Source organism: Acomys minous (assembly GCF_964271855.1).
Source record: "Acomys minous genome assembly, chromosome: 1".
Lineage (NCBI taxonomy): Eukaryota > Metazoa > Chordata > Mammalia > Rodentia > Muridae > Acomys > Acomys minous.
Window position 1 is genome coordinate 172,654,567 of NC_140483.1, and position 144,179 is coordinate 172,798,745.

The 144,179-nt window shown below is 40.8% G+C and overlaps 4 protein-coding genes across 10 annotated transcripts in view; 1 reads left to right on the forward strand and 3 right to left on the reverse strand.

Annotated features, from left to right (window-relative positions):
* Nucleotides 1-25,312: 25,312 nt before the first annotated feature.
* On the reverse strand, nt 25,313-83,892 carry ZDHHC21 (zDHHC palmitoyltransferase 21). The gene is made up of 9 exons (XM_084787470.1): nt 83,768-83,892; nt 78,419-78,568; nt 72,554-72,751; nt 71,014-71,112; nt 63,852-63,963; nt 60,463-60,601; nt 46,366-46,482; nt 33,976-34,019; nt 25,313-33,435 (listed from the first exon to the last, which is right to left on the reverse strand). Exons 3-9 carry the CDS (start codon nt 72,705-72,707, stop codon nt 33,303-33,305), a joined length of 798 nt encoding a protein of 265 aa, XP_084643596.1. The 5' UTR covers nt 72,708-72,751; nt 78,419-78,568; nt 83,768-83,892; the 3' UTR covers nt 25,313-33,302.
* On the forward strand, nt 83,724-88,290 carry LOC311606962 (uncharacterized protein; the record flags this gene model as incomplete). Its single annotated transcript, XM_084798410.1, has 2 exons — nt 83,724-84,181; nt 87,068-88,290. The coding sequence occupies 2 exons, from the start codon at nt 83,724-83,726 to the stop codon at nt 87,117-87,119; spliced, it is 510 nt and encodes a 169-aa protein (XP_084654536.1). The 3' UTR covers nt 87,120-88,290.
* A 16,067-nt stretch (nt 88,291-104,357) lies between these two features.
* Nucleotides 104,358-107,773, reverse strand: CER1 (cerberus 1, DAN family BMP antagonist; the record flags this gene model as incomplete). Its single annotated transcript, XM_084798421.1, has 2 exons — nt 104,358-104,675; nt 107,267-107,773. The coding sequence occupies 2 exons, from the start codon at nt 107,771-107,773 to the stop codon at nt 104,358-104,360; spliced, it is 825 nt and encodes a 274-aa protein (XP_084654547.1).
* A 13,027-nt stretch (nt 107,774-120,800) lies between these two features.
* FREM1 (FRAS1 related extracellular matrix 1) overlaps nt 120,801-144,179 on the reverse strand; it is a 144,800-nt gene continuing 121,421 nt past the window's right edge. For 6 of the 7 annotated variants that reach the window (XM_084777577.1, XM_084777575.1, XM_084777574.1 and 3 more), the window contains 8 exons: nt 139,188-139,340; nt 137,252-137,475; nt 136,571-136,618; nt 136,146-136,310; nt 135,814-135,942; nt 135,109-135,224; nt 126,751-126,836; nt 120,801-123,625 (listed from right to left, as the gene is read on the reverse strand). In XM_084777577.1, the coding sequence (XP_084633703.1) occupies nt 123,426-123,625; nt 126,751-126,836; nt 135,109-135,224; nt 135,814-135,942; nt 136,146-136,310; nt 136,571-136,618; nt 137,252-137,475; nt 139,188-139,340 (1,121 nt within the window). In that variant the 3' untranslated portion in view covers nt 120,801-123,425. Of the gene's footprint in view, nt 123,626-126,750; nt 126,837-132,349; nt 132,651-135,108; nt 135,225-135,813; nt 135,943-136,145; nt 136,311-136,570; nt 136,619-137,251; nt 137,476-139,187; nt 139,341-144,179 lie in introns of those variants that run through there. The other variant, XM_084777579.1, reaches the window with a different exon arrangement.

The following is a 144,179-nucleotide window of genomic DNA, read 5'->3' on the forward strand; positions in this document are numbered from 1 at the left end:
AGCTTTATCAGCCACTGCTGATATGTCCATATGTCCAATAGAATATGTTTCCTTACTGGCCACTGCTCAGAGCTCACACACTGAGAATTCTATAGTAGGGAAAGTGGGGTGTCTATACCACTTGCACTGAAGCCCAAGACACTACAGGGGTCATTTCTGCTGTACCTTAAAGTGAATAAGAAACTGAGTGGCAGGAGTGTGGATGAACTGCGTTGTGAGTTGAGTCTGGGTCAGTGGTCCCCAACCCTGGGTGAGCTCCATTTTTTCCTAGCACTGTCACACTCACCCCATGGAGACACGCACCTGCTTAGATCACAGGAAGATCGGCCTTGTGAAGCGTGTGGTCATGTAAAAAAGACAGAATCCAAAGGCCACTCCAGGGTGACCTCTCCTCTGAGAGGAAAACAATTTGCTCTGCCAAGCTAGCACACATCTGCCCAGCTGTGGAGAAGCAGGCTAACCTATGGGCAGATGATGAAGAGGTTGAGTCTGTGTTTTATCTCTGCTGTAAGGCAGGAAGGGCCACTTTACTGGGATGGCATTGTGTTTCCAGGGAGGAAAGGGTTAAGAAGTTGCTCTGTGATGGCTGGCCGTGGTAGCAGATGGGCATCATATAACAGATTGCTCTTCCTTCCTAAGGAAAAAGGTTAAATTAGCTCTATTGACCCTTAGTGTGTTTTACATGTTAAAAGACTTAGCACCTATCTGCAAATTATCCAGATCTTTTTCGCTGGTGTTAATGGGAGGAGCCACTGATACAGAAATAGGCTCTTTTGGAACCTTAGAGGGCCAGGTTTGTCAATCACCCAGCAATGCAACATGGATGCAGTTGATGGAAACTATCTTCTTGTCTCCTCCAACACACACACACACACACACACACACACACACACACACACACACACACAGACATACACACAGTTTGAGAACAAACAAGAATTAGGCTTTGGTGAATACTTGCTATATAAGATGAGAGCTGGGGATGCTGACGTTCATTGTGAAACTGTCACCTAGTCTGGGCAACCTGGACCTAAAGGAAAAATGTTCCAGAAGGAAAAGGACTATACATTCTAGAAATGTTGGCTCAGATGGCCTAAGAACTCAACAGACTGGATGGGAATAACATTGCAAGAGGTCACCAAAGAGCAACTGAAACCTGCCACTTGCTATCAAACTGCAAACAATACAAAGGAAGTGGGAAGCAGGGCCGCTGTCCCTTCAAAATGGAAGGATAAAGACAGCCCAAATCTCGTGACCTTTTCCTTTAAAAGCAAAGGGGTGCCTGGGGAACTAAGCTGTAGACTTGGCAATGAGTGCAAAACCCAGGCTGTCACCGAGTCTCAGAGCTAAGACAAAGTCACAGCTGCGCTCAGACTCAGCTTTCAACAGCTGGCTGGGCTGTGGGATTGTGGTGGATGGAGAAGGGAGGAGAGGTGACAAGTGACACAGGCCAGGAGTAGGAGGCAGGCAGGAAGATCATTTTCAGGTAGAGACATGGGTATGTGGCAGAGTTGGGAATAAGCATCTAAGACATTTGCTCACAAATTTTTAACCCTCAAGGGACTTCGGGAATCTCATTGTAATGTGGCTCTCAGCCATCATGTCTGAAAAGCCTGCTGGCCCGACAGCATCAGATTCACTAAGAACTAAAGAAACCTAGAGATGTTTTCATTTTATAGGACTGGGAACAGAGCTGGGGTTTGATTTTGATTTGGGTAGTTTTGAGATAAAGTTAGGCTCTGTTGTCCTGGCTGACCTGGAATGCACTATGAAGGCCAGGGTGGCCCAAACTTGTGAGACTACTTCTGCCTCTGCAACCCAAATGGCTGGCATCAAAGTGATGTGTCACTATGCCTGGCAGAATGGCTATTTTAAAGACATGCAAATAGGTTTGGAAAAAACACTCATATATTCTACCATTTAATTCACAAATATTGAGGCCAGGATCAAGTGATTGGGCCATCCCTAAGGACACACAACCAGCAGCTAGAAAAGAGGTAGGATTTGACCTCCTGCCACTAAGGAGCTGCTGTTCCCAGGTTCCTCTTCAGACTTCTATTTGGGGACCACACTAGTTAGCTCTGGATGAGTGATCAATGATCTACAACATCTCGTATTTTGCCCATTGCCCAGTTGAGTACTCAATTAAGATGTGTGATTTTGTTATCTCAACAACTCTAATTTATGTTGCACAGTCAACTCTATGTCGGTCAAATGACTGTCTCTGGGGAACAAATGGATTCACTGGAGTCACAGGGCACACCTGGGCCACCTGTCTCTCATGCAGCAGCAACAGCAGCAGCAGCATCAACAGCAGCCGCCGCTCAGCTAAGTGCGTGCTATCAGCAGCTGGGCAGGGTCCAAAATACCAAGTGGAAGATGCAAGGTCCCTTGTTCTAGCCAGAACTGCCCACCATCCTCAGCCATTTCTTATCATCCAAAAACACTGCAAGGCAGATTCCAAAGACTGGCAAGAGATGCTTCCTCTTGTGGAAGAAGTTGCAAAGTGACGTCATAAAGAATCTGCAGGCAGAGAGGAAAATAATCGAGACTGTTTCTGAAACCAGTCTCCCTCAGGAGCTTTTCTACTTTGCTTAGATCCCCATCATTTTATTTCATACTTTAGCCAAACTGAAATCCGTTTCCTAAGTACAAGGCCAAGTCTTTTTTAAATACCTATTTTTGGAATGGCCGTTTCTTTGAGTCAGAACTTCCTGTTGTTGAGGGATGTGGCCCAAAACTGCAATCTTAGCACTGGATAGTCAGAGCCAGGGGCATTGTGTTTGAGGCCACTACAAAGCCAGATCCGGTCTCTAAAAGCCACAAGGACTGAGCGGATAAACGAGGGAATGATGAATGCCGCTGAGGAGACGCTCTTTCGCTCCCCACGCCTCTGCCCTTCAAGTAGCTTCATAATTTACGACTCTGAAACAGGAGGGGCCAAATGAAGGGAAATTCTTCTCCATGACAAGTTAGGAAAACAGTATCAAAAGGAGTTTTTATTAAAATGCATAAATACACAGGAACCAAGAGAAGCGAAGTGAGGGGCAGTGAAGTCCTTTAACAGAGCTTTGGGATGGATAAAGCAGGTGTATGGTACCCAACCCAGCAGATCAGAAAAACTAGCACCTGACAGTTTGGGGGCAGCCAAGCCACACAAAGCATTTACCCACAGGACTAGGGGGCCCAGGAACAGGGGGTTCTGAGTGTCACGGGAAAGAGGATGGGGTGCTGGAAACAGAGGGTTTGGTGCACAAGCTCCCCTCACCCTCTCATGAACTTTCAGATTGTTCGACACCTCCAGCATGAAGGCTCCTACTGGAAAGGCTAACGTTGAAGGCTTGAAAAGTAGAGCACCACAGCTCATGGGGGCAGTGTGTGAGGAGGATTGGGGGGATGAGGGCGAAGGGGAGCGGTGAGTGGTGGTTTGGGATCCTGCAAGAGCTGACAAATTAACTTCGGCACAGCTGAGGCCATGGGATTCCTCTTTGGGGAAAATGACCAGCTCAAGGGAGAAGACCGAAAAACATTGGCCTTTTGGGTGCTGGAGAGATGACTTGGCAGTTAAGGGCGCCTACTGCTCTAGCAGAGGACCTGAGTTTGCTTCCCAACACCCACTTCTGGTGGCCCACAGCTGGTGACTCCAGTTCCAGGGTCCAATTCATTCTTCTGAACTACACAGGCACCTACAGTCATGCACATATACCCACACATAGACACATAATTAAAAGCAATAAAAAGAAACCATAAAAATACATTGGCCCTTTAAACTAGTCAGTAAGAACCCAAGGTATCTGATTGAAACCCTGACGGAGAAGCCTCTAACTGAAAGGCCTGGCCCTTCAACAGTGAGCTTTCAGACAACCTTAGAAGGACTGGCCAGCCAAGCGACAAAATGACCTTGCTTCTTCTCTGACAACAAGGAAAGCAGCATCCAACAAGAGAGTCGGGAAGTGGGTGATGGAGGCAGAATAATGAAGCAAAATCCACCACAGCTTCCGGGGAAGTAAGCCAGCACACAGCACCCAAGTGTAGAAAATGTCAAAGATAGCATTGGGGCATGTTGTGAAAACACACACGGCTAGTGGAGCTAATTCTGAACAGTGCTGGAAATCCTGGCTCAGAGGAACAGGCAGGGTTTTGTTGGAACTTACAGAGCTGTGAGACATGCTAACGAATGTTCATGCATCACTTTGCGAGACGAAGCCTTCTTGAACACCTGCTCTTTATCAAGTCGCCCATCTTCCACCCAGGCAAGCACAGGGCTCTTCAGGGTGTGTTCGCACTGGACTGCGTTCACAGAAGCTTGCTGCAATGCTCTTCAGCTCACACACTGGCAGGGAAGGTCTTCACCCCCCCATAGCCTCTGCCTGCAGCTTGTCTGCCATTTGTTTTCATTTCTGTCTTTCCTTCTATGCTCAGCTCAGCCCCGAAATCTTTTTTTAAAGATGATTTATTTATTGTGTATACAGCGTTCGGCCTGCATGTATGCCTGCAGGTCAGAAGGGGGCACCATTATATAAGATGGTCATGAGCCACCATGTGGTTGCTGGGAATCAAACTCAGGACCTCTGGAAGAGCAAGCAGTGCTCTTAACCTCTGAGCCATCTCTCCATCCCCTAGCCCTAAAATCTTAATTTGGTGCTGGTGCCCACATCCGTAACATGGGAGTGAACTGAACGGGAGAGGGAATTTTATTACCGACAATTCAGAAGGCAAATTTCCCCCTCTAGTCAGTGTCTTCCCATTATCATTAACTTTGACTTAACCTCACTGCTTTATCCTCAATACCGCTGTAATGTGTTTCCCCGAGAGGAGATTACAGAAGAGAAAAGAATAAAAGGGTGACTGTAGCACCAAAGGAGGCAGTCCTCCTTTTGTGATGGTCTGAAGAGGTAGCTACTCTGAAATGGAGCATCCATAATAAGAGAACTCTGGATGCCCTGTCACTGCGAGGGGCCTGCTATTTCTCTCCAGGATGAGGACCATGTGCAGCCAGGTGCACAACTAGTTACTTCCAGAAGCTCGGGGTCTGGCTTGGCAATGACTCGAGTGCTTTTCCCCAGAGGGTGTAGTTTTTCTCCTCTAATTACTAATGGAATGTGCTATTTGAGCTAGGGGTGCAGCCTTTTCTTAGGCTGCGACTTCATTTTCCATCTGTGGCACTATGTTTTTCACCCATGCCCTTTAGAGAACTGCCTTATGTTGATTCCTAATGCTTGTTTTTTTTTTATAACCTCTGTTTTCTCTAAATCTCCTGAAAATACAAATTGGTGTATTAAAAGAATTTACTCCCTTGGACTGGAATGCAGTGTGCTATTTGACACTGCAAAATAAAATAGGATTGAATTGATCATGTGTCCCAGAGATTTTTTTACTAACAGATTTTTTGAGTCAGCTGCCCTTTGCTCTGTCAGTCTAGCTCATTTGTTTCTTTAACCCTTTGCTTTCTGGATTCACTACTGCAACTCCTTATCTGCACATATTCTACTATTAATCTTTCCTTTTTTTTTTCTAGAAGCTTCCTTTAAACAGGTTTTTTGTTTTGTTTTGGTTTGGTTTGGTTTGGTTTTTTTCTCAACAACGTCTGTTCTTGGTTAGCTCCCTTCCTCTCTGCGTGCTTCCTCCTGTCTGGGCTGTTCATCACCTGCCTGCTTGCACACTTCATTTCCCGTCTCTTCATGCCTGCCTCCTCAGTGACCTGGCACAGCTCATCCAGCTCCTATCTTCGGTTGGTCACTGGCTCCACCCAACTTTACGTACTTCCGCTTAATGACCTGCTTCAAACGAGGTCATTGCTTTCCTTAATTTTCATTTTTTATAAATTCCTATTCTTAATCGTTTTTATTTGTATGGTATGCATGTACGTGTATGTGATTGCGTGCATGCATGCTTACGTGCATGTGTGTGTGTGTGTGTGTGTGTGTGTGTGTGTGTGTGTGTGTGTGTGTGTACTCTGCCTCCCATCTCTTACCATTGGAGAATTAGAATTACAGACACACATGGTTTCACACCTGGCTTTATGTAGGTTCTGGGAATTCAAACTCAATTCTGAAAGCTTGCATACTCAAACTCCCTATTTTTATACAGGACAATACAGGGCACTATAACTCTTTAAGGGACTAGGCATACACAGCACTGTATGTGCTCTCCTTGGCCTCCAACCTCAGGGCATTTTAAGGTCCTTCAGCCTCCATGTCACACTACGCTGTGAATTCCCCTCTTCCACACTTTGACACCAATTCTTCAGGATCGTGGCTCTCGGCCTCCTCCTAGCCTTAGCATTATCCGGCCAAAGACCTTCCTTAAAAGTTAGCTTTGGCTGAGGCACAGTCCTTGTTCAAAAGATGCTTCCACTGTTCAGCAATGTAAGAGAGCATAGCTCAGACTTGCAGACTTTCCAGCCTGGTCCTCCACACACTCCGCACCTCATCTTGTGCTGACCTCAGCATATGTTTTGTTAAACTTGCGGGCTCTTTTTTTTCCTTCCTCCTCCTCTTCCATTCACCTAAGTATCCTTCTTGGTTACTTCCACTTCTAGGGCTCTCATCCATCTTATTAGCCCATTGTATTTCCTTCATAGACCTCTCCTGAGCCCAACGGACCAAACACCTATTATTTGTCACACTCCCTTGCCTACACGGTACCTGACCTTTCTACCAGATGACGCGAAATGTGTCATTAGAAGGTGAGGTGATTCTTGGACTAGCTGGGAAACCTAGGGAAGGTCCACAGCTCTTTTCCACTGAGTGTTCTCATTCACGAGGAGGCAGATGAGTGTAGGGAAGATTTGGACTCTAGAAGCAGGCCCAAATGTGAGTCTCAGCTCTAGCATTGAGGATGGCTTCAGTGGTTTTATCTGTAAAACATGGATGCAATTAGGACCCACCAGCTACTTTAATGATATGTAATAGAAACATCTCAGCACAGTGACTAGCACACAATAAATTCATATAAAGTAACATTCATCTCTACTTGGTTATTTGCTCCTGTATAAGATTGTTGTGATGAATGTGTGCTAAGACAAATCATCACCACAAGCACATTGTGATCAGCCCTGTGAAAGTAACACAGAGTACAGCTGAGTCAGAAGCCTGGACGGGGCCCCAGTTCCAATACAGAATGAAGACATGTGTGATTGTGTATCTCCAAGCCTTCCAAGGCACAAGGACCTAGTAGAAGGAGGAAAGCCTTGGATTTCAGGCAAAGCTACACTTGAACTCCAGGAGTGTGAAATTCAGCATCTGTAACGTACAGCTAGCTAACCACGGTAGGCACCACACAACATGATTGAAAAGTCCCTGGTACTGTATTTGTCATAAAGTCGCAGCTCAGTCAATGTTGGAGTCTCCTCCCAATATTTCCTCTCCTTTCTCCAAAGGGCTTCGTGTATAATATCCACCTTGTGCGTTCTTGGTGAAGCTGTCTGACCTTCAGCAGTGAGGAAAGCTTGTGTTGAGAAGCTCTCTGCTGGTTGCACATGAGTCAATGGCTGTCAGACAGATTCCTGTAGAATTCAGAACAAAAACAACACCAACGACATGAAAACCCAGGCTTTACAGGGAAGCTTCCTTCTGAAAGCCAGTTATAAAGGGCCCCAGGCATCAAAGGACAATCCACTTGGCTGCATTCTAAGAATCTTCCACAGGAGAACTCATCTAATCCCCAAACTACCCCATAAGGTGGAGAATGTTACCATTCTCTGTCATTATGAAACTTAAGGCCTCAGTTGTCCAAGATCAGACAGTTAGTAAGTAGCCCATGGGGTCAGAGTCTTGGTTTTAGAGACCATTCTTAGAACTGTCATCTTATGTCATATGTGAGGAAGCAATAAGTACCCACATTTGAATCACCAATGGGTTGATTAGTGGATGCCAATACCCAAGAGCCACCATAGCCTACTACACACAAAGAGGGTGGCAGGTAGGTCCTGAGGCATCTAGAGAGTCTCAGGCCTACTGGTGGCCTTAAACCTGCGTCAAGCCAGCTCATACCCACAGCCCCTCAAGGTGGCCTAGGCCCACATAGCAGGCTGGTAGGTACATGGTAAGAAGCCACACTGGGCGCTCTTATGGTGACTATGTATACCTCACAGTAGCACTTTTAGTGGGCAGAAAGGCCAAGCCAGATTCCTGGAGCAGCCCTACACTTGCCTACAGGTGCTGAGGTGAACCTCTGAGGAGAGCTGCCAGCTTATGACTGCCCAGGGTGTCTGCCCAGCTTGATGTCTTTGAGTGTTTGTCTGTTGCTTGGGTTTTTCTCTCTGTTAGGGGTGGAGAGAAACACTGTAAAGGGTGCCCATTTCTATAGTGCCGATGCTACAGTGGCCAGAAAGAGGCCAAATTAAAGCTAACTGCCAATGGTTTCTCCTGTCTCTTCTCTGTTCACTCCATCTGCCTGCCCAAAGCACAAGGAAAAAAAAGCTGGAGGGGGGGTCCTGAATGGCCCCCTCCAAAGTTACACTCCATTTTTAAAGCCAATGAAGAATGTGTTTTCCATTGCTTAAGACAAATACACATTACAAAGTACCCGAGTAATTAAACAAATGGTATTTGCAAACATCTGCCACCCAGCACTGCTGCCTGTGTTCAAACAAAGCCTCTCAGGGTCTCTGGCAGAGCAGAGTGAGAAGACTTGGGTGCCACCGCTGAATGAACTCTCCCTGTTAACTGCTCTGTGGCCCCAGGGAATTAATTCCAACCCACACGGAGAATTTAATTCCCAAAGCCGCAGCTACTTCCTGAGAACCGACCAATGAGGACCCAGAGTAAAACTGGCAGGAACAGTAATTCCTGAGGGTTTCATTAACCTCCACTAAACCATACTCACCCCGATCCATGACCGAATGGCAGAATCCCCAGGTGAGAGACTCCAAGGGGACAGAGAGCTGTCTAACTGCAAAGGCTTCTGTCCAGAAGCCCCAGGGAAGCCCCACGGTCTCTCCCTAAAGTTGGAGGTTCTCAGCTGCATCAATTTCCCCATCGTGTGATCTGGAAAATCATGCCACTGACAGTTAAATGTGCAGACTGCTCTAAGCTCTGGATCCCGTCAATGCCTAGGAGCATGGTTTTATGGTTCCTGTTGTGAAAACTAGACTGTTTCCTTACGGCCATGTTATTGTAGCTGTACATAAGACCATGGCACAGGATGAGGGCTGACTGAAGGGGCTGGTTCACTATTCCAGCTTCCAGCCCTTGTCATCCAACCAAAGATCTGGCAAGAAAGTGTCACTTCTTCCTCCAGGTGAACATTCTACGAAAGAGGCTCACTAAACCCCTTCCTTGCACCTGGGAGGATTTCTGGTCTCTTTTTCCCAAACTAAGAGAGGGAGTCCTAAGGGGAATTCCAGCTCCAGCTGGATTTTCCAGCATAACCCCCCTAATTAAACAAGAACTTAATGACCACAGCCTCTCAAAGCTGGTGAACATAAGGTCAGACAAAAAGCTTGGAAAAGTCCATGGCAAGAGGTGTCGGGTTTGAGGGTGAGGGGGTTGTCAGGCCACTTACATCTCTATTGTTTTCCTGAAAGGGCACAAGAATTTTCCATGACTTGGTGGACAACAGAGGTTGTGGCAGCCTCCTACCAGTGCTCTGGGGTTCTGTCAAAATGGACTTCCAAGGAGAAGGTCTATCCCCCCTCAGTTTTCAAGGGTCTGTTTCACAACAGGCTGGCCCTGTTGCTTTGAGGGAGGGCAGCACGTCAGGGAGGAAGTTAGGTACCGTCCAAAATCACCCAATCTGTAGTCAGGAAGCAGAAGAGGAAGAAGCGCCTGGAACTCTCTGACCCCATTCACAATTTGCATTTTATAACCCAACAAGTTCCACCAAAGACCACTTTCCAACAGCGCCTTCTTGGAGACCAAGCCTTTAACACAGAGGCCTTTGGGGCGTGGTTCTCAACCTGTGGGTCGAGACCGACCCCCCCCACCCCCCACCCCCGCATAGCATATATTTACATTTCAATTCATAACAGTAGCAAAAATTATAGTTATGAAGTAGCAACAAAAAAATAGTTTTATGGTTGGGGGGGGTCATCACAACACGAGGAACTGTATTAAGGGGTCGTAGCACCGGGAAGGTTGAGAGTCAGTGGTCTAAGTGTTTGGAGGAAAGCATGCAAACAGTGAACGGAGATGGGAGAACCGAATTCAGGTTCTAGGGATAATAAAAATCTCTAGTACCTAAAATTCACAGCTCACTGTGTAGATGGCTCGCAGAATTGATCCGCACCAGAAACATAGAAACCTGTTCAGACAAAAAGAAAAAGAAACCTGTGAACTTCCTTAAGCTGCGACAGTAGCAGCAGGCTGTGTATTCCTATAAATTACTCCATATGATGTAAAATGGTAGAGTCTTTTTCCCTTGGACTGAGAGACTCATTTTACAATCAAGGTCTGACTCATTTTGAGGGTTGAAGAGTGCACTTGAGTGGGCACGAGACTGGCGCCCCCTCTGTGGACCTACCCATGCCGCACAGAGTGATGAATGACATTGCTGGCAGCAGACAGGATGGCATGCTAAAAACTGAGTTGACACCTGCAGGGACACATGGTCACATTAAATCACATCAAGAAAACAGGCCCAAGAACTTACTGGACACACGAGACAGGGGGGGGGGGGGGAGGTGGAGTTAGTCCAGACAGAGAAAAGGGTTTGACTCCCTTACCTGTACGTAATAACGTTGAGCCCTAGCCCTGTGATGGCCCCCACAGGTCTGTCATCTGATTCCCTGAGGCTGACCGGCAGAAAACTCCTGACCATCCCAGGGGCTTTACCCTGGCTTGTTCTGTGTTCTTGATGAGGCCTAGTCAACTGCTACCTAGCCACCATCTTGTTCACCCACGTGAACGTGCCACTGCTGTCCACCTGTGCCTTTATCTGCAGCCACCTTCTCCTGTCACCTCTGCAGCTGGACTCATCACACCAACAAAGACCCTATTCACATTTCTATCAGCCTGCTCCTGAGACTTCTCCAATCTCCTTGCCTCTTTAACCCTTTGTAGTCACTGTACAGTCTACATAGACATATACATAGATATATACACATTTATGTATGATGTGTAATATGTGATAAGGGAATTAGTGATTAAGACTGGGATCAAAGAACTCATGCTGGCCCTGACCTTGTTTCCATGGACATAGAACCTTCTGGCCAATTGCTACCATTCAAGCCACCTAACCTTGTGGGCTCGCTATTCAATAACAAACCCAAACATGCCTTTCTATGTTTCTGATATAGAACACTCACAAACACAAAGTGACACATTTTTAAAGTGAGGCTGTAGATAACATATTTGAAGACATAATGACCAAATGTTTCCAAATCTAGAGTGAGTAAACCTCACGTACATAGCCCTAAGCAGGAGAAACCCACGGGAACCACCCCCCAACAGTGAAACTGCTAAAAACCTGGAGGAAAAGGTGTCATTTCTAAAACACTGAAAAGAAACACACTGAGCAAAAGAAACATAGTGAGTAAAAGAAAAGAAACAAAGATAGAACAGACTTGGGGCCTGGAGAGATGGCTCAGAGGTTAAGAGCACTGTCTGTTCTTCCAAAGGTCCTGAGTTCAATTCCCAGCAACCACATGGTGGCTCACAACCATCTATAGTGAGATCTGGTGCTCTCTTCTGGCCTACATGTGTACATGCAGGCATATCACTGTATACATAATTAATAAATTTTTTTTTAAAAGAACAGACTTTGTTCTAGAAAATAGGTACTAGAAGAGAAAACAATAGAATGGAAGGGGTTGAGTGGAGGGAGCAAACAGTCCACAAGCCTAGAAGTTTATCTTCAGCTGAATACTCCTCCAGAAACAAGGGTGAAAGAAAGCCTTTGTATACAAACAGTTGCTCCAGGAATTATCGCAAAGTGGTAAAAGAAAGTTCTGACAGAAGGAAAAAGACACCACATGGAAAATAGATCCAAGGGGAACAAAAATGAAGATGGCCAGAAATAGTAAGGGTTCGGAAAACCTCAAAGATGCTTTTCCTACCTGAAGGGTACTTGGCGAGTGAAAGCAAATAAGCAAGTGTTGCTAGGCTTACAGCATGGGCATCACCAGCACACAGAGAACAGAAGGGGCAGGGGGGCAACACCAGACACTGCAGGGCAGACAGCCAGTCTAGGAAAAACTAGAAATCAGCAGGGATGAAGTGGGGGTCAACAAATGTACGAAACCACCATCTACAGGGAAGGGAATGGACAATAAATGGGATGCTCTAGTTTGAATGTCTGCGACCACCCAGTCCATATTCAAACTTAGTCTTTAGTAGTCTCCTTGTGGAGCTCCTGACAACCAGCCCCATCCCGACTCATGCCTCCCATCTCTCCCATACAACTTTCACCTCTTAGCCAAGAGTCTCAGTTTCTGTCCCAATCCCGCACTGGGTGGAGTCTCTCAGAAGACATCTAATATCTACTTATAAGTGAGTATCTACTATGTGTGTCTTTCTGGATCTGGGTTACCTCACTCAGGATGATTCTTCCTAGTTCCATCCATTTGCAAGCAAATTTCAAGATTCCCTTGTTTTTGATAGCTGAATAGTATTCCATTGTGTAAATGTACCAGTTTCTTTATCCATTCTTCAGTTGAGGGACATCTAGATTGTTTACAGATTCTGACTATTCGAAATAAGCCTTCTAAGAACATAGTTGTGCAAATTTCCTTGTTCTATGTTGGAGTATCTTTTGGGTATATGCCCAGGAGTAGCATAGCTGGGTCTTTAGGTAGCACTATTCCCAATTTTCTGAGAAAGAGCCAGATTGATTTCCAAGGTGGTTGTACAAGTTTGCACTCCCACCAGCAACAAAGGAGTGTTCACTTTCTCTGCATTCTCACCAGCATGTGCTTGAGTTTTTTATCTTAGCCATTCTGGTAGGTAGGAGTAAGAAATCTCAGAGTCATTTTGATTTGCATTTCCCTGATGACTAAGGATGTTGAGCATTTCTTTAAGTGTTTCTCGGCCATTCAATATTGAGAATTCTCTGTTTAGTTCTGTACCCCATTTTATAATTGGGTTATTTGGTTTGGTGGTGTTTAATTTCTTGAGTTCTTTATATATTTTGGATTTTAGCCTTTTGTCAGATGTAGGGTTGGTGAAGATCTCCCAGTCTGTAGGCTGTTGTTTGTTCTGTTGACAGTGTCTTTTGCCTTACAGAAGCTTCTCAGCTTCATGAGATCTCGTTTATTAATTACTGATCTTAGAGCCTAAGCTCTTGGTGTTCTGTTCAGGAAGTTGCCTCCTGTACCAATGAGTTCAAGGGTCTTCCCCACTTTTTCTTGTAACAGATTTACATATGGAAGCCTGCACAAACTGATGCACCACTCAAGGACACTGCAAGCAGAGAACCTAGACCCTTGTTCAGATGTAACCAATGGACAGCTCATTCTCCAGGAGAGGAGAGTCGGGGATTGTCTCTGACATGAACTCTGGTGCCTGAGGTTTGACCATGTCCCCTTGGCAGGGAGGCCTTGAGGACAAACAAAGGAAGGTGATATAGGCTATCCATATGAGACCTGATAGGCTGTGGTCAGATGATCAGGGAGGAGGGCCCCACCTGTCAAAGGTAGAGGGGAGGGGAATAGGGCAGGAAAAGGAAGGAGGGTAGGAACGGGGAGATAAGAGCAAGGGGATTACAATTGAGATGTAATGTAAATAAATTATGATAAAATATGTATAAAAATAGTATCACAGAGGCTAGAGAGATGGCTCTACAGATGGCTTTCACACAAAAAAATCCATGTCTGATTCCCAGAACCCATATGTCAACCACAAGCCTTTCTAACACCAGGTCTAGGGAATAAGATACTCTTCTGGTCTTCTCAGACACCAGACACACATGGTGCACATACACACATGCAGACAAAATACTTGTATGCATAAAGCACAAATAAATAAATAGTTTAAAATTTTTAAAGTTAATCTTTAATGCAACAGTATAAAGGGTAAGGACCTGTAGGAAGTGATCAGGCTAGGAAGGTCTATGGATGGTCTACACAAAGGTTGGGGTTGGGAGAGGAAATCCATGCTCCCCTGCTCTCCTGTCTTGGGTCATGTGAGAACATAGTATTTGCCACCTGGATGTGAAGGTATAGCCAGAAATCCCTCACCAGATACCAAAGCTACCATCATCTTTCTTTCATGCCCAGAACTTATTCTTTCTAAGGCCGGATCTGAACTATTTTGTGATAGCAACCAAAGTAGTGTAAGGTATGTGACAGATGGCAAACAATTAGCAAGATAGTAGAGTCAAACACAGCCATCCAGACAATTATATTAAATGTGAATGTCACAAATCAGCAATTCCAAAACCACTGTCCACAGGCCCAGACTCAAATTAGCAGATGACCTCAGTATGTATTCTGAACCACAGTCCTGCTCATCATTACGAAAACCGAAGTAGCAAGAAGTAAACTTCACTTGGGATAATCCTTCATAGCACATGAAAATTAGACATCACTGTCTCCAAGTGTACCATGTGCAGTGTGTTTCCTGTCTTTGCTTATTTTTCTTCGTCTAAAATCCATGTTATGAAGATGCTACTCCAGCTATTGATTGCTGCCTGCATATTATTTTAATTATTGTATGTTCAACTTTTCTATGTCTTTGAGTGTGAATTTTATCTCTTAAGGGCAGGGTAGAGAGCTAAGGGGATGGGAAGCTCACTGGTAAAACATTTGTCTGGTGTGAACAAGGTCTTCATTGTATAAAACAAAATAAAGTTAGATCCATTCTCAAACATAACACTTAGCTCATGGGCTGGGCATGTGGCTCAGCAGTATAGGCCTGCCTAACATGAACTTATGCCTAATGCCCTGGGTTCACACTCCATCAATGAGAAAAAAAGAGTGTCTTAAAATGTGTCATAAACCTGACTGTGAGACCTGAAACTATAAGATCTTGGATGAAAATCAATCATGCCCTTAGATAGGCAGACACCAAAACCATGATGGCTTAACAAAATGGAATTAACTGAAATTAAAATTTTTGTGTTTATACAAGGTTTCACTAAGAAAATGAAAAGCTGCCACAGATTAGAAAGATATATCTGATATGTATCTTACTCTGGGATTTACAAAGACTCCTTATACTAATAGTAGAGAAAAGGCTCAATTTAATAAACAGATCAAAGATTTGAATAAACAATTTTCAAAGATGATATGCAAAGGGGACTAGTGAGGCACACAGTAAGTAAAGGCACTTATCTCCCAGCCTGGGAGTCACATGGTGGAGGGAGAGAACCAACTCCTGTAAGTGGTCCTCTGCCGTGTGTGTGTGTGTGTGTGTGTGTGTGTGTGTGTGTGTGTATGTATGTGAACACACACACACATGCGCCACTCATGCACCCATATGCATACACAATACTTAAATAATTAAACAAGCAAACTAATAAGTGTGTGAGCAGGGCTGGGGTGTAGGTCAATGGTGAGGAGCTTGTCTAACACATGTTAAGGTTTGATCGCCAGCACTGAGAAGAAAGTTCAGGATAATTAACAATGTTAAGAACCAAAAGTTAAAACCATAGAAATAGTTTAGGGTCACTAGAATGCCAGTAGTAAAAAGACAATACCAGCATTATTGCAGATACAAAAGTTCTTTAACATTGCTGGTAGGCCTATAAAGTGTCACAACCACTTTAGGAGCCAAACTAGTTGGGCAATTGCTTAAAATGTAAATGTAAAATTCAAGACATATATGGGGCACCAGAGTTCATTTCAGAGTCAGTCCCCACTCTCCACATAACTGTGGAGAATGTCCTGTCCATTGGCTAGATCAGAGTAGGGGTTTGATGTTTACTGCTTGTATAGTCCTTGGTTAGTGCAGTAGTTTGAGCAGACCCCCCTGGACCCAGATCCACACATCATAATGTTCTTCTAGGTTTCTAGGACCCTCTGGATCCTTCTATTTCCCCATTCTCCTATATTTGTCTTACTTAGAGTCCCAGTAGGATGTCCTCACATCTATCACAATCTCCTGGTAAGTGAAGACTTTGACCACTTCCCCTTGATAGGGAGGCCTGGTGACACTCAAAGAAAGAATAATCAGGCTACCAAGATGAGACTTAATAGCCTAAGACCATATAATGGGGGAGGAGGTCCCCCTCGGTCATAGACCTAGGGGAGGAGAAAGGGTGAAAGCAGGAGGGAGGGAGGAACTGGAGGATACAAGTGATGGGATAATAATTGAGATGTAATCTGAATAAATTAATTTTAAAAACTAAAAAAAAACCCAAAAAACAAAAAAAACTCAAGACAGAGTTCCCCTCCTGTGTACCTACTACAGAGGAATAAGACACACTATACTCTTGGTGCAACTGCCAAGGGCAGCATTACTCATGACAGCCCCAGATGAAAGCAACCAATACCCCTTGCCTGTCCTGCTAGATGGGTGGATGGATGGATGGATGGATGGATGGATGCATGGAAGGGCACGTCCTGTCAACAGGAAGAGCACAGGGGTATGTGACCCATACATGCTGTATTTTGTTAAGTGAAGGAAAGTAGATATATGAGCCCAAGAGCATACAGCTCCAGCTCCAGTGTCTCCCTAGAAAACCAAGCCTATAGAAAGCCAACAGCTCACTCAGCATATGCCTTTAATCCCAGCACTTTGGGAGGCAGAGGTAGGTGGATCTCTGTGAGTTTGAGATCAGCCTGGTCTAGGACAGTCAAGGCTACACAGAGAAACTGTGACTTAAAAGACCAAAATAAATAAATAAATATAAAAATAAAGAGAGAGAGAGAGAGAGAGAGAGAGAGAGAGAGAGAGAGAGAGAGAGAGAGAGGCAGAGAGAGAGACAGAGAGAGAGAGAGAGAGAGAGAGAGAGAGAGAGAGAGAGAGAGAGAGAGAAGAGAGAGAGCGCACAAACCAACAGATCAGTGCTGTTACCTGGGAGTGAGGATGTTTTCCAGGTGTAGAATGTTCTAAAACTGGGCCTTGGTGATGCTTGAACAGCTACACATTGACAACATGTATTTGTTTGCTTGCTTGTTTGTTTAATGTGTGTGAGTGTTTTGCCTGCATGTAAGTGCACCATAGAGAGTCCACACAGTGGCCATGGAGGTCACACAAACGTGTTGGATCTGCTGGAATTACAGATAGTTGTGAGCACCACGCAAGGGTTGGGAACCAAACCCAGCTCCTCTGCAAAAGCAGTAAGTCCTTTAACTGTTGAGCCATCTTTCCCGAAAAAAAAAAAAATTAACCCAAGCTACGAGAAAGTATAAACAGCCAAAGCAAGCTATCGAGGATCTACTTCCTACACCTTCAACTCAGTAAGGAGACAATCCCATAAAATATAGCCACATTTTTAAAAAATTGAAAAGACATCTTTTTAAAAAGTAAAATCAGTCAATATGCATATAAAAGAGTCTCAACATCACTTGCTATCTGTAAATTCACGTTAAAATCAGTTCCATTGAAATGGCTCAGTGGGTAAAGGTGCTTGCTGCTGAGCCTGATGACATGATTTCAATCCCAGTCCATACGTGGTAGAAGAAGAGACTGTATCCTTGAAAACTGTCCTCTAAACCACTCCTCCCCAACACACCACACATGGACACACAAATCCATGCTCACACACAAGTTTAACAAAATTTTTAAAAATTAAATCCACAACTCGCTAAGTTGCCAAAGATGTAAAAGACACAGACACCAAGTTTGGGGTGGATGTTAGGCCACTGTAGACCCCCCAAAGAGCTGGTAGAACTGTCAAATGGTACAATCGCTCTGGGAAACCATGGCAGCTTCTTACAAGGTTAAACACACGCTGGTAATGTGGCGTTTGTACTGTGAAGCATCATTTCACGTGAATTAAAAACATGCCTTCATAAAAACATTCATGCTCATGGCGATTTCACTGACAATAGAAAAACTGTAAAGCAAATGTTTATAATTAGTGGATAAGAAATTGAGTTGTTCTGTGATGAAAAACCATGCAGCAACAAAAGGAACAAGTTGATGCAGAATGAGTGAACTTCAAGAACAGTTTCTGACTAGAAGCTACTAGGACAATAATGGAAACATGCCATATAATTTTATTTCTGTAAAATTCTGGAACAAGCCAACTGTCCTAAATGACACTAAGCAGATTAATGTCTCTGGTATGATCTTGGGGTCTAAGGCAGCTGACTATAACTCTAGATGTATATATTTCTAAAGTTCACTGGATGTGTACTTAAAGCAGACACTTCATTTTATTTAAACTATATCTCAAGAGGTTTCAAGATGCAATATATAAAACCATTACCTAAACTCTAAGTTATAGTCATAAAATTTTTGAAACTGGGGTATAACATGAAACACTTTTACAGATGGGAAAGAACTAATGATATCACTTTTATATACGGATTACAATTACAAAAATGTAGATAAAATGCTGTAGCTGGACTTTTTGGCTATTTTATTGGGTTCTCTTTCCTTCCTACCTACACAACCCCCCAACCCTAGATGGGAGAGAAAGAAGGGTAAAAGGGGAAGGGGAGATTGATATCATTAGACTACTTCCTGTTGATTAGTGACTTTGAGTTCCTTGGGGGCAAATTTGACCTTTATTGTCAGGACATCTCCAACCAGCAATCCATCAACCAGCAAGAGCAGCAAACAGCAAACAGCAACAGCAACAGCAACAGCAACAGCAACAGCAACAGCAACAGCAACAGCAGCAGGAACGAACAGGGGCAGCAGCAGCAGCAAGGGAGCAACAACTGCCTCTTGGGGCTCTGGTGTTATACACCCACTGAAGACTCCTCAGAATTCCAAATATAAACTATCCTCAGCTGGCAAAATCATGCTCCCGCCAGAGCATGAGATGAATCTAGCTGCTGTGAACAATTTGATACAGCCCCATATCCTACATCTGGAATTAAAACAAAAACATATCCACATAGCATTTCTATGTTTTTTTTTTAAATTCTCATTACAAAATGCTCCAGGAACATCTTAACAATAATGATGAAAAAATTAAATTATAATATTTTAATGTCAAAGATACAGGTAACAGGGGTCAGATGTGGAAAATAATATTGAGAAAACTGTGTGTGTGTGTGTGTGTGTGTGTGTGTGTGTGTGTGTTGTATGTACTCATCAGGACAGGTATGTGCACATGTGCATGGGTGCACACATGGAAGAGTCAAGCATCTTTAATTGGTTATTTTTTTTGAAACAGGGTTTGTCATCGAACCTGAAGTTCATTATTTCAGTGAGGCTGGCCGGCTAGAAACTCCCAGGATCTGCCTGCCTCTGCCTCCACCAAAACAGAGCATACAGACACATATAGCCAGCCATGTTCAGGATTTGAATTTGGGTCTTCTTGCTTTCATATGAAGTATTCTTTCCACTGAGCCATCTTCCCAGATCCCACAACACTATTTTGGTATCATATTCTCTCTGTTAGTGTTTTTTTTTCCTATGAATCCCTGGTAGCAAGAAAATTTGATCACAAAATATTTGGATCCAATTCCTTTCATGTAGGAAAACCCAGAGCTCATTAGTATGCCCTCAAGTGAAGTATATACCTCATCAAGCTGATCCTGATTTCCCAGATAAACAGAACAGGCAAGCCCAGAGCCACCAGCAACAGTGACAAATTCCTGAGGATTTCACAAACTTCAATCCAACAGCAAGACTGAAAAGAAATTGCAGCTATTGAGAAACAAGCAGAGCCCAGGCTTCAGCACATCCATAGGGTGCAGCTCTGTTCCAGCAAGATCCGAGAGAGCGGCATGCTTCATCTGCCTTCATGTCAGCACCTTTGTGCCTTGGCTTTTGTCCTTTAGAAAATCTCTACCATGGATTATTTAATTCTTAGAAGCATGTTTGTATTAGCATTCTCATTCTCTCTCTCTCTCTCTCTCTCTCTCTCTCTCTCTCTCTCTCTCTCTCTCTCTCTGTCTCCAGATTCTTTCTTTCATTCAGAAAATGACACCAGATTCCTAGCAAATGATTGGATTGGCAAATAATTTGGAAAGGGGTGAAAATACAGATATGAAACAAGTTGGAAAAATATTTGCACAAGGTCAGGAGTTGGTGAAGGGGTGAGATGGAAGATGCACATGTTAGCTGGAGTAAGAAACTGTCTGAGCATTTTGAAGACCAATCTTCTATGAGAAAATGACTGCAGAAAGGCAATTCCCCCAAGGCCCGGGGAAGCCTAGGGATCCTGGCCATTTTTCCACAGTTTGTTCTAAAGGGTAGTGCTAAGGAGAAAATAACTAAAAAGGGGGTGGAAACTGCTTTAAAAGATTTATGCAAGTTTTAAAAAGTGATCAAACAGAATATTTTCCATCTATACCCATAAGTACACATACATGAGTGGAAATATTACATTCCAAATTTAAGACAGTAATTATTTCTAAGAAGGGAAAAGGCTATGAGTCTGGTGGCAGAAAGCGGACTCATGGGCACCCCTGTTAGAGTGATGTCACACTGCCAGAAACTTCCACATTTGGACAATACACAATGAAAGTAAATGACAAACATGAGCACATTCCATAGTACTACCTGAAATGCATTGTCTATTTTCCACACGAAGGGTCTTATTCCATGTTGAGGCTATCTGAAATAACTTTGAACACTCAACAACCAAGCTAGATGTCAAGTTATAACAAATGGTCAAACCCTCCAAAAAAAAGTGCCATAGTAGCTTACAAAGGACAGGAAAATACAAAGTTGCTCGACTGACTTCCCACAGGGACTCAGAAAGCATCCACATTATAAAACCCTCAAATATTCATTTCTTTTGTCAATACTCATCAAATCAGATCCAGGGAACATATCTTGCTTAAAGGCATTATGAATTTCAGTGCCAGGTAAATATGTAGGCGGTGCCAGAGTTAGGCTGACAGGGAGTCACGTGACTAGACAAGGTGCCATCTGAATGCCTGGATGTGTGTATTCCAACTTCCCTGTCCAGAATGTTCTGATATTTTTACATAACAAGTTGTTAAAATGTGAGTGTCTGATCTTGAAGAGAAGGCATTGCTCACTGGTGGACAAAGACTAATTTGAAAAGCACTAGACATGAGAAGCCACACAAAGAATGTGCTGTGACTGAGACAAATATTTTTATAAGTAAGTTTGGATGTTGGGTTTTTTTTTTCCCAAGCACATATCCTCTATCCTTCCTCAGTGCTGTTTGCTCAGCTGGATGTCCACAGGGTCCAATTTTCCCTCCAATTGCCCTTGCACGCTAATATAATTGATGCTGCATGGGTAATTGGTCAGCCTAGAGCAGCATTCACATGGATTTGTTCATCTGCACTGTCTGGCAGCTTCCCTGATGACTCTGCAGTCTTAGAGAACTAGCCTGACTCTTCAGCTCTTGTCTAACTAGTGCGGGTTTGTAAGCAATACTGTATTTTAAGTGCCCAAAAACTACAATATCTTTCATTAGCGATGTTTCTTGTCATGATGAAATACAGGGCAAATGAAATAAAGGTTCAAATACATATTTTTCTCTTCTATTGTCTTCCATCGCTCTCCTCCCCAAACAGATGAAAGAATTAGATTTGAAGAGTCTGGCTTAAAAAGAGAGCAAGCCGGCTTCATTTAATAGTGCCCTTGACGGATGGAACACACCCATTCTCGTTATCAAGTCTTGATTTAGAGTGCATGGTCAACACCTATGAGATGGGTGATGCGTAGGGAGCTCTCCCATTGGGAGCTTGACTGCTTACATGAGGAAAGCACTAGTATTACTGTGAGTTGTGGGCTGAGCTGGCCACCAAACACCCTGAACACTTGAATAATTGGAAACTGCTTTTTTATACTTGAGTATTAGGCATTATCTCAAGCACAACTGAAAATTAACTGTTCCTTCCAGTCGAACCAATGTTCCTACAACTCTGCCAAGGCTAACACTCAAGCTTCCTGTACCTACTGGGGAGCTCAGCAACTTCCTCCATTTTCTGATAGGAACAGGGGTGATACCAGTGAATTTTATTTTATATGAAGAACATTCTAAAGGGAATAAAACCAGTGGATTTTAATGAGTATTAGAAGAAACTATTATGTACTAATTCATTCTTTGATAATTTCACACATACATAATGCATGCTGACCGCTCTCCATCCCAGCTCTGTCTCACCTCCCTTCCCTGCCTATCCTCACCCTTTCCCACAAACCTTCCTTACATTCAATTTAACTAGAGGCAATCTGTGTGGTGGGGGTTTGGAACCATCTGTTTGAGATGGGTACACTCAGCACGGGCCCACATTTGAAGACAATGACTCCCCCTCTCTCAGAATCTATCAATAGTCAATAGTTCAGGATTGAAGAGGAGGCTCTCATTGGCCTCCCCCTTCCGTGATGGATTGTTGTTGTTTGTTTGTTTGTTTTTAAGACAGAGTTTGTGTAGCTCTGGCTGTCCTGGAACTCTCTTTGTAGACCAGGCTGGCCTTGAACTCAGATCGACCTGCCTCTGCCTCCTGAATGCTGAGATTAAAGGTGTGCAGCACCACTGCCTGGCCCCATGATGGAGTGTTGACAAGACACTGTGCAGGTAAGCACAATTGTGAGTTCCTAGTTACAAAGGCTGGATGAAGCTGGAGGATGGCATTCCACCTAAATTCTTCCCTCCCCGTCTCTTGCAATGAGCCTTAGATAGGGTGATTTTAGCCCTCAACAGTCACTATGCTCAGATTCTTGGGCAGTCTTGAGTCCCTGTGTTCACTGCTGTTCACTGCAAAGGGAGGCTTCTCTGATTACGGCCAAGAGCAGCTTTTGTCTATGGGTATAAACAGAGATCCTTGAGCAGACAGGAGTTTGATGCTGGGTCAACTTAATTAGACAATGGTAGTAACTTTCTTCCTTAGACTTAATGACTTCCTTAGGCACAGATCATGAACTGGGTTTACAGTACCAGACATAAGTTCCCTTCTGTGGAGTGGGCCTTAAATACAGACAGAGGTCAGTTGTTTACACCCACAATAGCTGTGCCACTACTGTACAGGTAAGCTTATCTTGGTTTAGTGGTTCACAGCTGGATAAGACCTTCTTCCTCCAGCAGCATACATATCACCTGGCTCTATGAAAACTAGCCAGCAGGAAGGAAGCTTCCAGTTTAATTCCAGCTCGCTTTCTCTATATCCTGTAACGGAGGGGCACAGTGCCTTCAGCAACAGGGTCTTAGTCTCTAGATCTAGTGAGTGATCACAAGGACTAACAGGAGCATCACTGTTTCAGGAGCCTCTGGGACCTCCCTGACCAACTCCTGTGAAGGGTATTTGTTTAGTAACCCATCACTTCTAGAAGAAGCGCTTTTATCCAGCCATGTGGGGCAACCTGCTTCAACTTCTTTATCTGAATTATGAAACATTAGGTTTCCACATGGCTTTTCTATGTACTGCTCATTTATTTTGGTTAGGCCCCCTCACTGCCTCACTTCCTCACTTCTTCCCCACTTAAAACGTTCTACCCTCAATGTTGCCTTCTCTACTTTCCTTTGCCTGTGTTCCACTACTGCCCTCCTATCCAGACCTTGCCCCACCATGTTCCATTTCCTACTGTCTTGGCTTCCACATGTACTTGAGTTAGAACTAATCCACGAGAGTTTTTGCCTTTCTGGGCGTGGGTTTCCAAATCAGTATGTTTTTCCTAGTTTCATCCATTTATCTATAAATTTCATTTTTCTTTACAGGTGAATGATATTTCAATGTATATATTGAATATTTCCTTATTCGTAAGCTAGTAGACAGCTAGGGTGTTTCCTTTGGCTATGTATTTTTACTAGAGCAGTAAATATCACTAATATGCAGGCATCTCTAGAGTGTGATAGTTCTTTTATACAATGTTACATATAGATCACTTATTTTGTGTTTTTTTGTTTTGTTTTTGTTTTTGTTTTTTGAGAAACTTCAATACTGATAGGTGTCGCTTGTATTCCTGATGGTAGCCACATCTGGGTTTTTTATCATATAAAAGAATATTCAGTTACTTGAAGAGGCTAATAAAATTCCCCTTCCTTTTCCAACTACATTTCTTCAGAGACTTCAATAAAGTAACAATGTATCCAATTAAATCATAAAGCAAAGTGAAACCAACTTTCTTCTATGATGGCAGCTATGTTTCATGAAAATATTAATTATAACTGTTAATACAAAGTGAGCTTATGTTTAAATATATACACATCTACTCCCCCCTTTGACTTTTATTTGCTTTTTTAAAGACTTTCAGTTTTTGTATGTATGTCTGTTTTGCTTATGCATATGCACACCTGTGTGCAGGAGCCTGCAGAGGGCAGAAGAGGATGTTAGTTCCTGGGAGTTTACCCAGTTGTTAGTTGCTAGTTGCCAAATTCATGTCTTTCGAAGGAGCAACAAGCACTCTTAACTGCAAAGCCATCTCCCTAGCCCCTCCTTTTAAGTTTGAATACAGTAAGTATCAATAAAGATAACATGTAAAAATACTAATACCTGCAATAATTTTTATGAATATTAAAGGGGCCTGAGTCTAAAACATGAAACGTATTGTATCCCCACTGAGCAAGTGCTGCTTAGAATTAGGAGAGAGGGAGAGAGGGAGAGAGAGGAACGGAGGAAGGGAGAGAGGGAAGGAGGGAGGGGAAGAGAGAAACAGAACCAAGCAAAAGTTTTAGTCTTTGAAAATGTTAGAAGGCAATGAGTGCTTTGGCTCACCAAATACAGCAAAATTTATAGTGTTATCTACAAGCCATATTAATACAGAATGTTTTGTCAAAATTGTTTTTTTGTTAAAAAAAAAAAGGGGGGGGACTTCAAAGGATAAAGATTATTCACTTTATCCCTGGGGCAACCTGACAGGTTACCTGTGTGGACCTGACACATTCGTACTCAGCTCCTTCTCACTAATATACTCTCTGTGTTGACAGTAAACAGCTACTTGATGCTGGGAGACTTTTCCATAAATGCCCTTAAAGTGTGTGTAACAGCACAGGCTTCCAGGAACTCTGGGCAGTGTCTGGACTGACTCTTCTTTAAACTTCACTATGTGTAAACTGACCCTCAAGAAAAATATTCCCACAAAACAGCATCCAGCATAATACAAGGACATCATGTAGCTGAATGCAGAAATCTGGGTGATCTCTAAAATAATATGCCTACCTAGGAATACTGTCAATTTTAAGTCCAATACGTATACCTAGTTTTTCATGACTATGTAATGAATCCTGTGATTATGGAAGAACAGTCTGAGGCCATTAATTTTAACTATTCGCCCAAATGGAACACAGTTTGCTGGGGGAGGGGGTTGTCTTACAATATGGTAGTTCTAACATCCAGAATTTGGGTAGATTTTAATAAATAAGGATGTAAGGGGATAAAACACTCTCATGTTTTTCAAAAATATTTATTTAAAAATAAGATTTCTAAAAATACAGTACATAGTACATTTCAAGAGAAGTAAAAATTCCACAATTTAAATTAAAAGCAATTTGCAAAGAAAATAGAACATCACATGAATAAAACAAAACCACTAAAATAAATTAAAAACAATGTTAAGGTAGATACATAGTCCATTTTCATTTGAAGAACCAGTGTAGACGTCCCATCTAAACAAATAAATATATCTCATAGTTCCTACTCACCTGTCAGCTTTCTCACTCTCCTCAAAGTCCTCGTAATTCTCCTACCCGTCCTCTCCCTTACTACCCCTAGTACTAGAAATGGCGGTGAGGATTTTCTCAGGGTAAGAGACAGAACAGCTGAGTGACAGGCACACCCAGCAAGTTTGACGAGGGGACCTTCCTAGGCAACCACAGGTTGCACCATTATCACAGCTCCAGACGGTCTTTCATTTAGGAATATGTGAGATTTGAGGATGACAGAAAATTTTAGGAGCCTCAAATAACACAGGTATTGTGCAGTGATTAAACTCGCCACACTATTTGCGGACACAGAGCATGTTTATCTTCCATGGTCCATGCACGCTCTGTTTCCCCCAGAGCCGATTCTGTCCTTGGGCTTGCAGCCCTTTCATCTGAATACCTACGGCTGGGGTGAACTTCTTCCTTCTGTATCTTTAGTTGCTTTTTTCCTATGTATATCAAATTTTCCTTGCTTTTTAATAATCACACAAAGATACAGTAAGCAGTGATAAATTCTCTATCTTTTCCTACTTGGGAAAAAGACTACACTCAGTCTTTTATTCAATGGACAAGCAGTGATTATTAAGAACCAATCCAGTGGCAACACATCCACAGGAGATACAGTGTTGCCCCGACCCCTGCTTTCTCTCCTATTTGACATTTGTACACACTTCATGAGCATGAGCTCAAATCACCTTTCAAGTTTTAGATTTGATTCATTTTTCCATTCAGAATTCACTGCAAAACCATATTTTGTATCAACATTCAAGGAGACACAGACTAAAGCTGATGGAAACAACACAAGCATTTTCACTGTGACTGTCTACTTTGCCAGCCACCTGCACAGGTGCTTCCTCGCCAGAGCAATCACCAAGGCAGCTTCTGTTTTAAGGAGACTCTGAACCTGTCTGTAGAGCCTCAGCGGGGAGAACAGGGAAGCCAATTGTGTGCAGCAGTATTACACCCGGACAAGTCCATCCACAGGATTTGCAGTCTGCCAGTTATGTGAAATGAATCACTAAAAAAATTAGTCTGTAAACCAACCTTACTCTGATTTTCATGTACAGGAAGCAGCAGCACCCACACTGCTTTTGACATCGCAAAGTTCTACTGTCTGTTAGGCTGTTTGTTTAAATCAAGGTACCTTTGCACTTCCTATAGGGAAAGGGTGTGCATATTCATGTGTGTGAGTGTGTGTGAATGTGTGTGTGTGTGTGATTTATATGTTTTTTAAAGTGTCCTTGATTTCTATCTTATTTTCAAAATAGGCAAATACCTGGATTATTATTTAAAGTCATTAAGGATTATTCCCACACTCACAGAGATACTAAATTCTTGACTTGTAATTAAAAATGGACCCATTATTTGCCCTGTAATTTAGCATTTGGTTGAGCAGCCATGAAAAGTGTCCAACAGAATACTTTGCTTATAGAAATAAAACCTTTTGAAAAGTGATTCAATAATCTTTAGTAGCTTCAGCCTATTAAAATACCTTATAAAATAGCCACACTACAGTAAAGTATAAAATTAAAACCCACCCTAATCTACACAACCAAATAAAAATATGTCTAACTAAGAATCATTTTCAATTGACTCTGCTGAAAGTAAGCTCTGTTAATTACACTGTTCACTTCTTCAGACACATATGAGAGGCTTACTCCCAGTCAACAACAACAACAACAACAACAACAACAATAATAATAATAATAATAATAATAATAATAATAATAATAATTCTTTGGTTCATGAATTTAAAATGTAACTCAATGCTAAGCTGAATAGCACCAGGATGTTTTAGTTGCTCAGGTTGTAGAACACTAATTTCAGGCACGAGTAGGTTAAACTATCATCCATCCATACTGGCTCAGTCACAGAGCTAACAATGTCTTCCCTCTAACTGGCAGCCTACAAACAACCAGACTCAGTGCTGAGCGAACCTGTCAAGCAAAGCTACAAAGGAGACTTGCCTGTGGTTATGGCTGTTCAGGCTACGTCTTTCCATATAAAGCTACTGATATGAAAAATATGTCTTATATGTGCAGTTAGTTAATTACACAGTTGAGCAACTATGGGAAGCATTACCTGCACACATGAGGAAATGAATTGGAAAGGCCGAAAGAAACAAAGACCTCAGGGTCCCAAGAATATCAAAAGACTCCAATCTTTAAAGTGTTAACCATCCTTCCTAACTAAATTGTTGATTGTCTCTGGTTACTCAACTCAGTAGTCTGTCTTTGTCATAAAAGACTCCTAAAGCAGATTCTAGTTTTTTCAAATTTTAAACAAGCTATCTCTTCTCTGTATTATACAGCTGCACTTCCATGTTATGTTTAACATGTGCATGCTAAAAATGCTGCGGGTTAACATATCCCACACAATTATCTGAAATTAAAAATCATCTCTCAAGAGCATCTAGCCAGCTCAAAAGAAAGAGCGATAAAGGTGGAGATTAAACAACTCAAACCAAATGCTTCCCAGAATGACTATGCACACATGCTCACTTATGCAAGTATGTCCACACATGTGTAACGATGACTCTTACAGTAAGATGGCATCAGCTGGGGATGAAGAGATGGCAGACAGTGTCTGATATTACGGCCAGTCTCTACTCAACTCCTGCAGAGATGCTGAATACTCATGTCCACTTAGCCTTCTCTCCATCTTACTAATGTCCCCACCACTTTCTTTATTGAATTCTTGGCTATTCACTACTCATTGGTACCTGAACTCTAGGGCAGATGCAGGGGAAAAGCTATAATATAGTCAAAGGTATGATAATGAAAAATCAGTAATACCAATGACATAAGAATTTTAAGCATTGAGTCAAGCACAGCAGCACATGCCTGTAATCCCAGAACTTGGAAGGTAAAGATAGGATTCTGAATTCAAAGCCAGAAAGACCCTGTTTCCAAGTAATAATAATGATGATGACGATGGTGATGATGATGATGATGATCTTCAAATTATCACTAGCAGACAATATTGCCACATCTAAATAACTGATAAAATGCTATTGGTTTTAACAAAATGGTTTTTAAAAAATAAATTTTGTTTAAAAAATGCACAGAGATAATGGAAGTGAGAAGTCACTTCTTGAAGTTAAATCATCTCCATCACAAAGGTAGCAGAAATGCCTGATATTGGTTCATATAGTCAGTGACAATACTGGTATAAAATACTTCAAGTAAACAGCTTCTAATAATTTCTCATGTTCTACTATAGAATAATGTAGAATCTAAGAACAGCTAAACATGAATTATACTAAAGTTTTTTATTTGTAGATAAATTCTGAGCATAGTACCTACAACAGAAGGCAACAACAGATGTGGGTACTGAATCATATATTCACTCATTAGCTAATTACATGGTCAATAATACTAGCAAGTAGAACACACTAAGTTTACAGGACTCACTAACTACATTTGCCAATATTTGTAATTTTCAAAGCATTAGTAGAGGTGAATGCAAGTCTAATGTCCTAACTATCAGTAAATTACATAATGTTGTAATCAATTTCCAATATATATATGTATGTATAGTAGGAGTCATGTCAAAATTTACATAATGAAGTATTATAGTTCAGTGAACTGTAGCTAGGTTGTTTACTGATACATGTCAAAGAGAACTACCCAGAGAACAGACAATCGAGACAGAAGTTAGCATACGCTAATGGACATTAGTGCCATATTTAGCCACTCCAAGGCAAGTTGTGATTTTTTTTTTAAGCAATACATGTAAGAACATTCAAACTACCCATGAGCTAACACAGAAAACTATGTGGCTTTCATGTAAATTCATTTGTCTCTCCTGTTGGGAAGTGTGTTCTTAAATTGGGTCTTTGTGATTAGTATTTCAAATTAGTACATCTTTTGAGCAAAACAGTTACTTGTATGGAAGTAACCCAAAGTCTCATTAAGAATAGTTATAATGAGGCAGGCCATGGTGGCACATATTATTAATCCCAGCACTCGGGAGACAGAGGCAGGTGGATCTCTGTGAATTCAAGGCCTGGTCTACAAAGTGAGTACCAAGACAGCCAGTGATACACAGAGAAACCCTGTCTTGAACCCTCCCCCCCCCCCCCCCCGGTCAAAAAAAATAGAACCACCTCCATACATTAGTGAAATGTTCTGAGACATTTGACTCAGTTCTTTTGCATCTCATAAATGCCATAGTCTATTTCTTCTTCCTGTCTTTTCCGAGTTCTTGGGATTGAATGTGGGGCCTCTTATGCACTCTATCATTAAGATATACCCCAGCCCCTACTTTATTACTATTAAAGGTAAATGGTCTTCTGAAAAAGAGGTTACTGTGTTAACTATTATTTTAAATGGCTCTTTTATATTAACTAAAAAATTATTAATACAAATTATAAATAAACTGGGTTTTTTGTTTCCATGTAACATCAGCTATCTTAGTATATTGATAGTTTAATGTTTAGAAGATTCTGAACTTAGTCCTTTGTCGCCTACATCAACTTATCCAATTAGATTTCAAAAAATTGTGTGTGTTTGTGTGTGAGAGAGAACATGAATGGATGAATGAATGAATGAATGAATGAATGAGTGCATGATGATGGGGGAGAGGGCATGAGTGCCAAGGCATGTTTATGCAGGTCAGAGGACAACTCTATGGAGGCAGGTGCTGTCATTTTTCTTCACCTTTAAAGAGGGTTCAGGGGACTAAAATCTGATTACCAGTCTTGCACAGAAAATACCTTCATATGCTGAGCCATATTGCAGGCCCGACTCTAACTGTTTGCCGAATGTAACTTCTGCCCGCTGTAATACTTTAATTCCAGAAGTCCAAGAAATTACTTTACCAATGTAAAAATATCATTAGTGCACATTTTGCTAAAATTAAATGGGAAGTTTATAAATACTTCAATGCAATATATAGACAAAGCAGAAATCGCATTGCTCTGTTGCTTTCTAACACTCCACATGTATTATTCAGAGTGACAAATGAAGTGGATATTGAATCTACAGGTTTAACTCTGACTGAGAAGGTTTTTAAAAGAAAAAAATAGCACTATTAAGCAATTACTAGTTATTTTAAGGCAATTGAGCCTCTGTGTGTGTGTGTGTGTGTGTGTGTGTGTGTGTGTGTGTGTGTGTGTAGGACCATTCCAAACTGAAAAAAAAATTTAATGTAATTTTTAATAATCAGTAAAACACACTGGATAACACAGTTACCACAGAAACTGAAATAAATGTTTTGTGATAAAATAGAATTTAGGTAAGTTTTTTATAATACTAACAAATTAAGTGGCCAAAATAAGGTTTAAAGGAAAATACATGAAATAGCTTATCCTAATCTAAATTTGTGATTGACAGTAAAAAGTATACACAAATATACATACACAAAGCCAAGCAGTTTCCCTAGAAGGAACATCACCAACAATAACACATTCATTTTCAATTTTTATAAAACTTTACACTTTTATACATATGTTCCCATCTCTGGCATGTTCACAGATTGGCGATACAACCCACTAATGGGATAGTAAAAGCCTCTAGAGCCAGTATAATTACATCAATTAGCCAAAAGAGGGCGCAGAAAGAACATAGGAGCTTAATCCCTGGGAAACGGCCAACAGGCTTTTTCTCTAGGAATCTAACAGTGATTACAAACCCCTCCATGGGGTCAGAAATATACATTTGACAATACTGTGTAAGTATATATAGGTATACTGCAATATAGATTCTTATGTAAATACACTGACAATATCATTTCTGCAGCTCAAACTATAGTGCATTAAGTCCAATGACTTAAAGAAACTGCAGCGATGGACTGGGACCCAGGGGAGTGAAGACAGGAAAGATAATGTGCCCAAGAAGTGGTAAACCTAAGAGAACCAAACCTACAGATCGCCAGCACGGCAAAGAGACTACCCCACTACCTCGTGTCAGAGCTACTACTGCTCTAGAAGTATGGGCAGGTCTAACAGCTCCATACTTGGCCTTCGTTTGGCTTTGCTATGGATGCTCCAGGTCTTGTGTGAACAGCATATATACAGCTGAAGGCATTCAACTTCTATCTTCCTACATTGTCTTTTAGTAACTGTCATCAGCCAGTTTAGTCAATTAGCTTGCACAAAATCCAACCCCTTTGCCTAAAATAAACATACTAATTTCATGTTTCCTAAGCAGCTTTTATGTTTCTTATATTAAATTTACTATATGTCTTAGCACCAATAAATATTTTCATCTGCCACTTCTAAGTTTTTAAATAATAAACATAATTAGAACATGAAAATATGGTATTAATATTTCTGAGAAGAGCTTATTCTATTAAGAGTATTTTATAAGACATTTACAGTATCTGAAAGAACTAGCCACAGTATAGTTGACTGACTAACAATAATGATTTGTCTCAGTATCTCCCAGCTATGACTCCTTACTTTACAACTATCTACAAGAAAAGTACGTATACAGCTCAAGAATGACAGATTCATTCAATATTCTTTTCAGAAAGGGAAAGGCCACCAAGCACACACTTTTCAAACATGGATTTGCAGTATTCTAAATAAAAAAATTAAATCATACAAAATGTCTTTGTATACAAAAAGGTTCACGTTCGCTAAGGGACCATCACGACCATAGATCATTCTATTTTAAGATAATTCCATGATATTGGCTATTAATAAAAGACCCTGAAAGTGATACAAATTATTATAACTGGCCAACAGAAACTCACTTTCAACTTGGGTTATTACTGGTATATAAGTTTAGTGACCTACTTTTAAACTTTGAGATGAGTTGACCAACACGTATTATACAATATATAAACCTTCAATGTGTACAATGAGACCTACTGGCAGATACATGAAAGTATACACACTTTAAAAGCACAGCATTCCTCTCTATACTGTATATTACACACCATCCAGTTGAGCATTTTAAAACATCTGCATTTTAATATAACTGCACTTGAAGAAGTAACTGGAATTATTGCAAACTTCCTACCCTTTTCAGTCATTAGAATCTTAGAGTAAAATAGGAAAATATGCCTGACTGGTCACAAATTTTCTCCTGGGAACAAATATTCTAATAGAAATCAATAATTGCAGCAGAAAGGAAGGGTAATTTCTCCTTTATAATAAAGTAGTAGTTAGTGCATTTCACTGGTGATCTTCCTTTGCTTTTGATGAGTAGGAAGAAGGAAAGCATCAGCGTGCTGCTCCTGGGCAAGCACTGCTCTTTATTGTCTGCTCCTGTGCTGCATTTTAAAAGCCCTGCAGCACATATAAAAGGAAGTATTAATAACATTTTAACTTATATCCAAAAATCAAAATTTATACATAAGAAAGTGTATCAAGTTTTATAAACCTAAAGAATTAAATTCAAATCTGGTTAGTACTGCTTAAAGGTAAACATTAAACATCTTAAATTTCCATAAATTAAAATTTAAAGCACTGTGAGCACTGAAGGAAATTTATGTACAATTATTTCACCCCAATCACTGCCTTTTGAGTTTAGTAACAGAAGCATTTAAAGAAATCCCGGTGGAAGGCTAATTTGAAAGTAAACATGCTTTTAAAACTTAAATATAGATCTTGCATTAGTCCCACAACAGGATCAAGATCACTGTTAAAATAAAGCCTGGGGCACATTATGATGCCTAAGAGTGGTGGGTGGATTTTAATTGACTTGAAGAGTGTCATAGTTCTATTCTCATAAAACCAGTACGCATTTCCAGCACGGAGGACCCATCTGTGCCCACCATCCATCTGTTTAGACGTGATTGGCAAAGTGGTAGGGAACTCGCAGTGGTTGCCTCTGCCTGAAAGGAATGAACCACAGGATCTTCCAACGAGTGCCAAAAACTTCTGAGAAGGTCTGCTGCCATGGCTTTCGGGGCCGCGATCTACAGAAGACAGCATTATTAGTGAAAGACAGCACTCCCATGGTGCACTTCAGTCAGCTAAAACAATGCAGGTTGGCTGGGGATCCATTACTGGACTCTGATGCATTGTGTCGCAGCATCACAAATACAGCTTTTCTTTCAATGTGGCATGCAGCTGAGCTTCAGCTCTGGAGAGCAGATATTGTATCTGCATCGTCAATCAACCTAGGGTAACTTTGGAAGCAGAGGAGATGCTCGGCGTAACAGAACGTGTGTCAACAACACAGTAGCAAATCTCTTTTGATGTACTTTCAGGACAAATAATTTAACTTACTTCTGTGAGACAGGGAGCAAGAATGATCAGTACTTATTTTGTTTAAAAGCTCCCATGGCTGAAAGGCTTTAAGACTGGGATACGCCTGTCTAGCTTGGGCCTCAGACGGAGCACCAAGAAAAAGTCATCATTGTATTAGTTTCCTAGTACTAACACATTCATATAATTCTCAAAGACAGTCAGTTGTTTCTATCTTTAAATAAAATCACCAAAGACTTTATACTTACATTTCTTCACAACAGTTTGACATCTTTTCAATAGATGTTGTATCCTATTAAAAACAGAAAATTATATTCAGTTGTAACAAATTTATTAATACTTCTATTTTATGGAATATGTAAGCCTATTTAGAAAATATTCTAAAGACTTAACAAGTTTATATATCTATATACATCCTGAAGTCCCCTTACAAAGTAAAATCGACATTACATCATGTCAAAAAACTAGTGAACTACAAAACTGTCAAACACCTCTACAAGAACTATTTCACTTGATTATAACGTCTGAGGGCACCTGCTTCCTTGGTAATTCTTTTAAAAGGCTAGTTATTTCTAATTAACTCTACTATCTGCAAATACATATTTTAAAAAATACCGCAATGATACATAAAGCTATGGAATACAGAACTACCAAGAGACAAAGAGTGCTAGTGTTTCTGGGTTTTATAGACTTCTATAAATAACAAAATTCAATAAGTTGAATCTATAAACTGATCATGTTGCAACCTGTTTTAATAGGAAATTAAAGTTAGATGATTAACATTTCTTAATATAAAACCAAAACAAAACATTTCTCTTTCTTCCCAACAAAGAAATGAACTCTTTGCAAGAGTGCCACTTCTCCTGTGTGCTTTACACGGCTGTGACACAGGCACAGAAGGAAAGCACTTCAGCAGAAGGCTGTTTCTTTAAGTGCAGTGTAAAGCTTTAATAACAGACAACCTATCAGTTACACTGACCAGCTGTTACAGTATCCAAATACCCAGAATGCGTTCAACCTTATATTTATGTAAAAATGTAAAGAATAAGCATATTTTAAAATGATATAAAGGACATATTTTTCAAATATGCAGAAAAATCAGCTAAATCTCCACCATCTCCCTTGATTTGACCTTACTAACCTGCTTGCCTATGACAGACTGTGTAGTATAGCAACAATAATCAGAGCCAGCCACATGTGGATACTTGTAGCTGTAAACATTACTAAGCTATAGAACTTTCCTTTAGTGGTGCTAACCCTTTACACTTGGAGATGCCAGATGAGCACTTGTGATGACAAACTGTCAGATATGCTGAACAAGCAGCTAGCCTCCAGAAGGGACAAGGAAATCTGGCTTTTATGAGACTAGGAACAAACAATAGTCTCATTTACAGCATTTTCTGGAGATCTGCAAAAAGATGGCAGATTTGCTACATATTCCATATATGCTAGGTTTTTTCTTATTATGCCTTGAAATCTGACAATTTGGTTGAAAATACGCTTCTTTTGGTTGTGTTGCATAGCTTCCTCCCCAAGCAATATTTTATTTTTTTCTAAGTAAAATCCCAATCTCCAAATATATGAGAATATCTCTTAAGCATTTAGAGCAGTGGTTCTCAACCTGTGGGTCATGACCCCTTTGAAGACATCAAACGGTTCTCACAGGGGTCTCCTAAAACCATCAGAAAACACAGATATTCACATTATAATTCAAAGAGTACCAAAACTAGTTATGAAGTAGCAATGAAAATAATTTTATAGTTGGGGTCATCAGAGCAAGAGGATATGAAAGGGTCACAGCATTAGGAAGGTTGAGAACCACTGGTTTAGGGGAAATTAGGTTTCAGGTTTCCAATCCATTTTTTAAAAATGGAAAAGGTGATCTGAATAATGTCTCAGGGTGAAGCTGTAGAAGGCCAGTGCAAAGGAACCCACAACTAAGTGCACAGAAAAGAGGCAGACAGAGTCCCCACAAGCTAGCTTTAGATCAGTGGTTCTCAACCTTCTGAATGCTGAGACCCTCATGTTGTGGTGTCCACCAACCATAAAATTATTTTTGTTGTTACTTCATAACTGTAGTTGTGCTACTGTTGTGAATCAGTATAAATATCTCATAAGCAGGATATCTGATATGCAACCCCTTTGAAAGGGTGTTTTGGTCCCCAAAGCGGTCACAACCTACAGGTTGAGAACCACTGCTCTAACGGTGTGTGAATGCCACTGACAAAACCTTCTTTGTGTCTAAAAGCTATGTGAGGAAAGGCAAGACACGGTCTGTCTAGTGTCACCATTAATCGTGGGACAAGTTTTACTGTGCAGAATCTATGCTGAAGAACTTAGCTGTAGTACTGAGAAGAATCAACTCTAAAGACTCCAGACTTAGCTTTCACGTATAGAAATCCTTTCAAGTATTCAGATATCAAAATTTAAAAATTTAAATCATCATGAGGAGATTTAGATAGCCACTCTTTCAAAGGATGAGATGTGTGTTGTTATAAATAGGAGTTGGGAACAAACAAAAAAAGGAGTTGGGAGTCTACCCAAATTAACCTGTGTTTCTCTAGAATGGCAAAGGCTCAGCTCTCTCTACCTCTGCCATCCAGAATACTGTTAAAACAAAAACCAACCAAACAAAAACCAGCACAGAGCTGTGCAGCACTAGAGCAGAGTAGTTGCTCAGTCTGGAAGGCAGCGAGCACAGGAGTGCTAGACCTTCCCACTTATAAGCAGGCTGAAGTGCAAAGAATCTGTCACTGCAGGAAAACTGAAAACTATTCTATGCACAAGTGCTAAGTTAGGCTTATTTTCCTTTATTTTGTTTTACAATGCACAAATGTGGGAATTTTAAAAGCATACTGAAAATATTCATCCCTTTTAGTGGCACTAGGGAAAGACCAACATGACAAATGCTATGGAAGGACCATAAATATAAAATATAGCCTCAGCTAGCTAACAAGTAAGCCATTCTTTCAGAAACGTGAAAGTCCTATATTTACTGAGTATTGCAACAATTAGTTCTGAGAAATGTTTATGCCTGGAATGACCTAATGATCAGAATATCTAAAAATTTGATCACCCTGAATAACTAAGCAATACAATAAAATGCCACTTTTACATTTAAAAAAAATAAAGCAAACCCAGAAAGACTTTCAGAAACAGGTCTGATCTTTCCTATTCTCTCTTAATTCATTGTCTTCTCTTAATGACTAATCTTAGTATAAAAAGGGACCCTCAGATTCAGTGTAAAATTATGTTTGACTGTAAGAGAAAACTATACTCTAATTTACTGCTGGATTATGCCTGGACTAGAGAAAAAAAGATTCTTAGCAGAAGAAAGAGGTAGATTTGCTGGAAAATTAGAGTGGGGTGCAGTGTGAAAAACAAGAGCTTATCACCATAGGCTTCTTGGCTACCGCGCTAACAGGGCTGAGGACCTAGCCCTGAGCAGAGACGGCGGGTAACTGCTCTTGCTTCGAGTTCATTCTCACCAAGCACCACAGCTTGGCCACATATGTTGTCCTGTGGGGAAACAAATGTGCTGAAGAGAGGCCTTAGACACACTGAACAACACATAAAGGATAATGTGGTTCTTAAGAGTGGGGAAGGGTCCTTGCCTTTGGGCCTACTGAACTCTAGAAACAGTTTCCAAAAGGAGTTACTTGCACACCAAAGAATGAGCTCATGAAAGTAAAAGTGGCCATCAGAGAGAGACCTGTGAATGCAGCTCCATACAGGCTTCACGATCGCCTGAAGTCTCATCGACCAGGCTGCCCCTACGCCACACAGAGCTAGCTAACTTCATGACTCTGTGCTGACTTAATGTATGGAGCCCTGAAAACACTAATCAGGGAAGTCTTTTGTAGTTCAAGGTCATATACCTGCTCTGTCTGAGTTCTCCTAATTGTAAGAGTGTCATCTGATTGCTATTAGTATATAAACAGCAGCATATTTCATGTTTTAAAGATTTTTTAAATTTTTAAAAATTAAGTGCATGTGTGTATGGTGGTGGCACAGGGAGGTATGCACATGAATGAAGATGCTCACGGAGGCCAGGAAAAGGAGTGAGATCCCCTAGGGCTAGAGTTGCAGGTGGCTATGAGCCACCAAACAGAGGTGCTCGGACCAAAGTCAGAATCTCTGCATGAGTAGAACATCTTCTGAGCCATCTTTCTAATCCCTGTTTAATTCTGAAGTTCAAAGAGCCTAGCCGAACAAGGCTGTACAAAATGAGCACCTTTGGTATACATCTACAAGAATGAACTAACTAGGCAAAGCAGGAATGGCATAGCTTTTTATTTTGAACATTTCAATGTAAAAGCAGGGAAGTCCTGTTAACCTGCATTCTCTCTCCATCCAGAATGCACTAGTTTACTGATCGGAAATGGGCAATTCCTCAGTGTCCATCGCAAACAGAGGACCAGCTGTGTCTCTCATTTGAAATGTGAAGTTCACATAAACATTTCATCAATCACAGGACAGTCAGGCAGAAAGTTTTATATTTGTAGCTACTGAAAATCTTTTTCCAAAATAATTTCTCTGCTTTTCTTCATCAAACCATCATCTGGTTATACAAAATTGGTAAGAAATTAAAATTCCACATCTCAATTTCCAACTAGGAATGCCTACCTCCTAAGCTTCTGTGAGGCTTAAATGGATCATTAAATATTAAAACTCCTAATATATCCTCAGTGAGCGAAAATCCTTCTTTTTTATTAATTGATTTTATTAAGCACTTCCTAATGATTAGGGGGAAAAGTATCTCAATTATATCAGTTACTCAAATTACATTTAAATAAAAGTTTATAATGAAAGGCAAATGACAAGAGACTATACATGTAATCCTACAACCACAAGGGGCTTAAAGTAAAAACTTCAAATTATATACATCAGTGTTGATTCACTCATCTATTTATATAGATTAACTACAAGTTACATTCCAAAGTCTTTATGAAAAAGAAAGCTGATGATCAGCAAAGGTGTACACACACACACACAGAGAGAGAGAGAGAGAGAGAGAGAGAGAGAGAGAGAGAGAGAGAGAGAGAGAGGGAGAAGAGAGAAGAGAGAGAGAGAGAGAAAGAGAGAGAGAGAGACAGACAGACAGACAGACAGACAGACAGAGACAGAGACAGAGAAACTATACAGGCATGCATGCAGGCCACAGTAGGTGACATAACTGTAACCACACAGGCTTATGCAGGCCACAGAGGGCAACATGACTACACACACATATGCAGTCCACAGAAGTTGACATGACTGTACCACACTGGCTAATGCAGGCCAGAGGGTAACTTGACTGTACAGGCACATGCATGCCACAGAGAGTCACATGACTGTAACCACACAAGCACATGCAGACCACAGAGGGCAACTGCAGAAAGTGCTTTATAAGTAATTTCACGGTCACCAGAACAACAGAAAGAACTGAAAATCAAGTTACAGTCAAGACCCAAACCCAACTATTTTTGTATTTTAAGATCAAAATTATACTTTTGATGAGGTTTCTGGTTATCAACAGAAGACAGGGAACTGACTGTGCCTTTAGACTAGGGTTTGGGAGATCACCAACAAACCAATAGAATGTGAGAACTACAGAGACACTTTGCTCCCTTCAGCAAAGATCAAAAGACAAAAAAAACCAAGATCCATGCTTTTTCTAACCTTATGATGCTTAAATTCAGGTTAAATATTCACATGAATTCAGGTCATGAGATGATAAAAAATCAGTATCTGGGGAAAACACCAACTACCAGCAACACACAAAATGTTTAGCAACCAAGCAACATAAAGTGTCTCTACATTCAGCTGTGAGCCTTTAAGAAGTCTATGCCCTAACTATCTTACTAGCATTATCAAAACACATTTAAATCAATTCTTTCCACCTTTCCTATTCATCTGAGCGTTGCAGGCAGTCTATCACACTGAGCAGAGAGAAGGGAGGTAGAGAAACACTTCTGCGCAGAAACACATTTACAAGTTGTTCAATTTCATGCATAATTTTGGTACTACATAAAAGAAGAAACTAGCCTCTATAAAATTTGTTATTATATCCCCAATACAAACAAATATATCCAATATTAACACAGAGCATGAAAAGCATCTAAGACACATGATAAATCTTGGCAATATCTTTTAGGGTTTTAAAAAGGCATTAAGGAAATATGTCATGTAATTTTACAACTGGAAATGCTGTATTAGAAATACATTTACTTTATTTAAAAATATATAACTTATAAAGGAAAGCAAAAAATGGCAGAGATCTCCCTTTAAAAAAGGTGAGCTACAACTATCTGCATATGTATAATGTTGGCTGCAAGCTAAGTACGCTAAGCATGACTTACGTAGAATACTAACTTGCCTCCTGATTCACTGATATTTGACAAAATTCAATTATAAACATCTCAAAACTCAGTTACAGTTTTAGGTCTATACTTCTGAATACATATTAAAAAGAAAAAAATCTAATAATTGATTAATAAAGTGTTATTTAATAGCTAATCTCCTTTCATCTGATTTAATATTTTGAATATAAGATACTTCTCATTGCCTAAGATTAACCCCAGTTAATATTATGTCACTGTCTTAGTTACTATTCTGTTGCTCTGAAGATTGGGTAGGGAGAATAACAGAGAGACACAGAGACAGGGAGGGAGGGAGGGAGGGAGGGAGAGAGAGAGAGAGAGAGAGAGAGAGAGAGAGAGAGAGAGAGAGACAGACAGACAGACAGACAGACAGACAGACAGACAGACAGACAGACAGAGAGAGGGGCTGGCTGACTCAAAGCCCACTCCAAGTGACACACTTCCTCCCAGACTACACCTAATCCTTCTAATCCTGTCAAAGACTTCTGCTCCGGGTGACTAAGTACTCAAATATATGAGCCTATAAGGGTCATTCTCACTCAAACCATATAGTCACCCATGTACTAATGAGTCTTTCTACATTTACACAAATGTTGATTGCAAATCAAAAATGGGCCAGGAGCTATAAGAAGAAATATTTTCTCTCTAACAATTTCAAAAATTATCTTTAGTGTTCAACTAGAGTCCAACAGCATCTGTGAAATCAAAGCCAACAATCACATAGAAAAGTTAAGCTTTCATAAAGCTGCAGCTTGCCGGGCATGGTGTTGCACGCCTTTAATCCCAGCACTTGGGAGGCAGAGGTGGTGGGTCACTGTGAGTTCGAGGCCAGCCTGGTCTACAGAGCAAGTCCAGGACAGCCAAGGCTATGCAGAGAAACCCTACCTCGAAAAAAACCAACCAACCAACCAAACAGACAAACAAACAAAAAAACAAAAACAAAGCAGCAGCTCACTGCATCTTCCTCTCCCTCCCCTAACCTCAGCACACTGAGCAGTGCACTGAGCTCTGAAGACATCTGCAGCTCACACTAGCCAACAAACTCCTGTGCTCAGAAAACAGAAATGCTTGTCTACAAAATTTAGACAAAGTGTCAAAGTGTCAAGGTAGACAAAAGCTCCCTGCCAGTACCTCCCCAGGGATGCTGGCCTGCTGTTGGGCTTCTTGATTACATCACATCTTCTGTCACTGGAAACTAGACCGGCCAGTCTGGGTAGCCTGCCCTGTTAACCACTGGCTAGCCAGCACAGACTTCCCTCTTGCTGCCTGGGGCTACTGATCCTTAATTCTAATGTCAATTACACTAATAACAACATCACTGTCTTACTTCATTCAGACACAAGAGCAGAAAAGGGCCCCTCAGTGAGGGCTGCTAAGATAGCTTGTTTCCTGAATAAAGAGTGCATCAAAGCCTACTGCTTTTCTAACATGATTTCCAATGTTAATTCAGTTAGAGCACACAACACATACATTTAAAATCCCTAATTTAAATTAAATCTGAAAATACATCCCTAAAATTTTGCTTCAGATTTGTCGATTTACTAGAAATACCTGATTGTGCATCCTTTAACTTTGGAAATAAAATATGAGAGGGTTTATTCATTCCAGGTTAAAGGAAACAATGGAGAAAATGACTGCTAAAACTAGAACCCTGCTTCTCTGAACCCTCAGGCTAAGCACAGGAGATGACATTTACTTCTCACTTGTTTAGGAGGCCTACATTCAAGCTACGAAACTAACTCTCCATAAGGAAATGATATCCTTTCTTCCCAAAGAGCCTTTTGGGCGTGGGAGGTGGGGGTGGGGGAGGGGTAGGGAGAAGACTACTTCCACGGAGTGACTCTCCGCTGTGACTCCTCCACAGCCGGGGTGCTATTTTCACACTCACCACTAGCTCACAGTGTAGAGACCCATGCATTCAAATATGATAAAAAAAGATACCCAGAGATGAAGCTTAGTTTAAAAAAAAAAAAAGGATGGGACAGAACAAGTACCTATAAAGAAGGTGAACACAGTCTACATTTTCAATGTTTTAAGTGTTATTTTACATGGATGCTAATAATTCCTTAGATTTAAAAAGCACACACTGAAAACATGCCAACTTTAGATAATTACGCCTCAAAAATAACTGAACCAACAAGGAGAAGAGTAAATTCTGAAACCACTATTCACTTAATGCAAAAAGAACAGTGCTTGATGGTCACCACAACAATCCATGGAAACGGAATGAAAACTCACTCAATTCTGTTCTCTGTGTGGTGTTTGTGTGGGCGTGTGCACATGTGTGCACATTCATGTAAGGCCAGAGATGGGCATCAGGTGCCTGCTTCCCTGCTCCAGCACTGGGTCACAGTGCACGCTGCCACACCTGGCTGTATCTGTGGGCTCTGCGGTCCTCACACTTGTGCTACTGAATGACCTCTCTCCTCAACTCCATCTAGAGCAGTGTCCTCTATAAGCATTTGTATATAAGGGCAAGGGCCGCGGTTAAAGGTCAGACTAACAAAGTATATCTCTCCTTCTCAGCACTTGCATCTTTTTCTGAATGCCTCACAGATGTACTATTTTGTGTGGTTTCTACTTAGTTTAGAAATAACCTATCAAAATTCAATTTCCCTGCATAATACAAAAAACTGCTGCTATTCAGTATTTTTAAAATGTACAATCTGAAAATAATTATTAATATGTTGCATTGTGATAGTGTCAGGCTAAGACCAAGCAAGTAACTGCTGGCTTACTTCTTATGTACAACTCAGAATGCTCAAATTTTACAGTAGAGACCCTTTAAAAAGCTTGAAATAGGTGTCATCACAGTGCAGGCTCAGAAGTATATGGGGTTGCGTGGTGGAAGGAAGTTGTTATCAGCCCTCAGTAGTGATGTACACGTAGCTGAGTGTTTCCACATATCCACTCCTAGCCATTAACAGTAACAACATGGGAGTATAGGAAATTCTGTTAGAGGTACTTAAATGTCCACTAGGAATTCTGGAAAACTCAAAGTTGGAAATTAAACAATGTGCACTACTTGCTTCTGACATGACTTGTGCATTGGAAGTAGGCATGAATGGGCGTACCAGTAGAGAGCAGGATTTTAGGGCAAAAAGCCATTGTCTTCAGCACTGTTATCCACAGCCATGCCACTATCATCATCACTACCAAGGGATATCAGGAATTTTTACACTCAATGGCAAAAAATAAAAATATTAAAACAGACACTTCACCCAGCTCCATGAATCCTCAATATAAAGAAGTTTAAACATCAGCCATCAGAGAAAGGCAAGTGGAAAAAAGTACTGATACAAACTAACAACAGCTACGACCAAGACTGTCACCAAGAGATGATGACAAAGATATGGAGCAGCTGAACTTCTCATACATCACTGGAGAACTGTGTCTCACTAGATAAAAGGTTCAATAGAAAATACTTTAAATAAATAGGTTTCATGTGTCCCACTGATTTCACTTCTAGACCACTCTATACCCTGAAGCGTCTCCTTACTCTCCCAGCCCCATGCAACCAGCATGCCCCTTTCTTCCTCTGTGTACCCAGTCTCCACATGTCATACTCCTGGACTTGTTGAAGTATGTGGCCTTTAAGTGGCACGTCTTCAAGGTTATATGCATGACACCATGTATCAGCACTCCATTCTTTTTATAGTCTCATGAGCACATTGCATATCCATGCATCTACACAACCGACAGCTAGTGGGCTGCTTCCAGTCGAGGGCGCTTCAGAAAAGCGGCTATGTGCACACATGCCCATCTTTTGTCTGGACATAGGAAAGGACTGCTGAGTCTGGGCGGAACTCTGTGGCTCACTGCTTAGAGAATCATGAAGCTGCTCTCTGCAACACTGCACTATGTCACACCACAATAGTGTGTGAGGACCAACTGAGGTCTAAGGTCTCCTCACACTGCCTTGAATAGAGCCCCTTGAAGCTAAAAGTTTTTCATTTTGATGAAGTCCAATTTAATTTTCTCTGGTAGTTTTCACTTTGAGTGCTCTATCTAAGACACCAACACTGCTGATTATGCTTTCTCTGAGAGTTACTGCTCTAGCACCTCCACTGAGCACTACAATCCATTCTGAGTTGACCTTTTACAAACGCCATGAAGCAGAGACAGTCTTATTCTTTTTCATGTGAATATCTGTCCCAAAACCATTTGTTGAAGACTATTCTTCTCCACACTGAAGAGTGGGCATTTTTAGTGAAATTCTACTGACCATACATATATATACTATGCTGGTCCTCCATTTTCATGGGTTCTGTATTTGTGGATTTAACCAACTATGGGGTAAGAATACTAGGAAGAAAGGATCTAGAAATGAAATTATATATGGAGATATACTTTAAATGTATGTACAAATACTATGCCATTCCAATAAAGGATTTTAGCAGCTACTGCAGATCTTTGTATACACAGGGCATCCTGAAACGAACTCTATGGATAACAAAGGACTATATAGTTCTCAATTCAGCTCATATCCACATACGTCCATCCAGGCCACTACTGTAATTCTTGAACACTGTTGCTTAAAGAAGGCTTTGAGATTGTCTTTCTTTACTTTATTATATGCTGCTAAATATTTAGACGTTCATATGTAACATGTTAGACATAACACACTGTTGCAGCCCCTTTGAACATGTTTTATACATTCAAATACATAGTTTCTATGAGGCTATTTTGACAAAGTTGGTCACAGTGATTGTATATTTTATTTACTTTTTGAATTTTTTATTCAATTAATTTATTCAGACTACAACTCAATTGTTATGGCATCTCTGGTATCCTCCCATTCCTCCCTGCCTCCTGCTTTCACCCTATTCCCCTCCCCTAGGCCTAAGACTGAGGGGGACCTCCTCCCCCACTATATGGTCATCGGCTAAAGTCTCATCTTGGTAGCCTGCTTATTCTTTCTTTGAGTGACACCAGGCCTCCCCACCAAGGGGAGGTGGTCAAATATGGGGCACCAGAGTTCATGTCAGAGTCAGTCCCCAGTCTCCACATAACTGTGGAGAATGTCCTGTCCATTAGCTAGATCAGAGTAGGGGTTCAATGTTTACTACTTATATTGTCCTTGGTTAGTGAAATAGTTTGAACAGAGGCCCCTGGGCCCCAATCCACCCATCACGATGTTCTTCTTGTATGTTTCTAGGACCCTGTGGGTCCTTCTATTTCCCCTATCTCCTATATTTCTCTTACCTAGAGTCCCAGTGGGATGTCCTCCATCTGTCCCAACCTCCTGTTAAGTGAAAACTTTCATAGGACATGCCTTTTGGGCTAGTGCTCAATTATAAGTGAGTATATACCATGTGAGTCTTTCTGCTTCTGGCTTAACTCATTCAGTATGATCATTTACTTTGATAAACACTGACAATTCACCTTCCAACAAGGCTGTCAAGTTAGACTCCTTCCAATAACATTTTTAAAAAGCCTATTTAACCTACATTCTTTCTAGCAGAGCATTCTTTTTTCAGTTCTTACAATTTTGTTGTGATAAAAGGATCTGATTATGATAATTCTAAAACTTACCAACACTACAGTATGTCAGTCTTGTCTCTCATTGCTTCTGTACCTATATTCTCAAACTGACCTAGGAAGCACATGCAACAAACACACCACAAATAATAGTAGTACCTAATACTGTCAAGTGTTTGATGCAATCGTTCGAATTAAGTGGTAAGAAAAACTGACTGCATGTGATGTAGAGAAATGTCAAAGTAGACTGGAACTGCTTCAAGACTTTTTTCCGTATCAAACATAAAAGAAGGAGCTGTCAGTCTTGCAGACATACTAGACAGTAATAATCACTTGTTAAGTTAGTTTGCACATCAATAAATCAATTTGGACATACGAGAAATTATTTAATTATTAGTAAAATACATGTCTTAGCAAGTCTATCTTTGGCAACTGATCTTAAATAATTTAAAGAAAAATGATGTTGAAAATAGTGTTATTTGTAACACAGAAAACAAAATGGTTGGTGTGGTATAAAAGAAAATAAGAATAAATGACTATACACTAGATGCTAGTGAATAGAAAAAAGTGTATGTAACCATTAAGCCTATAAGAATAAGGTCTGCTGTTATATAAAAATACTCGGCTCATTTTCAAAAGAGGGATGAAAAGTTTTATGTATACTTTATACATAATTAGCAATCGTGGGGAATTTTTCTCCTTTAATTTGTGAACTTCCCATAACATTTTAGAATTGAGTCCACAATTACATCATCTGTTCATACATGTCAGTTTTTACATTAAATATATACTTACTGTGATGATGCCAATCAGTTGTGTATAAAAGAGTCCAGTTATTCCAACTAACATAGTAATGCCCATAAAGGCAGCTAGTCTCATGATAGCCAGCTCATGTCGAACAACAAAGAGGTCCTACAAGAAACAAGAAAGCCTTTAAAATGACTTGCAGACTTGCTTACTATTGAAACCAAACCATTATGTCATGAGTAAGTTTCCCCTTACTGTTTTAAAGAAAGCAGCTCCTCCTTTTGTTCCATGTCATCAACACATAAATATTGGAAATTTTCAAAAATAACTTTAGACCTTATAACAAAAAGTTGAAAACTATGGGATTTTACTACTGTATTGTATCATGAAACAACAATCTCTCAATCCCAGAGTTACAAGTTACCTTTTTAACACATACACACACACACACACACACACACACACACACACACACACACACACACACAAGATAACAAAAAACAGAGATAGTATAGGATGTTTGGTCAACAAAGGAAAGTTTCTTATTATACTGCTAAAAATTTGGAATGTACAGGCATGATTTACAGTACTGAAACACCTGATAATTATCTAATTTAGCCCCAATGAGGGAAATTCCTCCCTAACAGGATCATAAGAACAGTCTTCAAGTCCATTCAGTCAGGCTTGTGATGTATACACATGTAAACAATACTGACGTGTTCTACCCTCAGGAGCTACACTCACAGAGCTCCCAGATGTGCCATGCTGTGCCACTGGAGATGCAGGCATAGAGTACTGCACAGTGAGAGACCATGATGGGGATAGGAACTGTAATAAGGCAAAGGTCATTTCCTAGCCATTTCCAGACAGTGGAACTGAGGTTCCTGAAAGTGAACTGTGTTTAAAGGACAGAAAAAGAAAAGACACTTCATTTGGCATCATGGTTACTGAACATACCAAGAGACAGAGTCAAAGAATTAGTATTTCTCCAGGAGCCTGCTGCTATTAAACCTAGAAGCAAAACAGCCATTGCTTAGCTACAGCAGATGAACTGGAAGGACGTCACAAACACAACCACTGCACGCTTATGGTCCTTTCCTGATTGGGTTAAGCATTAATGGTGTGTGGCGATCCCAAAAGTAGCGAGGGGTGGTGAGTGCAAGCATTTCAGAGCTTGGGAGGTGAAGGCAGGAGAAACAGGAGGCCAAGGCCAACGCCCAGGTAGACCCAAATTTCTAAAAAAATGAATGAATGAATAAATGAATGAGTGAGTGAATGAATGAAAGAAAAGAAAATATTAGGTGGCCACCAAAGAAAAGGTATTTGCTTGAAACAAAGGACTGATGATTTTCTGTGGGCCACGCTGATAAAGCTTTAGAATCAAGAGAAACAGCTGGTTCCATACCCTTAACACTTATTAATTTGCCTGGAAAACTTACAACTTGAGGTATTCTGTAGCAGATACTAAGCTGTTACCCAGCATTTAATATTTTAAAAGCCTAATTCTAAAAAGTTACTAAAATAAACATGAGAAGCAAGGCACTTCACACATGAAGCAACAACTTGAGCATCACAAGCACTGTGCTTCTTGTTCGTCGCATCTGCAAGGAACCCCAGATGGACAAAGAAAACCGAATCAAGCCATGAAGAGCACATGACACACATCCACACCCCACACATCTCCTGAAGCTTATCACAGGAACCACGCCCATGCACAAGTCACTGCACTGACACCCTTCTGGTGCTCACTCCCACAAGACACCCTGAGTCCACACTCCAAGCAAAGCTCCATGTGTACAGGGTATGTGTACTTCCTGACTTTTTTGGCAAGAAGAAACTACGCTGCTGTTTTTGTTAGGTTCTCACCCTTTTGAGTGTCACTGGCAATGGTTTGGGGGTGCTGTGCCTTCATTTCCCATAACTCTTTGGGATTTTAGCACAAAGTTTTATGTGGCAGAGTGATTTTAGACATGCATATGCTTTTGCAGTAGAAATCACTATGCTAAAGTGACTACTTTAGACCAAATAAAATCTATCCTGTCTCCTTCCCATGAAAGATTTTTTTTAATCCCAACTATAATTTACAAATGGCAGGGATGGTGACAAGACTAAAATATTTATTTTTAAAATTATACTGTGCATTTAGTTATAAATTTAAATTACTTGAAGTAATATAAAATTAATATAGAAATTCCTTATCATTTTTATATTTTCAGAAAACAACTGGAGTCCAAGTTCACATATGCATTACTCACATAAATACTAAATCTAATCTGTCTTTTTTTTTTTCTTTTAGATAGAGCACTTTTAAAGCTCCAAACTGCCTTATACAATGTACCTAAATCAAAAACCCACTTGTACTCAGAACCTTTACTATCAGTGTTAATGGGTGAATGTGTCTCCAAAATTCATGTGTTGAGATCTTAACCCCCAACAACTCAGTATATGAGTATCTCAGAATTTGACTATATTTGGAGATGGAGCTTTTAAAGCTGTGGCTTAAAGTAAGATAGTGAAGTGGGCACTGCTCCAAATGATTGATGCCCTCAAGAGAGCTGTGCGGGCACAGAGCGAAGGTCCAGGAAGCTTGTACACAGAGGGAAGACTGAGGGCACAGTGGGATGCCGGCTGTCTATAGGCCAAAGACACAGGTGGAATCAGATCTCCTGGCACCATAAACTTAAGACTTAGTGACACCATCACTGAGAGGATTAATTTCTCCTCAGCTACATATGCTATGGTACTTTGTTAACCCAGCCCTCACAAACTAATACAACCACAGTACACCATTCAAAATTAATTAATTAAACATATGATTAAGGTACAACTGGCATACATTAGCACATGACATTGGCTCAGGAGTTCTTTTTTAGTTTTTGTGTCAGGTTTAATTCAAGGACTTCTTGGGGTTTGTAATCTTTTCTTTTTAGTAGCATGTGCTATTAAGTTCATTGACTGAAATTTTACTAGTGAGTAGTAATAAAAGCAACTCTTTAGGATAGTGCTTTAAAACAGCATTTTTAAAAACTTTTTTCAATGTCCAGAAGAATATACAGTTAAGTTCTGCAATCATATCATTTACAAGTAGTGAGAGTTTCATTTCTTTCAACAGTTGCACCTTCTCTTCACTTCTCTTGTCCTGAAACAGGCTAGAATTTCCAGCTATTCATTTTATAAAAATAGTAACATTAAGTATCCATCACTGAGTCTCCAGGTCTAACTAAGCCTCCATCACTGAGTCTCTGGACCTCACCCTCTCATCACAGGGCAAGGAGACATTATTTCATCAGCACACTATTGCTGGGTGGTGAGGATTTTGTTTTTCCAGGTTTTGGAAAACTTTCTTCTGATTAAGAAAATTATCTACTTCTAGTCTGCTAGCATGGAAATTCTGATTTCATCTCTGTCTATACATTGAGATACTCGATTATTTGACCTGTTAATGTGATAAACTTTGCAGACTACTTTCTAATGAGAAATCTACCATGTATTCCTAGGATAAACTAAGCTTGGATTTGCCTCAAATCAAGTAGCTAACACCATGCTTAGAAGTTGTTCATCTTTGTCCAAACTCACACAGCTATAAGATTCTCCTCAGTGTTCCTGATAGGCTATATATATATCTAAGACACTACACAGGAACAATACTGAAATGGCCGAGCCTCTTCACACCTGACAGGGCCTCTCACTTGGGGCCCTGCCATTTGCTTCACCAATGATGTTATTCACTGCTCATTGCACGACTAACAATTTTCCTGTTTCTTTTTCCTGTTTCTTTTTTTTAGTTGTATTACCTTTGTAGATCAGGAAACTCAAATCACATAAAAGTATCCATTCAAACTGCTCTACATAACTAATATAATTCAAAAAACAAGGATCACCAGAATGGAAAAGAATGTGTGTGTGTGTGTGTGTGTGTGTGTGTGTGTGTGTGTGTGTGTGTGTGTGTGTATGTGAGAGAGAGAGAGAGAGAGAGAGAGAGAGAGATTGAAATAGTTTGTTTTCACAAGAAAAAGTCCAAACTTCAAGAACAGCAAACATTCCTATATGAAAGAGCATGGCAGGAGTGTCTGCTCTACTACACCCGTGTTCAGGAGCGCACTCCCAGGAGGGATACAAAGGAAAGAAATCACAGCTGTAGCGACGGTTTCTGGCCCCATACAAATCAATCCAACTGGACTTATTTCTTAAAACTTAAACTGACTGGAGAGAGCAAAGAGGAAAAAATACCTAAAATCACTCCTGAGGGAAATGATGGGGGGGTGAGCAATAAAAATACTACTTTACCATGTCACAAAATTAATTCTTCAACTGTCACTAAATTTGCATTCCACGAAGGGTGGATGCCCTAAGGATGAGGCAACAGACTAGAGAGGCAATTCCAAGTGCAACAGTTTGCTCACATGAACCACAAAGCTAGAGACTGAATGCAGCATGAGAAACTATTAGCAGCCTCAACCTATACCATCTACTGGTGCATGTTTGAATGGATTAACTTCATTGGAAAATCCCATTAGGAAGTTTACATATGTGACATACATGTGTGAAAGGTGCTTTTCGACAGCAGTATTTCTAGCTACACAACCTAGTAGACCAGAGGCACTAGATTGAAAGAGATGCGACTAAGGGTGCCTATTGGAGTATTACTGGGAACAATGTATCTGCCCATCAAAAGAAAGAATACATTATTTTAAAGGATATATTCAGAACATTTATAGCATAGTCATGACAATGGATATTAACTATATTTTAAAAAAGAGTGTAATGTTTCTGCACTCTTCCACAGATAACTGTATATGACAATATAAAGGACACAACAAAATTACATTAAAAAAGAACATTGTAATCAGAAAATTTAGATTATATCTACTCTATATTATTGCATAGAGAGTATATATTATAGAATTTAAAATATAAATAGAATTCTTCACTGTCCAATCCCCACAGAGAATGAGCCTATCACTGAGGGGTTTGGGTTGTTTGGTTTTCCAAGAAAAGTGATAAAATGGATCAGATCTGACACATCTAACATAAAGATTTGAATTTTCAAAAGGACCAGATAACTTCATATGCAGAGATTAATGCTGATATGAAAATCATTTTAAAGAAAACACATTTTCGTCTTAAAATCCTTATAACTGATTTTCTTGAGTATTTGGGCCTTTTGCTTATTAATTCTAAAATACAGGTGGAGAATTTACAAACTTATTTTGTAATTCTTTCTCTTCCTACATTCTCTGAAGGAATATAAAGTGTTTCAGTCTCATTACATCTTAATTACATTTAAAGGAAAATTCACTTTCTCTAATGACTATCATTGAGTGTCCAGAATCAAATGTTACAATTTGCATATAAGTGCACGCCAAATTTGTTATTACAGAGCAACTGCGACCAGCACCTGAACCAACACTGTCCAGGCAGACAGTGACTACTTCAGAAAAATTATCTTGTCTGTCTTACCATGTTTTAGCTGTAGACTTTCTAGAAGAATTGGAGCAATTCATAAGAAACCGAGTAACATACTTTCTTGCTAAATTCACCACTAGCTGCATCACTACATATCTAGCAGAATTAAAAATGACAACATGCTCCATTTAACTATTTAAACTCAAAGAGACTGACTGTCTGAGAGGCAAGAGCTGCTGTGTCTCCCATGGTACATGCAACTGAAGTAGACTGCCACAGAAACAGTCTCATGAAGACATACATCTAGCCAGCCTGTTATTACAGCACATGCTCAGGGCTTTCTATGTTCCATCTGCCAAGACAGAAAAGGAAGACACTGACAAAAAGAACTGACAACTGTTATATTAAATGGTTTTTGTCTACCAATATCTGTAAATGTTACAAAAAGACAATATTCTCAGCAGTTAAGTCAGTACCATGAACAAAGAAGCTAGATTACCTTCGTACTAGCATTAATAGTTAATTTTTTTCATACTGATCTTAATCCCACACTCTTGTTAGCTATATTTGTCAAAAGCTCATAGAGCTAATTATGTATTCTCCATTTTTCTGTGACCATGATACATAAGTGATCTTGTACATGATAAGAAAATAAAGATTATTAAGGCCTAAAGTATTTTTAATAGCAATAAACAGTGAAGTAGTAAGTCACCTTTAATGATGATTATATAAAAATATTTTAAATATAATAAAGTTTAGAAATATACAAAAGCAGATGCAATCAAGTCTTCTGGTTATTTCTATTCTTTACTAGCAAAATGCCAGACATATGACTGTGTGGCACAATTCTATATGACATCAACTCCCTACCAACACTATTAGACATCAGTCGGTTGCAATAGCAGTAATTATCTTGCTAGCAAAAGAGTCTGTCTGGCTACTGCACATTATTTATTTCCCTCTTACAAATATTGGCAGCAAGTCCTTTGTTTAAATCCTCTCTGCTCTCTTCCCCTTCTGTCACCCCTGCTCTCATATCATTAAGTGTAGTTTGTATGATTTTTGTCCTTCACATAAAAATAATTATAAAAGGATCAATCAGAAATTAACTTGAATCTTCTTCATTTAAAAATAATTTTAAAAGCATAATTTTAGGACTGAAGTGGCATTCCACAAATGATTAGCTGCATAACTCCTACTTTAACACTACAAATTTTTTATTTAAAAATATTTTTTCTCTCATGAGTAGCAATTACTGTCTACAATATGTAGTTGCCAGTAGGTATTACATTTTAAAAAACTTAAACTACTATGACATCTTTATAAAATAAACCGAGCAGTCTTTATGTTAATAAAAATATTAAGTGCAGGCTGCCTCAATAAAATCATCAATGTATGAATCTATCAACTTGTCATTCTTTAAGGGGCCAATTTTGTAGTGTATTTTAAATTTATACTTTAAAATGTCTAAATGCTAGTATAAAATTGCCTATAAGTTCTTCAGGTACACCAAGCATGGTGGCACACGCCTTACAATCCTTACACTTGGAGATGGAAGCAGGGATATCAGAATTTTAAGGTCAGCTTGGGCTACACAGCAAGTGTGAGACCAGCTCAGGTGAAAAAAATTCTTCAGGAAAGAAATAGAAGCAGTGTTAGCAGACTGACACTTGCTGTATCAAGACGCACAGCCCAGCTCATCTTCCATAGATGGCTGCTCTGTGAATAGATAAGCTACAGAGGGGCTCTGAACTGCAGCCTGCTTATCAATCTCCAGGACACTCCAAAAGAGATGTTTCCCCCGCCGTTCCAAGTAATATGCAAGCTCAAAATGATCTAATCTATGATAACAATTGTAAAATATACAACTGATAAAGGATTCATGTGCCCAGATATAACTTATAAAAGTTTACTCTAAATATAGTGACACTTTACTTCCCATTTAGTTAAAAATCTGAAGTTTTGTTTCTTATAGTTCAGTTATGGATTAAGTGACTAAACATTTGCTTATGAAATCCTTAAAAAAGTATGTGAAAGTCAAATATAGACCTTGGTCAATGAACCAATGGTATGAAGTTACTGTAAGAAAAACCTGGGGTAACTGCAAAGAAACTAAGGTAATCCATCTCAGAAAGAGATATCCTAAAAACAGAAAATAAGAAATAGAAAATCGGATTCCCAAATGGTTTGTCTCCCAGAATTTGCGTTTAGCTGCCTTCCCTCAATCCTTGTTTCCAAGAGGTATTTATAATCTCCCGCTTCTCACCAACACTGGTTGAGGCCACTCACAGGCAATTTTTATTGTTAGGAGAGTAAAAACCTTCAGCTCAGAAACTAACACACACCTAGGTGTTGATACCACTTTCTATCCTAACCAAAGATAAACACTCAGCTTTGGCATCTGACAGGAGAAAAGATGCTCTGCTGCCATCTCTCTACCTGAAAGGGTATAAGGAAAACGCAGGCAAAAGCCTCTCACTTCTCTCAGGACCAAAGTATAGGCTCAAAGTCAAGCACACACCTGTTGCACAAGATGCACAGTAACCATGAACTCCAAAGGAATCCAGGACCTCTGGGGTCTTTATTGGATATCTCAAGTAATGGGCTAGAAAGTGGATGAGGGAGAGTTGACACTATCTTCTCAGCTGTCCACACATACTCAAGGTTTCTACTGGTCATAGGATGAATGAAAAGGGTATGAAGAAAGACCTACAAAAAATACATATAGGCTAGAACTGCTGTTAAGGTTAATGTGATAATGGGGACTTCATTACTGAAATTAGCAGTAACTTTTTACAATGTCATCTTCAAAAGAACCTCTATAAAAAGAACAGTAGACTATTACTTTGCCCAATAACATTCGATGTAGTCAGTGTTTTACAGCAGATTGAACTTCAAATAAGACCCCAAACCTCTTCTTTTCTTGTCCCACAGTGACTTTTTAGTTCCTTCTATTTTGCGAATCTCCGTCTCATTACAAAGTCTGTCCAGAGCCCAACAGTACTCAAACCTTAGGGCCATATAAGTTTTGAAACTGAGCACTGAACAGAACTCTAGTTACATAGATCAGGGCATCAAGAATGATTAGAGTCACCCAAGAAGAAACTGTTACAAAAGCTCTTGCCACCAGCACCTGTAAGAGGGTCCTTTGTCTGAGACTAAGCTTCCTAGCGACACTGTGAAAAGCCAGATGAACCCAATCCATGAACAGCTACTGCAAGACAATGAACAGCAGCCAACACAGCAACCTAGGTAGAACTTAAGGCTGAGATCCCAGAGGACAAGATGCCTTACAGGGAGCTGTGCATTCTGCGCTGCTTGTCATGGAGAGGACACTACAGGACCTAATCCACAACAGACACCTCAGCTCTTCAGCAGAAACCCAAGAAAGACACAATTGAAACTAATCTTTCATAAAACTTAGCAACCAAACATCCTATAAAATACAAATGGAATAAGTAAGCTCTTCTTTAAAAACAAAAAACAAAACAAAACCAAAAAAGCCTATTATACTAAATCCAATTCAATATGAGAAAAACATCATCTAACCCCTGACTGGGTTAAGATGAGAGTTCTTTTATATGGAAACAAATAAAAGAGAAAATACCATATTTTTTGGACCATATGTACCCAGTTTTTAGAGCAGTAAAACGAGAAAAACTATTCTGAACCAAATTAGTACTAGTATAATAAAATATTTATTAAAATATAACAAAATATGATAATATTAAACAGTGTTAACTCAACAGGAGGAAAGACGTAGAGACTCAATCACTTTTCTAGTTTCCTCAGCTGGCACACTGTAAGTGACCTCTTTGTTGATGCCCGATGGACAGCAATCAGACCATAAGGCACACCCTAATTTGCCCCCACTTTTGGAGAGGAGAGTTCATCTCATGATCCGAAAAACAAGGTAAAATCTGCAGTTAGAACATGTCACTCAGGAGGCAGAGCGAGTCCAGTACAGCCAAAGCTACACAGAGAGAACCTGTCTCGAAAAACAAACAAACAAAAAACACATCAACCACATCTTCCACAACTGGTCATACAGTTTGCACAGTATTCAATAAAAATGCATTAGACATATCAGGGTGCAGACTAATATCTAGTATGGACATCAAAATAGCTTTCATTGAAACGTTCAAGACGGGAACGGAGAGATGGCTCAGTAGTTAAGACCACGGCTGCTCTTGCAGAGGACCTGGGTTTGATTACAGCACCCACATAGTGGCATACAACCACCCCTAACTTCAGTTCTCGGCACCTTTCACTTTCCTACGTCCTCCACGACCACCAGGCATGGATGTGGTACACATACAAACATGCAGTCAAAACATTCATACATATAAAATAAAATAAATAAATCTTTAAAATGTTAAGAAATGTTTTTAGAATGTTCAAGAAAATGGCAAAATGCAGAATTTCTCTCAAAAAGTGATCTATGAGAAATACTATAAAGTGAGGATTCTAAGAGTAGGTACTAAAAAAAAGTAGATCGAAAAAATGGCACTATGTAACAGAATTAAAAACTCAAGAGTAGAGTAGAAAAACTACCTTTAATAAATCAAAAGATAGAGGTCAGTAGGAAAAAATAGATTCAACTGTGGGTGGGGAATACAGAAAAGATTTCAAAGACAGGAAGTGCAGAAACTTCACACATACATGATTAGAATCTAAACTATGCAAAAAAGGTTGCAGCATATTTAAATTAAGACAAAAAGAAATCTTATAACTTAAGAATTTCATCACACAGGTTCAATAAGTTATACAAAGTATTCAACAGAAAAATGCAAAATTTTAATATTGAAGCACATTATAGAATTATAGAGTAATAGCTGGAAATGAGAATTTTTAAAAACCATAAAAGTGGCCATTAAAAACACGTGTTGGTGAAATAGACCAACAACTGACTTTACAGTGAAACTATAGACCCCAAAAGACAATGGAAAATATTGTTTTTAACTGAAAGCAATTGTTCATCTGTAATCTTGTGCTAACCGATATATTCTTCAAAACTGAAGGAATGAAGACACTTTCAGGTTTATAACTGAGATAAGTTGTTCCATGAGAGTTTAAACAAAGTAGTCCATATTGGGATTCACTATGTCAAACTCATGATAATCCCCCTGTCTCAGACTCTCACGTTTGGAATCACAGGAATGAACGGCCACCCTAACTCAGAAAATGTGTTATAAATAACACATATTTGTGTATGTGCATGCACACACATGTGTATGTTCATGTCTGTGCAGGTCCCTGTGCATGTTGGATGGTGCAGGGCACAACTTCAGGTACATATCTACTTTGAGACAGGGTCCCTCATTGGCCTGAAGTTTACCAATTAGGTTAAACCACTGGCCATATAATCCAAGGCCCCTCCTGTCCCCAACTCCCTGATACCAGGATTGTAAGTACGTGCCACCACAATGGGGCATGAGTACTTTGCTCACTAAGCCATCATCTCATCTCTATGACTTTAAAGAAAAATGTTCTCATAATTTCAAATTTCTAAATCTTTCACATAAGTATTATTATATCACTCTTATTTGTTATTGGAATTCAATTAACAATTATTTGTTGTTGGTGACATTCAAAAGAATGTCACCAAACCCTCTGCAATACTGTTCAATGGCTTATTTTTTTCATAAAAATAAATAGGCTAAAGAAAATAGTCTCTGCATCTAAGACCAAATGAAACATAAGCTCAACATCTACTATTTGTCATGCATTTTTGCATATATTATCTTTTTTCTCATTTGTTTTAGCTTTTTGAGATAAGGTCTTTATGTAGCCCAGCCTAGCCTCAAATTTGCTATCCTGTTGAGGTTGGCCCTGAACTGCTAATATTCCTGCAATCAGTCAGCCTCCAAAGTTCTAGGATTATAGATAAAACCCCCATGGCTGCCTGAATCTATTAAGTTATTTAATTGTACTGTTATTTACACTTTGAGAAAATGAAATTACAAAGCAGAGGGTTAACAACCTATTAAGGGTTACACATAATAAGAGAAGCTAAGCATTTGCCCCTAAAGTGTCTGTTCTCAAAGTCACCTCTCCACTACAATGGCCAGTAAACTTAATATTGACAGCCAGAGCTCAGTGTCTTTGAGTTTTGCTAGCCACATAGTCTGTCCCCACCACTCAACTTTGTTGTAGCACAAAAGTAGTGACAGACTACATATGGGAAAACAAGAGTATCTTTTTTGTCCCTCAGTAAAACTGATGAACAAATCAGCTAAATATGGAAGTCTAATTAACCTCAAGGGGCAGAGGCTGCTGACCCTGCCTTCCCTGCCAGGTGGTCTCTCTTCATGGTATTTTTCTCCACTAACACCTGCCATGTCTTTTCTCTCACTTTTGGAAAAACTATGATCTTAACCCCATGGAACAATTTTAAAACACTTCTTCTGAGGTTCAATTTCACAGTTTTCTTGGAGGACTCATGTTCTAGTTAACACCAATTGTGTCACAAATTAACCGTAAGCAAGATGAAACATCTAAACTCTAATAGAAACAGGCACTGCCCTCACAGTGTGAAAATGCCAAATACTCACATCTTAAACCTTTTCTGGAGGAAGAGAAAGGAAGACTACAAGTTCAAGGTTTGTCTTGGCAACAAAGTAAGAAGAAGCTCAAGATCACCCTTGCCAGTTACTGAGAGCCTGTCTCAAAGGTAAAAAGTGAGCGAGGGATATAGCTCAGTGGCAAAGCTCTCCTCTAGCAAGCACGAGACTCTACGTTTAATGATTAGTACCAACAAGAAGCAAATGTATCTTCTCAGTTTTATCTGGTTATTAGATCCAGTTTTAATGCTGTACAGCATATTTAAAAATCACAAGCCAACCACATTCAAGACAGAGCCCCACTGAGGTCGACAGCCACATGGAACAGCCGAGTCTCAGAACAGTCGTGCACACCAAGGCAACCACATACAGAACTAAGACTGCCATCACTCCAATGTTACAACTACACACCTGTCACCATGGCATTTTATATATAAAGATGTAAACAGTGTAAATAGTAGAGAAAAAGAACCCATCTCCATCAGTTCTCTTTCTACCTTGTATCTCACACCCACATGCTCTCTTCCCCTGACTCCCATCTCTGTCTCTGTCTCCCTCTCTTTCACACACTCACACTCACAGTCGGCATTTTTAAAAAATACAACAAAGTCCAAATTAAAATGGAAAAATAACATTCAATTGTGCCTAATCCAGCTCTGTAATTAAAACCAGTTGGGTAATCCCCTCCCTTTCTGTGTCCAGTACCTTGTTTGTTTCATTTCCCTCAGTTTTCTCTTGTGAATATTACAAACACTAAAATGAGAAGTCTATAAAACAGTGTCAACAGTGCCAGGAACTGAAGACTCTGGAGCTGCTAGCACCATCTCCATTTGGGCAAGTTTGAGCACTGCTCAAATGCTGTATACCTAAAGGTAACACTAGACCAGCAGTTCCCAACCTGTGGGTTGTGACCCCTTTGCAAGTCAAACAACCCTTTCACAGGGGTCACCCAAGATCATTACGATTCATAACAGTAAGAAATTTACAGTTTTGAAATAACAACAAAAATAATTTTATGGTTGGGGGTTACCACAACATGAGAAATTGTATTAAAGGATCACAGCATTAGGAAGGTTGATAAAGACTGCTCTAGACCATTCTACGAATTTATCTTACTACTCAGGAAAGCTGGCAGCAGAAGGCCAAATATGGTGGCACATGCCTGTAATCTCAGTGCTCAGGAGACGAAACAAGAAGGTAGAGTTCATGGCTGCATTGGACTACATGCCAAGATCTAGGCTTACAAAATAAAAACAAGGGCTGGAAGAGATGGCTCAGAGGTTAAGAGCACTGACTGTTCTCCCAGAGGTCCTGAGTTCAAATCGCAGCAACCACATGGTGGCTCACAACCATCTACAATCCAATCTGATGCCCTCTTCTATCCTGCAGGTGTACATGCAGGCAGAACACTGTATACGTAATAAATAAATAATAAAAATTTTTTAAAAAGAGAAAGGAGTCCTCTTCTAAAAAAGTTAACTATTCTTTGAACACCTATAAAAATTAAACTAACTATCCACACTCATGGCAGACCTAATGCTCAGGCACAGATAACTAACACAAAAGGCCCCATGCTGTATGTCCTCCATTTCGGTTATAGCTTGATGGGTTTTTATCTTTCTGGTTTTTGTTTTGTTGGCTTTGGGTTTTTTTGTTTGTTTGTTTGCTTGCTTGCTTGCTTTTATCTTTGGAGAGAGAAAGAGAGAGAGGGAGAATGGAAGAGAAGAGAAGAGAAGAGAAGAGAAGAGAAGAGAAGAGAAGAGAAGAGAAGAGAAAGGAAGAGAAGGGAAGGTGAATTTGAGGGGGCAGGGGCATGGGAAGGATCAGGGAGAAGTAGAATGAGATGAAAGAATATGCAAAATAAATCATATGAAAAATTTAAGTAAATAAAAAGATAAAAACTATTTTTATTCAAACAAATAATTTTATACTTTTCCTTTGTTTTCATTATTTTGGGTTTTTTTAACTAAGACTCATATACTGAAAAGTTAATATTTTGTCTTCTGAAGAAATCTACTCAACACAAATAGCCATAAAGAGACTTGTCTACAGAAAAGACCACCTTCTCCATCCCAATGTAGTGTAAACTTATTTTTGTCTGCACTCCTGCACATTAATGAGCCACCGTGCATCCATCACAGCTTCTCTAACATTAAAGGATATGAACATGTCTTACCAAGTTACGCTTTTTTAGTGGAAGAAAATAATAATAATGGCAGAAAGAAAACATCAGTGTGTAGCAAGTAAGAAGCTCAGTGTAGAAACACAACTGCAGAAAGAGCCAGTGGTTGTCTTCACCCACACAATTGTTTATCCTGAAGGGAAAATGAAAAAGAACATTTAATATTTAGTAAGATGCTCATATGAGGATCATGAAGATAAGTCTCACCCAAACCCAAAGGCCAACTAGTTAATGATACACATGATAAGATACCCAGAGCACACACTTCGCAACAGGACAAGGCGGCCAGCTAGAGAGCATACTCCTCTAACTTGCAGCAGCCCAGCGAGGCAGGAGAGCGGGCCATAGGTAGTCTCCTCATGTCAACTGACACAGGGAGATGAAGACAGGACTTAGGCCACTCGCCAGAGGATACTCAGAAAAGACCGAGGGCAAGAGGCAAAAAGAGACCCTCTCTCTGGCACCCTGTCCTTCCGTGCAGCACTCAAGCAGAGGAGAACAACTCAAACTTGCTACTTGCACAGAACTGAAAGGCACAGGACTTTATTTTTGTATAATGTATTCAAAACCACTTACTGTACGGCCTGACAAAACAACAGCAAAATCTAACTAGGAAATTGATAACTTATAAGCATAAATTGTCAAGGGCGATTTAAAATGAGTATTCTACTATTACAAAATGAATATACTTTAAGGTTCTATAGAAAAATCTAATTTAAAATTTCAATATAAAACAATTTTTTTCAAAATTATAAGAATGTTTTCCTTTCAAAATAGGCCTACACTATCACCAGGGGGTGGGGGTAGGCTGAATATACACACACATAACACACATAGCAAGTTCAACTTGTACCTTAAATTGATAATTTGGTTCTTTGTTTTGTTTTTTGTTTTTCTTGTGCTTGGTTTGGTTTTGGATTTAATATTGCTTGTTTGTTTTGTTTTGTTTTTTCAAGACAGGGTTTCTCTGTGTAGCCATGGCTGTCCTGGACTCACTCTGTAGACCAGGCTGGCCTGGCCTCAAACTCACAGAGAACCACCTACCCCGCATCCCAAGTGCTGGGATTAAAGGCGTGCACCACCTCCACCAGCTTTTAAATTGTTACTTTTAAGATGTGTAGTTTTACATAATTTTTAAAAATCAAGCATAAAGCTGAGCTGATCTGCTTGTGGAGGTTTATCTGAGACTACAGAGAACACACTTGGCAAACAGGACAATTCTAGGCCTTTCTACCTTTAAGAGAGGCTTTAAGGTAAGTGTGCTCACTGAAGCCTGAAAAAACCACTCAGTTGCTGTACCCACCCTTCCTGCCCACAGAAGGCTCCAGAACAAAGCACACACGCTCTGAGACAGCACCAAACCCTAAAAGGCACAGAGCACATGTGGGCAGGGGCCTGGGGTTAAAGAATTTAGAAAGAATGGTCAAAGGAAAAACCGAGACCTTGATGAGGAAGGAGGCTAAGAGAGGGCCACCCATCTGAAGGTGTGATGGTTAAAATGTTGCAGTTTTTGAAAAGGTTAAAAATCCTCTGCTTCCAATTAATACTGTGTACTTCCCTTGCTTGGACTTCAGCAGTGCTCTGCTAGAAAATTCAGTCACAGAGATTCCCACGTCTAGACGCGCCCACCGTCCTTGCTAATCCCCAATGTTGTTCTGCCCACCTCTCCTCCCGCCAACATCCTCAAGCAGACACTGCATGAACAGACACTGGAAGCAAGAAGCCTATGGACAGTTCAAGGATGCTTCACTTCTTCAGTAACAAGTGGTCCTCTGAAAATCTACCCCTAGTACTAATAGACACATTGCTCAGATGATTCTTTAAGCTTTAAATTATGGCTTCCTTGGTAAGGAAGCAACAACAAACTGCACCATGAATATTTATTATCTTTTAGTTGATAAGGAAAACTAACACAGAAAAAGTGCTATACATTTTCAATATGATTACCACTTATCTGAATGCAGATTTCACATAGTATTTTTCATATATTATTAGTGTGGTTTTAAGTATCATTGAAGTTTAGAAAATAATTTGGGGACTGATTTATTTAAATGTGAACACTGTATGTCAAGGTATATAGTATAATAGATTTAGACAATTTTTAAAAACCTTAAGTACTTTTATTTAAAATGTTCTGTTTTTCTAGTTTCTGGGAATCTATTAAAGTTTATCCTTAAAAAATAATGCAAACTATGAATCTGCTAATTAGCAATGCTTTCAAAATAAGTTATCATAAATAAAGGAAGTGAAATTGATTAGCATCATTAGACAAAGTTGAACTGTCTTCTTTGGCTAACTGCAGGTAAATGAATTTAAGCTAAAAGAGGCTATTGTACTGTTAAATTCATACACATGTGCATGCATGTATACACAAACAAATATATATGCATATATATTTATAAAGTGGTATATTATATCAATTTAAATATTTAAGCAAGATTCAATTTTAGATGAGCAGAATTATATATAATATATTGCTCAAAGAGTTTTGTGACAGCTTTGAAATGAAACACAAAAGATTCTCAGAGCATTTGGCTTTTTCATCTACTTTTTAACAGACTGTATTTAAATATTACAATAGAGCCCCCTATTGACCAAAAATATTGGCAGTTTCACAGAAACAGCTAATTAGCACTTACATATATCCAACATGCACAAAATGTCCAATAGAAAACACTATAAAAGGTATAATGAGTGGAATGGAGTTGTTAGCGAATCTGAGGAGTGCTGCTCTTCAACAGAGTAAGGAGGGAGGAACCTACGCACTGGACGTGCGGCTTAGAAGGCCCACAAGAGAAGCAGCTGTGAGCTAAGTGCTTCCACACATCTGACCTTGTGCCTAATGTACATGCATGCCTCGCTTGACAAGAGCACCTTAGTCTTCTTGTGTATTGGGTACACAACTTTCTGCTCAAAGTTTTTTTCTTAGCAGAGAAAAGATCTCCTCCACAGATAGTTTACTATGAGTTGCAAGAACCATTTAAATTAAAAGAATGTTTAGGGGCTAGGCATGGTGGCACACGCCCTTAACGCCAGCACTCTGGAGGCAGAGGCAGGCGGATCACTGTGAGTTTGTGGCCAGCCAGGTCTACAAAGCCAAGTCTAGGACAGCCAAGGCTACACAGAGAAATCCTGTCTCGAAAAAACAAAACAAGCAAACAAAAAACAAAACAAAAAGAATGTTTAATGGAATAACTTCAATGTAATTTTTATTAAAGCTGGAAGGTTCTCATATTGTTCTTTTTTTATTTTCCTTAACTAATCCTCCTGCCTCAGCTCTTGAGTGCTGGGATTACAGATGTGCATCAACACACTCAGACGTTGTAGGACACTTTCACTAGAAATCCCGTTGCTGCCTACAAGCTTGACAACTGTTTACTTACCAAGGACAGTGGTGGTCCATCCTCCTTACACAGTGGCCACAGCGGCTGCAGTGATGGGAGCGCTTTGGCCTCATCAAATTACACTTGTTGCACAGCTCCCACAGCTCCCGCTCTGCAAACGAGAGCAAACCCATTTAGGAAGAAGGCACATGAGTGATGCACATGAGTGATGCTGAGACTCAGGAGTCTTTGCCATAAATGCTGCTCCATGTTCTATGTCTTTTATACATTTCTATTTTAATGCTACAAAAATAAGATACCATTGTGTCAAAGAAAATGACAGAAACCATGGTTCTGAAAAAAGTCATGAGAATAAAAGTGAAATCTTATAAAACCCTAAGCCCAGCCAAATTATTAGAAGAATTTTATATAAATAAATGATTTTATACAAATTTTAGTATGTATAACACTAAAGAATAAATAATATTGAGTCTTAGTTTCAGTAGATTATAAGTTGAAACCAATCTTTTATTTCCCTCAGCATTTTACTTTTTAATATTAATGAGTTAATCTGGGCATGTGTTTTAGGCTCAGGCTGGAGGTCAGATCGGGTTTAGAAGGCATCCAATAAAGAAGCAAAGGTTAGAAGTATCATTAGTATTTAATTCAAATAAAAGGATGAGCTTTGTTTTTGCTGAGACAGGATCTTGATACCATACTTCTCCCCCAGGCTCCTGGGTGCTGGAATCACTCCTATTCGTATTAGCCAGTTAGCAATTCCCTCTGAGCTATAGAAAAAGTCCATAAAGCTCAGTAGAAGTAAAGAAAAAAGGTATTTGCTTTCATTACGAATTGTTCTGATCACATCCATAAAAAACTAATAATGTATCTTCTAAGATAAAATAACTACTTTCTTATATGAAATGTATATTCTTTGCAATTATTAAAATGAAATTTTACCATTATAAAATTCTTAAAATGTCAGCACTCATGTTTTTAGCTACCCTATAACCTTACAGTAGATGGACAGACATAACAAGTCTCACAGTGAATATATCATGTACAGGGGGACCCTTGCACATGGCGGCAGTAATAAATGCCTGCTCGGATATGAAAGTTAAATTTCACAAAATATATTCTAAGTCTTTTTAAAAGAAGATGACAATGATGTTCAATTTTCTGAAGAGATTCCTTCTAAGTCCTATTACTATAGTTTAGTTGCTGATCTATAGATAGACCAGCATGTACCAACTCACACAGGAAGTCCATGGAGAACACTCTGCTGTAGGTGTTTTGGAAGAAACAGGTAAATAAAAGGAAAATCTGTACCACATTTACTGGTTTTTAAAACATCATCTCTTAGTGGGAAGTGGTGGCTCATGACTGTAATCCCAGCACTTGGAGACAGAGGCATGCGGGTCTCAGTGAGTTCAAGGCCAGCCTGGTCTACAAAGTGAGCTCCTAGGAGAGCCAAGGCTACACAGGGAAGCCCTGCCTCAAAACAAACAAGCAAACAAACACACAAACCCTACCATCTCTTATAGTTCCTTTTTTAATCTAAACATATCATAAGATAAACAATATTGGAGGCCAGTTTAAACACCTCAAGCCAGCCTTACTACTTGCAAGCCAGATGGAAACTTGTGTGCAATGGCCTCAACACAGCATCATTTTGATGAATTTGCATATAAGTCTAGAGACAATCAATGCTTTATTCCAGGCCTAAAATCCTGGACCCTGAGAGAAGGGAATATCTGCTTATAGAGAATCAGCCTGTGGCTCTGCTGTGCAAACCAGGGCTTCTTAACTTGCCCCACGTGTAACCCTTTTCACAAGAGAAATTTTATATGATCCCAGTTATACAGGTAAGTAAGTTTACACATCAAACATTATTGATGAATCACAAATTATTCTGAATAGTTACTTGGTTTACACGGCATTGTGACATTTAAAGAATTTCAAACGAATAATACTTCTGCTTGTTTGTTTTCACATAAAGAAATATTTGAAAAATATGTGATACTGCAAAAAAGCTTTTAAATGTTTTAAAAAGTTGATTGATATTTAGATTTTATAATCTTCAGTGCTGAGAACACTGCAAAAATAACAGCACAAAATGGCATAAAAATGTCTGGGCCATTTCAGAAATTTTTGAAAATTCTGCCATAATCCTGAGCCAAAAACTATCTTCTAACAATTTTTAAATAAAACTCAAGTCATAAATTTAAGCAAAAATTATTTTGTTTTCTTGAGCCATATCTTGCTGTGTAACCCTGGCTTGCCTGGAACTCACTATGTAGAGCAGGCTGGCCTTGGGTTTGTGGTGACCCCTCTGCTTCTGTTTCCTGAGGAACGTACCACCTCACCCAGCTCTTCAAACAGCAGTATTTAAAATCCAACATTCCAGAAGGAAAATACTAAGTCATTGTGTTCTTTAGACTATTGTTTCCTTATAGAAGAATACTTATAAGAAAACTTTGTGTGTACATTTTTTTAAAAACTACAATTCATACATATAATAATATAATAGCCATGACTCTGAGTCTGCGTGTTTCAGGTGGCATTTATATAGGGCACATGTGCACACACATGCACGCATGTACACACACACACACACACACACACACAAACACACACACAGGGGAGGTGGTACATTCAGAACTCAGTGACATCATCCAATGCTCAGTATAGGCAAGTGCTACCAGAGGTGCCTCAGATTTATCATTCATTTGATTTAGAATTAAGTTATGCATCTCATAAATCTTTTATTGTAGTTTAAGTTTTCATGACCCCCACATTAGTTACAGGACTCACAGTTTAAGAAGCTGGGGCCCAGACTAGTCTTAGCAAAGCCTAGCATGCAGGGCAGTCAAGCACACCAGGTTTCTGTAAAACCCAAGAACAGCGGCACAGTATTACAAAGCAGAATCTTCTAAATTATAACTAAATAAGTAACACCAGCATGTTCTGTCAATGCTGGTGTGAGAGTGTCCAAGAGTGGACCACGGATACTTTCAGTGAATGAACTATACAACAGATGAACTACCCTTAACAAAACAATATATAAGGGCTCAAATAAGACTATCCTACAAAATTTAAAAATGAGGGTGGTATTTCTAAATTAGAGTACTGACTTATACTTATTATTTCAAATATACATGTGAATAATTTTAATAATATAAATGTATAACAAGCTCATTTGATTACATCTACAGGCTCAAAGGTTTTAAAATCAAATCCCAGGTATCTTCTCAAGGAAGAAAAAGAGGACACTCCCTTGTGTTTAACTTTGCCTTAGATCTAATGGATCACATGTATGCTAAGAGTATTCTTTAAAAAAAAAACAAAACAAAAGCAGCAGGATGAGCGGCAGAGACAAAATCAGCTAGAGGCCTGCGGGCTAGCTTCCGGCAACTCCACACAGCTGCGGACACAGGGCACCCTGCTTCAGCAAGGCAGAAGGTTATTATCACTCAGTAAGAAATTACTTCCAAAAGCTGTCCTCTGACCTCTACACACACTGCGGTATACGCACAAGCACGTGTGTGTGTGGACACACACACAAAGACACACAGATGGAAAAAGAGAAAGAAAAAGAAGAACAAGGTTTATATAAAATAGTTCAGAGTGATTCAATAAAAAATGGTTAAAATCATGTATTATGGCTTAAAGCTTCTTTTTCTGAAGAATTCAACTATATAAAACTGTTCAACCTTCAAGCATTCCTAAATAAATGTAACAATTTCTCTGTTCAACATTTGTTAACCTATATTATTTTGCAATGTTGAAATTGGCAATTTTTACTAAGTTAAAAAACTTATTTACAAATGCATCAGATAACCAGTGATAAAAAAGCATATAACAACTTCAGTCCTCCTCACTCGAAAAAAAAAAAATTACAGCAAAGGTGAATGACAAAAGCAAACTTTTGGTTGTTGTTTTTTTTGAGACAGGGTTTCTATGTGTAGCCTTGGCTATCCTGGACTCACTTTACAGATCAAGTTGGCCTCAAACTCAAGAGATCCACCTGCCTCTGCATACCCATCTCAGGCGCTGGGATTACAGGTGTGCACCACCACGCCCAGCCAACAAAAGAAAATTTTAAATTTTTATACATATGGTTAAAAAGATGACAGTGATAGTTCTAGGCTTGTTGGCAGCAATGTAACTCTTCAGCCGGGTAACCTAGGACAGTAACACTCCTACCTTGCTCATCTGACTCCTCAGAACCATGTGATATGAGACTTGTAGACTCCAAAATTTTTTAAATGTTTAGTCTTTTTAAAATAATAATTCTGTGGTTCCTTATGTATATGCAAATCAGTATTTTCCTTGTAGATAAAAAATTTAAAAGTTTTCAAATTTGAAAATGGTTTTTGTAAGTACTTTTAAATATATCACATATAACTTGCTCTGTTCCTAAATTTTTATTATGACCCTTGAGCATTTTTTGTTTATTAGTTAAAGTGATCTTTGAATTTGAAAAAATGGAAAAAAGCTAAATGTAATAAAAAAAATAGTTTGTGCACTTGTTTGTTTTAATTGGAGAAGTTTAATTAATTGGTGATGGAGAAGTTCCTTGGTTTCCTGAGAAGAAAACTGCCAAGTCAAGTAAAGACAAGACAAAATGTGAATCCCTCAAAGTCAGCAGGATACTCTGATGCCCTCTGTCACCACAGTGTATAAAGATAACACAAGAATGCAGTGGTTTTCTGTGGGCTCAGTGAAGCTCACAGACACTAAGAGATTCTTTGTGGGGCTGGAGAGATGGCTCCGGGGTTAACAGCACTTTCTGCTCTTGCAGAGGAGCAGAGTTCAGTTCCTAGCTCCCAGTTCCAGGGGGATCTAATGCCTTCTTCTGCCTCTGTGGGCACCTGCATGCACATAGAGTACATACATGCACAAATGCACAAATACACACACACACACACACACACACACAATCTATAAAAATATATATATTATTTGTTTAGTGTTCAATGTTTTATATTTTCATTACTTGATGACTTTTATTTATTTACTTATTAGTATTTTGTTTTCTCCCCAGTGTTAAGCATTTGAATTTAGAACTTTATTGGTAATGGATTTGTTTGTTTGGATGGTTCTTTGAGAGAGAGGATTTCACCATGTACTCCAAGTTAGGCTCAAGTTCAAGATCTTCCTCAAACAGAATTATATTTTAGTAATAAAGTCTCTTATAAAAATCAAGGTTCCCAGCTGCTCCCATTTGGGTGAGCTGTGAAGCCAAAGGCCAATGTATGAAGAGTTTGGTTGCAAGCCTGACAACATAAAAGCTGAAAGAAAGGAAGCCTTACACTCCGGTGGGGCTGACCGCAGAAGGGACGCAGCCCCTAGAGTACGATGTCAGGAACCTCTCTCTAGCTTCCTCTTCTGAAATGTGATGCTCATTCCTGGGCCGGCCAGAGTAGACACCACGGCCCTGTCCTCCAGAGCATGAGCTAAATGAATCTCTTTTCTCAGTAGCCTGCCTTGGCTATTTCATTACGGTGACACAAACTAACACAGAAAGTGGATTTTACAGGTAGGACAGTCACAATAACTGTACCTAGAATGTGCAGCTGCATTTGGACCTAGGCTTCCAGAAGAGCTTGGAAGAACACACTAGAATACTGGAAGCCTGAGGGCACTTCTGCAGAGTGCTCTGGGGAAGATGAGATCAGGGAGCTAAGATGGAGATAAGAAAGCCTTCCCACATCCTGTCATCTGGACCATGAGACACTCTCAGTGTGCGCTAAATAACCCCTTTCTTCATAAAACTTGCCTGCCTTGGGTATTTCATTATAATGACAAAAACTCAGTAATGTGCCCATTTTTCTCTTCTAAAATTTTAAGATCTAGCAATTTAAATGTGTGACAATTTCACAATAGCAGATTCATGGCTACTTCCTTTAGACTGTCTTTTATTGAGGGGAAGTGTCAGGAGTCTATAGGCATTAGAGTGTGTGACCACTGCAAACAATGTTCCTCAGGAACAGAAACGGTCCAGAATTAGAAAAGGTCTGTTTCTCTGTCTTGTGGCTAATGGACGTCAACGCTGAAGCAGCAGCACATGGAGATGTTGCCAACAGCTTTCAGCTATACTGCCTGGGAGGAAAAAGGCATCTACAGACTATAGAGTGTCCTGCACTGCTCACTCACATGACATTAGCAGTTAGAGACTGTTACAACTGCTGTAAGTGAATAAAACCTACATCTCAATGAGGTGCTATAGCTACACAAATATCGCTGCAATACTCCCATTTACTCTCTAATCTGTGAGCCAAGGCCCCGAATGGCAGGTCTCAAAAACCAAGAATCAGGATTTCTGGAGGGCCCATTTCACACGGAACTACCACTTTGGTGCCTAACCTCTGTTACACTGGAACCACAGGGGACCTTTCAATAAACTTACCCCTGTGACTGTGCCCAGGTATTCTGATTTAACTAAGTTGTGACTGGAGACTGAGTTGTTGGTGGTTTTCTGTTTTGTTTTTTGTTTTTTTTTAAGCTTCCCAGATAATCTGAGTATACAAATTTAGAAGCCACTAAATTATTATACAAAATATTCTAGTTTTTAAATATACTACAAAACATTTTTTAAAAAGTATATAACTCTCAAAGTTAATATAGAAATAAAAAAGCTGGAGAGATAAAAGTCAGCTTCTATTGTATTTGACAGATAACAAAATAAACAATCCATATTTTTTGTCGTTTGAATGGTTATCTGGCAAGAGAATAATAAAAAAAATTATCTTCAAGTGCTATCAGATCAAAAGTTTTCAATTTTTCATCAAGTTGTTAGAACCTGCAGAAAGATGGGAAACAGTGTCCATAACACTGAAAATATTTGCTCTAAGCAATGTATCAATATCACATGATGAAAATCCTATTCTAAAATAAACCAGAATCTCTCAGACAATTTTGTTTCACTCAACAAGTATTTATTGGTTGTAAGTGACGGGCTCTTTTGAAGACTAGAGATTCAACAAAACACATACAACAGCATCTACATGTTCAGAATATATGTGGATCTAAAAGGAATGAAGAAAGAAACAACAGCCACAAAATGAGGGAGTGCGGCGGGGGGGGGGGGGGGGGGTCTTGCAATTGAAACCAGACATGTGAGCAAAGACCTCAGGAGTTCGAATGACTTACATACGCCAGATACTGGAGGTGACAAGATGTATCAACAGAACAGCGGATGGACCTGAAGTGCTCCTACCTGCATGTGGGATCTTGGGGTTTTCAGGCAGTCTTCCAGGGTCAGTTAAGGAGGCCCTCACTAAGGCAACCAGACAAAATATGGAAATACCATAGAAAACTGTAATGTGAAATTAAGCAGAAATTAGTACATTTAGCCTTTAAACTGTTTCATCAATAAGCTTAAAGTTTAAAAATCAGCCCTATCAGAATAGCTTTATCAATAAACTACATGTAAAAACAAAATGTGATTTTATTTTACTCATCAAATAATCCTGCCAAGATGACTACTACAATACGTGTATCAATTTTAAATATAATTTTTCAAAATTAAAGTTATAATAAATGAAATTCTTTCAGTGGCTCCCAGTAATGATAAATAAGTGAATAGATACATTTAAAAGAATAAAAACAGCATTTAAAAAACATTCTACATTTAGACTTTCTTCAACTCTATGTTCAAATTTACTCTAAATTAGCATTTTCAATTTCCTCTTTCAATGAATCTTAAGAGATGTAGTTCAAAAATGAAGAATTAGAAACTTTTCAATGCTAAAGTAACCATAAGAATAATATTAAGGAACAACTGAGATTCAGTCACTATAATTGCACATTTTAAACATAGAAAATATAATAAAATATAACTGTCTAATAATCGTATAACTGTTGCTTTAAAAAAAAAAGCCATTTTGTAGGGGAATTAAAAGCCAACACACTAAGCACATAAAAAGGAAATAGTGCTCACTGAATGTCTTCCTGACTGCAGTGTGTGTCTGTCTGTTTGAAGGACATCTTACTACAGAGCTCAGGCTAGCCCCGAAGTCACCATTTTCCTGCTTCAGACTTCTGAGTGCTAGGACTACAGGATACATAGCCACATCTATTAATATGGACCAGTCTTATCATTTGCATAATAGAGATTTATATTTCTTATAGCTTCTATGAGATCAAAATGAGGGGAAGGACACGAAAGCTGACAACAGTGTGCAGATGTGTCATGTGATCCATCAGTAACATAGGTAAGCCTGTGGGCTGCAGCAAACAATCATGATCCAGCAGATCCACTGGCATCGCACATGACCTCAGGAGTCGTTTTTAGGACCATGAAGTTCTCATCTCCCAGCAGCATATCCCCCCCTTCCCTGCAAGGCCTCTATCTTCAAGCCAGGCACTGTGGTGCTGGGCCAGGTACGGAGAAGACAACAGAAGGACGGCAAGTCTGAAGCCACCTGGGGCTACAGAGAGAAACCCTGTCTCAAAAACAGCAATCAAGCAATCAATAAGCCCCACGCCTGCAGTTAACACAAACAGAATTAGAACTACTGTCAGGCTTTCCTCTTGCACCAAATGGTCTTCATATACTAGAGTGCAACAGACATGGAGTTAGTGCCTTAACTCTGCAAGTACAAAAAGCTGTTGTTTTGTACCACTGCAGTGTAATTAAAAGGCTAGTACTTCTACTGAAATAGCATATTCAAAGAAAGACATGGAGACGCTGTACTTCAAAACATTCACAATGAAAAGAAACATCTTTATAGAAGGTAGTAAGACTTAGAACTTACTTATTATTAAAATGCCTGGAATATGTCCTTCTTCATAGTGAGGAAAGAGGACAATTTTTGGAATGAAAACAATATTGTATAACCAGACAAAGACAATCAAACCCATGCAGCACCAACCATGGGGGTCAACAACAAAGTGAATCCGGAGACCCATTCTGCAATCCGAGAACTGCCTGCCAACCCACAGGGAAGACAGTCCTAGAAAGAAGAAAGCAGAGTTACTACCATAGAAAAAGTACTCAACGAAAGACAGCACCTCTGGAAACTGCATAACAACATTTACTCACTTTCCTGTGTGTATCTGGGTTTTGTCTCAATAATAAGCCCGGAGCACAATAAATACAAAATTCACTTCAATCTTCAAATAATTTAATTGTTCAGTATAAATCACCTCTATGAAAGTATAAATTAGCATGCTTAGCTCAAATGAAAATACTTGCTTATCGTTAATTCCAAAGTCCATGTGTAGACACAAAAGAAAGAACATGTGCGCCAAGCCATGTCCAAAGCCTTCGCACATTGACAGGAGAACTAGACCAGCACAGGTCCTAGTTCTGGCCATCTTCCTGCAGTTGAGGTGTGTTCTAGCTGTCAAGAGCCTTGAGCAGAACTTCTACAGCGCCAAAGCACTCTACACCTTAATCTGAGTGGTATTTTGTGGGTCTATGGAAATGTAAACATAGACTATATATGTACTCAAAATCACAAAGAAATATTTTTTATATTTTTATTATAATTTATTTATATTACACCTCCACTGTAATCTTCTCACCCATCCCCCCTCTTCTGCCCTAGTCCCTCCCCTTGACCTCTGACCAGAGGGGTCCTCCTCTCCCGCCATCTGACCACAGCCTATCCACAATGAAATATTTTTAAATTACTCTGAAATGCTAAAACTAAGTGAAAATTACAAATAGTTAAGCTATTAAAATTCATGAAGCAGAACTAATTTCCTTACTATCAGCTCAAGAGGACTCGTGTTTAAAAATGGGACTTTTGCTCAGCTGAGAATTCACAACCAGCAGCACATCCCCAAATGAGAGGCTCCGGATGAGCTGAAATTCCATACAGAAGTAATGTCTATCAAGCGGCCTAAAACATATCCATACCGCAGTAGGCACAGCTTACAAGACTTAAACACCAGCTTATTGTACATGGTCTAAGGGCATCTCTGACATAAACTACAATGGTATAATAATTAATTAGGACAGTTGTTTTCAAACTTGCAGCAAACCAGAATCAACTAGGGAGCTTAAAAAAACAAAAAACAAAAAAACAAAAACAGACTCCCAGACCCCATTCCAGGTCCATAAGACTTAAAACCAGGGGCATCACCCAGACTACCACTGTCTCAGAAGCATTAACCACTGCCCCTACTAAGATGTCAGTGGTGCAGGAGTGAGTTTAGTAAGTACTTAGATCAATTGCTTCCTGGACATTGTAGATACAACTATTAATAAGATATGGTCTTTGCTTAAATAAACCAAATCCAATTGGGAAATGTCATTTAAAAAGGGTTTAATGTAACTGGGTGTGTTCACGCTTGCCTATAATCCCAGCATGGGAGGCAGAGGCAGGCGCATTGCTATCAGTTCAGGCCAGCCTGCTCTACAAAGCGAGTCCAAGGCTACACAGAGAAACCCTGTCTTAAAAAACAAAACAAAACAAAAAAAAGGTTTAATTTATATGGTAAGATCTGTGAGCAATTTGTCAGTAAATGCACAGAAGTTGGGCCTAGTTACATAGGGTTCAAACAGGATTTTCTAGAACAGATACAAATGAAGCTCAATCTTAAAATATGGGTAAAAGTTATCGAAGCACTAACCATGGCAACAAAGAGGCCAGAGCAGAGAGACTATGAACTGAGCATCACAGCAGGTATCACAAGCTTCAGAAATCATAAAGCCTCCCATGAACCATGAATATGGACAGGGCTTTATCACAACGGAAACAAAGATGTCATTTAGAATGCTCAGACTTCACTCTTATACACAGGAAAACAAAGATGAAAGGCCACTTAAGATCAAAAGAATATCTCTCCTCTCATCCTTGGGAACTCCCAAGTTCTGGAGCAGCAAAAGAAAAGAACACAGCTACGCAATAGTAGACTACCTGCCTAGCACCAATCCCTGGCAGAACCAAGAAGATACATTAGTTTAAATATATGTATGTATGTATATATATATATATATTTTTTTTAATGTAAAAGGCACTAGTTTCTCCTTGAAAAAAAAGTGACAAGAACTTAAATGCAATACACCCTGGGATTTAAATCAAATAAAGTCCAAATTAGTATTTTTGTAAGAATTCTAAAATAGGAACAGAGTCTAGGTCTTTTAAAAAATAAAAGTTGAACTTCATTACCTTTTAGTTAGAAATTAAAAGACAGTTCAGTGTCATTAAAGTAAAAAATCAGAAAAGAATAAAGCATGTTGTATAATTTGCTATGAATTATTATTCTAAAAACTAAAAAGAGATACATTGCAAAGAATAATTTGGGAGGGTAGGAAGTTAAGAAAGGACTTTGCTATGTAGCCCAGGCTGGCCTGAGATTTACTGTTAATATTTTCACACCCTTGCTAACTATCGGGAGCTACAAGAAAAGACAGAGGCTCTGTCTCCCAACACACTCAATGGCATGAACTTCATTTATCTTCTGACTTTCAATGCTTGTTCTACTCAGAACTAAAAACTAACTTCACATGCAAAAATACTTTGTGGCTTATTCCTTATCTTATTAACATTAAAAACAGAAAGATATACAAATCTGTTAAGCAAGTAGGACAATCATCAAGTGTTCGTCTTTTCAACTGTTTTTAATTCCTTTAGTTTTGAAATAACAAAATTTTCTTATTGTTAAAAGATCAGTCCCTCACAAAAGAAACTACTTCAGTGACGAGATCCTTTAAGATGGGTCTGTTTCCTTGAGTAAAAACACGCAGAGAGATGGCAAACTCTAAAACAACAGCATCCCGAAGAAGACTGATCCCAGAGAAATTAAACAAGAAGCACATCGCTGAGTATCGAAAACAAATACCTGATGAGTGAAAATTAGCACCATAGAGTCCTTACAGCAGGCTGGGAGAACAGTGATCTTGCAAGGGCCCACACTGGTTATGCCAAAAGCCGGTAGCCAGCAGAGTGGCAGGATCACTTCAGTGTGGATAGCTACCAGGTGTGGCTGATGGCTGGACAGAAACTATTACACACTCTGAGCAACAACCAAACTGAGCAGCTTTGGCTTATGGGCGGCATTTGCCAAATACTTTCATTAACTGGAGATCCCCACATGCTAATTTGTATATTAAGCGGTGAGCTCACAATCAAACTTTGAAGTGACTAATTGATGAACCGGTTCTTCAACACTGGAGATTGCTATCTGGAGACTACCCTCAACTATAGTGACTGGCTTCATACTGATGTAAATTACTACAGCACAAACTGCTTTTAAAGAAATTATAATTCAACTGTAATAAACTGCCCTGAGGAAATATTTACAATGTTCAATTTACTCTGAAGGCATACAATCTTTTCTTTCTTGCCATTTTAGGCACCTTTAATTCACCACCACAGAAAAAAGATTTGAGCCACCAAAGAAGAAAAATAACAAACAAAAAATGACCATATGACAGAAAGCTGTAATGTCTGAATGAAAATTCTACAGAAAAATAAAGATTAGCCAAAATAATAAGAAAGAAAGTCAAACATATATTCATAAACTTAGTTTCCTATGACTCCCTACCTTAGCTAAAACCGGTTTTATTACTATTCCGTAAGTATGAAAAACTATTCGTCATCTGCTGCTCATGTCTGAAGCATCTCCACAGCACTCTGCTTACTGTTTACATTTAACTCACGATTCAAAGTTACCTACAGCCTACAGCCCTGGCACTTTAGTTCACAATGATCTCTATTTCCTTCTGAAGTCAGTAAAAGCCAGCCCTGGAAGAAAAGAGTGAGTGATTTTAAATGTTGGCCTTCACAACCAAGACCTGTAAACACTGACTGACCAATAAAAATGTAAATTTCTGAGCTCAAAACACACCAAACAAAATCGAAGACAAAGCATTCCTGGAAAGAATATTCTAATGCATGACTGATAAGAGGAACACAATGTAAATATATGAAGATGCGACTCACAAACAGAAAAAAGTCATTACGAATGAGGAACTATGGAGTGGCTGGGTATTGCTTCACATGTTAAGAGGCTCCTAGGGAAGAGCACTCCCATGCGTTGCTGACCTGCGTGTAAATGGATATAGTTCTCTTGAGAGGGCAATCCGGCATACCCATCAAAACGTGAAAGCCTTTAGACCAGCAGTTTTATTTATAATAATACCTACAAAAGCACACTTGCAAGTGTACAAAATAGACAGAACAAGGACATAGAAATACCACTTTTTGTAATCATAAAAGTACAGTACCATCTGAAACCTTATTGTAGCTTTATCAAACACTGATTGAACTCAGGAAAAGTATATTTAAGATTGAAACACTCTGTGCTATGTGTGTGAAGCTTTAAAAGCCAACACTATAAGCCAGTCTTCAACTCTACTGATGTCATCCTGATGTCTGCAATGTACTCTGAAATAGAATAATAATGAAAGTGACTGATGGACAGGCACGTGGGAATATACGATGAAACTCAGACCATCAGTTACAAAACCTAAGTGAAGGCATTCAGGTGTTACACCTCAAAATTTGTTTCCATGCTTCTGTTTGAAGTTTTTTAAGATGAAATTTTGGGAGGCCTGAGTTATAGGACACCTTATATAATAATTTTTGTTCTAAGTCATTTCTAAAGAGAGAAGTGGAGAAAGTCTGAAGAAAACAGTAATCAAACTGCTAACAGTGGGCATCCCATGAGACAGTGTACAAGATGCTTATCAACTCTTACGTGCTGTTTGAACTCACTAGGAAGCTGGGCTACACCCCATTTCAGACACAAGAATGTTTACATCACATGTCCACCAAGACCCCTTGTATAAGGATGGGCTGGCCCACCTAAGTCTCTGACAAGAAGGGAAGAAAACTGAGCAGCAAAAACACTGTGTCCTTGAGAACAGTTAGAAACTAATGTTCATCACATGAGGAAAATGACTAGTTTAGCCATGGAAGACCATCCATGGGAAGAAAGCTCACTTGGGAAGTACAGCTGACGGCCTCGGCTTCCCCAGTTGATTTCTGCTCCACAAGGCAGGCCCATGGTGTGGCGTCACCTCTGTTTGCTACCTCACTCAGGCTACTTCAGCTGTCCCTACTGCGCTGCAAATCCCTAATTTGATGACGTTCTGCTACCGAGTTGCTGCTTCTCCCTATTTGTTACTTGATATTTGCTGTTTTACTTTTGCTCGCTCTACTCACTCGTTTGAGACTGAGCAGATGGCCATCATGGATCTTTCTATAGACCTCACATCACACGTGGCTGACAGAGTAGTGAGGAGGATGGCTTATATGTTTTGTGTACATATTTACGTTTCTTCTAAGTCTATCAGTGAGGACATGTAATTCTAAATTCTTTTCAAGCAGTTGAAAAGTAGAATTATCCTGAAGCACAGACATCAATGATCTTACAAACAAAATGTTTGAGATTCTCTTTCTCACTTCAAATTAAGTAGTTCTTAAACGTGGTACAGAAAGACCTACATAAAGCCATTAAGATTTATAATTTAAAAAGATGTTTCTGAGGTTTTTAATGGAAAAAGTCTTACTTAAGAAAATAGAATGTCAAAATGTAATATGAAAAGTCAAGTAAATCTTTAATTCTTTATTAGCAAATGAATAATTTGCTAAACACTAGATTCCAAGGACACACTATTTCAGAAAGCAAACACATTCCCATGTAAAAATCAAATGCCCACTTACCACTTGCAAATTCACTGAGATGCGCTGTGATTTTTCTGGCACTTGCATTTAGAAGTGTTATCCTCTTGAGTCATTCTTTTGTTTATTTCTTTACATTACTTATTCCATCACACGGGCCTCCTCCCTCCACTAACAGCTGTCTGTGAGTACCTATGAAGAGATTAACAATAACTTCTTACAGAGCTAGAAACAGGAAGCAAGGAAACATTCTGGGGGAAAGCCAGCAACAAAGGTGTCAAAATAAAAAAATATGACGGTCCCACTTCACCTGATTTTGCGCTCATATTCTACCCACCCTGCAGGAGCACCACGGTCATTATTCCTGGGAGCTCTCTTTCAAAATCACCCAGTTCCCATAAAACCAAATAAAATGTGCCTCACTTTGGGCTCTATTGAACTGCTCAGCCACAAAGCACAGAGCCATGATGCACCCTGAGCTCACCTGGTGAGAGTCAGGGCGACGGTGATCAAAACATGAAGCCAGCGTAAATTTAAAACATGCCCTGAGAGTCAACCACAAAAGTGAATTCCTACAGTTAAAATTTTAAAAGATAATCTTATAAAGAACTCCACATAGGATATACCAATTCACTTCCTTATTCAGCCAAGTTATTAATATCATATTATCTGCAAGGGTTCTGACATGAAAGAAACTCAGGTCCTCTGGAAGAGCAGCAGATGCTCTTAGCCACTGAGCCAATCTCAGGCCCACTAACTTTAACCAAGTTCAAAGTTATCTCCTTCGCTCTGCCTGGGTCTTAGGCCCAAGTATGTATGCCAAACCTGAGGAGCTGCTACCCCACCAATGGGGTAAATAAATGAACCTTTTTTCCAGAAAAAAAAAAACAAACAAACCTGAGAATTACGAGTAGTACATTTTGAAATATGGCCAAAGTCAGTAATGCTGCTAAAGCTCGGAACTCTCGGTGGCTTCCCGACAGCACCTCCTGGCAGTCACGTGATTACGGACTAGCAGAGGTTAATCATCCATGAGTCAAATCCCAGGCACACACTGACGTAACATCAAAAAAACACATCACTCTCTGTGGGATACAAGTAATATTGAGCCCCTAAATCCAAAAGTTCGGAATAGCAATCTCCCCATGCCTCAGAAATACAAAATGTCATAAAACATTCATTGTCATCTATTAATACTCTACATCTAAAAGAATATAGATAACTCATTAAATAATTTTTCAAACACACCACAATAAAAACCGAAGTTACAGGTGTATATCTTTAAAGACACCCATAAAGCTATTTGACTTTTTGATTTTACTCCACTCTAAAAATTGGTTAATCACGGCAGTTAATGCTAAGATACAAGGCTCCAGCTGACTTTAGGAATCAGCCAATGAGCTAATATAATTTTTAAAATATCACAGATACTCGGCTTATTATCAACAAAGTAGACCTAACTCTTGTATGAGAATTAAAAATAGGGCGCTATGGTCAAATTGTAGGACAGCTTCTTTTCTCTTCCTAAGCATCTTTGTAACATGGCAAACCAGGGTTAATAAAGCCAACTTAGAGGACTGCTGCCATGCTTCAGGAAGACGCCGTCTAGCCAGAAAGCAGCGCTGCCCAAGGGTAACTTGGAAAGGGCGTGAACTAAAGTATTACTTCAGCAATTCCTAGATAAAAGTACCCATGCACCCCATCATTAGAAGTGATACTAAAATTAGCTGTCCATCAACTTTCTATCTTGTTTAATGACAAGGCCAGGGAATTATATATCAGAATAAAGCCAGCAAGATGTCTCTGCGGGTAAGGCACCTGCTAGCGAGCCTGCAAACCTGAGTTCGATTCCTGGGACGCATGTGGTGGAAGGAGAGAACAAACTCCTACACACTGTCCCCCAAATTCTACAAATGGGCCACAGCAAGTGTGTGCCCACACACGTGTATACACACACATTCACACAAAACCAACCATCAGGGAAGACCCTTCAGTTACTGCCGCCTTGCCACAGGCATTATATTGCACTCTGAGTAAGCAGGAAAGAGGCGTGCCACATGTTGCCTAGTACATTTTTAAACAGAAAAAGAAAACTATAGGTTTGAGCTGAAATAAAGCCCCTACACCAAATCTCAAGTACAAAGCAAGATGTCAAACAAGGAAGTGGCGCAAGGGCAGAATCAGCACTTGATTTCAGAAGATAGAGAACAAGTCCAGCCAAGGCGTTCTTAGATATGGCTCTCCAAGAAGAGTTCGAGATAAATGTGGGCGTGGCAGAGACCAAGCGTATTATCCCTGCACCTCCAATGGTTTCAAGAAGGCACTCTGTGGGAAGCTCTGTCCCTGATTGTGAACAAAACCCGAACATAAGCTGTTGGCTCCTCACGTGCACGTGTTGTTCAGTACACAGCTTCATGAGTGAAATAATCACAAATAATATACTTCTATTAACAACACTGAGCTGGAGCCACATACTTCAGTACTCTCCTGACCAAAATAATAATAATAATAATAATAATAATAATAATAATAATAATAATAATAACAACAACAACTTGGAAGATGTAGAATGGAGTTAACTAAAGACGGACTACCAAATACTGTTTCAGTGTGTACAAAAGTTCACTGAGGGGCATGGGAGTACAACGCAGAAAGCAACATTAATGTAGGGTAGGAACAGGTTCAATAATTTCCTTCCTCCAAAAATAACACCAGGAAAAAAAAATGTTCAGAAACAGGAAAAGCCAGAAAGGAAGAGGCCAAGTAAGGTTGTTTCTGGGTGTTAACTAGGCATGTTCTTCCAAGTGGGAAAGTGGGCAAGCTCTGCCCTTCACGTAGCCATGGGGCCAAGATGTCCTGCGAGACGAAATCAAGGTTAGATTGGGTTGCCCAGGCTTAGCAGAGTTTACCAAAGCAGTGATGAATTACATTAACACTAAATGCTTCTAACAATCAAAGCCCTTCAAGTTGTGCGCAACTCAGTAACTCTCTAACCCTAGAAACTGTGTGAGATCACCATCAAGTACTGCTAATTTGTACTTAATCTGACCTCACCTTAGCCCCTCCAACTCATCCGTACGTGTGTTTGTGTGTGTGTGTGTGTGTGTGTGTGTGTGTTTGTGTGTGTGTGTGTGTGTGTGTGTGTGTTTGCGCGCATGCGCATATACCTACATACGGCCTCTTAAAGCCTAGAAGCTTAATCTACACTGAGATAACCACAGGAAAAAAGCAGACCTATAATGCAAAAGACATTCCCAGAAAATGTCACAATTTACCCCAGGGAGATGTAAACCAGGAAACAAGTAAATAAACTACCATTATAGTAAGTGTTTAGGGTTGGCTAACTGTCTCCCACATGAAAATGTGCCTATTAAACTACCTGACGCAGCTTCCTGGGGATCCTTAACCAACCAAGCATAACCCAGACAAGATAGGGCGCTGGTTGGTTTCTTTCTACTTAATCCTTCTCAGTACTAGTGAATTGAACCCAGGGCCTTGGCCGTGCCAGGCAGGAGCTCTTCCACTGTCCGACAAATATGCACACATACATATATAAGGAGACAGCTCCAGGAGATCACGGGATTCCTGTACTTTTTGCTCATTCTATATATGTCAAACATGTTCAATCTCAATAACAGCCATTTATAAACCGACTGTCCTACTAGATGGTAAATGATCTTTTATTTCTAGAACATATGAGAATTGGACTTAAGCCCTAATATTCTGTTAATAAGAAAGTCTGCGTTCCTTTACTGATAAATTTATATTGCTGCAACATAACACCCTATGCCCAAAATGTTTCCAGGCTCCATGCGCACAATCCCAGGCCCTTAAGTTTTTACTAACATATGTGCTAGCCCACTATGATTCTGAATTACCCACTAGGACATAGGGAAATCAGGCAGTTTCAAAAATAAATAAAAATGCTACGACCAACTGACTTCTTTTTGTCTGGATGCTAACTGTCCTACTGATGTACAGGCACTTAGGGGTTTACATTTTCTTAGTAAACAAAGCAGATCTAGACATCACTGTCTCTTGAACATGTACTATTTTGTTTACTCCAGCTGTAGCTCTTAAAGTATTAACAGAAATCTCCACGGTTTGAAGATACCTAATAAAATTCAACTATTTTACATCCAAATTGAATTTTGGAGTTCTGGTACTTTAAACAGTTTACTCATTTTTTTTAATAAAGTAAAATGCTTTAAATGTACCCTCACCATGTCAAAAGGTGTTAAATTAAAATCCTGACATGTGCGAAATAAACATGGAAAAGCTTTAAAAACCAGCTCTTGGAAAAATTAAGCCTGGCTACCTAGTTCTATGGATGAGAAAGTAAACTGGATTCCCTGACCTACCCATGACCCCACACCTGGATAACAGAAACCAAGAGACTCTGGTTTTTTCTTTCCTCGACTCCAAATGGTATATTTTTTTTTCCTCAAAATAATTTCACACCTGTTTCCTCTTCAAAAGCCTTAATATTGAGAGAGGGCACAACTAAGGTGAAACAGAGAACCCCTCTGAACTTTATCTGTGGATCTCAAGCACTAGAAAAACTTAATGAGATACTGCACCAAACCCTTTCATCTGGCAATGGCAGGTACTAAGCAATCATCAAATGGTAATAGCTATTATTATTTTTTACCACAAAGTAGGTAGTGAATGGAGGGGGGCGGGGGTTGCACATATTACCAGTGGGTGGAAAATCCACTTGGCAAGTCTTTTTAACTTAAGCTTAATTACCCTTATTTGCCCTTATTTTGGGCTGCAACTTTACACTGATTTATGACCCACCCACAATGACCTTGATTTTTCTCCCCCTTCCTATACTTTTATGAATTGCTATACTGCCGTATTTTCAAGTAATAATCATCCAGGTCCTCTTAGCCCTAGAGATACAAACGTCTTCCACTGACTCATAAGATATCTTTGTGACCTAAATAAATACAGCTCGAGAAAGGCCATAAATTTTAACCGACCACTGCAGGTTAAGTCCAGCTAGCGATTAACCGAGAAAGATAACAAGTGCAAAGTGCTGCCGTGCGTGCGTGCGTGCCGGAAAGCCATTTTCTCCAAGCCACCCGTGCGGCCCAAGGGAGAGGATGGAGAAGGTCAACGGAGGTGCAAACGGGTTTTCCCAGAGGGTCCTCTGCAGCTCCGCACCTAGCGACCCCCTCGAAATGAATGAAACGCCCGGTCACACCGACAGCCCGGGCCCCGGGGGGATGCAAGGAAGCCGGAGTCCCGGGGAGAACTCGGCGGATTTTTCTCACCACCTCGGTCAAACCACCCGGCCCATGGGGTGCGCGGGGGGGGGGGGGGACCGCGGCCCCGGGGAGGGATGCTCCGCGGTAGATGCGCGACCGCCCGCCGGCCCACACTCACCGCCGCCCGCTCCGCAGCTCTCCGCTCTGCTCCGCGCCTCCGCCGCCCAGGCCGGGCCGCGCTCCCCTTCCGCTTCCGGGAGCCGGCGCGCCGGGACCGGCCGAGTGGGTGTCGGCATGCCCGCGCGTTCGCGCTGAGGCACGGCCCGCCGTCGCAGGCTCCGCTTCGCGCCCCGGGAGATGCGATGGGAGCCTCCGAGGGCCGAAAGACCAGAAAGCGCTCGCAGTTCGCAGCTGCGCGGGGCCTTACCTTCAACCAAACCCACCTGCGCCTCCCTGGCCCTGCCAGGCGGGCCACGAGTGTCCCCACACCCTCCCTGATTAGCACCAGCTTCAGCTGTAAGCCCGTACTTGCATCCTCCTTCTGTCAGTGGACAGGCCGCTCTCCTCAGAGACAAGCTATGGATTTTCCAGGGTACCTTGCTTTCAAAATTCAGTCTGCAACATTGACATCCCCCTGACATCTTCTAGAGAGTTCATAGTTTCAAGCCTGCCAATTCAGTACCCATTCAGTACCTGAATTTTAATAGGATCCTCAGGTGACTCCTATCAGTGCACCTCAAAGATGGAAAAGCAGCAGGTCTTGCTTTTTTTTTTTTTTTTTTTTTTTTTTTAACCAGCCTTCAGACCCTCTTTTGGGAGGCCTAGGCCAGCCAACGTTTTTTCCACTTCTTGCTGGCAAGCTAAATCCACATTCAAATATTCTTGTATGTGTTTCAGAAATTTTCTATAAAGTGCCAGCTTTCCAGTCAGTGAGTGACACTTAAGAACGATCAGTGGACCCAACCGTTCAAATAACCCATCTCCCGATAAAAGTTGTGAGGATAACAAACTTATCCTTTAAAAACCCCTGAGATGCAGTAACTACAACTTCTTGCACCTCACACCAGCTCCAGAACAGTGCTGTGGGACACTTCCGCTCTGCACGGTGTGTGGACCCAGAAAGAGATACTGTGTGCATAGGAGAGAAACCGCCCGCTGTAGGAAGGGTGTACTTCTTGTTAAATGGTACTGAAAGCTTTCCAGAACAAACTGTTCCTGGTGGTTACCAGCTACTCAGGTCCTGGGATGGCAGCTGTACTAACTCTAAACTTACTTTCAACTAACTTGCTTCGTTTCCTGTCAAATGCTCTTAATTTCATTCCCCTAAAATATTCTCTCCCTCTTCTCTGATTAAAGAAGGATAAGAAGCCTGGGAAAACAAGGGGACGTGGGAAAGGCCAAAAGCAACTCATCTGAGATCTAGCTCTGGTTTCCTCCTAGCTGAGTGTCAAGAAACATCAACACAACCAACATAACACAAAGCCAGGGTTGCCTTCGAGATAATGCTCTCTTCCCCCAGTGCGTCTGGAACAGCAACGTTGAGAGTCTCTGCGGTTACTTAGGGCCAGAGTGGCTGTAGACTTTAACCTTACTAGCAGCACTCTCTCAACTCTAAAGCCAAACAATAAACTCCATAAAACCAACCATCGTACAATCTTATTTACAAAAAGATAAGAGAAATTAGCAAATCACGTCTCTGTTTTTAAAAAAGATAAGAGAAATTAGCAAATCAGTTTTTAAACTGCACCTGACTTTTTAAATTTTTGCTTAGTCTTTAAACTTTGTAAATTACATCGTTTGAATAAGCTAACTTAGAAAGCTACAGAATGGTATGTGTGTATACACTCACGCATGTGGAAATACACACACAAAAGCACGTCTCGGTTGTACTGGTATCCTTTCCTCAAACAGACTGACTCCCTCTTGTGCTTATGTGTCCCTCTCTCCTCAGTCTCACAATCCTACCCTTCCTTATGTGGCATCCCTTCCCCATACTTAATAAATCCACTTGGCTCTGACTAGTCCTGGTCCTTTTCTGAAGGAATGTCCTAGCCTGACCTTCCTGGAGGGCCTCAAATGACAATGTTGGGTTGCATCTCCAACTCAACATCATCCTTTTGTCTCAGGCTCCCAAGTGGTGAGATGGCCAGAGTGTGGCTCTTTGTCTATCTTTTGGACATGATGCTCTCAGTAATAGCCAGACTTTGGGATCATCGGTGCCATCACTGCACTTGTAGAGCACTCATGGACCTTGTTTGGGCACTCATATTATCATGAACTGCTAGGGATTTGAAAATATCTCCTTTCCTGATTGCAAATACTTCATGACCTTTAAGTCATACATTATTTTTATATAATATATAAATATATGTACATATTTAATATAAAAATAATAATTTTACTATTATTTATTTTCAAGGCTTGATCCCCAGACAAGCAGTATCTGAAAAATCATATTTTTCAGCCATACCCCAATCTACACTACTAGAAATTTAGGAGGAGAAGCCCACGAACCTGTGTTCTAACATCCTCCCAACTGACTGAGAACACACACTCAAATCTTAGAATTGTTCATCTAGACCACTGTGCCCTAAAACAACCCAATGGTAAAGACTAATCTGACCACATGCTGGGTTTATTCTGTATCAAGTTAAAAGTTCCCCTTCACACTAAGATGGCAGTGGAAGGTTTCTCACAGTTGCCTTTGGAATAATAACTATTGTTACCACTGTGCTTTTGATAGTGACAGCTGTGTTACTTGGTTTCTTTGAACAGGCAAAAATGATACAGGTAAAGAGTAACTTTGAAGAAAAACTCTTCCTATTTTCCTTCAAATCCAGTGATCTGGATTGTTTTGATGTCCCTTCAGATATCTCTATGGTTTTGTTTGTTTTGTTTTTTCGAGACAGGGTTTCTTTGTGTTTTCTTTGCTGTTTGGGACTCACGTTGTAGCCCAGGCTGGCCTTGAACTCACAGCAATCCTCCTGCCCCTGCCTCCTGAGTGCTGGGATTAAAGATGTACACCATGAAGGGGAAAAATGTGTGTCAAATTATCTCATCAAGTAATAATAATAATAATAATAATAATAATAATAATAATAATAATAATAATAATAATAAAAAAATTTAAAGAGACATATGCATGCACATAGAAATTAGAAATATACATGTTTTTATGAATATTTTCATATATTAAGCTTTCTCTTATCAGTCAAACCAATCCCACAGAGAGCTTTCTAGGAAAAGCATGGAAGGAGGGCAGCAAACCGTTTCAACATAGAAAGTTAAAGGCTGTAGACAAAGGCTCCCCACCCTCATGAGGTCCTGTCATCTCATCCTGTCATTCATCTTAAGCATTGATTGGCACATGTCACAGTGAGTACCCAGAAGAAACATGGCATCAGTGGCAGATACTTGGCTGAAGAGGGATTTGGTTGTTACTGCTGTTGGTTTTCTTATTATTTTACTTCTATCACAGTGGAGATCAAACCTGGAGCCTGGAAAAAGCTAGGCAAGAACTGGACCAATGAACATCATCCTCAGTCCAAGAGCCTTTCTACTTAACTTAAGCATGGAAATCAGTCACACGCTGTTATTTCCCTCCAGGATTCTGCACTGCTTCATGGACCTGTGATGCTGAAACAGGATTGCTAATCAAACTGATTGTATCTGGGAATAAATTTTTAAAAAGAGGGACAAGTAACAGTGTTGCCAACCTACTGCCTGACAAAGGCCCAGGCAAAGCACTTGAGTAGATAAACTCAGCCAACCACTGGGCTTCTGTGCCAATATTGGAGAGGACTGGATTTTACTGCAATTTTCCAAAAGTCAGTGCAGTCCAGAGTTTAATCAGCACTGGCTAATAGCCCTTGGCAGCTTCGGGTGGATGGCGTCCTCCACCTGCCCAGCTGGGTCCCATGCCCTAAGCACCCACATTCGATGCACATTCATGATTTCTAGGTTGTGCTAGTCATCGCCTCCATCTGTTTGAGTGGCAGAGCGCCCATTCCAAAATAGACTAATAATCTAAAAGTTGTTCTTAACCTTTTTGGGGGGTAGCACATCTCTTTGAACGTGTGATATAAGTTGTAGATCCCTTCCTCTGAAAAGTACACATACATACATACACACATACATGCATACACACATACACATACTACATATATGCATACATATGAGCATGTTCATTATTTCATTATTTATGTATAAAGTTCTACACACTGCCCCACCTTCCCATATTTTAAGAGGATCACAAGGAAGCTATGAATGTCAGGTCAAAAACTTACTCTAGGATGTTAAAAATAGGGAAAGTACGCTCTTTCATTTCAAATAGCAAGAGAAACGCTGAAGAACTGCTATGGTCTTAGAAGACCCTGAGAGCAATGCTACTGTTACTGAGAAGCTGGTGGTCTCAAAAGGGTGAATCCGGAGGTGGGGGGGGGGGGCTCACAGGGAAGGGAAAGAGCAGGACGCAGGGCTTTAACTTCCAGAGGTAGGAAACGTCACTGGGTAAATACATAAAGATATGAAAACCTAAGGGCTATGGTGTGGGTCAAGTGTATAATTTGTAGAAAGGCAGAGAAGAAAATGGAACAAAACAGAGTCAAATCATGATCAGCCACAAAAGCAAAGCTACAGCTAAAGAAGAGCCATCAGCTTTTTAGGCAGAGGTGGTTACCTGCTGTCGCCAGGAAAAGTCTGTTACTGGGGCGTCATTGTCAAAAAAGCAGAGAGGCCGTATGTTTGGAAAGATTTAAAAATATTAAATTGAACCTGGTATTTGTTTCCTGCTTGCTCTGGATGTTTTGACCAAGTTAAATAAAGATTAACTTGAGATTGTTACATTTCCATAAATGTCAGTAGGGAAATATATTCTGCTAGGTATTCATATGAAGTTAAAAATCTAAGACACTCCACAATGCCAAAATGAGCCTCTGTGATGGAAACTGACTTCTTACCAGCGACACCTTAGACTGCAGCTTTTTTTCTCGCATTACTTCTGAGACTCAATGGCCCAGCCATCTTTACCTCCTGCCACTATTCAATACCTAGTTAGTTCCTTCCTTCTAATCCCACCTCCAAACGCCAATCAATCCCAAACCGATCCACGCTCCCTCAGACTCAATTACAAATGGCTCAGTAGGAGTCTACCGTACAAACCTATGTTCCTCATCCCTCTGGCCTGGGAGGAGACAGTAAATCCGATTGTGTCAGGCTACCAGCATCTTATTGCTCCTCATTGGCTGGTTAGGTCCTAACAGACCATTTAATGATGAAAGCTTTCCATTGTCACAACTCAAAGTCAATGCTTTTCAGGACATAGTCTCCTTTCTGTGTCGATGGCACAATAAAGTAGCTGCCACTCCCAGGAATGAAGCTCAGCAGCAGTTTACACTGGGACTCTTCCAAGGTGGGAGGGACTGATGCTTTGAGCAGGTCACCCTGCTCCTGCATCCTTTGAAGAAATGTGGTTCAAAGGAGAAGGCAAAGAGGAAACCATCTTGTTCGGGTGTTGGTGATTGGTCGTCAGGTTTTGTGCATGCTAAGCCAGTGCACTGCCACTGAGCTACATCGTAGCCCTTGGTTTGCCATAAATTTTGGCCATGTAGCCCAGGCTAGCCTCGACCCCTTGATCCTCCTCTTTCTACCATCCAAGTGTTTGAATTATTGTTGTGTGCTATTATATTTGCCTGGAAAGTGCTTTGTTAATGCAGCCTACTTAGATATAGCTTGAGTAATCATATCTAAGTAAATATGATTAGCAGAGTCCTGAAAGAAGAAGGCAGTAAATGAGTCTAGAAAGATGATAAAAAAATTCCTGCTGTGGAAAAAAAATACAAAGACTATGTAAAAGTAGAGAAGAGTTCAAGACATGGCACAGTGGTGAGTATTTGTCTAGTACGCACCAGGTAATGGGTCTCATCCTCAAATAAGTAAGTAAAAAAATAAAATTTAAAAGACAACCATCAAAGGCAGAGATTGAATGATATTTTACATGAAGAAAAAGGAGAAGCATCATAGCAAAAGATAAGAGATGCTCTAGGACTGTGTGGGAAAGGCTGTTACATGCATCATAGAGAGCTCTATCAGCAGTGATGACTGAGACAACCAGTGGATTAGGTCTCCAAGAAAGAGAATGAAGTAAAAGCATAGAGAAGAAGGCTTACTCTTGAGAAGCAAGTAAAGTGCAGTAAAGATCAGAGACAGGGAAATATGACTCATCCATTCCCTATGCTAAAAGTATTTAGAAGTCAATATCTAGCCCTCTTTTCTATTGAGCTTCAGGTCCATACATTGATAGAGAAGCCTTCCACACCCCATACACACCCTTTGTTTTTTTGTTTGTTTGTTGTTGTTGTTGTTGTTGTTGTTTGTTTTTATGTACACTCATTTATGCAGTCTTTGGGACCAGCTATGAAAGACAAAGGAAAGTACTATTATTCTTACCAAGGCAGGCCACGCCTTCCCACCCTGTTTCCTCTGAAGACTTCCTGTTAACCCATTAGTGGCTGAGTGAAGCAGTGTGAAATACTAGTTAGGGTCCCAAAGAGAGAGACCATCCCTCCAGTGGAAATGTTTCTGCAAGACTAAACTTGACTCTTCATCAAATGCTGTTCTCCTCACAGATGCAGAAGAGACCACACCCGGGCAGGAAGTGTGCTTGGCTTTAATTCTAAGACTGTGTTTTTCACCATTGCCCAACATTGGATCTTAGTCTTTCACAATTGGCTAGTGTGAAAGAACCAATGCAAAGGAAATGAAATGCAGCAGTAAGGGAGTAAGCCACTTTAGTCACCTAAGTTCCCAGAATGCAGCAGGGCCTTTATTTAAATAAAAAATATTAATGGAAAGGAAGGATTAAAACATTTACATAAAGGTTTTACAAGGTGGGATGAATGAAAAAAACTTGTAAAAAAAAATCTTAAAATGTAAGGGAGATAAAAAGATGTGAGGGCCGGAGAGATGGCTCAGAGGTTAAGAGCACTGTCTGATCTTCCAAAGGTCCTGAGTTCAATTCCCAGAAACCACATGGTGACTCACAACCATCTGTAGTGAGATCTGGTACCTTCTTGTGGAGGGCAGGTGCACATATGGGCAGAATATTGAATAAATAATAAATAAATCCTTTTAAAGAAATATTTGATTTTCTTGACATACATGAGCTTTTATAGAACATGTTCGATACAAAACACTAAAAGGTAAGGATTCTTGAATTAGGTACCTTTAATGTGTCTATTTCTTCTGTTTCTGTGAAAACTTTTTAGAAGAAAATGGAGCATGCTCAGAAGCATCTTCCTGTCTGCCATCGTTATGATGCAAACTAAGCATACCTACACTCATTCTTGCCCACCATCTTAACCTCTGCACATGCACTTAATGGTTTTGAGCTAAGCATCCCCAGAAATATGACTTCTGTCTTCCCTTCCTGAGCTATGACTTTAAACTGAGCATGCTCAAGAAAGTAGCTGGACTCAAGGGTGTTTTCCCACATTAGTATGCATGAAGTCACCAGGCCTCGTCTCCTGGTAATATTGGTTTGAACTTTGCACTCACCAAGATGCAAACCCATTTGATTTGATAACAACTTAAATAGATGTACAAAAGAAAAACAAAAACAACTTAATAACCTCTTGACTTATGAATGCTGTTTATTTTAAATTTCTTTCCCATTTAAATGTGCATATCTCCGCTGATAGCTTAGGTAAAGAAAGTTGTCACATTTTGCTTCTGGTAAGTAAGGCAAAGGTGGTTGTGAATTTTTTTTTTTTTTACAATTTTTTTATTAAATTTTTTACATATATATTTATACTATTACACATACATATAATATACTACCTACAGTGAGAAAAACCATGAAACAATCAGGAATTATATAAATGTTACATTCTTAGTGTTTTGGCTATTTGAATTTGGCAGCCTTGAAGAAAACGTCTTTCCTATTCTGGGAGCCTAAAATTCTCAATGTAAATCAATATCTATCTCATCATTATCAATTTAAAACATCTATCTAGACCTGAAAACATCTTAACCCTTAAACAACTAAGCTTAATTGTAAAACTAAACTATCTGGACTTCAACCCCATCAGGGACTTGAGAAGGAATAAAATTAATTACCTGAGCATACAGGGCATGCAGGTTAGCAGCTTCCCAAATGAGAAGATGACAGAGACAGTTTGCTGCCTGGACAGTCACCCAAAATTCTCTATAATGTTGAAGCCTTCTGGCCCATCTTCATCCTTCTGGCCCAATATATCTGACAGACACGTTTGTGAGCCAGGAACTATTGAGGACTTGCTTACTCTGTCTTGACAGTTTGGCCCCATCCAAGCTTGCCCACTTTTAGGCAGGTTGTAAAGGTTTTAACCTTTGTCCATTTCTATAGAGGGAAACATAAGCAGTAAAAGACTTAGGAAAAGAGTTGGGGAGGAAGAAGTTCAGTTTCCAGTGTGTTTTCGGCAAAGGCTCAGCTGTAAGACTTTCAAAGGCTGCATGTCTATCCTTGCCCACCACTACACAGACAGAAGGGAAAATGTCAACTTGAGTAGACCGAGCGTTCAGGATGGCGTCAGCAAAACATTCTATAAAGAGAGAGAAATGGTTCTGAATCCCGAGCCTAACAGTTTTTGTTGCAACTATTCAGCTCTAGCATCGTGCTGTATAGCAGCCTTAGGCAATTTGTAAATGGGCAAGAAGGCCGAGTACCAATACAATTAGGATTTGATCAATGCATCCAGGGTCTATCTGACCCAATACATCAGTGTCTGTGGACTCTTGCCTTGTGGATGATTGGAAACTTTTAATTTCAAAGAAGATTTAATGAAGAAGAGATGTTTGGCTTTGCCCCAACTCTGGAACTAAGTAGATACAGCTTACCTACCAATGCCTCAGTGTCTGTACATGTAAAAGGAACATAACTTAACAGCCACCATAAATTGCTTAGGAACGATGGCAGAATCAATGTATCTGGTGAAGAAGGGATCTAATTAGTGTTAATAATTTCATTTCATGTGGAAGGCATAAGACAGTATGATAACAGCTATATGTAATTTTATCATTACTTTGGATAAAGACTAGGAGCGTATAAAGTTCCATTTGCTTTTGTTAGTCCCAAATTTCTACCTCACTGGAACTTTTCAAATCAAGAGCCCTACACTGAAACAAGAAGAAAGCCATAGATTTTTAAGTCTTAAAGAAAGCTCCTCACATTCCTCAAGGTCAACATCTCCAAGTATTAATGGTCACCTCCACCTTAAACCTGTTCTCCCTGTGTTGTCAGAGCTGTTAAGGGGAGATCATCTGCCCTGTGACAACACTGGGAAAAGGAAAAAAGAGGCCCAGCAACCTGGAATCCATCTTGAGGGGTGTGGCATGAGGGTTGGGTTTAAATAGAGGGCAAGAGGTATGCATGACTAAGAATCCTCATCAAGGTATGATCACCCCCATCACTGACCGGCCCATCATTGTATCCTCCAGTCTCTCTGGCAAGGTGGTTTGGCAAGTTGTCAGAACCTTGAGAGACAACTTCTTCCTCTGCCTGCCACCTGGCTCTAGCCTCCTTCTCCTGACCTTATGCCTGTAAGAAAATTCCGAATTCTTCAGGGTCCATTGTCTCAAAAGTCTAATGATAAGCAAAGAGAGGTCTACCACTGTCTCTGAAGGACATCGTCATTCCTCCAGGACAATGGCTCCCAGTACCAAACTCCAGGAAGTTTGTCCAAGACTGGAAAACTATGTCTCAGCTCCCCTCCTCTGCCCTCCCTCCCAATGTATGCCCAAACAGTACTGAAGCGAGCGTGAACCACGGTGTCCTGGTGTCTCAGCTGCTAACTCCAGCCGTACTCATCCTAGAGCAGGCCGAATCTCTTCCTGTAGAACACAGGCTGCAGTAGACAGCTTCCTTTTGTTGGGGGGTATCCCCAGAGAAAACCTCCCGGGAGACCTGGAGAAGTCAAACGGAGTCTTTTTTTTCACTACTGCAAGGGCTGTCCCAAGCAGATTAGTGGGAAGCAGCGCTGGTCCTGTTGGTTTGAGGTTTTAGGGGGGGAAAAAAAACCCACAACTGTGACTTATTCAGAAAGGCTGCACTGAACTTCTCATCAAGCAAGCAAGCCTTGTTTACAGAAGTGGAGAGATAGCAGTTAAATAGACAGGCAATTAACCTTTCGCTCAGGATCGCTGGCTGGTCCAGATAATTTGCCCAAGATAATTTTAGCACTTAAAGTAAAGTATTCACGAGTACATGACATGGCCTGCCTATACTTCCACTAATCTCTGAGCTCCGATATGATGCTCCCATTTGAGCTCCTACACCATGAAGATCTATTTGCTCACACATTTTCCTAACAAGGTCCCATGGAGACACAGATGCAGTCTGAGATGTGTTTGTCTTTCCCTCACTTCCTTCTGCATCAGATCCACCATGGGAGCTCAGTGGGTTAGTTGAGTGAATGAAACATGGGCGGAGGGGGCGTGCAAAATTAGAGTGAGAATGGTGTTCAGTTGGAGATGGATCTGAGCCTGCTCTTTATCTACTGCAGATACTGCAGGAGGTGAGAGAAGGGATGGGCTCAGGAGAGAGGGTAGTCAGAGACAGGGAAGCATAAAATAGAATGGTTATGATGCTGAGGAAAGACCACTGTATTTGGTGGCTAGAATTTTCCTAGAGAACTAAAAATGCATTTTAACGACTAGAGAAGGTAATCTAAGATAAGGTAGATTATTTGGAAACACAAGCATTGATTATTGCTGCAAGAAGCTGATAATCAAAGGAGTTGTTTTTGTTTTGTTTTGTTTTTAGTGTTTTAGGATAGAGATGCCTGGATTTAGCTTTAGGACAAAATCTTGAAGTGGGAAAAGAAAGACAAATTAGAATCAGGAAGTTACACAAAGTGAGGGCAGGGACGCCAATGGAATCCCAGACCCGGCAGGAAGGTTAGCAGCACCGGAGGATCAGTTACTCAATCTACAAAGCCAAAAGACAAACAAGAGGCAGGGGGATGATGGTGTGGGACATGTTTAAGTAGAAAGACAGCTGAGTGTTTACATTCTCAGTTAGGGCAAAAACAAAACAAAAAACAAAAAAAAAAACAACCGTGTTCTCGAAGGGAATGGAAAGAAAGATGGTGGGAGACAATTCCCATCTCTCATTGGAGGTGTGCCAACTCCAGGCTAAGTCATGGAGTCCTTTCAGGAAAATCAAGGTACCAGAGAAATAAAAACAGTGCTTTCCATTGTGTCTTACAGCTGCAAACATTGAAGAAATAACTTTTATGAGATTTTCCAAGTCTATGGCTTCAACAGACCATCTTTGAGTTCTGGCATGCACATCTAAAATAGGTCATTGACATTTCCCCTTTCAACACTCCACAGTGCCACAGAAGAAAGGCTCACACTTAACTGGTTAAACACATATAAGTTCACAAGTGCATGTACACACACACACACACACACACACACACACACACACACACACAGACCATGCCTGAGAAAATTCCCTAGGAAATGCAGGATAAAGGCGTAAGGGAAAAAGCTTGTAACAAACAGGCATCTAGGAACTCAGTAGAAACATCCGTAGACTGCAGACTGCCCCAAAGCCATTTCTTTGGGTTAATTAGTCGCCTGTGCTGCTCTGCATAGCGACATCCACAAAGCTAACAGACGCACAAAACACACAGCACACTGTACTTCTGACAGTTACATACTTTGCAGATGGGAACTTTCACTATAACAGCATTACAAAAAGTCACACCAAGTTAGGGTCTTGCTAGTTACGGGTATCTTGTTGGCTCCTCCTTCACCTCTCTGGTTTTGCTGCTTAGGAAGAGCCTGGGGATGTGACTGTATGGAGACACGTACTCAAGTAGTCGAGTGTTACCTCGGGTTTAGAAAGTTCTGCACCCAGGAACCTTCTCAGGCCTGATACGTGAAAGTCCACCTTCTCAGACTCTTTCCAGATGTGCTGTCATTTATTAATCGCTACAGGAGCTACCAGGCTGTCATTATGAAGCCTTGTATAGGTGCTCTGTAAATATTAAGGATTATTAAAATTATAGCGTATGTAATAGCAGCTGCAGCTGGCCTGTCAAGACAGCTTCAGCATGCAAACATACCACACTATGACTCCCATAATCGCTCCTTCTTACAGCTGCCCCAAAGCACCCAGCAGACTGCAATTTTTAACTCTTTAATCACTCTAGGAGTCACTTGACCGGTAGCTACATTTAAGCGAGCCTTAAACCAGCATGTGCCTTGTATACTTGCTTATAAACACGGAGGGCAGGTGCATCTTCTTTGATGCTTTTTGGGACAAGGAAGAGCCTTTCCCCTTTCTTCCTGTTGAGACGGGTGAGTAGGGGTGCACCTGAGAGAGAGATGAGCAGCCAAGCTTGGCCTCGGTTGTGTGTATGCGGCAGGATGTGCATTTTGGCAAGTTTGTCTGGCCTGCTCCTGCAGTCCACCCAGAACACTGATTCTGGAAGTCTTGTTTATTCCTCAAAGGTCTCCACTGCTCTACCATGGTATCCTGATAGAAAGTACTAGATGCAGAAGGTGTCTCTCATAATGCAAACAACTGGATGATACCTTAGAACTGTTCTTTTTCTTAGAAATGCTGATAACATTGTTTTATTTGTATATGATAATACCCAGCTTTCTTTTTCTTTTTTCTTTCTTTCTTTCTTTCTTTCTTTCTTTCTTTCCTTCTTTCTTTCTTCACTTTACATGCTTGTGGCAGCCCCATCCCTCCTCACCTCTTAGTCCCGCCTTCCTTCCTTCTCCCTCATGCCCCCTTCCCTATTCCTCAGAAAAGGGGAACCCCTTAACTACCAACCCCAGCTCATCAAGTCACATCAGGACTGAGAGAGCGAGATACTTTATATTACTTGTGGCTATTGCGAAGGGTGTAATTTCCCTAATTTTTTTCTCAGCCCGTTTATATACAGGAGGGCTACTCGGTGTTTTTTTCTCAGCCCATTTATGTACAGGAGGGCTACTCGGTGTTTTGTTTGTTTGTTTGTTTGTTTGTTAACCTTGCACCCAGCCATCACTTCATGTCTGCTATCATACCATCTGCAAATATCAATACTTTGACTTATTCCTTGAAATTCACACTGTTTTTAAAAAGGTTTATTTTTATTCTTGCATATGTGTGTATATGCACATGTGGTTAGGATCTGCAGGATAGGACGGGTGATTATCTAGCAGAGCTATAAGGGACCCAACCTGCTAAGTCATCACTTCATACCCTGACATTCACTTTTCATCACTGTCCAACAAAATACAAATGTGTATCAAATATAAGGGCATGCGTACATACAAGTTGAGAGAGAAAGAAAATAAGGCAGAATGTCAAATCTTGTGCTTGGAACTGTTCCTATGAAAATGTTTGAATGGAAAGTTCAGATTCCTGAGAATCCCCAAAATCCACTGAATCAGACTCCCAGAAATAGACATTGCTATTGAGTATCTGAAGCAAATGTTAGCCCACAACAGTTTAAGGTTATTGAATCATAAATTTGAACTCTAGTAAAAGAGTAAATGCAATTTAAAAAGTGATTTTTTAAAAAAGTGATATCTGAGGGAAGTAAATCAACTTAGTTAAAGATGTAAGTTTTTCTTGACAAGACAAACACAAAACTCATTGAGTAAAACTCTTGCTTCACAAGTGTGAGAACCTGGGATCAAAACTCTCAACGGCAGCAGAAACAACTACAAAAGTGACCAAGTATATCAAAAAGAAGGTTCGCTCCTGAGCTTTCCACACCCCAAACCTGAAGAACTCAGTGGGGAGCCCAAGCAGAAACGCTCTGTGAAGTCTTTAGTTGCTGGGGTGCTGTTGTTGTTGCTGCTGCTGTTGCTGCTGTTGCTGCTGCTTGTTTTCTGGTGTTGGCTTTGAACCCAGAACTTTGCTATGTGTGATCAGAGATTTTTTTTTTCAGTCACTCTGTGTCTCCCGTTATCTGGCAGTCACCTGTGCAGCTTAAAACACAGGGACCAGTGTGCCGGCCCCAGCTCCCACCACCAGGCCTTAGAACAGAGCTTCTGTGTTTCAAAAGTTCAAGCGTACACCAGAATTCTAGAATAGAGACAGGGTTAAAAGGCTGTTGTCTATAATTCCAGTTCCAAGGGGTCTGACACCCTTATGCCGATGCATAGGAAATAAAATAAAATTAATTTTTAAAAATTAAAAAAAGAAAAGAAAATCCATTTTCACTAAGAGAATGGAAGTGTATTAAAAAAAAAAAAAGTAGTTGTCTGTGGAATAAAACCCGAACTCCTCGAAAAAGGCACACTCTGTCTTCTTGACCAAGGAGCCTGAAATAGCTATTAGAGGTAGCCCAGTGAGCCAAGGCCAAGGCCTGAGGCTTCCTAGATTCAAAATATATCTATTTTGAATGGATACACCCTGAGCTAGATACATTAGCAGACTTGAATTGGGAGTCGTAGGGAACTGTAGATAACTGAAGATTTAGAAATGAGGTGATTCTGTTTTTGTTGGGTAGCTTCCAGAGTTGAAGTCCCCCTCAGTCACAGTCATAGGGGAGGGGAGTAAGGGGAAAATGGGAGGGAGGGAGGAATGGGAGGATACAAGGGATGGGATAACCATTGAGATGTAATATGAATAAATTAATAAAATAAAATAAAAATAGTAAAAAAAACCAAAAAACCAAACCAAAAAAGAAAAAAGAAATGAGGTAATTAAGGAAAAAGACATCAAAGTGAGACCAGTCGGGGAGAAGCAGATTATTGTGATATCAAAGAAAATCTATCTGTTTTATAATTTTCATTACAAATTTGCCATGACCTCATCACTTTTAAGGACAAATGGAAGAATAGGGCACGGAGTCACTTTTGCTTGTTTGAGAGGCCCTGTAATGACCTACATACAGCTCATGACCCCAACCAAGCTCCCTGGAGAACTGCTTATCAGTGTTCTAAGGTCCTAAGCTACTCGGAGGCTTCTAGAAGAGAACATCCTTTGCCTGAGGTAGGGGCTCACTTCCTGGGTTGAACAGGAATCCAGGCTTCTAGCACTGTGCAAACCATCTCTACGGGAAAACCTTGCTTGAGGCCATTGGTCACGAGAGAGGTGTGTTTCTCTTAGTTGGAGGACTAGAGGAAATTGTGATAATTTCTTTGGAAAGTATTGACCCTAACCCTATCCAGAGGATTACTTGTGACTGGTTTGATTTTTGTTTTTTGGGTTTTTATTTTGTAGTGGGGGAGGGGGTTCTTCCTTCCTTCCTTCCTTCCTTCCTTCCTTCCTTTCTTTCCTTTTCTTTTCTTTTCTGAATTTTTGAGACAGGGTTTCTCTGTGTGGCCCTGGCTGTCCTAGATGCACTTTGTAGACCAGGCTGGCTTCAAACTCACAGCAATCCACTTGCCTCTGCCTCCCAAGTGCTGGGATTAAAAGTGCGGGCCACCACACCCAGCTACTTTCTTTTTCTTTTTCTTTTCATACAAGGAAAAGAATAAAAGGAAAGCAATAAAATGAAAATCTGAGCTGGAAGCATGGGTGGGGACAGGAAGCCTGGCTTTTTTTAGGAAACCAGCCTTACAGGAAAGTGTCCTCTGCTCAGTGAGTAACTCACCAGTCATTGCCAACACCTGGTGCAGATCTCAGCTTAAATCACTGGCTGTGCTTACCTACTATTCAGCTCTGTCCCCAGCACAGAAACCTGCCTGTCCTGTCTCCCAGGAGAAAGAGGCATGGGCAGGGCTGTCGTAAGGTTTCTTCCGGCACCTCTGGCCTCTCTTCTCTCTTTTCCAATTTGTTATCTTATGGTACAATCTCTGACTCTGAGAAACCTTGTAGAACCTTGTAGAAGCTTATGAAAATGCGACATTTCCCCCTGAATCCTCTCAATATTTGTGTGCACTTTAGTGGCTCACGAACCCCTTTACTGTAGTCGTCTCAAAACCTCCATGTTGTTTACCAAATCCATGCATGCGCACTGCTAATCACAAGTTTCACACATGTAGTGTTCCTTCCAAGAGCAGTTCCTGAAACATACTCATTTTGTTCCTTTACAATATTAAAATTGTACATTATGTGTTTGTATACACATATAATACAAAATAGCATGTTAGAGGCAGAAGTATAGCAGATACGTATAATACGCCGGCCTTCTATTAAGGGGGATACAGATTAGAGAGAAAGTAATGACAACCAGATATCAAGGGGGTATGGCTGTGTGGGGCGTTGTTTTGGGCTGCCCAGCAGCCATCTTTTCCTTATTCTTCATTAAGTATTCAGTAATCTCGGGCATTCCTCGTTGTACTCTGCTCTTTACAAGGGGGAAAAAATGCAGAAGAGAACTATTTCCAGAACTGGGGCTCAACCCCCAACACTTCTGCACATTAAGACATCACTGGACATCCTCTTTTTCTTTTCTGCTATAGGCATTGGCATGCGGATGGTGCCAATTTATCACTGAGAAAAGCTTGTGGGGGATTGGTAGTGGCAGGAAGGAGCCCATGTCCCCGGGGGAAGTGTAGAGATGTTGACTTGGCCTGGTTCTGTTTCACTGAAACAAGTCGTGTACAGTTAGTGCCTTCTGAGCTGTGGTTTCTGACACTGGAGTTGAGAGCACTTTATTGTGACTACTACTTTACAAGGTGCTTTGGGAACTAAAGACGGGATAGATCACTAGATGAGCCACAAGCCTAACTAAGCTTGTGTGCTGTAGGTACATGCATACATTTATGTGCATATGGATGCCTATGTATATGGAATTTATATATTCACCCTCATACACAGACTTTTTTTTTTTCTATCTTAAAGCACTGTGGTGTAGGAGAGACCTTGAGTTTGGGAGTGATTTACTTTCTGCCAGTCCCTAGCAGAGACACTTTAGCAAAGTGGCTATTGTGGGAGCCTAAGCACCATCAACTAGGAAATAGAACTGAATTCTCTACTCTGCATTTTCATGCAGATTCAGGGAAGAGTAGATAGACACATGGATAGATAGATAGATAGATAGATAGATAGACAGACAGATAGATAGACAGATAGATAGATAAGGAGATAGATGATGGATACGTAGGTAGGGCACACTTGGCACTGGTCTTGATATATATGTTCAGCACGCAACTTATATTAACATTGCACCTTTTGCACATACAAACCCCTGTTTATCAAGCTCCGATCTGCTCTGTGTAGACTCTCCTAGGCCCTGACTATAATGGGAGAAGATACCCCTATGTAGTTTGCTCTCGTGAAGCTGAGAATTCGTTTTATGGTACAGACAAAAGTATAATTATGATCTGAGATGAAGCATGAAGGAAGGAAATGCAGCACCATGAAGGCACATAAGCCGTGAACCCAAGCTTGACTGGGGTTACGGAAGGCTTCATGGGAAAGCACAGTATGTTTTATAAACAATGGATGAGAGGCAGCAGCAAGCTCCTGGTCTATAGACTTTGAAGGTGTCTATTCATTCATATTCTTTATACTGTGTTCATCACAGACACGCACAGACACGCAAATGTAGGAAATGAATAAAATCCTTTTTTTTTTTTTTTTGGTTTTTCAAAATAGGTCTTCTCTATGTAGCTTTGGCTATCCTGGACTCCTTTCATAGACCATGTGGGCCTAGAACTCACAGAGATCCACCCTCCTCTGCCTTGAGTGCTGGGATTACAGGTATATGACACCTCACCTGGCTGATTAAAATCCTTAATTTTTTTTCTTTCATCTGCATGTATCTCTGTATACCATTTATTTGTCTGCAGTGCCCTTGGAGGCCAGAGTGGGAGATTGGAGCTCCTGGGACTGGAGTTACAAACAGTTGTGAGCCACCATGTGGGTGTTGGGAATCAAACCCTAGTTCTCTGGAAGAGCATCCAATGCTCTTAACCTCTGAAAAAGCTCTCCAGTCCAGATGGACTGGATGAACAAACAACAACTGTATATAAGGGTTGGGTGGAAAGCTGTCCTGCCATGCATGAGGCCATAGATCTCATTCTCAACCACACACATGCTCAAATAAACACACACACACACACACACACACACACACACACACACACACACATCACACATCACACATCCCAGGACTGGGTTTGCCAATATGTGCTTTCACGTGGGTACTGGAGACATAACCTTAAGCCTTCACTCTTATATGACAAGCACTTTACTGATGGCTATTTCCCCAGATCCAAATCTTATTTTATATGTTATGACAGGAAAAATGAAACCAAGATTTAGGAAGATATTTTTATTGGGAACCAATCAAGTCATAGTGATGTTTGACAGAGAACCAGGTCCAGGGACGTGCTCAGATACAACATCTAAGTGAGACATCTATAAGAGCTATGAGACATAGCTAAAGTGATAGAGAAGTATTACAAAAAATATCTTACTACAAATTGAAACTCTAATGGGAAACTCAAGGCAGAAGATTCAAGTCAGGCTTGTGTCACTAAAAAACTGGGGAAGTTCTTGATTATAGTTTTTTGGGGTTGCCTTATATAGGACAACAGTCAGTGTCACAAAAGAAAAGCTCCCATGTTTAATGTGACAACCTAGATAAATAAGTAAAGCAAATATATCTGAATCAGGGTATCACAGAAGGAGTGCTGGCTTCTCATCTTATACCACGAACTAGGCTATAAAAAAATTCAAATACAGCTAGGCATGCCTGTAATCCCAGCATGTTGGGAGGCAGAGGCAGGTGGATCTCTATGAATCCCAGGCCAGCTTGGTGTTCAAAGGGAATCCAGGCCAGCCAAGGCTACACAGAGAAACCCCCCCCCTCTCAAAAAAAAAAATCAAATACAGACATAAGTAAATTAAGATTCTATTAAAAGAAAAGAAAGTACAGCCCATGCAAGTTTAGACAAGTTGCTTGCTTAAACTTACAAGGCTGGACTCTCTTTACTGGTAAAATAGGTGATTGTCTGCTTCATCTGTTTTTTGAGAGGAGTAGATGGTTTTTGAGAAGACACATCTGGTGCTTGATGGATATGCTATTTGTGCATTTCCTCTCATTAGTTCCCTTTGCTCCCGTGTTTTATAGATTGAGCCACTGGACACCGCTTTTTCTTGCAAGTAAAAGCATTTGTGAATGGGCACTTTTTATGAGGTTCACACAAAACACTTTATGAGTGAAAGCACTGACCCCCTGTCAGCTAGCCCATCTGGAGTTGACATGAGAGGGAAGAGCGGGCCAGAAGTTTGAATAAAACTAATAATTGTTTGGAGCTTGTGTTGAAAGTCTATTCTCAAGTATAGATAAAAGGGATTTGTGAAGATGTAAGGAGGAGAAGGGGACCCCAATTGGCAGAGAAGGGTTTACATAATCAGGGTTAGGCAGTTGTATGCTAGACAGATGCTCAATAGCTTTTGGCACCAAAATATATTGACCAGCTGGGATATCATTAATGCTTAACAATTTTATCCTTATGACCACATCTTGGCCAATTAGGTTGTCTTTGACCACCAAAGGGTATAATATATTCTGTTGTAAATGCCCCATGTGTATCTCTGTAGTGCATATTCTATTACATTGATGTGTTGCATAATACACACTAACTAGAAATGCATTTGCTTCTTCAGAGTACCATGTTAGATGGTGATTTAAAAGGAATAGAATTAAAATATAAAATTAATTTCTTTATAAACAGTAATTAGTCGTCACTTGGAAAAGTGAGTGTGTGTGTGTGTGTGTGATTGTGTATGTATGTGTGAATGTGTGTAGTGAAAGTAAAGGGATCCAAATCAAATAATTTCTAAATCTATATCTGAAAAAGACACTACTAAAATGTAATCTGGCTGGGAAAGCCAATGTTGTACAATATGCAGACACCAGTAGATATAGGCAGGAAGGAGGCAGTTGCTAAGAGAGAGTGGTTGAGTGACTTACACAGAGGCTGCTTATGAAATCAGAAGTCCGTGGCAGTGCCATAAGCCTATAGAGTCATTTCAGAAATGCTTCTGAAAGACCAGTACCAGACATTTATGTGGCACAGTATTTCTAAGAACTTTCCATACTCTACAACTTAACTTATTACAACATTCAGATCATGTTCAGGACTTGACATTGAAATAGCCGCTGAGTTAGATTTGTCACACATACTCTTATACAACAGAAAGAAGCCTAAACCTAGGGACCCAGCTTGCTACAAGACTTAAAGGCACGTGAGTAGAAGGTTCCATCCCTTCAAAATGACTTGCAATGTATTTAGAGACTTACTGAGTTTCCTAGTAACTTCCGCGAGTGGCCTTTGGCTGTACTACTGTTCATGCATTGTTTTCATATCCCAGGAAATGATTTGGTTCCTAGTGCTTAAGTCTCCTCCATGTCAACTGCTAAGCGTACCATCAGCAGGCCTCCTTCAAAGTCAGATAACCAGCAATAAAAAAACTTCATGTGGGGAGTACAAAAGGGAAACAAGAAAATATGAGCCACCAAGCAAGTTGCTTTCCACATCTGTAGCAAGAACCATTCAATAAAATCAAAATATTTCCTGAGTCTCAGGCAACTTTGAAGTATGCACAATCTCTTTTAAAAATCCCTCTAAGAGATATGGGTTATGGCGCACGCCTGTAATCCCAGGACTTAGGAAGTGAATCAGGAGTTTAAAGTCATCCCTAGCCACATAAAAGTTTGAAGCCAGCATGAAATGTGTATTTCGTAAGACCCTGTCTAAACACAAGTGAAATAAGGGGTGGGGGGACCATTTCCCTTTGAGCTTTATGTAACCCACTTAACATTCCCATATTGAACAAGCCTCACTTTTTCTGTTGAGGTTTCGTTTCCCAGTAATCATGGGATTCCTTTTGAAGCTGAAAATCCAGGGATGAGAGAATCCTGGGCATCAGCCTGTAGGAGGTGCCCCTCTCCATCGTGTTCTGTCTTCGCTGTGCACTGGCATTCTTCCACTTGCATCACCGTCTTGACCACAGCGGTTGGGCTAGGGCAGTTCAGCCTCAAGTGGACGGTGGTGAATTTGGTGGGCGAGCAGTGGGTGCAGACGTTGTTGAGATGCGCTTCTTCTCCTCTGGGAAAATGAGTGGAACCGCATTTCCCAAAGCAAAGGTTGTTCTGGACAATGACGTTTTCACAGTCCTCGTGGGCAATGGTCTGAAAGGCAAACGGATTAGGTCATCTCCAGGTGTTTCATACCTTTCCTGATACAGAAGGACGAAGTACTCTGAACTCTGCACTCGGAGATGCACTTCTGTGATATCCAAAAGATAGAGTCTCTTAGGGGCATGGCCACTTCAACAAAGCTTTCTTTATTGAGTAGTTAGCCTCTAAAAAGCCTTAAGTTAACATGCAAATAACTCCCACTATCAACACCATACTCTAAAGAATTTTCATCTAATTGGATATAACCAATTAGAAAAAAAAAGAAAAAAAATTAAATAAAAAAATTAACCACCAGATCTTACATTTCTGTTGCCCATAGGGCATTGTACACAGCAGCTTCTCAATAAATACCAGTCAGTTCATCATAGACTAGGCCAGATACCACGAGTTTAATTCTGTCCAATTTGACTTGAGCTGTAGAGCACTCAAGTCTGTAAGCGGCAGAGTCGCAATGCCTATGCCGCTATTACATCACCTTTGCTGCTTTCTCACAACCCCATACGCCCCGTTTTATGTGTCTTTCGAGACATCTGAGTCAAACATGTCAATTTTAATCTAATTAGCAATAGAATTAAAAAGTGAGAATTTCAAAGGAAACTTGATTGCCCGAGTTTTAGGAGCAATTTTCTAATTGCGCACGGACCAGCAAAGCAGATATTATTACTCTATGACTGACTTGTCGTTGCCACACAGGCAAATTGCCTTAGAACCCTGCCTGCTTAATTGGGCGCAACTGGTAAAAAAACAGTTACCAGACTGTAAAATGTTAGTCTCTCCTGCACTGCTTTCCGTTCTGTATCTCCTTTTGGCCTTTTCTCTATTTTAATTTAGTATTTGGAAAGTAAGTGTGGCTAGTTTTATGATTAATAAGTAAGATAAGATAATAAGATACCAGGCAGCAGATATTACATTACAGAGGAGTTTATTAAACAAGCATGGGGGAGAAGGAAAGGGGGAAGGGATGCCCCAGAGAGAGAGAAAGAGAGAGAGGGACAGAGACAGAGACAGAGGAAGAGAGAAAGGAGGCAAGGGAGTAAGAAGAGGAGGAAGAGTAAGAGAGGAGAGGGCAAGTTAGGACTGTCCTTTCATATAGCCCTGGGCAGGGCCACGCCCCCATGGCAGGTAGGCAATGACATCACAGGTAGGCAGACTGAAGCAGAATCCTAACATGCCTACCTTTTCGTATAATTAAAAAATGAGGAATGTTGGTTTGTTTTTATAGAAGGTAAGTTGAAATATATAAATGTATCAGCTTTGGCTGCCATCTAAAGGGAAAAGAGAGAGAGGGAAAAAAAGCAATAGAAACAGAATTTCCAGATGATAGAGTGAAGGGGAAGGAAAAGCTCTGGCCTGAAAGTCAAAGGTAGAGGGCAGGCTATGTCAGCCATGTCCTGCAGCAGATAGGGACCGAGGAGTGCTGGGGGAAGTTGTTTGTGCCGAGCCTGGAACACACCATTTCAACCTTTTGCAAATGGATAAGGGGCAAAGTAATCATCTTAGCTACTTCCTGCTGATAGTAGGCCAGTGATAGGGGGTTTAAAAGGCTGAAAAGTTGGCCAGGTTCTGGAAGAGCAGGCTGTTGATTTGTTGTCCAGAGTCTGAGAACATCTGCAGCTAGGCGGGGCAATGCAGGTCCAGCTAGGAGGGGCACTGCAGGTCCAGCTGGGGGGGGGGGGCACTGCAGGTCCAGTGGGGGGGAAGGGGGGGCACTGCAGGTCCAGCTAGGAGGAACAATGCAAGAAGCAGAAGTACAATGTTCCATTGTCTTAACAGTCCAGAGCTGATCACGGTCACTATAAATTAGCCTGCACAAGTTAGGCGGCAGATAAAGAAAGAGATGTGATTTCACATTAAGATAAAAATTTGAAAACCTATGAGCAACATAAATTACACTCCAAAATATGTTGTGCTATCACAATGCCAAGAAATGATAGTGAGAATCTCAACATAGAGTTTCTGCAGGATAATTTTAAACATCAAATAGTTCCAGCGCTATTAAAGAAAGCTTTATGAACCTGTAACATAATATGCTGTGAGCATCAGAAATGAATATGGGGGCGTCCAGGGGAATGATGCCCAGTGTATCCCACCTCAGCTCCAGCTGAGATGCCCAGTGTATCCCACCTCAGCTCCAGCTTGATTTGCGTGCTTTGGCTACACATCCTCATGAGTATGGAGAGAAATTGCAAGGTAGTTCTGGCAATTGCTCTAATTTCCCGGTTTTCTAACTGAGGCATAGTCTTACTTCTCTATATGTCTAATGCCCAATAAATATACAATAAACATGCCCAACAAATACACAAAGCAACAAAGCTCTGAGCCTTCAGTATGATGACTACCGATACTGACCGCGCCGCCACGCTACCACGAAGCATTTCCAGCTTGCCAAGAAACAATGGAGACATGAGAAGCCAACGAGGAAAACAGCATGACATTTTGCCAAATCCTACAGTAAATACGGAAGGGCCAAATCTAGAGTTAGGCGAGGTGCAGGCTCTCGTCAGCCTCTTCCCATTTCACCATTTGTCCTAGCTGTCCCCAGCTCTTGGAGACTCTGGCTGTTTTCCCTTTAGAATGCTTACCTGGTTAAAGGGCACTGTCCTGCAGGTCTCCCAGTGTACCTCATGGCTTTTGATGGGCAAGATGACCCCCTGGGAGGCCGGGCCCTTTCTGACCATGAAGCGATGCCAGAATTTCTTGGCTTCCTCCTGAAGAGGTGATCTCTCCACTTCCCTCCCATCTGCTGGCAGAGTGAGGGTCTGGATCCCCCATGGAACGTGACTGCTTTCCACCTCCCTCGAGGGGTGAAGTTCTGTCTCAGGTTTCTTCCAGAGTTTACCAAGCTTGGATAGCATCTTCTCTCTCTGCCTCTGGCCTTCCCCAGCCAGGCCGGTGCCTATGAGGTGTGGCATTGCCACAAACAGATCTGGCTTGGCTTCTGCCTCCTCGTGGTTGGCCGTGCGGAGATCTCTGCGACCCCTTTCCAGGAGCACAAAGGAAAGAGAGCTCTGACTTTGGCACCCATCCACACATTGGCCTGCCTTCCCCAGAGGCAAGAGCCAAAGCAACTGGAGGAAGAGGAGATGCATGCTCCCAGTGCCCTGAGACTGAGATTAGATTCACAGATGGCCAGGCCCAAAAGAAAGGCTCACTCTGCAGGACTGAAGCCAGGACATCCTATATATGCTACCTGCCTGGTAGAATGGGGGGAGTGGGGTGGGGGGCAGGTGGTCAGCAGGCAGGCAAAGCAAACACATTACATGTTTGCTTACATTATGTAGTGCTAATGGTGTCCTGCCGTCACTGTTGGCTCTGTGAATTTTTGAAGGCCCCAGTGAAAGCCTGAGACCCAGGGGGTAATTAGCTGGTGGTTTAGCTGTTGTCTGAGACTTATGAGTGGCTGTACTGGCAACAACAACTTGCTCTTTGTCTGAATCCCTCATCGTTTGTCATTAGAAGAAGAAACAGAGTCAGCTAACATTTGCTGCGCATCTGCTGTTAGCTGGGGCAGAATAGACATGGTCTGTGTTTACCAGAGAAGCATCTCAGGCAAAACAAAAAGGACACATTAAGCAAAAGCCCAGGCCTTCCCGGGGGGGTGAGGGGTGGGGGGTGGGTGTCTGCCACAATGGTTAGGAGAGGGTGTTAGCTGGTTGGACAGGAGCCTTCTCTGCCTTCTCCGTATCCACATGTGGATTGAAGCTATTGGTCACAGCTGAGCTAAGGGAATACATTTGCCTTATCCACACTCGGGAGACTCGCAATTTTACACTTAATCCTTCCAACATTAAAAACAAACACCGAGTGCCAGATTTCACAACTGGCCAGAGATCAGTAGACTCTTCCAGTTGTTTACAAATTTCTCCACAGGGTCCCAAGTGGCATGAGCTGACAGATCATCAATCAAGGAGGATAATGTGTCCCTCAAGCCTCTTTATCATTATTATTTTTTTTCCTTTCTTTAACTGAGCTAGGTTTGAGAATGGGGACTACAAAATCAGTCTTGATCGATTTGGGGGTGAAGCTGGAGTGGGGGAGTCTTTACTTGACTGAATCCACACCATCTGCCTTAATGCCAAGTAACAGGTGATCAAATTCAATAAAGATCAGATTCATTAAAAACAAGCCTTCAGGGATCGAGGTAGAAAGTGGCAAATGAGGACGTGAAATTAGAGGACGTGGTATAAGAAACATATCAATAAAAAGAAACCTTGGGATTCAGTCCTTTCCACCTAAAATAGCATCCCAACAGCATCCCAACAGAAAACAACACATTTGCTTATCTTTCTTCTCCCTCTAATTTAGACATCACATTCCTTCCTTTCGCTAGCAGAGATAAGCCACCCCACCCCCTTTTTTTAGTATGCAGCTTTCTTTCCACAAGTTCCCCACTGCGATGTCTGTAGTGGATGTACACATGTTTTTGTTTTGATCCCAAGTGTGGGATGGGGAACAGACTTGTGAGAGAACAGGTGATGTTTATCCATTAGAAAACGAACCGCCTCATGCGGGGGGTGGGGGGGGGGCTTGGTTTTTGCCAGCTGAAACACATCTTAGTACAGACTCTGAGAGGAAGGTGTGTGTACATGCGTGTGTGTGTGTGTGTGTGTGTGTGTGTGTGTGTGTGTGTGTGTGTGTCCAAAGCAAGAGGCAGGGGCTTTTTGGGTCGTGGTATTGTTTGTTTGTTTATCGCTCCACTTCGAGATGCTCCTGGAGAGAACCATTCCAGAGAACACTTCTGGGCTCAGGGTCTGGCTGCTGCTCCAGGTTCCAGCAGCAACTTTGGTTGAATTGTTGGTCTGAAATCCTGCTGATTATGCTAGGGGAATCATTCCCAGGAACTGAGTCTAAAATCATCTACTTCTCCTGTTCCCATTAGCTTCTTTTCTCTTCTATCTAGGGTAGATGGGTTAAAAGGGAGGTACAACATTAAAGAACCACAAATAAAGTAGGTTTGGAAAAGGTCAAAGCCTACAGATGGCTTTCCAGGCATTAGTGTTCCTGATAGTCATTGCTGATTTCTACTTTGTTTAAATGGATTATCATTTTACTAGAATTCTTCACGATATGTATTTGACTTGTTCCAGATGCCCATGATAACTTTCCCGGTATTCACCGAAGGGTTGCTGATCCGTACCATGAAAACATTGATATTCACCATTTATTTTAAAGTCTTTAAAAAACAAAACAAAAACAAAACTTGCCCAATACTTGAATTTCTTAACTCCCCTCAGCAGCCCAATGCAATGTGCTTTCCAGAGCAACCATTAGGTCCTCTAATAATAAGTATGGTGCAAGAGCCAGCTAGGATACGTTTCCTGACTCCTTTTTAATGTTATTGTTCGGTAGTTAAATTCCACTGCTGTCAGTCACTCAGGATCTAGCATCTCCCGAGCTAAGCATGAATCCACAGGTTCTACGTGGGGTCTCAGCTTACCTGGTTCTGGGATTACTAGATGTTGCATATAGTTGGAACAATTGCAGCTGAATAGACATTTGTAGAAGACTTACTCTGTGGATCAATGCTGGAAAGTGACTAAAAATGATTAAAATTGGCTCCTGCCTTACACAGAGTGGCCAGGCACATCAGTTCTCTAATTTTGGGGATGTCACCCTTTCACTTTTTAATTTTCTTTTTGTCTTCCCCTCTTCTGGGCCCAAATTTTGGTACTTATGTATGCCAATTACAAATCACTCTTGAAGAATTTCCCGTTTTGCTGTTCTGTCAATTCCTGTTGCTCAAATATGCAAATATCTTGACTGATGAGAAGCCTCCTGTGGGAGAAGCATGGAAAGAAAGTCAGACGCTCTTTTACACCTCCAAGGACAGGGAGGCTCACCTTTCTCAGCACTGTGTGCCCTCAACTCTAAAGCTCTGAGTGTAGCATGCTATCATCCAGCCTTAAATACATCAACAACCGTCTTGTTGCTTTCAGAGGAAAGGGGTGCATGGCCTTTGTTGGTCTTCGGTTGACATCTCTTCTGTCCATTTAGAGAAGCCACCTTCAGGAAAAGTCCAGAAAAGATTCCTAAACGCAACAGGAAGCTGTCATGGAAAAAAGAGCATTAGAAACTATTGGTGTACTCCATACCAACCATCACAAGGAAACAAGCCTGAGCCAAGGTGGGTAACACCCGAGAGGCTAAATCCATTTCATGGGCACAAGTAAGTGAGAGAGCCATGGCAGCCTGGCTCAGGCCGCTCTTGTCATCTGGCCAGGCATGCACGGTATGTTCCGATTCTGCTTTTAACTTAACCTTGTTTTCAGAGACGTCACATGTCTGTGTTCTTCAGCCCCAGAGCCCTTTCTGGAGATATCTACATAAAAATGCCCTTAGGTGAGTGGCATTTCTACAGAAACACAGCTGTGAAAGTCAACCACTATAAATAAATAAATAAATAAATAAATAAATAAATAAATAAATAAATGTGAAGGGTTGCCTGTGAGAGAATCCTGTCTCACGGAGTTTCTCGGGGAAGCTGGAAAAATGTGGCATGCTCTCTGAGGTCAGGCAGGGGCCAGTGCTTTCCTGAAAGTCCATTTCTCAAATCAACAAAAGCCAAGAAGCTCTGTTGAGACAGGGATGGGGATGTGAGCTAAACAGGAAACTTGGGAGGTGGAAAAGGAAACTCAGGATGAGGGCTTTGTGTGAGAAACCCACTAGGGTGCATGCTAGTCCCTTGGAACTATTTTTCTTCAAAACATAGGATAGCAGTAGTATTGTAAGAATGTTGTATTTTTTAAATGCAAAAAAGGTCTTTTTATCTTTAGTTTTTGTTACAGTGCGTGTTTGTGTGTGTACATGTGTGTACGTATATACACATATCCTCAGCATGTGGGTTGAAGACAGCCTATGGAAGTCCATCTTCTTCTACCATGTTGGTCCTGGGATGACACTCAGGTCATGAGGCTTATCTATAAGTGCCTTTACCCACTGAGACATCTTGCTAGCCCCTTTTCTTATTTTTCAAACAAGGAGAAAGGGAGAGAGTAAGAGGTTTCCCTTCAAACCACTTTCTCAGTAATTCACCTTGGTACGTTATTGAAAATATACAACTATTTTTAACATCGCTTCTGGCCCATTTTATGGAAAACATAGATTCAAAAGCACCCTCTGCCCCAATTCTGATCTATGGCCTGGACTGGTTCCATTCATTAATTCGTTCATACGATGTATATAAGTGGATGGCCACACTCAGAACTGCAGGAAATAATGACAAGAATGTTCTTCTCCATGACTAGTAGATGCTGTAGTTTGCAGCAGAAGTATTGTTTACCCAAATGTGAGAAAACTTTAGGCAGACACCGTTCTTATACTAACCAGGCTCTATCAACTTCTACCAAACACTAAAACACATTGTATTTTACACCGTTTCTCTTGATTTTATTCAGTAAGAATTCAATGAGCACAAGGAAATGCAGTAGACATTATACAACAAATTTCCTATTTTCTTAAGTAGGTCACAGGTAAATAATACAAGGAAGTTCCACAGTAAAGCACAAGCTCTCCCCTGGTCCCTTCTTCCTCATAGACTGCCTGTCCTTGCCATGATCACTACTCCCTCAACATGTGCATAGAATGCTTTTGGGTACTGGATGTCCCCAGACCTCACCAAGGACAAGAATGTCTCTTGGCTTGTCATTCTGTGTGACTTTTGTGCCCACAGGGATGAATTTTGACCATGCTATGCTGATAACATGTCATCCAGTGTCACGGGACTGTCCATTCAACCCCATCTGAAGTGGGATAAGCCCCACTTCCCACTGGGCTCCTCACCCAGAATATTCTGACCCCTGACGTACCCAGGAGCTGCAGCCCTCTTAGCTGATGTGCAGGTTGCATACTCGCGCCTTGTTTGTGGCTTCAGTTCTAAGACCCAGTTGTTACTACAGCATCTAGTCCCACTTTCTCAGTGTACTACCACAGTTCTTACCACATGGTGCTGGTGTGAACATTTATTTAGCCTCTGTCTCTCCTTTAGATTTTAGAGTCTGAAAAATATCAAATGGATGCTCTTGTCACCACCTCAGGATGTAAGTCAGTTCCTTTCTTACTGTAAATGCTCAAAAATACTGGTTTAAGATATGGGTGGTAGCCGGGCGTGGTGGCGCACGCCTTTAGTCCCAGCACTCGGGAGGCAGAGGCAGGCGGATCGCTGTGAGTTCGAGGCCAGCCTGGTCTACAAAGCGAGTCCAGGACAGCCAAGGCTACACAGAGAAACCCTGTCTCAAAAAGACAAAAAAAAAAAAAAAAAAAAAAAAAAAAAAAAGATATGGGTGGGGTCATTAACTGACTCTTATCTATGAATCTTCTGGTCCTCACTGCTTTTCCTATCCAGCTTGGATTTTATGGTTTAGACTTCTGTACTGTTCTCTCTGCCCTGCCCTTTACAAATCCCAGCCTGTGAAACATGGAGCTATTCACCTTCCTGGACCCATGGCTACAGTACCAGCATACTACTGCCAGACAATGGGAAGATGGGACGAACCGTTCTGCACAAAATAGTTCTCTCTCTACTCTGCTCAATGCCCTGTCTTATTACTCTAGTCATCTCTTCATTTTCCATATAGACCTAAATTCCAGTCACCTCAGCCCGCTGATTGCCCTTTCCTGTCCTCATTTTCAGCAACTACCTTACAACTTTTTATAAGGAGAAAGACAAGCCAGCAGCTAAGTGGCTTCAAACCCTGCCAGCTCATCTCTCCTTCCCCGCCCCCCGCAAGCCCCAGAATTGCATCCTCTCCACGTTTCCGTGAACAGCTCTATAGCAAACTCTCCTAGTCAGCGCCATTAGCACTTTCATAATGTTGGGCTGCCTCACACTCTTTCAAAATGCCTCCTGAAGCCATGAAAGCTTTCATGTGCTGCCCTCCGGTCTTCTTATCCGCATTCACAACTCAGCGATGAGACTGTTTGTTCAAACCCAGCCCCTGACTTCTTATCTGCTCCCATGCCCACTGAAGTCTGGCCTATACTTCTGTATAACCTCCTCCCTGCCTTTGAGGGCCATCTCTGCCTTCTTGAATGCTCAGCACCATTTAATTTGTTTTTCATGAAGTCAGTCCTAAGTAGACCGGGGAAAGAAATGAGCCTCGGGGGAGAGGGTGAGAAGCTATGAGAGTCTCAAGGCTTTCGGCTGCAAGAGCGCCTGCTGCCAGTCTTGAACCAGGGGTTTCTCTATAGTCCAGATAGCTCTCTGACTCTTGAGCACTGGGGTTGGAGGCATGTGCCCCACTTGTGGCTAGTTCCCTCCATGTCCAGTCATTTAATACCGCTAGAGCTAGACGTTAAGTAAGAGCTGTGTATCTTCCTCTTAGCCACAGAGAGAAGACTATTCAGGTTAAGGACTACCATTCCTGGAGGCTACAGGGTTCACAGCGCCAAGCACAGGCTTTTTTATTGAACACGTTTTCTGTTTCATTTCTTTTCCTGGCCCCGAGCTCCGCAGTTAGCTTCGTGAATGTTTGTTTCAGCTTCCCAAATCTTAACAGCAGTGTGGATGAAAACGTCTGACATGAGGCTGGCTGTGCGTCACTTTCTGAGAGGGGTCTCTGTCCTACAGGCCTTAGCCTTAATTCCCCAAGCTTACCCTCTATTTTAAAAATCAAGTTTCCACTAAATCGGGAAGGATTCAGAATAAACCATTCTTTATTTCCCAAGCTGGCTGCATCTCAGAGTAGGTATCTGAACTTTGTCACGCTGCCACAGTCTGTAGACAACTCTCCAGGGAAGGATTTCGACACTCTTAAGAAAGGTAACTCAGGCAGGAGGAGGATGTGGCTGCCAGGTAACACTAAGCAGCTCGTCAGTTGTTGTGTGTGCTCCAGTTGGACGATGGAGATGGTGTATCACCAACAGAGAGTGCAGGGGGCATCTGTCTGAAAACTGCTCCCCTCCTGGCCGCCTTGCCAGTTTCTGCTTATACAATGCAGGCAGCTTGCGGCAGCCATATTGTCCCTATAAGCTCATAACACATGGACAAATGATTAAAAACACATGGAAACAGTTCCGCGGCTAAGCTGCAATTCAGATGGGACAGAAAATCAACTCGCAGAGCTTTCAGCTGACTCAGGGCCAAGTGTAGGACAGAATGCAGGAGGAGTTGCCAAAAGCAAGGAAAGTTGTATGTGTGTGTGTGGGGGGGTGCAAATCGTGGATCAGAAACCTAAAACAATGACGCCTTGTATTGACAGCCCTTCTCCGAGGCTCTCCAAGAGCAGGCACCAGAATCAACTCTTTGAAAATATTAAAACCTTCATTTCATGAAAGGGTTTGGACAGATTTATATTTTCTACCTTCTATAAATAAAAGTTGGCTTTACTATCTTGGCAACACCTATGCAGAAACATAATCTTAAGTATCTGTAATGTAAATATTAAAATATTGCACATAATATTACCTCTAGGTGTGGGAATTAAGTAACAAGATGGCAAGAGACAAAGTGGGGGGGGGGGGAGTGGCCACAATAAAATGGAGAAAAAGAGCAAACCTGGCCAGGGTTTGCTTTACACTCCTGGCCTGAGCCTGGACCCAGGTTGACCATAAACTCAGGCAAGCTAAGAAACTTTTACACAAAGTTCAGCTTAGCTTAATGCAAGACCCTACGAAGGCTGTTGTATCTGGTCACTAAAATGGCCTGGATTCTGCCGTGTAGGAAAGCGATGGGTGAAGGCATTTATTGAGAGGTGGTCCCTGCTGGTCCTTCCTGTTAATGGGCTTCTGCCCTGAGTGCTTCCTCACTCCCATGTAGACGCAAGCACTCTTCTTTCCACACGTAGCCCCGTTTAGGCCACTGACTTGATACACAATCTGTAAGCACATCCTTCTTGGGGCATGCAGCAAGTGTGTGCTTAAACGCTGAAAACCAAAGGAAATTTCAATAATGTGGTTCCAGAAGCCATACTCAGGAAGTAGCTCTCACCCAAGTTCAGCCCATTAGCACAGCAAACGCTCCCTTTCTGTCAGGGCAGACATCACCCCTTCATTTAGTTCTTGTTAGAATGGGATTTGCACATCATAGTTCTTGTCTGAAAGCAAGGCATCCTGGGACTTTCAAAGAGGGCTTTCTTCGTCATCTGGATGTCTCCTAAAAACTTTTCCACATTGAACACCAATGCCTTAACACATGGGAAAGTTATCACTTGTAAGCCAGAACCTTAAAACCCCAGTTCTCACTCCCCACTTCCTCCTACCAGTTGCAGTTAGTCACTGGTGTGATTCTGAGAACAATTATGCAAAGTGAAAAAGAATGGCAAAAATACTAGAGTGCATATGTAGTCCATTTATAGAAAACTCTAGAAGTTATAAGCCAATCTGCAGGGACAGAACGTCAATCAGGTATTGCCTTGAGATGGAGAAAGCGAACGGGAAAGATCAAGAGAGTGCAATGAGACACGAGGAAGCTTTTGAGAGAGGTGGAAATACTATCTTCATTACAAGAAATGACGTAAACATGCTAAATGACACAGGTTAATGTATAGTTTATTATTTGGCAATTACTAACATGTCAATACAGTTTCTAATAAAGAACTGCAGGAGTGGTGGCACATACTTGTAATCCTAGCACTTGACAGGCAGGGACGGGACCATCTTAAAAACCCTCTTACCCATTCAAACCCAACAACAAATACAAATGGATAATACATCTCAACCAAGACATCCCTGAACGAATGAAAGAAAGGACAAGCCAAGAACTGGAAGAAAATATTTTATTATGCAGAGTAAAAATCAAGAAAAAGAATTTTTAATGGGGCAGAGATCTGAACAGGTATTTCACTAAAGAAGATATATAGATGGCAAATACACACTTGAAAATATGACCAAGACCAGAGACTAACATATGAATGTTCATAGAAGTTTTATTTGTAAAAGCTCCAACTATAAACTCATTCTTATGTGTCCACTATTGTATAACAAGTAAACAAGCATGTGGTGTTTTTATGAAAAAAAACAAACAAACAAAAACAAAACAAAGAGAATAAGCTTTTGGCATAACATAGAGCAGAAAATTTCAAACTACCCTCTCAAACCCTTCAGGTACAATGGGACTTCTTCAAGTCATTTCTGCCATTTATTGAGCATAAGCAAGTAGTTTGCGTTTTCAGAGAATGTATCCATTTTGTTTAGATTGCTGAATATATTCTGCTAAACTATTACTGAAAGCCCCCACTAATTGTAAGAATAGCTACAACACACTAAGAAACCCTTACTACTGCTACCGCAGCGGTAACCTGTGTCTTTTCTTCTGAATCAGCGAGGAAGAAAATGATACTTTTTTTCAAACCATCCTTCTGGTTTCACCCAACCACCTTCTAGTCTTCGATATTTTTTCTTGTAGCACTGGGAATGGAAGCCACGGCCACTCACACCCTGGGGAAGCCCTCTACCATGAAGCCTTTGGATTTTGAGCCATCGTTTTATTATATAGCCCAGGTTTGCCTTGTACTTGGAATCTTCCTGCGTCTGCATCTCCCTGTGTACACCACTCCTGACATTTCTTGGTGTTCTACTATGACATTTGTTCATTCCTTACTTCTGCCTCCTCCTCATCTACTTGTGTAGATTAGGTTGGTAACAGAAATTTGACTGCCTCTGCCCCCTGAGTCCTGAGCTGGAAGGCGTGCACCACCACACCTGGCCTACCTCTTCTTATGAAGGTAGAAGTGGGGTTATTGAATGAGATCTATCTACCTTTTAATATAAGATATTACTATTATAAAATGCCTGAGTGGCATCTCACAAATGTTGATATATTTTCATTTTTGTTCAGACCAAAACACTTATAAATTTTGGTTGTTTTTTTTTTTTTTTTACACCCATAACATACACATAAAGAGGTGTACAATGTAGTGAGTAACCACTCAGAGAATCTTCTAGAAGCATCCTTTGCCACTGATTTCTAATTTAGTTCCATTATATCCAGGGGATATATATATATATATTCTGCTGGGCTTGAAAAATACACAGACACTGTGTGTTTATGCCATAAAACTTTGCCTTGGTTAACGTCTCACATGCACTTAAGGATAAACGCTGGTACTTCAGGGTGGTTCCAGAAATCTCAGTTTCATTAAGGTAGCTAGCAGTATCCACACTCTGCAGCCTCCTTGACTTCCTCGCTGCTCATTCCACTAATTTTAAAGAAAGCAGTATTGGCGTGTCTGACTGCGAAGATACCTTTATCCATTTCCCTTCGACCAGCTTTTGCTTTGCACAGTTTAAACTTTGTTACCAAATGCACGTGTGCTTTAGATCACAGGTTCTCTTACTGATCTGTCTGTTAGCATTGTGAACTAATCTCTGCTCTCCTTGGCAATATTCCTTGGTGATATTTTATGCTGCCTGACATTGATATAGCCACTCTGCCTTTAGGCTGGCGAAACTTTTTTGATTCTTCTACTCACCATGGATCCACGTATTTATATTAAACGTGTGTTTCCTATAGGCAGCACGTAGTTGGGTCTTAACATGGTTTTCTGATGCAGCGAGTTGAGCCAGACTACGTTTTGAAGGCAGGAATGCAGGTGGAGAGAGAGAAGGGAGAGGTGGCCCCAAGCAGCAGCCCTTGGAAGCTGCTGCCGGTTACCATGAGGCCGCTAATGGAAGTGTTGCTTGATCTTTGTTCCGTTCTGTCTTAGGATAAACTGAATTTTATTACCTATCAGAGTATAGAGCCTATAAAAACTGTTCAAAATGAACAGTTATGTGTAAGTTACGAGGATAGTATATTCATTTCCTGCACGATCCCACTCTAAAGGCTTGTAAAAATTAATTTCATGAAAATCGTGGTGTTCTGGACATTACAGACATCCAGACACACTCTGCTGTTAGTTATGGCTCTTTGCTATGATTGATGGGGAGGAAAGAGAAGAAGACCAGTAAGGCAGCATTGCCAATTTAAAACTATGTTAAATATAGCGTCGCTTGCCCATGATCCAGTGATACAAACAAGCAAACAAAATCTGCATGAGCATCAGGCATAAAAATGGAAGATGTATCTGAGTAAGTCAGATAAACATGCACCAGACCCAACATCCCATTTCCAGCTTTTGGAAATAAATTTTATGTTAAGATTTTTCATAGCACCTTACAGTTTGAAGTTCATCAACTTAAAGTATTCTCTTTGGGCCTGGGGTTAAAGGTCAGTGGCAGAGTGCTTACCTAATGTGTGCTGGTTTAAATTTCCAGCACCTCAACTATAAAATATTCACTTCAATACTCTTTTAATGTATTCACTGTATTGTGAAATCATCACCACTACCTAATCCCAGAGTATTTCCAACCCCTCAAAAGGAAACTCACCTCTTGCTAGTCAGTTTCAACCCTCAATTCCTCTAGAATGTGCTCTAGAAACCTCTGGTTCACTCTGGGTTTATAGATTTGCCTATTCTGGGCATTTCATATAAACGAGATCATACAAAATATGGTTTACGGTGCGACTTTCATTAATTTTATAACACTATTAAAAATATTGTACTAGACTTTAATAAAGCCACCTGAATATTACTATTGGAAGGGATTCTGCTTACCGTTTGTGTGTGTGTGTGTGTGTGTGTGTGTGTGTGTGTGCGTGTGCGTGTGCGTGTGTGCGCGTGTGCCTGTGTGCATGCAGGCCAGAGTCAGCCTCCAGTGTGGTTGTTCAAGAGCTGTCCGTCGCACTTTGAGACAGTACCTGTCACTGGGATCTTATTCGTTAGACTGGGTTGGCCAGAGACCCGCTAGGGACATCCCAGCCTCCATCTCCCCAGCACTAGGATTACATGCACAAACCATGACACCGGCTTGTTACATGGGTGCTGGTAAAGAACACTGGCCCTCATGCTAGTATAGCTGGCATGTTACTCACTGAATAATATCCCCCATCCCATCCTACTGACCGTCATTTCTAAGATGTCCATCTTGATGCTGCTTTCTTTGCATTTTGACTTAAGAGGCTCTCACTGTTCTCATCTGTAAAATGGGAGTGGCAGGTAAGATGGTAGCAATAGAAACTGCCTCTTGTTTAGGGAGAAAAGTTAGAAAGCAAATTAGCTAGATTTAAAAATCTTCATTACCATCTCCTTTGCAGAGACACAAAGCCTGAAGTCCTGGTACGAGCGATGCTTGGCCCTGATTATAAGCTTAGGAAGAGAGTTCTCACTTCTTAGTCTGTAGGAAAAGCAACAGAAAACCAGAAACCAGCCCGAGCAGCAGTTTACCTGCGTGCGCTTCCCTCCTGGCCCGAAAAGAGGCAATGCATCACCAGGCGCCATTGCAACTTCCTTCCTGATCAAAAGCTCTCCAGGTAAACTGGGCAGTGCTGAAACACACCTTTGATGCCAGCACTCAGGAGGCAGGGGCGAGTAGATCTCTGAGTTCAAGGCCAGCCTGGTCTACAAAGTGAGTTCCAGGACAGCCAGGGCTACGCAGAGAAACCCTGTCTCGACCTGCCCCCTGCCCCCCAACAAAGTTCTTCAGGCTTGAAAATGTGTATACATTTGCATATATGCTCTGTGCTTTTCTTACTCCATTCATTACTGTATCTCTTGATTTTTAAGACAATGCCAGGTATAGACTTGATGCTGTGTATTTGATACCACTGAATAAATACCATATGGATGCATGGAAGTTAATAACTAATAGCTAGCCTAATCAATAAAAAAGGACAGGCATGTTGAGATTTCTTGCCCATCCCTTCTGGCAAGGGGATAGACTCATTAAGACACAGCAGATGGTGGCACATGCCTATAGTCCTGGCACTTGGAGACTGACACAGGAGGATCACTAACTGAAGGCTAACCTCGGCTACATACTGAAAGACTGTCTTAGAAAAGCAAACAAAGTGACACAAATAAAACAGTACCCCTGAGGCCCCATGAAAAAGCTAAAATACGAAAAACGAAAGGCACAGTAGGGCTGGAGAGATGGCTCAGAGGTTCAGAGCACTGAGTGTTCTTCCAGGGGTCCTGAGTTCAATTCCCAGCAACTACATGGTGGCTCACAGTCATCTATAATGTAATCTGATGCCCTCTTCTGGTGTGCAGGTGTACATGCAGGTAAAACACTGTATACATGATAATAAATAAATAAATCTTAGAAAATAAAAATAATTAAAAAAAAGAAAGGCACAGTATCTGAGAATTAAGCATGATTATTTTATTGACTTTGATACCATACAAGATACAGTACATTTAATATGGTACTTCATTACAGAAATTAGTCAGCACCAGTTGATGGTTTAAACCACATAGACCCACAGTGTTCATTAAAATACACGCTTATTTGGGTTATATTAAAAATAACCTGGGGGCTGGAGAGATGGCTCAGCGGTGAAGAGCACTGACTGCTCTTCCAGAGGTCCCAGTTCCCAGCATCTACATGTCAACTCACAACTGTCTGTAACTCCTGCTCCAGGGGATCTGACACCTTCACACAGATATCCATGCAGTGGAAACACTAACATACATAAAATAAAAATTAAAAAAACTAAAGAAAAATAAAATAAACTAGAAGAAATGTTGCTCTGTTTTCACCGCTCTAAGGAAGAGGAGAGGAAGTGGTTTATGCCAGATTGAGATTTATCTTTAGTAAAAAATATACTGTATGTTCTTTAAAGATCAAGCTTCAGAAAATGTCACAACGTTCTATAGCATTGAGCTGCATGTATGTCCTTGCATGTAGGAAGTTCCTGAGTGGGCATTCAAGTTAGAGGAAAGGGGCTGGCGACTCTCAGCCCCACCCATTTTTAATCCACTGTGACAGTCATGTCATGGCCAGAACCCAAGCTCGTCTGAATTTGTATGTTCTTTATAACCTCTTATATCTTATTTCTCAATTTGATAAAGGTCCCATGATCAGGAAAATTTCAAAATAGTCTATTCCTAATTGATATAAAAACCAAACCATTCCCTATATTAAACATTTGCAATTACAGCCATGCCATTTTAACTGCAGAAAAGTATGATAAACTGGCCATGCCTACCAAGTTGACTATGGTTGGCATGGGTCTGTATTTCCAGCTTTAAATGGCGCACACAGCTTTAGAGTGAATTCCTCACTCTCTGACCTGTGGGGCTCGGTCCTTTTTCCTCCTCTCTGCATGCCACCTCTCCATAGTGTAGAAGCCAGCAGATCACAAGGAACTTGGCTGGAGCCAGAGTGGAGGAAGGGTTTGGCCTGTTTTGGTTAGACACTAAAGGACCCTATGTTCCACAGGCCTTTGCATTTGACTGTCTACAGACTGCTCTACACCTCCGAGGTAAGAGCTAACAATTCCCAGTCACATCTGGATTTCAGTTAGAGACAGAATGTCTGAGTCTTGGCCTAACCTCCTTAGGTAAAATTTTCTATGACCCCGAACTTTGATAAACGAGCAGAACTGAAGCAAGCCTGTCATGTTTTATATTCAGAAACTGGAACAACTTTCTTAAGCCATTTTCAGTGTCTCTAACACTTGAGATATTATTATTCTATTTAAAAAGTCTGCCCTAAAGCTCTAGTCTCCTTGAACACCTCATTTAATTCTAAAGTTACACTGGTGCTCGGATGACAAGTTGTATTTGGCACAGCTGTATTTTTTAGTGATTATGAAAAGAAAAACTTTAATAAACATTTTAGAAAGGACATTCTAACTTCCTACCCTTCACCTTGGGTTCTGGAAGGGATTGTTGAGAGAGGCACAGAATGCTTCACTGCTACAAAAACAGTTCACTCAACCGACTTTACAAATTAATAAGGTCCCTTCAGTTGGAGAACCTAGTCGGAGGGATGTCTCTGCAAATATTCCAGACTTGAAGGCTCAAAGTCACATCAACATCCCTTCCCAGACAGTGGGCTGTCAGAGGTTCTGTTTCCAACGTTGGCTTTCTTCGCTCATCAGCACGGTTCATGCAGGGGCTTCCGGGGAAGCAGCGTTTGGCTTCTGCGTTTCAGCCAGTGCTCATGTATACTCTTTATTCCGACTGTCCCTTAAAAATACTTGTCAGCATAGTAAATAGAGATGGAGATATTGCTACTTCAAAGTTCATATGACCTTGGAAGGCAGGGAAAACCCAATATGTAGCTAAGGAATGGCACCGTGCCGTTATCGTATTGGGACATAATATGGGTTCATGCATTGTATGGTTTGATCTCCTTGGTGGAGGCAGACCCTTGCTTTATTGCAATTGCTCCAATAGAGGTGACCCCTGCCTCCACCTCACTAGAACCCTCCTCCTGAAAGGCCTCTCCATTCAAAAGAGAGGCCCCTTGTCTACCCACAGCCCCTGATTTTAAGTTTCACATTTAAAGGACCTAAGGATACAAACCACCTCTTGGCAGCGCTCAGTCTTAGCTTAGCGCATCTGCATGGCTAGCTTCCCTTGGACTCTGTGCTTAGGAGCACACACCTCCCCCCACCCCAGCAACACTGATCTTTCTGGGTGAACTCGTTTGAGGTCAAGGGGCAAAGATATGGAGGGTCCATGAAAATTTACACGGCTTGAGAGTTGGCATAGGAAACTGTATGAATCTTCTGGGAGAAGCAAATATTATAGCCTGTAATACCGCAGGCATTTACTTAGAAAAATACCAGGATGCAGAAGTTGTATCTCATCTTGAACGGGCACATCCATACATCCATATTTCTGGGCCTGATGATCTAGCCTCCGTGTTAACTTGGGAGACTCACAAAGACATGTCCAGCCAGCCGCAACAATGTGTTTCTACTGAGCAATACACATAGGTCTTGTAAATAGACAGGTGAGAAATCTGAGGTTCCACTCAGAGCTTCCTTGAGCACACAAAATTGTGCGCCTTGCCTTTATTACAGTTCTTTAGTTGCCATTGTCCTCTCTTTTGGACCAAAACGCAGTTTTTTCCAGGCTTTGGGTGCTGAGGGGACCCTTTCCTCCAGTTGGTGAAAGCAACAGGCTCACCTCCAGCCCACTCCCAGCGGCCAGTTCGTACTTGGTTCTTCAAGCCTAATGTAAACCAAGAGGATATGCCAAATATTTTTATTATGTTTAAATGTAGGTACCATGGCTAGCCTATTCCTTTTTTTTTTTTTCTGCCCCTCCTTTCAATGCTGCTATTAAATTTCTTCCTTCTCACATGCTAGATAAGTATTCTACCCCTGGGCTAGATCTCCCACTCTACTGTGGTGTTTTTCACTTTCTGAGTATGGTCTCACTAAGTTCCCCAGTTACTGTTGAATGCGTCATCCATCTACCTCAGCCCTCCAAATAGTTGTAGTTACAGCTGTGTACCACCAGGCCTGCCTTGGCCTATGCTGCTAAGTAGAGATAAAGCGAACGTGAGTTCCAGTTCTAGAACCAAGACAAAGATTTGGAGATACAACAAGACACGATTAGGAGTGTAAGACTTTGGGGCCCAACAGATTCCACCCTCTGTGGGTACGGTACTCACCTTTTCTACGCTGTAACTGTATGCCCTAAGAATGGGCATAAAGCCTATATATGAGATTAAAGGTAAAAACTCTTACCCTAGACAAAGAACGCTGAGAGTGGGAGAAACCATCTTTCATAGGGAAGAGCTCCCTGGTTGGTTACCTAATACCAGCTGGGCAAACCTGAACTCATATATATACAAGTAACAGTATTTGGACTGAGCAGGTTGTGCTTGTATACTCAATAATATATACACACACACATACAAACAAACACACACACACATATGTATATATATATATATATAATTTAAAGAAATAGAGGTCATGAATTTGAGAATGAACAAATAGGCAAGTGTTACACAGTGGTTCTCAGCCTTCCTAATGCTGCAACCCTGTAATACCATTCTTCATGTTGTGGTGACTTGCAACTATAAAATGATTTCATTGCTCTTTCATAGCTGTAGTTTTGCTACTGTTATGAATCATAACGTGAACATCTGTTTTCTGATGGTCTTAGTTGACCCCTATGAAAGGGTTGTTCAACCACCCCCCCCCAAGGGTTCGCAACCCACAGGTTGAAAACTGCTGTTAGAGGGAAGAAAGGAATGGGGGGAAATTACATAATTGTATTTTAATTTGATACTTAAAAAAGCCATTTAAGCATATACTTAATGGCACCTATTATTATATTTGAATTTTTTGTGTGTATAGGTATTTTTATTTTATGTGTATAGGTATTTTGTCTACATGTAGGTCTGTGCATCATGTATGTGCAGTGCCAGAAGAGGCCAGAAGAAGGCATGAGACACTCTGGAATGAGTTACAGATGGTTGTGAGCTGCCACATGGGTGTTGGGAACCAAATCCAGGTCTTCTGTTAGGGTAACTGGTGTGCTTAACCTGCTAGGTCATCCCTGCAGCTGGTGTGCTTAATCTGCTGGGTCATCCCTGCAGCTGGTGTGCTTAACCTGCTGAGTCATCCCTGCAGCTGGTGTGCTTAACTTGCTGAGTCATCCCTGCAGCTGGTGTGCTTAATCTGCTGAGTCATCCCTGCAGCTGGTGTGCTTAACTTGCTGAGTCATCCCTGCAGCTGGTGTGCTTAACCTGCTGAGTCATCCCTGCAGCTGGTGTGCTTAACCTGCTGAGTCATCCCTGCAGCTGGTGTGCTTAACCTGCTGAGTCATCCCTGCAGCTGGTGTGCTTAACCTGCTGAGTCATCCCTGCAGCCCCAGCAGCTATTATGATCATCCCTGTCAACTACCCACAAAGCTCCTATCACAGGGAAAGAGACACTTTGTCACCCACTCCTCCTCCTCCCTGTTCTTTAAAAGCCTTCATTTTCATATTCAGAAGTAGCTGAAAAGACACATCATTTCTAGTCTGGAGTCTAAGATGTTTCAGTCTGCTACAATTCCAATAAAAATCAGCTTTCTTCTCATTGCCGTGTTACTCCCACTGGCAGTCTCTGAAAATTAGACTCTAATGTTGTACGTATCAGTAACATTTGCTTAAAAAAGCATTTCCCATATTTCTCATAATAGAAAATTTTTAAAAATCACGAGAAAGGAACTCTCTATAATGGTAGCCTAGTCTAACATCTTACCACTCAGATTTGACCATGACAATAGTTCTAGCTACCAGCATGCTGTCTTCCTCCACTGAAATTTCAGGCAGGAGCACCTTATCTGGCACGGGGTTACTCTCCTGGGCCAGATAGCATGTGCCTTTGTGAATACAAAGCTTTAGAATTATGCATGTGCAGAAAAGTTATGCTTCAGACTAACTCAGCACTCTTCGGCCATGTCTGGATTTAATGGCCCAATGAAGCTTACAGAAAAAAATGAGAACCCAAGACTGGCTTTGTAACTGTTACCCCAAACATGATGCCTCTTGCAGGCAGGAGTAGGGACATTGACTCAGATGTGCCCTGAGAATCCTGTCTCTAAAGTAACCTGCAAAGATTTGTTATAACTGTCAAAATTAGAGAAAATACTAGAAATTTGAAAAATCAAGGAACAAAATTCAAAGTACCTATATTGTTGATTAGAGGTAAATCATTTCCAACTTTAGCATATAACTCTATTTATAGAACACATATCTTTTTTTATTCTAAATTATTCCATGGTTCATATAGCTATGAACTAACTGCTATTTTCACTTAGCACCTGGTCACAAATACAATGTACTATATGTCATCTATAATAACAATATATAATTGTCTAACCAATTAATTCACAATAAGACATTTTGTGGCAGCTTTATGAGATAAAGTAAGAACAATAAGTGTTGATTTCACCTTCACATAGGCATGTTGTAATCTAATTTGCTCTACAGTTATTTTCACATTTTTTATCTTAGGAATGCCATTGCATTGAATTTTTATGTCAGTCTGACCATATCCCTAATTATGTCTTTGAAACAGATGTCCAAGAATGAAGGCACTCTGCCAAAAAAAAAAAAAAAACCCAAAAAGTCTAAAGTGGTCTTTTTCCCCCCTGGCTGGTAAGGATTGAAGCCAGGGTCTCACCCCTGCTCAGAATATGCTGTCTCTGAGCCATACTCCAGGCCTCAAGATGGCTTTAGCTGATGACCGTCTAACTAGTGCGTGTTACCGTAAGTTACAGTCACTTGGCCGATGGGAGGGAGCATCAGTTCCTTTGCTGTTTGTGTGCTTGCTCTCTGCTCAGCAGATACTTGCCTATCCAGAAGGGCTTTCTTCCACTGGTTGCCCATAGCCACTGCATGTGTCTCCTGGAGAGTACGGTCACAAGGTTTCCCTGGTACCTGCACATACACACAGGAAAATAAGAGGATCGGCAACAGGGAGTTGACATTACTGCTCATATGATGTGCATAACAGAAATAAAGAGAAAATTAGTAAATATGTAGAAAAAGCTTTTCAAGGTTTTTAACAGTAGCTTTGATGGGCTCTTGGGAAGAGGATGGGCAACAGCAGGGAAAGTGCCATGATGATGATGATGAGATATAAATATAAAGATATATATATATATATATATATATATATATATATATATATATATATATATTGTATTTACATCACAGTTCGGTGTAATTAGAAGATCTTTTCTTAATTAACAACTGTCTGCTTATAAAGATTAATTAGAGGCCAGGAGTGGTGATGCACACCTTTAATCCCAGCACTCGGAAGGCAGAGACAGGTGGATCACTGTGAGTTCGAGGCCAGTCTGGTCTACAAAGCCAAGGCTAACACAGAGAGACCCTGTCTCCACCTGCCCCAAATTAATTAGATTAATTACTTAATATCAAAATATTATGAAGACTATCATCCTCTTTCTCCCTCCTTCTTGGAGACAGAGTCTCATGTAACTCAGGCCAGTTCCAAACTCCACACATAGCTTGAACTTCTCCTACAGAAATTTTTTTTTAAGCTGGTATGAATTTGACAGTCACCCATTTAATTCGATCAGTAAGTTACTTCAATTTTCTTCCCAGAAAAATGACTTAAAGTCCAGGTTTTGGGCTGGGTATGTTTACTCAAATAACCCCATCCACTTTACAGACTCTTCCTGTCAGCACACACAGCTTCCCCTCAAAATAGAATTCTCTATGAATTACACTGAGGCGCACTGAATTATCCCTATAAGCAGCATCCTATTGTTCGACTTCTCCATCAGAGCTTATTTAAAGCTCTTTAAAAACGCTGTGATAAGAACAAGTAGGCTATTTTCTTCTTGAAAAGAAAAGAAAGGGGTTCAAAGAAGAAAGCATCCATAACATATGCCTCTATCATCACAGCACACTGTGCTTTGTAGATGTGCAGTTATCTCACTTAAGAAAACAAAGTAAGAACTTGAAATGGTAAGCACTCGTGAGATTGCCCAGTGGGTAATGCCATGCCTGACAGCTTCCAGCTTGGGACCCACGTCATAGAAGGAGGGAGGCAGCTCTCTTCTAAGGTGTCCTCTGACTTCCATATGTGTACCATGGCACTCATGTACCACCAGCCCCATAAGTGAAGGAAGAAGAAATGCAGTTTTAACAATATTAAGTCAAATGACAAGAAAACAAAGTCGCAATGATTGCCTTGCCTGATCAGAATTTGTTGACACGAAGACAAGTTGAAAATGAAATAGCAACACGTGGAGACTTACACAACTGCTAAACTGAACTTTATTCACTTTTGCCTGTGTCTTTCCAAAATTCACATCTGTTTCTCTTACCTATTATATATAGTAGGTGTAATTTGTTTCTGAATAATTTTTCCTGTCACTAGCACAGGGTTTTGCTCTCTGTAATTCAACAGTGCCTCACAGGCCTTCCGAGATCTGTAAGACTGCTAGAGAGCTTCAAGCTGCTGCATTCAGGATTTAGGACTTGGTTTTGAACCCATTAGTTACTGCTGGCTTGCGTCTGACAGTCACAGCAGCTACAATGAGACACCTCCTCATATCCAGTGTGAGCATCCTGTGTACTCTGGGATTGGGACAGACAGTATTTGACTTGTGTTAAATGGGCCTGGGGTGGCCCATCACTGTGGAGTGCTACACTTAGAATGGGAAAGGCAGGGTCCATTTCCTGCCTAGCCCCTCTGTCTCTTCTCTGGTAATTTTCTTACTGATCACCAGGATGGATATAGGAGATTTATTCCCAGATACTTAGCATCTTCCTGTTTGAAAAATGTTAAAAATTATCTTTAAAACCTTTACAGGTTTACAAAATACCTTTTAGCTGCTTAAATATAGTTCTAGTTTTCAATTTAACTCTCCAAAAAGCAAGAAGTACTCTGCCTTCCTTGTACCAAAAAACCAGGCAGAAAAATAGCTGTGCCTCACCTAGGCAAAATATTAAAGCAGTAATTCATAAAACAAATGTTTCGGCATGTGAATGGTGGTTTTAAGTAAAAAAAAAATTCTTGTTCATTTGGCTCAATACTTATAAAATATGGTAGATGCTATCTGTATAGACATGTATGTTTATAGATATAAAATTGAAATATAATAGGTACACCATCTACAAGTGAAAACCCTTTGAAAACTCTGACATGTGAAGGCTTTCAACGTTCAGTATTAGAAACAGAAGCTTTCCTTTTTCTGGCTACAAAAAATAAACATCTACTTCTTCAAAAGATTTCTGCATAAGTACCAATATTTCAGGGCAACTCTTTAAGGATAGGCCAGCAGGGGTTCCAGACGCTCCTGTGGGCCGGGGAAATGGCAGCACAGATAATGATCTATAATAATACAATTACCAAATGTACAATGCCTGCCTTAGGAAACGAGCAGATGAGATTACAATATGTAAATTCAAGAAATGCCTAATCTAGCAGTCTGGCTCCTTTGGGTTAGGAAAATAATAAAACACCAATGGGGAGGCAAAGAGATGGGAGATAAAGATTGAGTTGAGTTAGTAATCTGATGAGAGACAGGGGACAACACACAATTTACTGTTCTCATTGAAACATGGGCATTGTAATGGCCCTCTGGAAATTAAAAAAAAAAAAAAAATCAGACACATACCAGTGAGAGGCCAAGGAAACAGCACAGTATAAAATAGCAGTCCCTCAAGGCCAATCAAAACACATTCTATATATGTACTAATTCTAACAGTGGAATCTAAAGGCATCTACTAAAATAGCTAATAATAAAGCAAAGCTTCAAATTACAGAATGTAAATGTGTGATTTAAACTTCACAAAGGGGGATTGGCAATCCCTAGAGGAATACCCATTTGCAAGCCAACAAGACTGATGAACAAGATAAGGGTGAAGGAAGCAGGACACCCAGGCATGGCGGAAGCATGCTGAATGGCAGAAGAGCAACTGGGGTTCAGACACAAGCTGTGCTGGAGAGGAGGCCTTATACCCCCAAAAGCTTCTCCCGGAATCACATTTGTTTAAACCTCCCAGTGTCCCTTTAAAAAATGACCGCCACCAGTGTGTACATCTCTAGTTATTTTCCTTGCCCTTCTGAAAGCAAATGCATGCCGAAGAACCATGCAAAGGCAGTCAAATAAAATATTTAATATTCCAATGGAAATTGGAAGTGTAGATGCTTCTAGTGATACCTGAAGTGTCACATTACCTTACACCCCCTAGACCATGAAAGAGGACATTTGATAACTGTGTACTTTCCCTGTCAATAAAGTGACTATTATGTGCAACTTGAGTTTATATTATTGCTAGCTGGTTGCTTCCTAACATGTTCCTAAGACAATTTTTTGAGAACAAGTGTACTAAGTAGTTTGGAAATAATTTGAACAATAGCAGTTCTGACGCTCTTATGAAGTCATGTTTGATCTGAGAACTGTAATCACTCTGCTGTGCTCCCTGGAATCACAGAGGAGATGGACATTTTCAGGATTAAAAAAAAAATCCTCCATTTACAATACTTCCAAATGTCAATCATGTTTATCTATATATAGTCAACAGATACTGCTGTAAACTCACGTTTATGGCCAGAGGGATTCTTAATGGAATTATAGTAATATATGAACTCAGTACGTGCTAAATCCGGGCATTTAAATTCATAAACATCTACATTCTTCCTACTCATGCTTTTAAAAAATATTTTATGTGCATTGGTGCCTGCATGGAACTGGAGTTACATGCAATTGTGAGCTGCCATATGGGAGCTGGGAACTGAACTCAGGTCCTCTAGAAGAGGAGGAAGTGCTCTTAACCACTGGAGTCATCATCACTCCAGCCCTGGCAGCCACATTTTTAATAGAGCTTTATGAGAAAGATTACCTGAGAAAGAGAATATCTGAAGTCTACGACATCACCAGTGTAAAATGCATCTTACTGTGTAAGACAGCTGCATTGACCTACGGCGTCTATTCCCTAATGAACGAGGAACTAGTTATTTGGCTGTGACAGCAATGCTAAAGAACAGTATTTGAAGGTGTGGTCTTGTCTAGACTTACTTTATTCCAGTACAAAAAGTTAAAACTTGAATCTAAAAGTTCAAAACTTGATTACACTTTTGGTTTTTCCCTGAAAGGGTTACATGGATTTAATTTTAAAATTTTATTTCTTTGCTGTGAGAGAAATACAAGACTTTAAAATACATGATTTTGAAGGCTTGTGTTAAGATTTGCCTAACACAAAGTTAAAATAGACACACTTGTCGGTGCATATGTGGTGAGAAATCCCTTACACTTTGGAGCTCTTTGGGGAGTGTAATGGAAAAGTCCTTTTTCTTTCCATGCTTAGAAGACTATGAGCAACTGATTTTGCTTCTTTATTCCTGTCTTAAAATTTGCAAATTGTGGAGATTGCTACTGGCTTCCCTCATAGAAGTGGTGGACTTCAAATAAGTTGTATCTATGTGACAGAATTCTGTAAACATACAATAGGAAAGTAAGGTGTCATTGGTGAGACAGCACACAGAAGTGGGTCACACTAGTCCAGGTCAGGGTGATGGTACTCAACCTCAAATTGCAGACGAAGTCTTAGGTTCATGAGGAAGAAAGCAGGCCTTTAATTTCAGCCTTGTGTTTATGATGGATATGAGTAAACCAGACAGTATTAGCAGAACTATGAAGGAACGCTCTGTAATTAGAAGGCTACTAACCATTAAAAGCTAGCTATATTAAAATGAATCAATACAATCAAAATTTTAAAAGGTATTGGGTGATTAACAGGAAGCCATCAGCAGTACTACTCTAAGTGAGCAGTATTTTATAAAAAGGATTTTAACAACAAGAAATTAGAAGACCGTGATTTCAGAATCGAGAATAGAAATAAACATTGGAATAAAAAACCACCTGGCTACCTTTTACCAACATCTTTGTGTGGATGCAAAGACAATTCCCAGTGCATGCTACCTTTATTTTCTCACAGTATTAATCATCCATGAGAGTCTTAGGTGTAGCTCAGTAGCAGTTTGTGTGAACAGAATTTATCAAGCTCTAGGTTTCTTCTCCAACACAATAAAAGCAAACATGTTCAAAAAGAAAAGTAAAAAGTAACCCTGAGTGTTTGGGAGAAGCACAATCAATAAAGCGACTGCTCTACATGCGTGAGGACGTGAGTGTGGATTCCCAGGTCCACACACAAACTGCCTTGAATCCTTGTGCTGGGAAGATGCAGAGACAGGTGAGTACTCTGCGTTCACTGGCCAGGGAGAATCAGTGACCTCGGGGTTCAGTGGCAGACCATATCTGAAGAGACTAAGACAGCAACTGAGGATGAAACCTAACATTGACCTCTAACCTCCAGAGGCACATACAAACAGCTCCCACCTTCACCCCAACCCACACACAAATAAAGTCATTAGCTTCTTTTAAAGTAACCCTGAAGGCCTATTGAGGACTGATTTACTGGGGGACTTGCTGCATCCTTTGGGAATCACTGGAAGAAAAGAAAGTCACTGGTCAGGCTCTAACTAAGCCCTGAGAGGCAGCCATAGTTAAGTAGGAGATGAACCAATGAAGCAAGTTGGGAAATTCTGTTCTGTTTGTCTACATTTCACCAAGAAATCCCCATACTATGACCTTGACAACCTCCACTGCAGGGTACATCCACTGCCCTTCCTCCTGCCAGTAATGTCCCTCTCCTTTTGCTAGCATCTTTCTCCTGGAGAGCCCAGACAGCTTCCAGGTCAACATCCCAGATCTCCTAAGGAATGAAAGAGCAAGAAAACTATCACTGCTCCAGCCTGCCATGCCCTAGATCAGCGCTCTCAACTTGTAGGTCATGACTCCTTTTGGGGATCAAATGACTTTCACAGGGGTCACCTAAAACTATCTTCATATCAGATATTTACAATACGGTTCATAATAGTAGCAAAATTACAGTTATTATGTAGCAACAAAAATAATTTTATGGTTAGGGGTCATTGTAACATGAAAAACTATAAAAAGGGTTCGCAGCACTAGGAAGGTTAAGAACCACTGCCCTAGATGAACTACGAATAGACATATCTGGTTGTCTTAATAAAAGGGTGTATTATTTATTCTTCAGCACCTAGCATTGTGGCAACAACTCTATAGTTAAACAGCACTAATTTTAAAAGTGCTAAATATCTGGATTTATAGTACATTACCAACTTACCAACAATACCTCCAAAGGTACTTACTAAGTTTTATCATGACTCTATTTACAGTTAAAATATAAAATACACCAGTGACAAAAAAAATGGTTGACCTTCCTAGGCTTTAAATACTTTATTATCTTTTTTTTTAAACCTATAAGGAAAGATGGGTGTGGCAGCATAGCCCTGGAATCTCTGGTATTCAGGAGGCTGAGGCAGGAGAGTTGAACCTGTGGTATAGGGGCCAGCCTGGGCAACACAGTGAGACTTTGTCTCAAAACACAAAACAAAACAACAACAACAACAAAAACGCAACTAGGTAAGTATACAAATAATGCAGAGATCATTAAGTATTTAATCTGATAGATTTTTACAAAGGTATTGTATCACATAATAACTATGCAGATGAAGACACAGAACCTCCTCATCCCTTCCACGAGAACAGTTCTGGGTGTTTGTTTCCAGTCCTCTCACAGTCTGTGGGTGAAACCCTTGATTATTACAGCAGCGTAGATTCTCCCACGCATATATGTGGAATTGTATAATTTGTATCCTATTGTGTAAGGCGGTACACATTCTATATGTTACTTATGCATAATTTACCTACATTGTTTCAGAGGTTCAGTCTACAGATATATAAATATTATCTCATGGATTGAGAAAATAGTCAGCACTTTTATAAGTCAATAACAAAAATGGCCCAAATTATTATCATTTATCATGAATAAATTTGTAAAATTATCTTGTGTTTCCTAGCATATGTCTAATCTCTTGGTGAAGTATTCAGGTACAGAATTACTAAGTCACGGGGCACACAGCTTTGTTAACAACTGCCCCACAAGGTGGACACATCACTGCGCATAACAATCCATGAGAATTATCTTTGTTCTATACCCTTGTCAACACTAGTCTTGTAGTTTTATGCTTTTTAAAAGTCATTTAGTGGGTGGAAAGGGTTTCCATCTTGACTTACCCTGTCTCTAATGACATTGAGAATCTTTGTGATTACTCAGGAACCTACTGTGTGCTTATTCTTGTGAGACCTCTAAGCCACTTATAAAATGCTGTTAGAGTTGTCTAATATGACATGTGTGCATCGATGCGCACATACTTCTTACTACATGTGTGGGAAGGGCAGAGGTCAGCTTTGTGCAGTGGGCTCTTGTCTTCCAGCTTTACCTGCTGAGCCACCTTGTCAGCCTCATTTGCTGTTATTTCAGTTATATTTTTTGTTATTAATTTATGGGAGCTTTATCTCCTCTTCAAGACCTTTATCAGATGTGTGATTTTTAAGAACAGCCTTTCCTGAATGTGGCTTACCCTTTCATTTTCTTAATGGTGTCTTTAGATGAACATACCCTTTTAAATTTGATAAAGTACAAGATATGATCAATATTAACTAGAAATTACTCTAGTCTCAATTCCAACAAGAACGCATATTAGTGTAATTGCATTGTTGGAATAATATCCAGGTTATCAAATAAAAAGGTTGGTCAATGATTGCTACATAAGCATTTTTAAAGTCCGTATGGATCAGATGAATTTTTTATTGTCATTATCTGACCACAAGTCATCTTTTATTGAATATTACCCAATAAGCCTTTGTTCTGCTTGCCTGGCTTTATGGGCATCAAGGCTTCGTGCACTGCCAGAGGCTGGATGCCAAAGCCTTTCATTACCAGATATTTTAAAATCAATGCACATGGATGTCTATTATTTGAAGGGGGCAAAAGAGAAAATATCAGACCCTACAGTGTTGCTGATTCAGGAAAGTTCTTTGGCTTTTTCTTTAAAAATGGAGGTTAAAAAAAAGAAACAGAAGAGAATGTGGCACTAGTACAGCCATAACAGAAAAAGGCCTTAGCAGACAGAATTATCAAAGTGAGCCCCAAATCTCTTCCAAACTATGACCTCCACTTAGGCTCCTCGGACAAAGCTAGACAGACATTAGACATGTAATACTTATTCAACAGCTGCTGCAGGCCTACAGTTCCAGGTGAAAGTAAAGAAAACATCAGGCACATGTGACACGGGGTTCCTTACTGTTCTCTGCAAGCTTGGGCGGCGGTGGTCCAGGTGCCTTTCTGCCGTGTGATCACAGAGTGACAGTAGCCTGAGTGAAGATGCCATCCACTTGGGCAGGATTTGTCCTTGAGGCCCTGCAAAAACAGTTGTCTGTGTTCACATGCGAACGGACTTGATAACATGCGGTCTGCCTCACAGTAGAAGCTGTGCGTGCCCCCACTCCCGGGGAGCAGAGGCAGCCCTCCCTGCAATTCCCCATCTTGAGAGAAAAATTATCTCCATCTACAGAGGGCCCCGCCACAGTCAGAGTGGTTCCATTTCACACCACTGACATCTGATAATTAAACAAAACTGACTGACGTAATACTATATTTTGGATCTTCTTATTGTCATTTTGTTCTGTTCTGTTCTGTTTTGTTTTCCCGAGACAGGGTTTCCCCGTGGTGTCCTGGCTGTCCTGGAACTCAATCTATAGACCAAGCTGACCTCAAGCTCAGAGATTCACCTGGCTTTGCTGAAATAAAAGGCAGGCGCCACCACCTGGCTTTGTATTTCGGATCTTTAAAAAAAAAAGTCACCTTGTAGCATTTTTCCCTCATGGCTTTCCAGGTATAAGAAGAAAAGACATAGCATAAGTTGAGAGTCACATGTTGTATCGTTCTGTAAGCTCATCACAGGGCATCCTGCCAATAAAGCTGCTGAGCCACTCAGATAGTGTCCCACCTTGCCATGGGGACTCCAGGCTTTCCACGTGATCCCATCACATTGATACAATCTGTGGGTTTTTTCTTCAAAATGAAAGAGTCCCTTTAATTCCACAGAGCAGTTCTTTGGGAACAAGGGCAGCAGACCCTGCAGGGAAGAGCAACAGTTTAGGACTGACTTAATGTGAGTTGATAACACAGTTTCTTTCTTTGGGTCTTCCTCTACAGGGCAGCATCTGTGTCAAATAAACTATCTCCAAACCTCGGACCCATTTTGTGAGCTAAGCGTGTTTATGGTCCAGGAAATAGTTTGCTAGAAGGCAAGCAGGAAAGAAAAAAAGATTTCCATACCTGTCTGGGAAAGTGTGAGTCGGCTGTGGATTCCACCTTATCAGCTAGAGGCAGTGCTGCTGCCTTGATTGGCTTTGGTGGCTGGCTAAGGATGGGTGTTTTGGCCTTCTGTTTGTGAGCTGAGAAACTGTCACCCTCCAGTTTCAAGGAAACTAAGCCATGATACTTGAGGAAACCAAAAAAAAAAAAAAAAAAAAAAAAAAAGCACTGAGTTAGCAAACAAAACTTTTTTTTTCTAATAATGAGCATTTCAAAGGCTGTATCAAAGAAAAGAGACAAAAGGATTTTTCTTGATCACCCCATCTTCTAAAACAAACTTTAGGGAAACAAAGCTTCAGACAAGTAGACAAAGAGAAAAGATATACTAATCTCACTACTGTGAAAACATCCACAAACATAGACATTCAGCAGCTCTCTATGCTTACATTGTAGATGGTGTCTGTTCCATTTTTACAAACAGAGGATGGGAGGACCTGAAATCAACAAAGGACAGTATGTATGCAGAGCTGACTTAAAAAGCAACTAGCACTGTAAACTCTGGTAAGGTTCTGTAATAATTGAAAATTTTAAAGTATATTTCATGAGATTTTTTTTCATGCCAAGTTCAATAAATTTTGTTAAGCTATCGTGTCTAACCACAGCGCACTGTTGTGCTAACATCTGCATCCACTGTCCTGGCTGGGCCAAGAGGCAGCTCTAGTTTTCAGTGCATCTACAGTATGGAAGGATTCAGGAAAACACTACACACACACACACACACACACACACACACACACACACACACACACGAGTGTGCCTCGTTGGAGTCATAACTGTCACACCCAAGGGGGGGTGTCACTTAAATGTGCATCTGTCCTAGGCTCACTAATTACTCCATATCTGTTGGCCATAGAAGGAGCCATAGCAGCATTCACATGGCTGAATGACTGCTCCTACCACTTCACTTGGCAATTATCGGGGTGGGTCAACATAGTGATATTTGTACATAAAAGGCACTGCATGACTCCACAAAGAACTCACTATAGGAATCCAAACAGTTCTGCACTGTCTCAGACACTTATCACTAAGTCCCCACACATCCACTCCCAGAACGCCCCCATCCTTACTGATTTGCCATTCCCATGGGTCCTCATCCTCTTTTGAGAGAGGTCTGTGAAATCAGAGCCCTGAAGGGCATCTCCATTGGTGAAAGATGGAGGGGGCCTCCTTTCCAGATGAAGAGAACCAGCAGTGGTGAGTGAGGATGACCCTGAGGGCAGCGGATGCCAAGTGCCCTTCCCCCATGTGCTGTGCTTGCTTTGGTTGAAGGGATTTGAAGGATGGCAGCGTCCTGGAGGCATGCAAGATGGCAGGTGATCAGTATACCACACAAACACATAAGTGATGGCATTGACACCGTTTCTGGAACAGCTTGTCATTAAACCTAGACGGATGAATTTCCCACCAGATGTTGCCTTTTCCCCATTTGCCAGGAACTCCTTCTCTCTTCATCAGTTTCCACCTGGGAAAGCGGTATCCTTCTGCACATGGATGGGGTGATTATAAAGCCATGAAATCCGTCCCACAAATCATAGACGGAAATCATCGTCATGGTTTTATAATCATTCCAGACACTTAGGAAACCAGCTCGCTTCCCTCCTGCGATCCTCATCAACACCAAAGGTTTGTTCACCAATTAAGCACCTCCCTATCCCCCCACCCCCCACTTTGAAAGTATTCAGTTTTCCTCTAATCGTCTAGAGGTAGAAACTGGAATTGTTTTAAAGATATCATGTCATTAAACAGCATCTGTAAAAAGCTGCAAGCAACTCTAACAGGACAAAACCCTAGAAAATCTTAAGGGAGCAACTTCTATTGGAAATCTCGATCATCAGTGTTTCTGCGAAGGCACAAAAACAAACCAAGCAAACAAACGAGGCCAGCGAACTACATCAGCAGGTGAAGGCGCTCGCCACCAATGGTGATCACCAGCGTCTAGGCCTGGCAGCCCACACAATAGAAGAAAATAGATTCCTACAGGTTGTTCTCCGAGCTCCCCACACACACACACCGGAAGTAAAAGAACAATTAAAACCCTCAGCTAACAAGGAAACAAAAACAACCTACCCACAGAACCTGTCTGGATATTTACTTTAGTTTTAGCACCACTGCGATTCAAGCACAGAGCCCAGGACACTTTTGTATCACACTTTATGTGACCAAACATTCAGAAGCACACGCGGTGGGGAGAAAAGTGGGATAGAGACGCCATGGAAAGGTGGGTGTACAAAGCAAAGGAGACAGCACCCACTCTTACTTGAGGGGGAGCGAGGAGACAATAGAACACAGGTAAGAAAAATGCAGGCCACAAGGCATGACGAGCACAAAAAATAACGGCTGAACGTGGCGTGTCACGCCAGACACATAAAGCGTTGTGTAGATAAGGATCCAGAAGCAGAGAGACTTTGGCAGAACACCACCTCAAAGCACCACGGGCTTCGCTTTTTATTTTATTTGCAAGTTGCTCTAGCAGACCAGTCCCAGAACTGTTTGGCTTCTGCGTCGCCAAGTCATTCATTAGTATTCTCCAGCTGCCCCTGAGCCCCCGGCCAGCTGCATCTTCACATCTATTTTTCTCCAATCCCTTCCCTTCTTACAATTTTCCTGGTCACACTACAGTGGGGGGGCTCGGGTTTTAGGCACTGAGAGCTCCCTTTAACGGAGGAAGAAGATAATTACAGCCCTGCGAACTCAGGGGGAAAATAATTGTCGATAGATTCTCACCAATGTTGTTTCCCCCTTGGTGAGAACAAAAAAAAAAAAAAAAAAAAAAAAAAAAAGGAGAACCAGGGCACTGACTTGTTGCTATCCTGCAGCCATTGCTCTTAGCAGGGGGAAAACACAAACTACAATAAAGAGACCGGAGTCGTGACGGAGGTGGCTTTCTTGACAAGAAATTATGCATTTTGATTTGGAGGTGTTATCAAGCACGTTGGCTGCTGTAAGCCAGCAGCCATGGCGCCAGGACCGCTCCTGATTTCAAGGCGAGGATCAAAAGAGTACCTCCTTTTGAGTCCAAAATTTTCACTGCAGCTTTTGTCTTTGTGCCAAGAACGGCGTTCACAGGGGAGTTCAGAATTACTTCAAAGACCTCCTCCTCCTCCTCCTCTAATCCGTCATAGGTAATTGCTATATTCCACATCTTCGTTGACATTCCTACAAGAAGTAAACATTTTAATTACTCTTTAATTGCTATTTCAATCACCTAGGTGTCAGAGAAATATATTAATTAACATGTCTACAGCTAGACTGCAGTAGCCCAAGTGAGCTATTGTACTGCTACCAACTCACGGAGGCCCCGCTGTTCTCCCAAATAATATAAAAAGACGGCATTTGTTCCTGGACAATGATGATCGGCCTTCAATGCAAACACTGTAACAAAAAGTGAGCTGTATTGCACAGGGGGAGAAAAAGAAAAAGGCTAGTACACAAAAATCCCAAACAGGATTTTTTTCTCCCAACCCATCCCCTCTGTGCGTTAGAATATATAGTTAGTACGATCTGAAAATCCTAATGGTTGCAAGAATCTTAGGACCCTGCAGCAGGCAGAAGTGATTACTGGACGGTACTTCAGGCCCTCACAGAACCCCTGAAGCGAGTCCTGCCTGGGTCGGCCGCCCTCCCTGCAGCTCTTCTGGCCCATGGCTGGTTTTTCTGATGGTGCAATGCTCAGCAGTTGGATACTCTCCTAGAGAGAATGTAAGGGCCGGGGACTGTAGACACAGACTGGTTCAGCCACTCTTTTCCCCTCTCTGTTTCTGTCATGGAGTGCAATCAAGTTCACTTCATGTAATCTTCCGAACTTAACACAAGTTGTTGTTCACTGTGTTATCCCAGCCAATCTGTCCCATCGGGATGAAAGGCAAAGCAAAGTTAGAGACACCGAGTACTCAGGCTGGAAGCCTCTTCTGCAACAGTCCGCTCTTCAGCAGTTTCTATGATGGGATCTGTAGGGCTTCTTCCTGGATTTACTTAGAAGGGAAGGTGAGGACAGAGGCAAGCAAGCTGAAGGCTTTTTGATTGGGGGAGAGAGAGCCACTAAGATAGGGGGGGACAATGGGCAGTAAGTTTACAGGTTAGCCTCTAGGGCAAAGCCTGAAAGTCTATCCTGCCTCCCCTGCTTAGGTGTGCTTTCTCGCTAGTAAGTCTTTCTCTATAAGGCGGTTAAACACCATTTCCCAGGCTTCCCTTCTGAATAGTGACCTCTTTTGTTTTTTGTTTGCAGACTGACATGACTCTAACTTTGTCATCCACATGACAGCCACCTTCTTGAAAGTATATCTCATATAGATTTTATAATTGAATCAGCATATCATTAATCCCTGTAGCATTCAATAGAAAGCTAGTATAATGACAAGAAAATCAAAGGGGTTTCAGTCAGTACAAAAGGAGTGGTTTTTCTGATATATATATATATATTGTGTGTGTGTGTGTTTGGCTAGGTGGATATAGGACCCAAGAATTCTGTATCCTTTCTTTGTATATACCAGAAAGTCAAATATCTATTAAAATCTATGTGTAATTAGCTGACAAAATATGCAAAATGGAGTATGTGCAGTCAGTACCTGCAGGACCACGTACACACATCCGCATGGCGTGTGTACACCAGATGCCTGCAGGAGCCACATACACAGATTTGGAGGGAGGGAATGAAAAGCAATGTAAGGAAGTTTACAAAGTTGAGGTTTGGGGTCAGGGGGATGGAAAATACATCAGCTGGATGGAGAAAGTCCTATCTGGGAAAAGGAGGCCACTGGCTATAGGTAAATTCTGTACCTGCACTACAGAGAACGTGGACACCAGGTGGCCAGACTCGGGCTTTAGACAATGGTTATTGGGGAAGACATGACTGACGTTCTGAAAGTGAATGCTTTAACAAATTGTACTTGAGAGTGTCTGTGTGAAGGCTGGGTACCCGGAGACTATGGGACTTTAGAGGCAGCTGTGGAAATTAGATAACCCTGAAAAGAGGTGGACATTGAAAACAGTTAGTATTGAGAGAACTGTGCTGATCACCAAGCACCATAATTTTAAGGACAATTTACATCAAAGTCAAATACCTAGAAACCTATTTTCATGCCTCCAACAGTTGTCCTCCTGCTTGAAGATTTATTTTAGAAAAAAAAAAATAGTATCACTTCTACACAAACAAACAGAAGCCAAAAAGGCCTTCAAAGTTTTTGCTGGATCTTTGGAACAAAACCAAATGGTTGAAAGAGCTCTCCTCTGAGTTCTGCTAAGGGATTCTGATTCGCTGACCTACATTTCAACTTGGCTTCAAGCCTCCCAGGTGTGAGGGTCACCATCTCAGGCTGAGGAGCGGGGTCTTCATTGCTGTAGTTTGGTCCCATGCTTCCTCCTCTTTCCAGAGGCAACGTGGTCCTTAACTCCCTGAGATATACCTGGGCTTTCAAAAGACTTGAACCACCCTTCCCCCTGTTTCCAGAAAACAAAAGATACAGGATGTGGAGTAAGAAGGGCTGTGCAAACACACCCCACTTTATAGAGGGAACAAATTCCTGGCTATTTTCCTACAAAGCAGATTTCTCTGTTGAGAGACATCTTCTCAATATTTTTCAGGAAATGCCAAATTAGAGAGCTGTTCCTTTGAAAAACATTTTGACTTTTTCAGACTGATGAAGATTTGATTAAGAATGCATCAACTCTTTCAGGGGCACGTATTTTAAAGGAAAGCACTCATTCTCCGTAGAGTGTTTGCATAAATACTTAAGCGCTTCAAGATAGTCACAACAGCTGAATGCACTCTCAGGATTCCTGTTTGCAAAGTTCAGTAAAGTGCTACAAGGCAAGCCTTCACCCCACCCCACCCCAGTCAGAGCTCGCCAGTCTCAGAGCACCCCAGGTACTGGATGGCCCCCTCTGTCTCTCTGGCGTCAGGAAAGCTGATATTTCCAGAGAGGTGAATAGATTGCTCCTGGCAGAAGTGACAGGGTGGAGCTGGGGACATCTAAAAGAGGCAAAGATTTACAGTATGAAAGTATATAAACATTTATAGGACCTGTGGATGTGGGGAATTTTTTTATTCTCTAAAGTAAGGATTCATAATATGAAATTATTTCTGGCTTAATGAATTCCAAAATCATGAGCAGCCAAGCATGTGGCTTTTTTTAAAAAAATGTTTAAAATATGCTTATATTATTTTTCAAAATATAAACAATCTTTAAAATCCCAAGACCATTTGGAGCCCCCCAGAAGTCATTAGTAGCTATCAAAACAGCATGCAAACTCTTCTAGACAAACAGGCATTCATCTTATGCAGTGGAATCTCCAAGAGATAAATTTCCAAGTCTCCCCTAGTGTGATACATTCCAGTTCCTCTCAACCCAAACAGAGTGCCTGGTGTGCTGCTGAAAACCCAACTAGCAACAAACAGCTATGAATAATAAGAAGGACATATGGCAAAAATGATTGACTTTCAACACAAGTCCTTTAAAGCACAACAAAAGGAACATTAACCCTTTTGTGGTAGAGTTGAGAATGGAAGAACCTGCAGAGGCTTGAGGAGAAACATCAAATACAGAACAGCAATAATGTGGTCAGCCTAGAAAACCAACTCACCCAAGTTAGAGACTTTGTTATAAGCTTAATTGTAGCCCTCACAGCTTATGCTATCAGGCCTTCTTAACTGCCAGGGCCTCACAATGTGACCTTATTTGTACATGGGGTAATGGCATGAGTAATGAGTTAGAAAGAGGTCATAGTGGAACAACAGGGTAGCACCTTAAGCTAAGCTCACTTGGGTCCTTACGACGAGGCAGAACGTATCTACAGTGAGCATCATGTGAAGGCAAAGACAAGGACTGCAGTGACAGAGCAAGAGCCAAGGCCACCAAAGATTGTCAGCAAAGCACAAAAGGCACAAAAGAAGGGGACAGGATGATTCTCCCTCGCAAACACACGTTGGTCTTGGGTTGAACAGCCTCTGAAACTGCAAGGCAATGCCTATGTTTAAAACTATCCAGTTGGTGACACTTCATTATGGAAAAGCAATATAATCTTTACGTGTTATGTTTCTTCTTGTGAACAGCACAAAGACATTCCTCTCCTAACACTAAAATCCTTCGTTCAAGGGTGGAGACGATATTCAGTCATTTGAGTGTCTAGTGAGCTTACACTTGGTATCAGGGTGCAAGACATCCCTGCAGCAAAATACAAAGCAGCAAGCCCCTCTACTTCATTAGCATTTTTCCATTTGTCCTTGGATGAGAGACCCAGGTCCTTTACAGACCATAGAGAATAAGGGAGAGCCATGCAGAACAAGGAGGCAGTTGCGCCCATCCACAGGAGAGCCTGGGAGGGCAGTGTCCTGCCTCCTGGCTTTAAGGCAGACTTCCCCAGAAGTAAGAGGTGCTTTTGTAGGCGTGCATCTGCCTTCCTCCTCCTCCTCTTCCCCTAGGAAGCGTTCTAGCACTTTCTTTACCCAGAACAATGGCTTTTGTGTTGGGTTCCAAAGTTCTATTGTCAAATACTTTCATGTCTATATGTTACAGACAACATAACATCTTCAGGAAAAGAAAGTACACTTTCGTGTTTTACCTTTTGGTGCCTAGCAAAATTTTCCACAGATTTAAATCAAATCAATTCAATGAGATAGTCATTTACCCTGGAAGCAAATTATGTCAACTTATTCCAAAAGAGATCATTGTGAAAACCTTTTTAGGAATCTATATGCTCATAACATTTGAAAATTTCTACCAAAATATGTGGGTTATTAAATTATCATTGTGTTATAATGATATTTAAATAAGTTTATCTTTCTGGATTGTTTTGGATATTTACTTTGATATTTTTATGTTTGCTATTTGCCATGACCTTTTTTTTTTCTCAGTTTAAATAGATATTCACTTGTAATAAAAAATATATATAAAGGCAGGACTTCAGGCCAAACTCGTTTATTGGGAATAGGCTGGCACAGTGATGATGATGCTCTAGTTGGCTAGCATTGCATAATATCCTGTCTTCCCAGTAGTCTCC

Coding starts and splice junctions, on each gene's coding strand:
- ZDHHC21 (XM_084787470.1), bottom strand. CDS start 72,707: ATGGGTCTCCGGATTCACTTTGTTGTTGACCCCCATGGTTGGTGCTGC. Junction 71,113..72,553: donor TCCAGGCATTTTAATAATAA/GTAAGTTCTAAG, acceptor TTCACATTACAG/TTTTCTATGGTATTTCCATA. Junction 46,483..60,462: donor CACTAAAAAAGCGTAACTTG/GTAAGACATGTT, acceptor TGTTTCTTGTAG/GACCTCTTTGTTGTTCGACA.